At 43.0% G+C, this 144,179-nt stretch overlaps 1 protein-coding gene and 1 long non-coding RNA gene across 2 annotated transcripts; one reads left to right on the top strand and one right to left on the bottom strand.

Moving 5' to 3' along the window:
• The first annotated feature begins 47,865 nt into the window (after positions 1-47,865).
• On the top strand, positions 47,866-86,625 carry LOC115108560 (BMP/retinoic acid-inducible neural-specific protein 3-like). The gene is made up of 8 exons (XM_029633052.2): positions 47,866-48,178; positions 53,916-54,106; positions 55,503-55,699; positions 59,675-59,780; positions 61,675-61,911; positions 73,544-73,766; positions 82,552-82,894; positions 83,039-86,625. The coding sequence occupies exons 1-8, from the start codon at positions 47,967-47,969 to the stop codon at positions 83,825-83,827; spliced, it is 2,298 nt and encodes a 765-aa protein (XP_029488912.1). The 5' UTR covers positions 47,866-47,966; the 3' UTR covers positions 83,828-86,625.
• Positions 86,626-119,272: 32,647 nt separating this feature from the next.
• LOC135564409 (uncharacterized) lies at positions 119,273-120,063 on the bottom strand. Its single transcript, XR_010460996.1, has 2 exons — positions 119,668-120,063; positions 119,273-119,533 (listed from the first exon to the last, which is right to left on the bottom strand). It is a non-coding gene; the product is annotated as an uncharacterized LOC135564409 (long non-coding RNA).
• Positions 120,064-144,179: the final 24,116 nt, after the last annotated feature.

Raw genomic sequence — 144,179 nt, 5'->3', positions numbered from 1 at the left:
GGTGAGTGGGGGGGTACTGTCATGTATTGTCATATTATGTCTTGTTCCTGTTCTTTCTCTTCACTCCGTCTCCCTGCTGGTCGTATTAGGTTACCTTCTCTTCCTCTCCTTCCCCCAGCTGTTCCTCATCTTCTCTAACTACCTCGTTCACCCTTTTCCCACCTGTTCCCTTTTTCCCTCTGATTAGGTCTCTATTTCTCTCTCTGTTCCTGCTTCTGTCTTTGTCAGATTCTCGTTTGAGTTTCTCATGCCAGAACCAAACTATCGTCTCGTTTGCTTCACCCTTGTCCCGTCCTGTCGGAATCTGCCTGTTCATCTGATGCTACGTGTGATCAGGTACCTCTGTCCTCTACAACCCGCGCCTACCCAGAGAGACCAGCAGTCTGTCGCCGCTAACCCTGCTATTCTCCTCTGCTGCTACGAAGGGGACTCTTCTGTAAATATCAGAAGGACTTTATGATTCATTTGTCGCCCTCTCTGCGGGTTGTCTATTTTGCCATTATATACATCTGAAGAGGATCTATGTCTTCCCTGTGTTTTGACATTAAAGTACTCTGTTTTTGTTAAACCGCTTTTGGGTCCTCACTCACCTGCATAACAGATGTGGTGTACTTCTCAATGCCATGGGAGGAATCCTGGAACATGTTCCAGTCTGTGCTAGCTAAACTGTCCTGTAGCTTAGCATCTGCTTCATCTGACCACTTATTTATTGATCGAGTTACTGGTGCTTCCTGCTTGAATTTTTGCTTGTAAGCAGGAATCAGTAGGATAGCATTATTACATTTACATTTAAGTCATTTAGCAGACGCTCTTATCCAGAGCGACTTACAAATTGGTGCGTTCACCTTAAGACATCCAGTGGAACAGCCACTTTACAATAGTGCATCTAAATCTTTTAAGGGGGGGGGTGAGAAGGATTACTTTATCCTATCCTAGGTATTCCTTAAAGAGGTGGGGTTTCAGGTGTCTCCGGAAGGTGGTGATTGACTCCGCTGTCCTGGCATCGTGAGGGAGTTTGTTCCACCATTGGGGGGCCAGAGCAGTGAACAGTTTTGACTGGGCTGTGCGGGAACTGTACTTCCTCAGTGGTAGGGAGGCGAGCAGGCCAGAGGTGGATGAACGCAGTGCCCTTGTTTGGGTGTAGGGCCTGATCAGAGCCTGGATTATGGTCAGCTTTGCCAGATGGAGGGCGGGGGAGAGCTTTGCATGTGTCTCTGTGTGTGGAGTAAAGGTGGTCCAGAGTTTTGTTTCCTCTGGTTGCACATTTAACATGCTGATAGATATTAGGTTAAACGGATTTAGAAAGATACACTTCTTCTTAATGCAACCGCTGTGTTACATTTATTTTTAACGTTACAGAGTTTGTTCACTAGGCTATAATATGAGACGGCGCTCAGAAATTAGCAGTATGTCTCCTCTATGTTGGAGTCCACAGAAACACAAAATTACCACATAAATATTCCCTTACCTTTGATGTTCTTCGATCAGAAGCCGTGGAAGGAGTCATACTTACCAAAAAGTGCGTTTGGTTTTCAAGTCTGTGTCTTTGGGTTATCAAACGCGACAAATTCCGGCTGAAATGCATCCAATATTCTAGTGGATGCACATCAAAACTTAAAAATTACATATTATATGTCGACTAAACTGGTCAAACTAAGTGCAGAATCAAGCTTTAGGATGTTCTAAACGTGCAAAACAATTATCAGCTCGAACAGACAAACCGACATCGTTTGGTGGAACAAAGAGAGCTCCAGACCCGACGCACGCAAGAGAGTACATGTATTTTCACGTGACCCGAAGATTTTAGCCCACCAAAGGGCGAGGGAGCGCGCGATTCTCACAATGAAACGTCCCAATGAAAGGAGACATCGCGCTGAAGAGATAGAAACTGTTCCCAGATCCGTAGCTGGTTGGGAAGGGTGGGGGCGATGACGTCAAAGTTGGCCCAACTTTTCAGATGACAAGAGAGAGTTTGGGAGAATGGCTCACCTGAGAGTTCTGCTTTACATACAGACATAATTTGAACGGTTTTAGAAGCTTTAGAGTGTTTTCTATTCAATAATAATTATTATATGCATATATTAGCAATTTTGGACAGATTTTTTTCTGTTTACTATGGGCACGCAATTCCTCCAAAGGGGGCAGTATTCTGCCTAGCCCTTTAAGCTTCCTTGCATTAAAGTCCCAGGCTACTAGGAGAGCTGCCTCTAGGTGAGTGTTTTCTTGTTTGTTGATGGCAAGAATACAGTTCATTCAATGCTGTCTTAGTGCCAATCTTAGTCTGTGGTGGTATGTAAACAGCTACGAAAAACACAGATGAAAACTCTCTAGGTAGATAGTGTGGTCTACAGCTTATCATGAGATACTCTATCTCAGGCAAGCAATAGATCGAGACTTCCTTAGATATCGTGAACCAGCTGTTATTTACAAAAATACATAGTCTGCCTCCCATTGTCTTACCAGACGCTGCTGTTCTAAATCAAATCAAATTTTATTTGTCACATACACATGGTTAGCAGATGTTAATGCGAGTGTAGCGAAATGCTTGTGCTTCTAGTTCCCACAATGCGGTAATAACCAACAAGTAATCTATAATTCTATACTGCCGGTACAGAGTATAACCAGCCAGCTGTATGTTGATAGTGTTGTCGTTCAGCCATGACTCCGTGAAGCATAAGATATTACAGTTTTGAATGTCCCGTTGGTAGTTGAATCTTCTGCATAGGTCATCTGTTTTATTCTCCAAAGATTAAACGTTTGCTAGCAGAAAGGAAGGAAGAGGAGGTTTATTCGCTCGCCTACGAATTCTCAGAGGGCAACCTGCCCTCTGGCCCCTTTTTCTCCGCCTCCTCTTCATGCAAATCACAGGGTTCTGGGCCATGTTCCCGAGAAAGCAGTATATCGTTCGAGTCAGACTCGTCAGACTCGTTAAAGGAAAAAAAGGATTCTGCCAGTCCCTGGTGAGCAATAAGAGTCCTGAGGTCCAAAAGTTATTTTCGGTCATATGAGATGGTAGCGGCAATATTATGTACAAAATAAGTAAAAAAATAAGTTACAAATAATGCAAATAAACTAACAAAAACTAAATAGTGTGGGACACATAAAACGTCAGCCTTCTTCGCCGGCGCCATTGTTACAAAAAAGTCAGGATCGAGGGAAAGATGAATGGAGAAAAGTACAGAAAGATCCTTGACGAAAACCTGCTCCCGAGCTCTCAAGACCTCAGGCTTTGGCAAATGTTCACCTACCAACAGAACAATGACCCTAAGCACACAGTCAGGACAACGCAGAAATAAAAAAATAAAAAAATAAATACAGAATGGGGATGAGGTAGTTGGATGGGCTTTTTACAGATGGGCTATGTACAGGTGCAATGATCGGTGAGCTGCTCTGACTGCTAGTGCTTGAAGTTAGTGAGGGAGATGTGAGTCTCCAGCTTCAGTGATTTTTGCAGTTTGTTCCTGTCATTGGCAGCAGAGAACTGGAAGGAAAGGCAGCCAAATGAGGAATTGGCTATGGTGGTGACCAGTAAAATATACCTGCTGGAGCGTGTGCTGCGGTTGGGTGCTGCTATGGTGACCAGTGAACTGAGATAAGGCGGGGCTTTACCTTGACCTACCTGAGACTTGTAGATGACCTGGAGCCAGTGGGTTTGGCGACGAGTGTGAAGCGAGGGCCAGCCAACGAGAGAGTACAGGTCGCAGTGGTGGGTAGTATATGGGGCTTTGGTGACAAAACAGATGGCACTGTGAAAGACTGCATCCAATTTGTTGAGTAGAGAGTCGTAGGCTATTTTGTAAATTACATCGCCGAAGTCGAGGATCGGTAGGATAGTCAGTTTTGCGAGGGTATATTTACGAGGATGCTTTGTTGCGAAATAGGAAGCCGATTCTATGTGGGTCCGGAAGGAGAGTTTACAGTCTAACCAGACACCAGGTATTTCAAATCAAATCAAATCAAATGTATTTATATAGGCCTTCGTACATCAGCTGATATCTCAAAGTGCTGTACAGAAACCCAGCCTAAAACCCCAAACAGCAAGCAATGCAGGTGTAGAAGCACGGTGGCTAGGAAAAACTCCCTAGAAAGGCCAAAACCTAGAAAGAAACCTAGAGAGGAACCAGGCTATGTGGGGTGGCCAGTCCTCTTCTGGCTGTGCCGGGTGGAGATTATAACAGAACATGGCCAAGATGTTCAAATGTTCATAAATGACCAGCATGGTCCAATAATAATAAGGCAGAACAGTTGAAACTGGAGCAGCAGCACGGCCAGGTGGACTGGGGACAGCAAGGAGTCATCATGTCAGGTAGTCCTGAGGCATGGTCCTAGGGCTCAGGTCCTCCGAGAGAGAGAAAGAAAGAGAGAAAGAGAGAATTAGAGAGAGCACACTTAAGTTCAAACAGGACACCGAATAGGACAGGAGAAGTACTCCAGATATAACAAACTGACCCTAGCCCCCCGACACATAAACTACTGCAGCATAAATACTGGAGGCTGAGACAGGAGGGGTCAGGAGACACTGTGGCCCCATCCAAGGACACCCCCGGACAGGGCCAAACAGGAAGGATATAACCCCACCCACTTTGCCAAAGCACAGCCCCCACACCACTAGAGGGATATCTTCAACCACCAATTTACCATCCTGAGACAAGGCCGAGTATAGCCCACAAAGATCTCCGCAACGGCACAACCCAAGAGGGGGGGGGGTCGCCAACCCAGACAGGAAGATCACATCAGTGACTCAACCCACTCAGGTGACGCACCCCTCCCAGGGACGGTATGAAAGAGCCCCAGTAAGCCAGTGACTCAGCCCCTGTAATAGGGTTAGAGGCAGAGAATCCCAGTGGAAAGAGGGGATCTGGCCAGGCAGAGACAGCAAGGGCGGTTCGTTGCTCCAGAGCCTTTCCGTTCACCTTCCCACTCCTGGGCCAGACTGCACTCAATCATATGACCCACTGAAGAGATGAGTCTTCAGTAAAGACTTAAAGGTTGAGACCGAGTTTGCGTCTCTGACATGGGTAGGCAGACCGTTCCATAAAAATGGAGCTCTATAGGAGAAAGCCCTGCCTCCAGCTGTTTGTTTAGAAATTCTAGGGACAATTAGGAGGCCTGCATCTTGTGACCGTAGCGTACGTGTAGGTATGTACGGCAGGACCAAATCAGAGAGATAGGTAGGAGCAAGCCCATGTAATGCTTTGTAGGTTAGCAGTAAAACCTTGAAATCAGCCCTTGCCTTGACAGGAAGCCAGTGTAGGGAGGCTAGCACTGGAGTAATATGATCAAATTTTTTGGTTCTAGTCCGGATTCTAGCAGCCATATTTAGCACTAACTGAAGTTTATTTAGTGCTTTATCCGGGTAGCCGGAAAGTAGAGCATTGCAGTAGTCTAACCTAGAAGTGACAAAAGCATGGATTAATTTTTCTGCATCATTTTTGGACAGAAAGTTTCAGATTTTTGCAATGTTACATAGATGGAAAAAAGCTGTCCTTGAAATGGTGTTGATATGTTCTTCAAAAGAGAGATCAAGGTCCAGAGTAACGCCGAGGTCCTTCACAGTTTTATTTGAGACGACTGTACAACCATTAAGATTAATTGTCAGATTCAACAGAAGATCTCTTTGTTTCTTGCGACCTAGAACAAGCATCTCTGTTTTGTCCGAGTTTAAAAGTAGAACGTTTGCAGCCATCCACTTCCTTATGTCTGAAACACATGCTTCTAGCGAGGGCAATTTTGGGGCTTCACCATGTTTCATTGAAATGTACAGCTGTGTGTCATCCACATAGCAGTGAAAGTTAACATTATGTTTTCAAATGACATCCCCAAGAGGTAAAATATATAGTGAAAACAATAGTGGTCCTAAAACGGAACCTTGAGGAACACCGAAATTTATAGTTGATTTGTCAGAGGACAAACCATTCACAGAGACAAACTTATATCTTTCCGACAGATAAGATCTAAACCAGGCCAGAACTTGTCCGTGTAGACCAATTTGGGTTTCCAATCTCTCCAAAAGAATGTGGTGATCGATGGTATCAAAAGGAGCACGAGGACAGATGCAGATCCTGGGTCTGATGCCATTAAAAGGTAATTTACCACCTTCACAAGTGCAGTCTCAGTGCTATGGTGGGTCTAAAACCAGACTGAAGCATTTCGTATACATTGTTTGTCTTCAGGAAGGCAGTGAGTTGCTGCGCAACAGCCTTTTCTAAATATTTTGAGAGGAATGGAAGATTCGATATAGGCCGATAGTTTTTTATATTTTCTGGGTCAAGGTTTGGCTTTTTCAAAAGAGGCTTTATTACTGCCACTTTTAGTGAGTTTGGTACACATCCGGTAGATAGAGAGCCGTTTATTATGTTCAACATAGGAGGGCCAAGCACAGGAAGCAGCTCTTTCAGTAGTTTAGTTGGAATAGGGTCCAGTATGCAGCTTGAAGGTTTAGAGGCCATGATTATTTTCATCATTGTGTCAAGTGATATAGTACTAAAACACTTGAGCGTCTCTCTTGATCCTAGGTCCTGGCAGAGTTGGGCAGACTCAGGACAACTGAGCTTTGAAGGAATACACAGATTTAAAGAGGAGTCCGTAATTTGCTTTCTAATAATTATGATCTTTTCCTCAAAGAAGTTCATGAATTTATCACTGCTGAAGTGAAAGCCATCCTCTCTTGGGGAATGCTGCTTTTTAGTTAGCTTTGCGACAGTATCAAAAAGGAATTTCGGATTGTTCTTATTTTCCTCAATTAAGTTAGATAAATAGGATGATCGAGCAGCAGTAAGGGCTCTTCAGTACTGCACGGTACTGTCTTTCCAAGCTAGTCGGAAGACTTCCAGTTTGGTGTGGCGCCATTTCCGTTCCAATTTTCTGGAAGCTTGCTTCAGAGCTCGGGTATTTTCTGTGTACCAGGGAGCTAGTTTCTTGTGAGAAATGTTTTTAGTTTTTAGGGGTGCAACTGCATCTAGGGTATTGCGCAAGGTTAAATTGAGTTCCTCAGTTAGGTGGTTAACTGATTTTTGTCCTCTGGCGTCCTTGGGTAGACAGGGGGAATCTGGAAGGACATCAAGGAATCTTTGTGTTGTCTGTGAATTTATAGCACGACTTTTGATGTTCCTTGGTTGGTGTCTGAGCAGATTATTTGTTGCAATTGCAAACATAATAAAATGGTGGTCCGATAGTCCAGGATTATGAGGAAAAAGATTAAGATCCACAACATTTATTCTATGGGACAAAACTAGGTCCAGAGTATGACTGTGACAGTGAGTGGGTCCAGAGACATGTTGAGTCGATGATGGCTCCGAAAGCCTTTTGGAGTGGGTCTGTGGACTTTTCCATGTGAATATTAAAGTCACCAAAGATTAGAATATTATCTGCTATGACTACAAGGTCCGATGGGAATTCAGGGAACTCAATGAGGAACGCTGTATATGGCCCAGGAGGCCTGTAAACAGTAGCTATAAAAAGTGATTGAGTAGGCTGCATAGATTTCATGACTAGAAGCTCAAAAGACGAAAACGTCATTTTTTTTTTGTAAATTGAAATTTGCTATCGTAAATGTTAGCAACACCTCCGCCTTTGCGGGATGCACAGGGGTTATGGTCACTAGTGTAACAAGGAGGTGAGGCCTCATTTAACACAGTAAATTCATCAGGCTTAAGCCATGTTTCAGTCAGGCCAATCACATCAAGATTATGATCAGTGATTAGTTCATTGACTATAATTGCCTTTGAAGTAAGGGATCTAACATCAAGTAGCCCTATTTTGAGATGTGAGGTATCGAGATTTCTTTCAATAATGACAGGAATGGAGGAGGTCTTTATCCTAGTGAGATTGCTAAGGCGAACACCGCCATGTTTAGTTTTGCCCAACCTAGGTCGAGGCACAGACACGGTCTCAATGGGGATAGCTGAGCTGACTACACTGACTGTGCTAGTGGCAGACTCCACTATGCTGGCAGGCTGGCTAACAACCTGCTGCCTGGCCTGCACCCTATTTCATTGTGGAGCTAGAGGAGTTAGAGCCCTGTCTATGTTGGTAGATAAGATGAGAGCACCCCTCCAGATAGGATGGAGTCCGTCACTCCTCAGCAGGTCAGGCTTGGTCCTGTTTGTGGGTGTGTCCCAGAAAGTGGGCCAATTATCTACAAATTCTATCTTTTGGGAGGGGCAGAAAACAGTTTTCAACCAGCGATTGAGTTGTGAGACTCTGCTGTAGAGCTCATCACTCCCCCTAACTGGGAGGGGGCCAGAGACAATTACTCGATGCCGACACATGCTGAAGCTATGTTGCGCTTGGTGATCTCTGACTGTTTCATCCTAACATCGTTGGTGCCGACGTGGATAACAATATCTCTATACTCTCTACACTCGCCAGTTTTAGCTTTAGCCAGCACCATCGTCAGATTAGCCTTAACGTCGGTAGCCCTGCCCCCTGGTAAACAGTGTATGATCGCTGGATGATTCGTTTTAAGTCTAATACTGCGGGTAATGGAGTCGCCAATGACTAGAGTTTTCAACTTGTCAGAGCTAATGGTGGGAAGCTTCGGCGTCTCAGACCCTGTAACGGAAGGATTAGAGACAAGAGAAGGCTCGGCCTCTGACTCCGACTCGCTGCTTAATGGGGAAAACCAGTTGAAAGTTTCTGTCGGCTGAATGAGCGACACCGGTTGAGCATGCCTACAGCATTTCCTTCCAGAAACCGTGAGAACGTTGTCCGGCTGCGGGGACCGTGCGAGGGGATTTATACTAACGTTACTATCTGTACTTACTGGTGGCACAGACGCTGTTTCATCCTTTCCTACACTGAAATTACCCTTGCCTAACGATTGCGTCTGAAGCTGGGCTTGTAGCACAGTTATCCTCGCCGTAAGGTGATCGTTCTCCTGTATATTATGAGTACAGCGACTGCAATTAGAAGGCATCATGTTAATGTTACTACTTAGCTTCGGCTGTTGGAGGTCCTGACGAACCATGTCCTGATAAAGCGTCCGGAGTGAAAAAGTTGAGGGAAAAAACAAAAATATAAACGGTAATTAAAAAGTAAAAACCGTAAAGTTGTCAGGTAGAAAAATAAGTTGGCAACAAAACGCACAGCAACACGTAAACAAGTCTGCAAGTTGTGACCGGAAATGGCGTACCGGTGACGTATTTGTTGTTGTCCAAATATTCTAGGTCAGAACCGTCCAGAGTAGTGATGCTGGACTGGCGGGCAGGTGTGGGCAGCAATCGTGCGGGCAGGTGCGGGCAGCAAAAGAACATGCATTTGGTTTTACTTGCATTTAAGAGCAGTTAGAGGACACATAAGAAGAGTTGTATGGCATTGAAGCTCGTCTGGAGGTTAGTTAGCACAGTGTCCAAAGAAGGGCCAGAAGGATACAGAATGGTGTCGTCTGCGTAAAGGTGGATCAGAGAACCACCAGCAGCAAGAGCAACATTATTGATGTATACAGAGAAGAGAGTCGGCCCGAGAATTTAACCCTGTGGCACCCCCATAGAGACTGCCAGAGGTCAGACAACAGGTCCTCTGATTTGACACACTGAACTCTATCAGATAAGTAGTTGGTGTATCAGTGGAGGCAGTCATTTGAGAAACCAAATTGTTGAGTCTGCCGATAAGAATGTGAGGATTGACAGAGTTGAAGGTCTTGGCCAGGTCGATGAATATGGCTGCACAGTATTGTCTCTTATTGATGACAGTTATGATATAATTTAGGACCTTGAGCGTGGCTGAGGTGCACCCATGACTAGCTCGGAAGCCAGATTGCAAAGCGGAGAAGGTACGGTGGGATTCGCAATGGTTGGTGATCTGTTTGTTAACTTGGCTTTCGAAGACCTTAGAAAGGCAGGGTAGGATAGATATAGGTCTGTAGTAGTTTGGGTCTAGAGTGTCTCCCCTTTTGAAGAGGGGGATGACCGCGGCAACTTTCCAATCTTTAGGGATCTCAGACGATACGAAACAGAGGTTGAACAGGCTAGTAATAAGGGTTGCAACAATTTCGGCAGATAATTTTAGAAAGAGAAGAATGGGAAAAACTCCCCATATACAGGTGTGCCAAGCTTGTAGCGTAATAGTCAAGAAGACTCACGGCTGTAATTGCTGCCAAAGGTGCTTCAACAAAGTACTTGAGTAAAGGGTGATACTTCATTTTTTGGGGGGGTTGTCTAAAAACCTGTTTTTGCTTAGTCATTATAGGGTATTGTGTGTAGATTGATGAGGATTTAAAAAACATACATTTTAGAATAAAGCTGTAACATACCAAAATGTGGAAAAAGTCAAGGTGACTGGATACTTCCCGAATGCACTTTACTTTACTTACTTTACTAAATTTCACCAAAGTGATTGAAACAAAAACAGAATATGAATTCCGACACTACAGTTTTATACTTGGTGTGTGTTCTTGTATTCAAACCATACATCTATTCAAACCATACCATTCATACAACATTATAAGAAGTATTTTTTTATTTACCCAAAGCTAGGCTGCAGTAATCATGACTCAATGTGCTTAATTCCACTCTGATGGCTCAATAATACTCCATAAATTACAAAGCCTCTCTCTCTCTTTTCTCTCTCTCTCTCTCTCTCTCTCTCTCTCTCTCTCTGGGTTACAAATTAAAGAGCCATAAAGCAGTTAGAAAAACATCCATGAGAGTCAGTGGGACAGAGCTAGCTGTCGTGTGTCAGTTGATAAAGTATGGTGCTTTTATGTATTTTTTCACTCTCTACTGTAAGTTGCTCTGGATAAGAGAGTCTGCTAAATGACTAAAAATGTAAATGTAAAAATGTGTGCAGAGCCAAGATACCAAGCTAGCACCCTTGAGGCAGTGGTATAACGTCAGCAGCGGAGCTGGAACCAGATCCAGGAGCAGGCTAACACGTCTCACAAACTCATGAGCAAGGCAATTAGCAGTAGCCCCTGCGGATAACTAACACATTCCTCTCCCAATGATTGTTTCTTTCTCTTGCTTCCACTTCCCTCTCTTTCACTCCTTAATTATCTCAGCCGCTTACTCTCTTGCCAGTCCAAGATTTATGATTCAGCCGTCAACACATTTCCAGACCTGACCATGGTATTGTATTCTATTCCTGTATGGTTGTTCAGTCCATTATTGTCCACTGGCCACATTCCTCATCATTTTAATTACATTTCCCAGGATATAGAATAGAATGAAGTAAAGTTACATTTAGATGACCAATTAACAAAATTGCAACCTAATCTACAGTGGCGGAACCTATGACAGCGCTACTAATTAAATTGTAAAAAAATCATATCATTGTTAGAAAAGGGTGATTAACACTGGAAAAGTAGTCTTAGGGACCTGAAGACTATAAATCGTTTTTAGCTGAACTATCACTGTTGTTCAACCAACACAGAGGTGTTGGAATATGGCTGCTGCATATCTTGTGTGGCTCAGCTGGTAGAGCATGATGCTTGTAATGCCAGGGTTCTGGGTTTCGATTCCCACGGGGGACCAGTACGAAGATGCATGCACTCATTATTGTAAGTCACTCTGAATTAGAGCATATGCTAAGTGACAAAAAAAAACATGTAAATTCATTTTTCCCATATACCAGATGTGGGATCTTGAGTTGATATATATTGTCACAGCAATATAATCCTGCAGCAACAGGGTTTGAGCGTTTAGTCCATAATGTTGCTGAATCTGTGGTTAGGCTATTAGCAGGCTACATGAAAAGCGTAATACTGTGAATTGAACCATGTGTTAGTGTGGGTTTTCAGTGAATTAATGTAAATCACAAAGCTTATCTGCATTTCCTTTGGTGCAGAAAAATTCTCAGCAACAAAAGAGTTATCAAATTAAGATCCTACACCTGCTCAGTAGCGGCTTAGGTCTGAGAAAGGAAGAATTTGGTTTTCCTTTTGGTTTAGGAATGGTTGTACTGACTTCCTGAAAGAAAGAAAGAAAGAAAGAAAGAAAGAAAGAAAGAAAGAAAGAAAGAAAGAAAGAAAGAAAGAAAGACTGTCATCTCTCCATCACAGAGAATAGTGATTTTATTTACTAGAATCCACCCAACAACAATATAACTCCACCACCACTTACACACCAGCAGGAAAACAAATCAACCAACCAAAATCCATTAAAAATGCCAAAGCTGCACCACCACTCACTATGTTAATGTCACCTCCTCCGTCCCGAGCCCCACGATGCAATCACAAACACAGCGTTTCCTGTCAAGAGTCTTGGCTAGTCTAATAGTGCCCGTATAAAATGGCTATGGAGCTCTGGAGACAGAGAGAAAGGGGGTTAAAATAATAATGAAACGCCATGCAGCCAAGCCAGCGGGAGAAGAAATGTTGAATGCAGCTTCAAAGCGGTAGCTCTGCTTCCTTCTCCCTGAGTTGACTCTCTGGAAAGCATCCCGCTTGTGAAAAACAAAGAGCACCCTTCTTCCCTGAGCCTGCACATGCTGAGAAATTAATACACGTTCTTCATTATTCCCTTAGCTGGATCTAGTTAGCCAAAGCATCATCAATCCTGCAGCAAAACAAATGTTGTCGGGAGAAAAGTGTCACTGCCCTGGTAAGTGCCATCATAGAGGCCCAGATGCAACTCAAAATAAAAAATATTTAAAGCATTTGAAACAGAAAATCTCTCAGCATACATGCAGAATTCAGAGCATGAGGAGGTAGGGGCTATGAGATGAATAAAGAGTAACCAATTTGGAAAGTCTTGATTGTGTGTTTAAGATTTGAAGGCCAGATCAGTAAAGCAACACTGAGCTTTTTGTTTGCCAACAGCTCCCTTAATTAAAAGGAGTCTGTGATAGGCTCAGCTGTTTGAAGATTTTGATTTAGCATTAAGGTAATGAATTCAGGGGAAACACTTTTTATCATCATGAAATCCATGAATCACTTGTTAAGAAGACAGGCCTCTGTAGCTACTAATAAGATCTCTGTTGACAGCTAATGGAAGCTAAATCATCCATCACACTCCTTGCCTATTTCTGTTGAATTCACTTTTTTCACTGTCACTTTCACTCTTCACTGTGAGGTTACATCTGCTTGGGAAACAGCACTCATGAGGCCTTAGTTAGTATGCGATCTTTAACTATATATATACTGTATATATATATATATATATATATATATATATATATATATATATATATATATATATATATATGTTCTCTGATAGCACCATATAATAAAGTTTCTTGCCTTTTATTTTATGTTTTCTATGGCTGGCTTTTTTTACAGGATACTAATGTATTTAATTTTCCAACTGTAGCCAGCTATGAGTAGGTGTTCTGTATACAATCCAGGACACCTACAGCACCCGATGTCACAGGAAGGCCAAAAAGATCATCAAGGACAACAACCACCCGAGCCACTGCCTGTTCACTCCGCTATCATCCAGAAGGCGAGGTCAGTACAGGTGCATCAAAGCTCGGACCGAGAGAACGAAAAACAGCTTCTTTCTCAAGGCCATCAGACTGTTAAATACTGTAGCCATCACTAGGCGGCTTCCACCCGGTTACATAACCCTGCACCTAACAAGCTGCTGCCCTATATACTGTACATAGACTTGAAATCACTTGCCACTTTAATAATGGAACACTAGTCACTTTAATAATGTTTACATCATTTTGCTTTTCTCATCTCATATGTATGTACTGTATTCTATTCTACTGTATTTTAGTCTATGCCACTCCAACATTGCTCATCCTAATATATATATATATTCCTTAATTCCATTCTTTTAGGTTTGTGTGTATTGTGTGTATGGTTGTGAATTGTTCGATATTACTGCACTGTTGGAGCTAGAAACACAAACATTTTGCTACACCCGCTCATTTCAATACTAATTGTTATGGTATCGGCCTACTACACAGTACAGATGAGCTTCTGTGAGGGGAAACAGCACATATGAACACAAAGAACATTCATTACAGTTGATGGAGACTTTTGTGTAACAAAGAGTCCGAAACCGCTGCAGCTTGGTTATGGAGTTGTTTAAGTGCTAATGTTGTGCTGAAGATTACACACTATCTCACTGAATCTGTAGCTCTGTAACTATTCACTTTTAATGAGGACACATTCATTTAATGAAAGAATAACAGCTTATGAACAGACATTCCTTCCCTCACCACATCCGGGATGTATGCCCATTGCCCAACAAAGGAGCTGGATCGATGTGCGATCCAATCTGTGATTAAAAAGATGTGAAGAGGGAGGGATTGGTTCTTTTCACTGAACACAGTATGATACATTCGTCAATACTGCCAGAGCCAAGCGGGCCAGGGCAACTCCAAAATTGTACTATTCTTGGCCCGGCAGATAGTGTCTCCTTGTTAAATTCCTATGTCAATCCGTTTGGCGAGTGTGATAAGGAGTGCAGTGGCCCCCACGTAAAATCCGTCGAAGTCATATCGACCACTCACCTTAATTTCTTCAGGATGATTAAAAATGAGTAGGGTTCTGGAACTGAAGTTAATTCCCTGGGATTGGGTCTGTGGAACGGGACTGGGGCATAATCAATGTAAATGATCCCTGCACTCACGTGCTATCAAATAACAGGCCCTCATAGGCACAAGCTTAATCAAACCCTGACTGTCATCATTTAAGATTAGACCATTAGCCCGCCGAGGCCACCTCTCACCAATTGTTTGGTGAGGCTATTTTAAAAGTATAAAAGATTCCAAATGATTGTTCCTCAATAAGGCCATTCTGGTAGCAACATATCCTAAACTAAGTATACTGCAAGTGTGTTTTTCAGATCATCCTGACCTCTTTGATGGCTGTGTTTCAAATCTTGTAAGAGAGGGGGTTGAAGGAGTGGATTGATTTTGGTTGAAATATTGCAGGCCAAAGCACCACTGATTGTCATACCACGTTGCCAACTAATTGACAGTAATTGATGATTTCAAATACTGCCTATTTTTGAAAGAAGTGGTGAGAGAGAGAGAGAGAGAGAGAGAGAGAGAGAGAGAGAGAGAGAGAGAGAGAGAGAGGGAGAGAGAGAAGGATCACTGGTGGGAGAGGACTAGAGAGGTGCCCTCAACACTCTTTGGAGTGGAAGGACACATTTAAAATCAGAATGTGACATCGAAGGAGGAAAAAACCCTCCTCTCTGCCTCCTGTTGTCACTGATGGAGCTCTGATTGACATTGGCTAATTTACTCTGAGTGAATTGGTAGGTTGAGGACATTAAAGGCCGCAGGCTCAATGCCGGGTACCATGGTAATTATACTCCCCATGGACACTGAGAAAGCCCCCAGAAAATCCAAACACCCCATCTGGTATTGTACCATTTAGAATAAGAAGGAGTAGTAGAACGCTTAACTCACACTCCTTTTCAAAGCAACATTCCATGGTGGGTGCACTATTGGCCATATTTGGTGTAAGATTCATTTTCTTAATTGGCTCTCAGCATACTAGAATTGGAGTTTTACGATGCCTTTATCTGTGTTCTGTACATCCACAATGACAATTTCCATTTGTTCCACCGTATATGGTGTTCCACCCACAAATCCATGGTGCTTTGACTGAGGAACTGCTGAAGTGATTTTGATTCTGTGGTGCACTCCATCAGGGTGACTTCATAGCACCGCCGTCAGGCTGTAGTAAGACAGGCTTTCATCTGCACTAAGGGAAAGTCACCTGTCATTCGATCGGAAGGAGTGGTCTCCTCCTCTAGAGGGAAAAATAGGAAGACTGGAGTTTGAGGTCAGAGTGAGAGTGAGAGAGAAACCCTGTCAATGTTGTATAAATTCAAAAATCTGACTGGTCAAGAAATGACAGCCATTAGGAGTATATGGTACTAGGGTATACCATCATCGACCAACATGTCTCTGGACCTACTCACTGTCATAGTCATACTCTGGACCTAGTTTTGTCCCATGGAATAAATGTTGTGGATCTTAATGTTTTTTCTCATAATCCTGGACTATCGGACCACCATTTTATTACATTTGCAATCGCAACAAATAATCTGCTCAGACCCCAACCAAGGAGCATTAAAAGTTGTGCTATAAATTCTCAGACAACACAAAGATTCCTTGATGCCCTTCCAGACTCCCTCTGCCTACCCAAGGACGTCAGATGACAAAAATCAGTTACCCACCTAACTGAGGAACTCAATTTAAACTTGCGCAATACCCTAGATGCAGTTGCACCGTTAAAAACTAAAAACATTTGTCATAAACATAAACTAGCTCCCTGGTATACAGAAAATAATCGAGCTTCCAGAAAATTGGAACGGAAATGGCGCCACACCAAACTGGAAGTCTTCCGACTAGCTTGGAAAGACAGTACCGTGTAGTATCGAAGAGCCCTCACTGCTGCTCCATCATCCTATTTTTCCAACTTATTAATTGAGGAAATGTCACGAATACCACCGAAGGTGGCTCCCCTTCCTGCTCGGGTGGCGCTCGGCGGTTGTCGTCGCCGGTCTATTAGCTGCCACCGATCCCTTTTTCATTTTCGTTTGTTTTTGTCTAATTGTTTTCACCTGTTCCTTGTTGGTTTTGGGATGGGTGTTATTTAAGTTCGTTTTGCCCTCTGGTGTTCATGCGGGCTTGTTGGTTGTTACGTTTGGTGATGTATCGTGTTTTCGTTTTGGGTTTTTCGCTGTCCAGTGTGCGTCTAGATTTTGGGTTGGTTTAGCGCCAGTGTTTTGGGCATTCACCCATGTTTTGGACCTGTTACGATTTGAAGGACATTAAAGCGTTTTCCCATTCATTTCACTCTCTGCATCTGACTCCTCACTCATTTCACTCACCCGTCGTTACAGGAAAATAAGAACAATCCTACATTTATTTTTGATACTGTCGCAAAGCTAACTAAAATGCAGCATTCCCCAAGTGAGGATGGCTTTCGCTTCAGCAGTAATAAATTCATGAACTTCTTTGAGGGAAAGACCATGATCCTTAGAAAGCAAATTACGAACTCCTCTTTAAATCTGCGTATTCCTCAAAAGCTCAGTTGTCCTGTGTCTGCACAACTCTGCCAGGACCTAGGATCAAGAGAGACACTCAAGTGTTTAGTACTATATCCCTTGACACAATGATGAAAATATTCATGGCCTTTAAACCTTCAAGCTGCATACTGGACCCTATTCCAACTAAACTACTGAAAGTGCTGCTTCCTGTACTTGTCCTTCCTATGTTGAACATAATAAACGGCTCTCTATCCACTGGATGTGTACCAAAGTCGCTAAAAGTGGCATTACATGGGCTTGCTCCTACCTATCTTTCTGATTTGGTCCTGCCGTACATACCTACACGTACGCTACGGTCACAAGACGCAGGCCTCCTAATTGTCCCTAGAATTTCTAAACAAACAGCTGGAGGCAGCTGGAGGCAGCTGGAGGCAGGGCTTTCTCCTATAGAGCTCCAATTTTATGGAATGGTCTGCTTACCCATGTGAGAGACGCAGACTCGGTCTCAACCTTTAAGTCTTTACTGAAGACTCATCTCTTCAGTGGGTCATATGATTGAGTGTAGTCTGGCCCAGGAGTTTGAAGGTGAACAGAAAGGCTCTGGAGCAACAAACCACCCTTGCTGTCTCTGCCTGTCCGGATCCCCTCTCTCCACTGGGATACTCTGCCTCTAACCCTATTACAGGGGCTGAGTGTTAGAGGAAAATATAGTTTAGATGATCAATTGTATACATTAATGATTAGAACCATTTATGCTAATACTATTATGTTATGATTTGAAAAGTATGGGTTCTTAATTGTACTGTTACTGAAAATGTAAGCAGAAATGAATTGTGTCTGTGTCTCCTGGGAAAGTTTAAGAAGGAGGGATAAGATAGTTTTTCAAACAGATAAGAATGTTTTGGTTGGATTCCATTAGGGGAGATAAGTTATCCTTTAGACAGGTTGAAATGTAGTTTATGAGGGGAGTGAACTATCTCCAGGACCGAATACTACGCCATTGTAAGGCTGGGAGAGGGTGTGAAACTGATGACGTCATTTTATGTCTTCTTTCTTTAAAATGTAATGTTCTTTGTATTTTGGGTCAGTACTCACTTGAATTAAACGCTATTTACCTGGCTTTTAAGACTGGTCTCAATCTATTTCATGCATAATTAATGAACTTACAATTCATTAATGAATTAGATATGAGTGTTAATTGGTTTCGGCAATTAAAGCAAACAGGAATTTAGAATTCCTCTATCACTGAGTCACTGGCTTACTGGTGCTCTTTCATGCCGTCCCTAGGAGGGGTGCGTCACTTGAGTGGGTTGAGTCACTGATGTGATCTTCCTGTCTGGGTTGGCGCCCCCCCTTGGGTTGTGCCGTGGCGGAGATATACTCGACCTTGTCTCAGGATGGTAAGTTGGTGGTTAAAGATATCCCTCTAGTGGTGTGGGGGCTGTGCTTTGGCAAAGTGGGTGGGGTTATATCCTTCATGTTTGGCCCTTTCCCGGGGTATCATCGGATGGGGCCACAGTGTCTCCTGACCCCTCCTGTCTCAGCCTCCAGTATTTATGCTGCAGTAGTTTATGTGTTGGGGGCTAGGGTCAGTTTGTTATATCTGGAGTACTTCTCCTGTCTCATCCGGTGTCCTGTGTGAATTTAAGTGTGATCTCTCTAATTCTCTCTTTCTCACTTTCTCTCTCTCTCTCTCTCTCTCTCTCTCTCTCTCTCTCTCTCTCTCTCTCTCTCTCTCTCTCTCTCTCTCTGTCGGAGGACCTGAGTCCTAGGACTATGCGTCAGGACTACCTGGCATGATGACTCCTTGCTGTCCCCAGTCCACCTGGCCGTGCTGCTGCTCCAGTTTCAACTGTTCTGCCTGCGGCTATGGAACCCTGACCTGTTCACCGGACGTGCTACCTGTCCCAGACCTGCTGTTTTTAACTCTCTAGAGACACCAGGAGCGGTAGAGATACTCTTAATGATCGGCTATGAAAAGCCAACTGACATTTCCTCCTGAGGTGCTGACTTGCTGCACCCTCGACAACTACTGGTCATTTATGAACATTTGAACATCTTGGACATGTTCTCTTATAATCTCCACCCGGCACAGCCAGAAGAGGACTGGCCACCCCTCAAATTCATAAATACATTTTATTTTATTTTATTTGACCTGTGAGTGAAATATTTTTGAAGCATTTGCACTTATTTTCAAGGGGGTATAAAATACAACAATAAGCCAAAAAAGGAAACTCAACCGAGTTTACTTTTTAAAATCTAATTCAATTATGCAAATAAGTCAAGGCTAGTTACACAATTAAGTCCATGATAATAAATGCTGTTTTTGTTTTTGCTGAACAAAAGGCCATACTATATTTAAATAAAATAGTTGCAAAGTTAATCTAGTTTAGGAAGTAAACAGAAAAAACATCCATACAACATGATAAAAAACAATAGCAAATACAACAATTCCATGCTTGCAAAATGTGAAAAGGGGAAACAAAATATTTTTTCAAATGTAGTTGAATTAAATGACAGAAAATATCCACTCAGTCATATAAATGTCACATTTACATGTCACTAAACCATGTTACAGTTAAACCACATTAATGTATTAACACCCATTAGAGAAACAACTGGACCTAAAAACTGTCACCAATTTCATAATTCACACTCTGTGTGCTAAAAGTTTACGTCTTGTCTCTGACACAGGGAGATGGGATTAAACAATTAACTTTTTAAAAGCCTGTGAAGGCTCTACGAGGTGACATTCTGACTTGAGAAGTGTCTGGGTAGGTGATGCTAAAGGCCCTGTGCTTAATGGCCGACATGCAAAATGTTTCCCTTTCATCTGAACTGGAACGTGGCGACAGTGAGGTCGGCACCCTGCTGTTGTTATTATTTATTAAACCTGATTACGAGGTGCAGCAAACACTGACACTGTACAGCACCTATCCTCTCCGACTCACATAACACTGTTTGACTTCAGATGCAGTTCAAAACATCCCTTATGAATATTTCATATCTATCTCCCCAGGGGGGACGCAGCACTAACATTAAAACAGGCAGCGACCCTCTCGGATAATGGACACTTGTTTACTCAAAACTAGCTATAAGAATAAGGATCGCAGCCCCTTTGGGTTACCATCAAAATTATTTTAGATTTGTATCTTGGTATTTATTTCTCTTCATTTCAGAGTTAGACTTTCCTGCCCTCGAAAGGATCTTGCTTCTGTAGATTAATATACAGTGTTACAACTACAGTGTACAGAGGCAATCCCTAATGCACTGATGAACAGAATGCTTTCATATCTTAGGCCGCATTTACACAGGAAGCACAATTCTGATATTTTTTGGAATCCATTAGTATATGTTATAGGATGCAGTATGTTTGCCTGATTAGATAACTGGTGTTTGCAAGTGGTTATGAAGCCGAGAGAATGTTCACTTTAATCAATTAGAGACAGAGGCCTAATGTGGCTAATGTCAGATAATGCATGGCTCTTAACAACATTATAGACCACGAGAGAGAGAGAGCGAGAGCGAGAGAGAGAGAGAGAGAGAGAGAGAGAGAGAGAGAGAGAGAGAGAGAGAAACAGACAGAGAGGGAAAAACAAATATGTCATAACAATAAAACATTTTTAATTGAGAGTGGGGGAAGAGAGAGAGAGAAAAGACCACAGATGTCTGTCCCTTCCTCCTCTGTTTCTCCTCCTCTCCTACCACTGCCCGTAGGCTGAACAATGGCTCTCAATAAGATATGTGATGCTAGAGCTACCACAGTAATTGATAGTGCCCCTGAGGAATCAATAGCAATGCATACCTCAGAGAAGAGAATGCCTTCATATCTCAGTGTCATTAACTGTCCACAGTCACTGACGTCCAACGAGACATTTTGGGTGATGCTTCTCAATCTGCACTGCCTCTTCAGATCAATAGAGTCATATGAAAAACTAAGCAGTCATTACTCAAAGGGCTTGAAATACAGTATTTGGACGAATGTAAAGTATTGGAGAATCATGGAAAGGTGGTACAGGTTGTCTGCTACACAGAATCCATCTGAGAGATAGGAGATCAGGGAGCCACTACATGTCACTCTGTTTTAATAGAGGTTGAATGAGATTTGTTATCACTAGCTGGATGCAAGATCTTCACTATCGTTTGAATTATTCACATACTGTTAGTGTTTACAGGTCTGGTTGAATGATGGATGACCTTGGCTGCCCACCCTAGTCCCTGCCTGTGTGCATCTCTTTCTACTCTGTAATTGGTGAGATATGGCATGCAAAGCAAAGTTAATTAAATGATTGGGTGACAGGGTGGGTTATCAGCCAGCCAGCGACTTCACAACCAGCCCACTACCTTGGTTACTCATTTGACCTTTAATTATCAGGTAAAAAAAAACATGGCGCTATCTTTCCTTTCAATTATCCAAATGATTTGATGAAGGAAAGAGAAAGCATCAGTTTCTCTGGAGAAAGAAATGGTTTGAAACTCACTGTTTGGTTCAAGGATATGTGTTGGATTAAAGGGATTCTGTTGACAAAAGGCAGCACGATGCAGGTTCTCATCATGCTAACTGAGGATGACTAATGCCTTCTGGATTAAATCATTTGTCTGATCTTACTCTTCCAGCTCCCTGCCATCTGCCATTGTGTTTATTTTACCTATTTATAACCCTGGGACTGAATATCACAGTGGTTCTGTAGTCTGTGAATTTCCATGTGATGAGAAAGGAAGGGTACAACGACTGTTAGTATAGCCCTCAAGGGGGAAACTCGTAATATCCTGAGAGAGCTAGCCCAAGGTTACTTTAATGATAGTAGTCCTTTCAATGGTAGCTGTCCTTTCACCATTCAATAGCACAGTCCATTGAATAATTTTGTCCAAGATCTGATAACATTTGATGTGTTTGGGACCAATCCATTTGAGTGTCTCCAAAGTTAAATGTAGCTGGTATTCAATGTCTCACAGAATGTTTAGAAAAATAGAGAAACACCTCATAAAATATGAAATAAAGTAACTCATTCAACATTTGGTTGGAGAGTTTATGAGCAAAATTACAGCTTTTCTTATATGTAAAGCTAACTAATTGGATTTCGCCAGACAAAGGAATTTCTTGCTCATTATGCTTCTAAAAATCATGCACCTGCTAGCCGCCACAGCCTTTCATAAAGAGCCAACAGCAAACAGTGGCGGCGTCAAAAGCCATGATGCCCAAATTAATCACACAATTTTGGGAGAGAGAAGGCTGCGTAAACAGAATTAACCAAGCAGCTGAGAAGGGCTAGCAAAGGCCTGTCCCACTGACACCGAGGCATTAGTGTCAAAATGAACAGATATAGAGCACAATATTCCCTCTCTGGCACTCTGAGCTGAGCATCTGGGTCTGTGTTAATTAACTTGGCATTAGCAGCGTTTGGGTTTTGTTCAGCGCTGAGCTCACGGGGTGTTTTAGAACCGTTAAATCAGGGCTGAGGAACATGGGAACGCCCGTGCCGGATTCAGGAAGAATTAGAGCCTGTGGAACCTCAGGAGAACCAGCTCTCCTGGAACCTTTCTGTAATTTAGCATGGCTGCCAATCAGAGTTTCTAAAGGGCTCCTGAATCCCTCACCTCGCCTCGCATCTAACAGAGAGAGAAAAACAATGCCGGGGGTTAAGAGTACCTCTGGCGCAGAGTGTTTTTGCTTGCTCTTTAAATCTTTAAGAAAACTGTTTTTAAACTCATACCAGCTCCAAGTTCTGATAATTTGGTGATAAAACTGGGAAAAGTGGACAGAATGTTATTCAAATATTAACCTTTCAGGCTACCAGTAAATGCTAATTTCATATATTCACAAAATAACCATTCCTTCCTTTGACTATGACCGCTCAGCCAATTTGCAAGCTGTTGGTTAAATTGAACCCAAGAGACAATAGTGGATGAAAATACCAAGAAGCATGATTGCAATTACAGTCTAATTATTTTTTGTCCTCTTCACACGTTATCCACTTAAGATAACTGTTTTTTATTCAAATATCTCAATAGGGCTTGTCTGTTATTCATAGATTGAAAGCACAGTGGTTAAAGAACAAAGAATAAATTGTTGGCCACGAATAACTGAGGACAAATAAATTGCAGTAATCATACAGAAGTGTACATTAAGTGCAGCAGGTAACCTAGCGGATAAAGCGTTGGCATTGCACTTAAAGGAAAACTTAACACCCCAAGATAGCTAGTCACTTTGTCAACCGAGGCAGACTCTAGCCTTGCCTACACTTCTTCAGTTTCGTTCTTTGTCCTTAGACAAATTAGCTGTGGAAGACCCAGCGCCAAACCCATCATTGCTGAGACAGCTTAAGTAGTGGTAGGTCTAATAAATGGCTCAACATTGCAGAGAAGCTGTGTCAGTTTGTTACGTCCTCTACATGGCCAATCACTGAGGCCTACAGTCACAGCTTACCGAGCTAAAGATGTGTCTGAAGCCAGCAGTAAATTTAATTTTAATGGGGCAATACCTTTTGCTGAGTCATAATGTTTTATCTCCAGTCTGCTCCTCCCAACCCAGTCACAAAGCTGTCTTTTTCTCCTGTCTGAATTATCCCTGTCAGCTGGGGGCACATAGAACTGCCATGAAATACACACAGGGATAATGTGAGTTGGTCACTTCACATTCCTTCATATTACCTTCTCTTCCCACTGGGCAGAGACATAATTCCACCGTCTAGTTTGTCAACTAATGTGAATTCAACGTGAAATCGATAAAAAAAATGTCACCATGTCATTGGATTTAAGTTAAATGTTGGGTGACAAAAAAAGGAATTCCTTCACATTGATGACTTTTTGTAAATTCAATCAGTTTTCCACATTGATTCAACGTCATCAAATTGAATCATTTTGTTGAAATTAAGTGGAAACAATGTTGATTCAACCAGTTTCTGCCCAGTTGGTTACTTTTTCAAGCCATAGCTAACTGTTGGTGGAGGATGTGTCCTTCAAAGACATGGTCCATCCATGACTCAAAGCTTGTCCCCTACTTGTCTGCTTCTTCAAACCAATATGTATTGGAAGTGGTTCAGTGTAATACCCTAACATGGCGTAACCTTGCTGAAACATGAAGACTCATGCTAGCTTCCAGCCTAACCTTTACCTCCCAGCTAGCCTTGACCTAACACAGTATTGAGTTGTGTAGACTACCCAGGATTGAACCCAGATCAGTCACACACCAGAGTTCCAACAATTGATTGTGTGTATGTGTGAGCGTGTAAAGAGAGAAGCTGTAGCTGTACTGTATGAGTGGGTTGTGTTACTGAGCTGGACACAAGTGTGGTCCGTCATCCAGCCTTCCAGCCTCCTAGTGCTGTAGCAGCTTGTGGCTGTCTTCAACTGTATCCCCCCATCATCACTGATGATGGATTTGTTATGGAGGAGCTGGGCCTCTCTCGCTCACAGCACTATATCACCGCTGACAAATATCCTGCCTATCTGCTTCTCCCGTATCAATGATGGCCCACCTCCCGAGCGGCAACAAAAGGTACAAAACCATACAAGGCTCCGTTCCCACCTGGCTCTGTCCTTCAGCATTGTGCTACACAGTGTTGACAGAGGGGCAGAGCCTGATACTATCTGGGAGTTACATCCATTCATCTTCTAGGCTTTTGGCACAAATCCTCTGCACAAAACATAATAAAACATGAAATATTAGAGAGCAAATGCATTGTATATCCTTACAAATGTGCCTGAAAAGATAACCAAAGAATTGTTCTTATTTGTTTGTGTTTCTTAAAGTAATTTAATTCTCGACACATAAAAACTTCAGTAAGCTTTGATAAGCCTCACAGAGGCGTGCTTAAGAAATGCTAAAATAAAATGGAGGACAATGGTGTTGAAAAGAAAAGGAGATTATCGCTGAGATTCTGAATGTGATCTGTGCCTACTGAGAGGTACACGCTCAGAAAAAAGGAGCTATCTAGAACCTAAAAGTGTTCCTTGGCTGTCCCCATAGGATAACCCTTTGAAGAACCCTTTTTGGTTCCAGGTAGAACCCTTTTGGGTTCCATATAGGACCCTTTCTACAGATGGTTCTACAGGGAATCCAAAAGGGTTCTACGTGGAACCATATGGGTTTTCCTGGAACCAAAAAGTGTTCTCCTATGGCGACAGCCGAAGAACCCTTTAGGAACCCTTTTTTCTAAAAGTGTAGACAAAGCAGCATACCTTTTCTAATCCTCTCCAGTGGCTTATCATTCCTACAATCCCCCTGGAATAGCAGACATTCTGCTAAGCACTGAGTCTCCTGTACCATGAAGATTCCCTCAAGCGAAGACCTTGATTAGTATCACCACCGTTGTTGTATCAAATCAAACAGACAGTTATTACGCCAGCGAGAAACCGTTTCTGGATATAAAGTTGATTTCTCTTCCCTTGTGTGTCCGTGATCAGGTTTGATAGATGTCATAATAGTGAACCAGTTAGATTGTTATGGTCTAATGCCAGTTTTGATGGGGACATTGGGGAACACAACTGCAATTTTACGATGGAAAATTGTGACCAAATTGAAGAAAGGTTGAAAAGTATTTTAACACTATCCTCTATGTTCAAAATAGAAGAATGTCTTTGGTCTTGTTAAGCAACTACACCTCCAAGATAAATTAGAATATTGCACGATACCACAAATCCATAATGGTGTACTTATAGGTATTAAGCATAATACGATTTGATGATTTATCAATATGCCTTAATCTATATAGCAAAATCCATTTCCGTGTTCATACAGAAAAAACCTTCAGTATTTCTTAAAATAAACTGCCCAATGAAAAAAAATCTTTGCTTTTTGAACGAATTCAAAATAAAAAAAATGTAAAGGAGTTAGCTGCATTTATCTCAGTATCTCAATAGTTCAGAGGTTTCAAAATAGTTCTGAACTTTTTCCTTTTCCCAACAGTATGCATGAATTGATAAGCACCATAATCCAAAAATGATATGTACCGCCTCTGACTGCTTACATTTTGAATGCATAATCTGTACCCCACTACTAGATAGGAAGAGAACATGGTTGGCGACAGAGATAATTAATCTGTATGAGGTATGGTGTGTTCCTCCTCCGCACCAAGGGAAGGAATGAATATAATCCCACCTGTTTTAAATATAGCAGAGATAACCGCCGGCCTGATACCATTCTGCAAAGTGATAACCAGAGAAACGGAGCTCAAAAGAATGAGCTCTTAGTGGAAGCGCCCTGGATTCATTTTCCACCTGGCCCCATGGAATGGAGTTATCTGAATCAACTGTCCTCTGCTGTTCATGGAGGGATATAGAAGGAGCCTGCGGTCAAATTACATGGGGATTCAGGTGGCATTAGTCTTCAGATTGGGAGAGAGTTTCCAGACTCTGGAGAGATGATCCTCAGGGCCTTTGGTGCTTAGAAAGAGGTTGCAGAGAATGACGTCTACAGGGATCTGATGAGGTGGTGGGAAGAATGAGAAAAAATATATAACAAATCATATGATACATTATAGTTTGCTGCAGTCAAAAAAGAGCAATAAATATAACTTTTTCCCTGTCCCTTAAACATCACTCTGCTTAAAGTTTTCTACAGCAAACATTAAGACAGAACAGGGACAGGAACAGCTGTTCATGCACCTATGACAACAGTCAACCAATAGGACAGCGAAGCTAGGTTAGCACGACTCTCTCCCGAATCTCTTCCGTTCTGACTATTCTGGTCTGTGATTGAGACTGTGGTTAAAGTGTGAATTAGTCACCCACCCCCAGCCTGTCTTACGACTCTGTTCCAGACCCACACTATGCAACAGGACACCCACTGAGCTGCTCCTGCCTCCTGCCTCAGCCACTGCCACCATGGTCCCTCAGAGGAGATCCATTTCAGGAACACCACTCATTAATATGCTAATGAGGCTAATTTCAGCTTGATGCTGAAATTAAAGGAATTAAAGTATTTAATGGGTCAGGACTGAAGGAGGAGGTGGTGTCAGATTTCAAATGGAGAGCATTTTACTTGAATTTTTGGTATTGTTAAAGTTATTTTTACTGAAATATATGACTAAGTGATTTTTATCTCTATAATAACAACACTGTGCAAAGGTAGACTCTTTAAAATTTTATTTTAATGTATTTTGGTCTTCCAGATCTATAATATGACAGGTAATACAGTCAGCAACAACATTACACTGAGCTACTCAATCATTAGTGACCCGATACAAACCAGTAACTAAGATAATAACTAAGATAATAACCAATAACTAAGAAACACCCATGGGCCACAGTGCATTTCTGAGTGGCGTGTCAGCGTGGATCTACATTGTGAAAATGTAAATGATAGTATACCATATTAATATTCAAAAAATGATAATCATCATCTCTGTGTTAGAGACTCTATGTGGTTACTTCTACAATACCCATGCTTATGTGTGTATTATTGTTTTCTGTGTTTTCTGTGGGCCCAGGAAGAGAGATAAGTTGTTGCCAAAGTAACACATAATGGAGCAAACAGATGAGTGCCAATTATCCAAGAACAGAGTGTGTCAGAGTAGTCTTGATATGCACTTATACCCCCGGTGAAGACTCCACCACACTTATCCCTAGGGAAATGATGCCATGCTGAAGGGTTATTCACTGAGGTTTTTAGCTACAGTTTTCAGCACCAAGGACAGCTCAAATGCTATAGCACTGAGGACCATCTCCCACACTTGGGAAACTACAGAAAGATATCGTCATGGAAATGATGGCAAGTTGAAAGGTTATTCATTGAGGTTGATATGTGTTCAGCACTGTGGACAGCTCACATAAAGTACCATACCACAGTCTGGGAGCCTCTGGAAGCCACCGATGGAGTCTGCAAGCCACTGAAGCTAGTGGAGTTATTCGTTGAGGCTTATTTACAGGAAGTTCAGCACCATGGACAGCTCCCATATCATATCACTGACGAAACTCTGACCATGTACGAATAGCCGTATTTGCGCTCTAAATAGGCATTTTGGGTATGCGAAAATGTAATGTTTTATGGTATGTGGAATTGTTTTAATTGAATTTGCTGTAAATGGCAGGATGTCATACTCATTTGGCTTTTCATCTAGTGGAATTCACTACTTGCTTTAGATGCATTTCCAGGCTGCCTCATGAACGTCTGACTTCAGATGCAGATCATGCAAGTTAGCAAACAAGTATGCTATTCAGATGGTTATCTTCTACAACATCCCAGATCTTATCGGATGATTGATTATCAGTCAGGCAAGGTAGAATATCACAAATAGAGCTAGATAAATCCAGAATAATATACTTGTTGAGCATAGCTACAGCCATCAGTCTTTTTGTGTGTTGTTATGATCATCACTCACTCACTGCTAAGTTGTTCAAGGTCCGGACAGTGTATAGCTAGCGATCTGCTACAATGTTTTTTTTGCGAGCATGCACGCGCATCAGTCGAACGTGATACTTCATTGTAAACAAAAAAATGCATATATTGAGCAAGTATTGTCTTTTCTGACCCATGTGTGTTTGACAACAGCTGATAATCAGATCAGGTGAAGGGCTGTAGAAAAATGATCGAACGGCAGGAAACAACCCAGTTGCAAATTAAATTAAGCATTATTAGAGTGAGTCTAGCGAGTTGATGTGTTGCTTACTTCATTTTTACGGAATGGTACTTTCTAAATAGTATGTAGTATTAGTACACAGTATGTCGTTTTAGTAGTAGGCAAAACAAACTTCGGACATGGCCACTCACTTTGGCTTCTTTCTTTCTACCACCACAACCACAGAGCTGACCATATTGGATTGATGGGAGCAGTAAGATGGAATCCTCTGCATCACTTTTCCAGTCACGCATAGATCCGTGAATAGGCCTACTTCAGGGAAGCAGGAAGGGTTATTCACTGATGTTTTGGAGTTTTGGTCCCTTAGCTTAGGTTAGAAACTAAACACATGATCACTGATATCATAAATTATGATTATTGTGTCTCAATGTACTCCTTCAAATTCACTGTTAGATACCAGCATTCATTCATTGTATGGAGTCTCAGCTGGTGACTCTGTTATCTGCCTTTGCAGTGCTGTGACGCATTCTTATGCACATATATATGGGGGCTGAAGACAGGGGAGAAAAGATTCAGGCACTGAACCATCCTACACACTCCCCTCCCATCCCCTACTCAGACAGACAGAGCTAAGTATGACAGTCAGACAGGTATGAAGACTAAACTAATGGCGCAGAGACTGCATTAGCCTACAGGTATTTATTTTGGCGAGATATATTAGCCTCCTCAAATGTATTAATCTGCCCTCCAGAGAGACATCAAATTAATTATAGATCCAAAAAGTCACGAACAAATAAAACATCAAATATCTCCAGACATAAATCCAGGAATCCATCATCTGTAAGCAATTTCTCATATCCTGGCCATTGCATATCTGTGGTGCCTGCGTCAAAGCTGTCTCCAAAGCACTTGTTATCATTCCTGACACGTCAGCGGTCTTAAGTATAGGCTATCCTCCTTTTGCAGCTATTACAGAGGGCTTCTTGTGTTTTAAACATGTGACTGAGTGGGAGAGGGGGCAAATGGATAGAGAGCTAAAGAAGCCCGTGTCTGGTGCTTGCCAGCGCCCACCTATTGAAATGTGTGTCCCCCACTCTGTCGCCGCTGCGGAGTAGGCGGGTCAAGCAGAGCGCGGTGATGGCACGGACTTTATAAAGGAATATTTAACCACCGGCCAGAGGCACTTAAACATCCCGTGAAGCATTACCGAACTGCATTCCGCCGCATCTACCCTCCTGTCAGTCGCCCGCTGGTGTTTCTGTAACGGGAGGCTCGCACGCGTTCCCACATCAAGAAGCACATTTGCGAGTTCTCTCTCTCTCTACTCCTCTTTCTTTACCCCGCACTCTCGGTCGATGCTTTCATTTTTTTAAAAGTAATTATCCCTTGAAAGGCCAAAGCCTTTGCTTAACATTGTCCCTTTGCACCATAATGAAAAGCGTTTTGCTTCGAACTTCCTCAGTGGGCTGGAGCGATAGGAAGGATTGCTGAGGCGCAGAGCAGCCCCGACTCTCGCCGAATCGTTTCCCCTCTATCTCTCTTTGGATGTTGTGGAGTTTGTTGGTCTTGTCCAAGTGTGAACTAATTCACTCCGATCGACGTGAAATTAGGTTTTCAACAATGTTGGCAGTTCTAGGGACATATTCGCTGATTCAGCAACATATTTGAAGATGCTGAATTGAACTTTGTCCAATGTTCTGAATCGCGGTGAGTTGAGATATCTATCTTTTATAATACATTTTGTTTGTAAGCATCAATGGAGCATGTTTTTAGTTGTGTAATGGTTTGCATTCTCCTGAAGTTGCATGGACACTGTCACACAATGCAGGGACATATTGGCTATAACTGAATGCCAGAGGTAGCCTATATAAAACAGCTGTGTAAACCCAGGTGAAACCTACATATGACATACTCTCATACCTGTCTCTCACTTTCTGAAACTCTCTCTCTCTCTCTCTCTCTCTCTCTCTCTCTCTCTCTCTCTCTCTCTCACGCACACACACACACACACACACACACACACACACACACACACACACACACACACACACACACACACACACACACACACACACACACACATATATACATATATCTTTCTCTCCTCATTTCCCCCTTCCTCCCTCCCTCGCTCCCCATTGCCACCGTGACACCCAGTCTGTATTCCTGAGGGTGGTATGGGCTTGCCAACAGAGCAGAGCAGAGCTGGGGTTCAGATCTGTAATGCTGATGTGCTGTGAGCAGATCTGCCAAGCCAAGTGCCAGCCAGTCAGTCAAGTAGAACCAGCAGCTTCCAGCCATCCACAAACAATTTTCCCTCTGATTTCATAATTATACATTTCACCCTCGAGCCTCTTAAAGGCTTGGGAAATGGGAATCAAGGCAGGTTTTGAAAGCAGGAAAGGATGTCATGAAAAGCCTGTATGCCCAAACCAGACTGTACAAAGTTGCTCCTAAATCGAAATGGAATATCTTGGGTTTGTTAAATTGAATGAACTCAGTAACCCACAATGACATAATGTCAGCCGTTTGTACTATATTTGAGTATAGGCTACATTTGAATAGAGGCTTTTGTGTTTTTTATGGAGTTAGAGTATTTTGAATTAATGAAATGATTTATAGAGTCCTTTTGATCCCTTACAGAAAATTATACTAAATCTAAATACTGTATACTTCATGCTGTTGCATATCTAGCATCTCCTACTCCTGACTTGATGTAACATAAATCCATGTTTGGTAAACATACCAAAATAATAGACAGTCACTCTATCTAGCAATGGTCTGCAAGTGTTGTTTCAATGGACTTTGAATGATTTAGTTTATCTATGCCTTTGGAGAGACTATGAAAAAATCTGGATTTGGTGGACTTTGATGAGTCATCTCTTGAGATATTGTAGAGATATATCTATAATAGAGATGTATGGATGTCTCTGGTTAAGGCACCATTGGGTAAGCTTATGAAGGCTGTGGTTTATCACTATAATAGGAGTGAGTGAGTACTGCCATAGTCTGTGAGTCTCTCACGTAAGCCGTTAGCTCAGGAAGCCCGAGAGCCAAAACCCTGGAGGAGTGTGTGTGTGCGTGCTTGAAAGAGTGTACGTGTGAGTATAAGTGTTCATATAACGTCTCCAAAAGACGCATGCCCAGCTCCCTAAAATGAAATGAGAAAAGGGTTCAATCTCTTGTTCCTTTGTGTAGGCCTTGGAGAAATGTATCTCCAGAGACTGCATGCATAGTGAGTCCATTGCCACGAGCAGACTGAAGAGCTGAATGCTGCATTCATGTCCTGTGGTATATTGTGAGAGTGTTTGGTGGCCCAGCTGTACCCCATCAACATGAAATACTGGCTCTGTCTGACTATGTCCTCACTGCTGTATAGAGGTCTTGGCTGCAGCAGAATAGAAACAATGCAGACTGGAGACTGAGAGCATACCAAAGCACACACAAATACATACACACATTCACAAACACCTTATCACACAAAGACAATGATAAGTGCAGACATGCATGCACAGTCACACGCTGGCTCACATGCACACACACACACAATGATACATGCACACACATACGCTCGCTCAAGTGCACACACATGCACACATTCACTTTCACACAAAGCAACGTGCACTTACACATGCACACATGCACACACACACTCATTCAATCACCCAAACACACACACACACACACACACACACACACACACACACACACACACACACACACACACACACACACACACACACACACACACACACACACACACACATACACACACACACACACACACACACACACACACACACACACACACACACACACACACACACACACACACACACACACACACACACACTATCTGTCTTCTGGTCTTCTTTGCTCACACACAGACATGTACACAATTGGTGTGCACCTTTATGTACTGTACACTGACAGCAACCAATAGCTCTCACTCCCTATCGCTCTCTCTCTCTACCCTTCTCCCTATATCCCCTCTCTCTCCCTATATCTCCCTCTCTCCCCCTCCATCCTTAACCTGTCTCCCACACACGCACACGCAAGCACACACACACACATACACACGCATACACAGGCACACACACACACACACACACACACACACACACACACACACACACACACACACACACACACACACACACACACACACACACACACACACACACACAAACCATCAATAACTGCTGCGGCTTTCTCAATGGCCTATTTATCTGCTCCTACTGTGAGATGTGGACATAGATCAGATGAGACAGGAGTCAGTGAGATGCCCTCGTGTTCAAACGACTGTGACGCTTCAATGGGGCCTCTTCCTTAAAGGATCAACATAGTCTTTAAGATAGAGGAAGGGCCTGCTGCTATCAAGCACCCACATTAATGAATGAGTCACACATGGAACACTGCTGCAGCAATTTTATCCCATGAAATATTAATAGAGGAGACAGAAGAAAAGAGAGAAATATTGACAAGAAAAAAGAGAGAGAATTGAAGAGACTTAAAGAAAGAGATATAAGGGAAGAGAGAGAGAGTGGACAAACAGGCAGCAGTCAGGCACGTCTTGGCAGGAACAGGGGCTTTGTGGTGAATACCCACCGCCCATTATTTTATGATAATGAGCAAACTGGTGAATCGCTGGTGCAGCGGCCCTGATTCAGGACTGAGTCTGACGGATAGAAAGAGAGGAGAGAGAATGAAAGAAAGGAGAACATATAAGAAAATAAAGAGAGGAAAAGAAAAAGAAGGACAATAAAGAAGACGTGAAGGAAGGAGACAAAGGGAGGGAAGAGGAAAAGGGGAGAGAAGAGAGTTAAAGAGAGCTGAGCAGGTCACAGAGAGATAGGCTGACTGATTAGGGCATTAAAAAAAGATACTTCCAGGAACGCTTGATAATTGAAAAAATTTGAAGCAAGGCAGTGGTGGAACATATCCTGTGGACTCATACACAGTCACAAACCTCCCCTCAATAACACAAACACAATCATATTAGAAATGAGTGAGAAAGACAAGCTGCATGTGTTCTTGAAAACGATGTCATTATTGGTATAGAAAAAATGTCATGACCTCTCTCTGTCTATCTCTTGCCCTTCTTCCTCCTCTCCTTTCCTTTCCTTTCCTCTCCTCTCCTCTCCTCTCTCCTCTCCTCTCCTCTCCTCTCCTCTCCTCTCCTCTCCTCTCCTCTCCTCTGCTCTCCTCTCCTCTCCTCTCCTCTCCTCTCCTCTCCATCTTATTGATCCCACAACAGATAATGCAGCGGTGAAGATATTTATGTCTTAAAGAGATAGAGATACTATAAAGGAGTGTACAGGCGTAGATAGACAATGTTATTACTCTCTCCACACACACACACTAGCTAAGGTACCATAAAGGGAATACCTGTTAGCCAGTTTTCTCTTTACTATTTACAGCTATTAACTCAGCAGAAATAATGCTCTTTATTCAGGAGGCACCTTTTGGGCATGCTTGTACCTGGACACTCGTTTTCAGAAGAGGCCTATGTGTGCTTTACTCAGATTTATAACGGCTTTTGCTCACTCCGCCTCCCAGTGATATGCAGCCAAGTAAAAATGTACAAGTGAGAACTTTACGAGCTGGATAGCCATAATTAAGACTCGTTTTTTACCATTGCTTTCCCAGAACTGACTAGCGAAGTGGGCTTTTTATGTTTGTTTTTTTATTCAACAAGGAAAGGAAAAGTACTCTACTTCACTGAACCCACCCCACACACACACACACACACACACACACACACACACACACACACACACACACACACACACACACATACTCCGCTAATTGATTAGATACAATTCAAATCTTTAATCCCCCACACTAGGTTTGTGGCGATCACAAAATTTCATCAACCGGTGATTGTCTAGCAAATAATTGTCTGTCTCACGGTAATTGACCGTTAATTAGCATAAACACATTTAGCATCTCCTGGCTTCCACACCTACAAGCTGTTGGATTTTGGGTTAAACTTGGAACATTGCTATCCTAGAGACATGATACATCAGAAGTAACACTATAGTATCTGAGGGGTGATAGAGAATGATTTTAACATCAGAAGTTAATGGTTATATGTAGGAGCCAGTTGGCTTTGGAATGTGCTGGGTGGACGGGAGGAAGTCACAGGATTGCAATAGGGGATACGGATGGACATCTGTGGATTAGGCAAATGAGGGGTTGAGGTCATGTCAGATCTCCTTAAGTGTGAAATTATGGTTTATTACCCTATTACTTAATCTTCCTGTCTAACCATCAACTATGTAAGGATTGGAGAGAAGGAGTTGTGCCTAAATTGTAGTATATATACTTGTGGTGGTGGAAACATGTTTTGTCTGAATGCAGCTGTATTGACCCTCTAGGAAGAATTAAACTTGGTTAAACTTTCATAATGTCTGTTGAGCTTTTTACAATGAGAATTAGAACCTAACAAGCCATTGTAAAAAGTCTAATAAATCCATATAATATAGCCTACATCTTCACAATAAATCCATTATTTATTTTAGACAGGTCTAAAGAAGCATGATATGAAGAAAATATAGTCTATTTCGGAAAAAAAGAATAGCATACTTAGAGTTGTCTTTATGTTAGGTCCTGATGTGGTTATGCCAAATGGCTGTGGCTGCACAAGTTCATTTATCAGACAAGATTTGCTTATAATTCCGTGGCATTATTTTATATTATTTTATATTATGAAGAATACAATTGAACAAAGCTGAATAAAATATCAATACTTTCTCCAAACGATTTGAGGGAGTGAGCACATGCAGCTATTCTATGTTGAGCTGTTAACAAATAAATAGTTACTCCTATATGCTTAATATATAGCTATTAATGTAACTTTAATTGTTCTACAAACGTTGGGTTATATGTTTTGATTTTTAATACATTGATGATGAGACTGATGATTTTAAAAAGTTGTTTGAAAGGCATGAGCTCTGCTTTGTATTTTGCGCAGGCTGTACACGCTCCAATAGTCTCTCATTCACAATTTGATAAGCACTTGATAATGCCTCGAATTTTATGACGTCATACCCTTTGTGACCGTAAGACACCCTAAAAAAATCCATTGCGGCCCGGAGTACTGCATTTTGCCCTTCTCCTAAGTGTGCTGTTCATGTGCTGTGCAATCCAAAGTGTCTCTCACTCACGGTTCTGCGTCACGTGATCAGGTCTTTCTCACAGGCTACTTTTCGTCAGCCAACAAGATCAGTAGGCCTAACGAACAAAAAAAGCACTAGCCTATGTCAATCTACTATCCCCCATAGTACAATAGTCAACCTATTATATTCTGTGTGAGAAATAAATATGCCAAACATAGTCTGGGACAGTTGTGGGATGCGGTAGATCCCAAGTGAATACAACCTCTAGCATCAAACATTATTGAATGCAATGTGACTGACGCAACAGATCAGAACGTTTATCTTAAAATGTTGATAAACTATTAGGCTATTTCTTCACATTATAAGCTCATCAATGCACACATGGTAGCAGGCTATAAGTGTGAATGTTCCATTAGTGGAAAACACCATTATCAAAAGTGACTGGAAATGTAATTTTGAATGTAACACTTTAATTATAAAGGTGCATTTTTATGGTGAAAATGATCTTCCCCCTACTGGAAACTCACACGCTGCTTACATATGCCAGTTAGGCTCTACAACCCTTGTAAAGCGGATTCATGTTTTTAACTTTAAGAAGTTATTTGGCAAGTTTGCTATTGCTACATGAGGTGTGCGACTATGATTCGAATAAGTCACAAAAAAAGTATTTGTTTCTTATGCTGGGCATCATTCACAAGTAAGAATATATCATTCACAAGTGATAGGCTAATATTGTTACCCGTCAGACTATTCTTAATTTAATCTTATCTTTACATATACTAAGTAATATATGTTTGACATTTGTTTGGATATAGGATGGACCATTATCATGCACCTGTATGGAAACAGGGGCAGCGTGAAAAAACAAATGTAATCTATGCACATACATCGAGAATGGAGGACGTTTTTCCTAGTGGTTTATTTTCATGCTAGCCAGGTATGCTATACTCCTGATGTAAATATAAGCAATGTGCTTAATATTAGGAACATTGAGAAATAAATATAGTAGGCCAAGCCTATAGAAAGCTGATAGAGGCCATCACTCTGTTTTCTCCCGCAATTGCGTAGCCTATAGAAATGTTACGCAACATGAGCTCATGGGCTCTCATGAAGTGTTTGATTAGATTTTTGAATACATTTGCATTGATGTCAGAGTGATTAGAGGGACAATGAAGTGCAGTTGAGTCAATGCTCATTTCAATTGATTGGGGGCTGGAAGAACAGGGAAACTGTACATTTTCACTACACTGAAATGGTTTGTTTTCCTTTTGCAGTGAACTGTTTCAAACAGAAAGATGATTCAGCCTGTGATGCGTAACACAAACTAGAGTACCGACCATCATAAAGTAGCTTCACATGTTTGTTCAGTTCATTTATTATTCCTTCCAAGTAGTCAATAACTTGCTGTAGTCCATGCTAGCTTACATAGCATCCACTAGCTAACATGCTGCTCTGATTACATAGTGTATTACACCGCTGCCAGGAAGTCATCTATCGTCCCCTAAAGCATCAATCTGTACTCAAACAGTCCATTACTCAAAGTGACAGCCAGATTAGAAATTATATTTAATTCTGTCTACCACCACCTGACACTGTCTGCCACTGTTTCAAACACCCCAACCGAATCTCTCTACCTTCTCATATTGGTTTTGAAATGTTTTCAATGGGATATCTTCTCTATGATGCTTTCCCCACCCCCTACTAGTCATTTGCATAACATATAAGCTCTTAGTTGTGTGTTTACGTGTAAGACTACAGGCGAGGAGCTGTGGACATGCAGACATAATATCATTTCACAAAGGCTTTGCTTTCCCCCCTGGCACCTGTATGAAAGTTATTGTTGACAGTTGTACCGTGGGAGGGGAGATACTGTATGTGGGTTAATTAGGGCCAAAAACCTTGTTAGTCAGCACTGAGGGGAAGATGTAAAGTTTATCACTTCCTGTTTCCACACTTTGAAGATGCTTTTGGGGATGGCTCGCAGACTAGTTTCAAAGTGCACCAGTTACAAATTGGATCCTGTTGATGAACTTCTAATGAAACTCTTTTAATCAACCCCCCCACCTACCACCCTGATCTCCCCCTTCCTCGTCTTCACCCTCCCCCTTCCTTCCATCTCTACTTCCCTCCCTCCCTCTGCCTTCAAATGTATTCAAGGCTGGGAGATAGCAAAAAATGAAAGCCATTCCGCACATTAGCATAGTTGCAGTGCCAGCGAAGGGAAGGTGCATCATCTGTATGGCTCCGGTGTCCTAATGGGTATAGTGGCTGAACAGATGTTCTGAGACACACTGCTCTCTCTCTTCTCCCTCACTCACCCAACACCTACCCACCCACCCACCCACCCACCCACTCTCTCTCTCTCTCTCTCTCTCTCTCTCTCTCTCTCTCTTTCCCTCTATCTCTCTCTCTATCTCTCTCTCTCTCTCTCTCTATCCCCTCTGTCCCCTCTGAATGCGGCTGGTGGAATGCCTTAGACAGATTAGGTTGGGGAGTTCCCAAATCTCATCAAGTGTACAACAGTACAGTATATCCTCTAAACCGTGGAGTGAGAGAATATCTAACCACTGCGGTAGGGCTGACACTGTGAAGTAAACATGGCACAGTCTCTGGATGTAAGTTAAAATCAAATCAAATCAAATGTATTTATATAGCCCTTCGTACATCAGCTGGTATCTCAAAGTGCTGTGCAGAAACCCAGCCTAAAACCCCAAAGAGCAAGCAATGCAGGTGTAGAAGCACAGTGGCTAGGAAAAACTCCCTAGAAAGGCCAAAACCTAGGAAGAAACCTAGAGAGGAACCAGGCTATGTGGGGTGGCCAGTCCTCTTCTGGCTGTGCCGGGTGGAGATTATAACAGAACATGGCCAAGATGTTCAAATGTTCATAAATGACCAGCATGGCCGAATAATAATAAGGCAGAACAGTTGAAACTGGAGCAGCAGCACGGCCAGGTGGACTGGGGGCAGCAAGGAGTCATCATGTCAGGTAGTCCTGGGGCATGGTCCTAGGGCTCAGGTCCTCCAAGAGAGAGAAAGAAAGAGAGAATTAGAGAGAGCATATGTGGAGTGGCCAGTCCTCTTCTGGCTGTGCCGGGTGGAGATTATAACAGAACATGGCCAAGATGTTTAAATGTTCATAAATGACCAGCATGGTCGAATAATAATAAGGCAGAACAGTTGAAAGTGGAGCAGCAGCACGGCCAGGTGGACTGGGGACAGCAAGGAGTCATCATGTCAGGTAGTCCTGGGGCATGGTCCTAGGGCTCAGGTCCTCCGAGAGAGAGAAAGAAAGAGAGAATTAGAGAGAGCATATGTGGAGTGGCCAGTCCTCTTCTGGCTGTGCCGGGTGGAGATTATAACAGAACATGGCCAAGATGTTTAAATGTTCATAAATGACCAGCATGGTCGAATAATAATAAGGCAGAACAGTTGAAACTGGAGCAGCAGCACGGCCAGGTGGACTGGGGACAGCAAGGAGTCATCATGTCAGGTAGTCCTGGGGCATGGTCCTAGGGCTCAGGTCCTCCGAGAGAGAGAAAGAAAGAGAGAATTAGAGAGAGCATATGTGGAGTGGCCCGTCCTCTTCTGGCTGTGCCGGGTGGAGATTATAACAGAACATGGCCAAGATGTTTAAATGTTCATAAATGACCAGCATGGTCGAATAATAATAAGGCAGAACAGTTGAAAGTGGAGCAGCAGCACGGCCAGGTGGACTGGGGACAGCAAGGAGTCATCATGTCAGGTAGTCCTGGGGCATGGTCCTAGGGCTCAGGTCCTCCGAGAGAGAGAAAGAAAGAGAGAAGGAGAGAATTAGATAAGGCACACTTAGATTCACACAGGACACCGAATAGGACAGGAGAAGTACTCCAGATATAACAAACTGACCCCAGCCCCCCGACACATAAACTACTGCAGCATAAATACTGGAGGCTGAGACAGGAGGGGTCAGGAGACACTGTGGCCCCATCCGAGGACACCCCCGGACAGGGCCAAACAGGAAGGATATAACCCCACCCACTTTGCCAAAGCACAGCCCCCACACCACCAGAGGGATATCTTCAACCACCAACTTACCATCTTGAGACAAGGCTGAGTATAGCCCACAAAGATCTCCGCCATGACACAACCCAAGGGGGGGGGGCGCCAACCCAGACAGGATGACCACATCAGTGAATCAACCCACTCAGGTGACGCACCCCTTCCAGGGACGGCATGAGAGAGCCCCAGTAAGCCAGTGACTCAGCCCCTGTAATAGGGTTAGAGGCAGAGAATCCCAGTGGAAAGAGGGGAACCGGCCAGGCAGAGACAGCAAGGGTGGTTCGTTGCTCCAGAGCCTTTCCGTTCACCTTCCCACTCCTGGGCCAGACTACACTCAATCATATGACCCACTGAAGAGATGAGTCTTCAGTAAAGACTTAAAGGTTGAGACCGAGTTTGCGTCTCTGTCATGGGTAGGCAGACCGTTCCATAAAAATGGAGCTCTATAGGAGAAAGCCCTGCCTCCAGCTGTTTGCTTAGAAATTCTAGTGACCATAGCGTACGTGTAGGTATGTACGGCAGGACCAAATCAGAGAGATAGGTAGGAGCAAGCCCATGTAATGCTTTGTAGGTTAGCAGTAAAACCTTGAAATCAGCCCTTACTTTGACAGGAAGCCAGTGTAGGGAGGCTAGCACTGGAGTAATATGATCAAATTTTTGGGTTCTAGTCAGGATTCTAGCAGCCGTATTTAGCACTAACTGAAGTTCATTTAGTGCTTTATCCGGGTAGCCGGAAAGTAGAGCATTGCAGTAGTCTAACCTAGAAGTGACAAAAGCATGGATACATTTTTCTGCATCATTTTTGGACAGAAAGTTTCTGATTTTTGCAATGTTACGTAGATGGAAAAAAGCTGTCCTTGAAATGGTCTTGATATGTTCTTCAAACGAGAGATCAGGGTCCAGAGTAACGCCGAGGTCCTTCACAGTTTTATTTGAGACGACTGTACAACCATTAAGATTAATTGTCAGATTCAACAGAAGATCTCTTTGTTTCTTGGGACCTAGAAAAAGCATCTCTGTTTTGTCAGAGTTTAAAAGTAGAAAGTTTGCAGCCATCCACTTCCTTATGTCTGAAACACATGCTTCTAGCAAGGGCAATTTTGGGGCTTCACCATGTTTCATTGAAATGTACAGCTGTGTGTCATCCGCATAGCAGTGAAAGTTAACATTATGTTTTCGAATAACATCCCCAAGAGGTAAAATATATAGTGAAAACAATAGTGGTCCTAAAACGGAACCTTGAGGAACACCTAAATTTACATTTGATTTGTCAGAGGACAAACCATTCACAGAGACAAACTGATATCTTTCCGACAGATAAGATCTAAACCAGGCCAGAACTTGTCCGTGTAGACCAATTTGGGTTTCCAATCTCTCCAAAAGAATGTGGTGATCGATGGTATCAAAAGCAGCACTAAGGTCTAGGAGCACGAGGACAGATGCAGAGCCTCGGTCCGATGCCATTAAAATGTAATTTACCACCTTCACAAGTGCCGTCTCAGTGCTATGATGGGGTCTAAAACCAGACTGAAGCTTTTCGTATACATTGTTTGTCTTTAGGAAGGCAGTGAGTTGCTGCGCAACAGCCTTTTCTAAACATTTTGAGAGGAATGGAAGATTCGATATAGGCAGATAGTTTTTTATATTTTCTGGGTCAAGGTTTGGCTTTTTCAAGAGAGGCTTTATTACTGCCACTTTTAGTGGGTTTGGTACACATCCGGTGGATAGAGAGCCGTTTAAGTGTCTGTCAACAAGACAGGTACATTAGAGACAGACTTTAGACCATTAGTAGTAATAGTAGTAATAGTAGTAGTAGTAGTAGTAGTAGTAGTAGTTGTACACACTCTGACTGAATTGACCAGCAATCATGCACAGCAGTAAAAAAACATTTTAATTAACAAAATATACAATTCTATATTTGTTTTTTGATGGTTTGAGTTTGCTCAGCATTTATTCTGACAGTTTTAAACAGAACAGGACAACAGGATTTAAAAATAATAATAATACTAGTACAATAATAGTAGAATAATAATAGTAACTACAATACCCTACTAATGTCTTCACTTTCTTTGTGCATGCAGCATAGTTTGCTAGTACATAATGCTGTAAGCCTTGAAAAGGGGCCAGCATGGTTGATTCTATAGCTCTTTGACATATTTAGATGTTACATTGAGATGATTGTCCTAAATCTTTGCTAAATAATCAATATTGATTATGATGAAATGCCATTCAATTGACATAATCTCAGAACATTTCTCAAAGAGGTCACATTTGATCTCTTTCCTTTATGTACGCTCTAGTGCCCTCAAACTCAACTCTGGACGTCGAAGGCAGTTACACTGCATTTTTTCATTGTTCCACTTTAATCAGGGTCTGATTTAGACCTGGGACACCAGGTGTGTGTAATTATCAGGTATAACAGAAAACCAGCAGGCTCCGGACCTCATAGTGTAAGAGTTGAGCACCCCTGCTCTCGTGTCTATACAGTCACCTGTTGAGGAATGAGGCACTGGTAATTCCAGGACTGGATTCATGTCTTGTGAGATATTGTCAGGTTTTCTGAATAGGTGACTTTAAAGGAATTCCACAATCTTCCACAATGACCTCTGACCTCTTTGGTAACCTACTGAAGATAAGTTGTGTTTTTCCTATGGATCTATGACAGATCACTCTCTTCATCTAGAATGGCTGATATTAGGTGTTGCTTAATGAATATAGCCAGCCATTATGCCGGATGGCGGCCATAAAAACAGTACAGAGTTTAAAGCACATGGGCTTTTATTTATCTGAATTGCCATTTGGTATAAACTACTTCTGGATCATAATAATGCCAGTTCCAAAATGATATGGTCCCTTTGTGAAATAAACAGAACCTTGTCATATAGATGCAATATAAATTACAGATTACAATCTGTGTATTTTTATTCACTTCTGGAAACCTTGTAGGTTGGGATCCATCACAAATGTTGTTGAATAGAAAGTTTGAATAATGAATGGTATGTCGGGTGACAAGGCTGAGGTGATTCTGCATCGGTTCGGTCACAGACTGTAGATTGCCATACAGAATGTGTGTATGTGGAGCACAACCTAAAGTCGGCCACATTAGGGATTTGTGTGTAAGGAAGGTTGTTTATGGTTGAAAGCTAATGCATGTTTTTATTTTGTCAAGGATCAAGTGATGTTTATAACCATGGTGTAAGACCTTTCCTACAGTCAATGACCAACAACTCCCTCTTTGGCCTAATTGGTAGAATGTCTTTTTAAAAATAATTTCGTAATTAATAAAGATTATTTTTTTAAACACGACAAAAATCCAGTGTTTCTATGTCATACAGTTTTGTTATATTTCAGTCTTCTGTGATGTACAGTACCAGTCAAAAGTTTGGACATACCTATTGATTCAAGGATTTTTCTCTAGTTTGACTGTTTTCTACATTTTAGAATAATAGTGAAGACATCAAAACTATAAAATAACACATAAGGAATCATGTAGTAACCAAAAAAGTGTTAAACAAATCCAAATATATTTATTATTTGAGATTCTTTGAAGTAGCCACCCTTTCCCTTGATGACAGCTTTGTACACTCTTGGCATTCTCTGAAACCAGCTTCACCTGGAATGCTTTTCCAACAGTCTTGAAGGAGTTCCCACATATGCTGAGCACTTGTTGGCTGCTTTTCCTTCACTCTGCGGTCTAACTCATTCCAAACCATCTCAATTGGGTTGAGGTTGGGTGATTGTGGAGGCCAGGTCATCTGATGCAGCACTCCATCACTTTCCTTCTTGATCAAATAGCCCTTACACAGCCTGGAGGTGTGTTGGGTCATTGTCCTGTTGAAAAACACATGATACACCATCCCATCTGGTTTGTGCTATCGCTGCAGAATGCTGTGGTAGCCATGGCGGTTAAATATGCCTTGAATTCTAAATAAATCACTGACAGTGTCACCAGCAAAGCACCCCCATACCATCACACCTCCTCCTCTATGCTTCATGGTGGGAATCACACATGCAGAGATCATCCGTTCACCTACTCTGCTTCTCACAAAGACACACATCTCAAATTTGGACTCATAAGACCAAAAGACAGATTTCCACCAGTCTAATATCCGTTGCTTGTGTTTCTTGGCCCAAGCAAGTCTCTTCTTCTCATTGGTGTCCTTTAGTAGTGTTTTCTTTGCAGCAATTAGACTATGAAGACCAGATTCACGCAGTCTCCTCTGAACAGTTGATGAGATGTGATTGCTACTTGAACTCTGTGAAGAATTTATTTGGGATGCAATTTCTGAGGCTGGTAACTCTAATGAACTTATCCTTTACGGCGGTCCTCATGAGAGCCAGTTTCATCATGACTTGATGGTTTTTGCGACTGCACTTGAAGAAACGTTCTTGAAATCTTCCGGATTGACTGACCTTCATGTCTTCAAGTAATGATGGACTATCATTTCTCTTTGCTTATTTGAGCTGTTCTTTCCATAATATGGTCTTGGTCTTTTACCAAATAGGGCTATGTTCTGTATACCACCCATACCTTGTCACAACACTACTGATTGGCTCAAATGCGTTAAGAAGGAAATAAATTCCACAAATGGACTTTTAACAAGTCACACCTGTTAATTGAAATGCATTCCAGGTGACGACCTCATGAAGCTGGTTGAGAGAATGTCAAGATTGTGCAAACCTGTCATCAAGGCAAAAGGTGGCTACTTTGAAGAATTTGTTTAACACTTTTTTGGTTACTACATGATTCCATATGTATTATTTCATAGTTTTGCTGTCTTCACTATTATTCTACAATGTAGAAAATTGTACAAATACAGAAAGACCCTGGAATGATTAGGTTTGTCCAAACTTTTGACTGGTACTGTATAGAAAAGTGTGACGTTGGAATGCAAACTCAAAATGTAATACATTTCAACTTTATATCTGACATGGTACAGGTGTCTTCTTTTTTTAAACCCCTAACCATGTGTGTGAGGTGTATACTTTTACTTCAAAGTATATTTGTGTAAGACTACCAAGAATCTCTCTGTGCGACCCTGATTTAGAACATTGCAGTATTCAGTATGAATAGGTAAAAGAAAATTGATGCCCAATGAAAAAACACTAATCATATGGAATTTAGTTTTGCTGTGAGTGATTGGAGAGCAGCAATTGTCTATATATATACCTTTCGTCATTTAGTAATTACTGACTAACTATAATACAGTGTAAAATTATTACTGTCATTATCTGTATGTTTTCTTTCCTGACACTTAGCAATGCCATCCACTATTGGATAGGTAATTCTACATTCCTTTCTATACTCTGAAAGACCTACATGGCTCATTATGTATTTTATAGCCTTTCTTCTGTACCTTTTCTTCCGTCAATTGCACTCTTTTCACCCAGAGGACCCGTCCCCCCGTCTCTTGCCTAACATACACACACCCCCATCACTGGCCTTTGTGTGGTGGCTTCACACCAGCCTGGGTTAAAGATGGCCCACAATGTGTCACGGCTGTTGAAGGAGGAGGACCAAGGTGCAGCGTGGTGAGAGTACATATTCTTTATTTAAGATGACGCCGACAAAAACAATAAACACTACAAACAAACCGTGAAGCTAAAGGCAATGTGCCCTAAACAAAGTCAACTTCCCACAAAAAAAGGAGGGAAAACGGGCTACCTAAGTATGGTTCCCAATCAGAGACCACAATAGACAGCTGTCCCTGATTGAGAACCATACCCGGCCAAAACATAGAAATACAAAAATCATAGATAACAAAACATAGAATGCTCACCCCAAATCACACCCTGACCAAACCAAATGGAGACATAAAAAGGCTCTAAGGTCAGGGCGTGACACAATGTGTACAATCATATTTGAGTTCAGCCACAAGAGCCCTTGTTCTCTCTCCTACTGCTGGAAATAATGAGCGTGCCTTTCACTTCAAAACCACAGCCTAGGCCACGGCAATCTATATGTTATATTCACGCACGGCTTTGCTCGTATCTCAAAGAAAGGCGATTTAATAATGACTTTTGATGAAAATGTAAAGTTTGTGTTTTCACATATGCACAAATGTGATCCAGTAATGCCCTTCTCAAGTGGGAATGGTGTGCACCTGATATAATTCAGGCAGATAATAACAACAATCTGGTTAGTCGTGTTGTGTCTGATAATGTGATTATAGAGCTGGTGATGTCTGAATCTCTAGACACATATATATTTTGATTTACTGGACTTTTACATGAAGCAGGTAGAGAGAATAGAGAAAGAGAAGGAGAAGGAGAAGAGGGTAAACAGAGAGAGGGAGAGAGAAGAAAAAGAATGAGAGAGAGGGAGAGAGTTTTCCTTCCTGCATTAGCGTTTGTTTGGCCCCATGCCTGTGGGGTTATAGGATTAAAGTTTTCTTTAAACATGACCCCTGTCCTCTATTCTGATATTAACAGGATAGACAGTCCCCTCGCTGCAAGCCAAGGTCACTTTTAAACCATGTTTACAGAAACCCATGTAAACCCTAGGCCTATGTGCTGCCTAGAGGTCCAGTAGATAGTGTAGTTGTTGCCTGAAAATGGTGTTGATACAACACCACAAAATGAAAATTGTTGTAGCTGGAAAACGATCTCACTGTTTAACATTAACAACAGCAACAAAAACAAAGTTAAAAGGGAATTACTAAGGATTGCCATGGTTGGATAGCTTCGTAGCCCCCCTACCTCCCTCACCATCTCTATCACACTATGTGGAACACCACTGTGCTGAAATGAACTGCGCTCCATTGTTTGCTCCCTGCTGTGTACTCAGATCCAACCCCCCCCGCCCCCAACACACACACACACACACACACACACACATATACACACACACACACACACACACACACACACACACACACACACACACACACACACACACACACACACACACACACACACACAGACTTGCTTACATAGACACACATGCACGCACTCATGCACACAAGCCCACAAACACACACCTCATCAATATGCATGGCCATGCACGGATGTCTGCACTGAGGAATTAAATGTCATGCAGCAAAACCAGAGCATTTGAATCTGGTGTAATCACAGGAAAAAGCATTGTGAACCAGATAAAACCTGTGTTTGCATCAGTGAGGGATATCCACTTATCTGTGAATTAACACTCAGTCTCCAGTTCATTATGGCCACACACACACACACACACACACACACACACACACACACACACACACACACACACACACACACACACACACACACACAGAGGGTCAGAAAGAGCAAGGCTTTTGAGTGGCATACAGAATGAATGACAGTGACTCATCTAATAAAACCACCAGCACATTTATTCATGGCAGTCCATATTCTCTCTCTGTGGGGTCAAACATCAGTCATTAACCTCTGTCGCACTCTCTTTTCCTTTAACTCTCAAACTACCTCACCCTTTCCCTTTCTTTATCACTGTCTCTCTCTCTATCTGCCTCTTTCCCACACTCTCTATGCATCTGTTTCTCTCTTTCTTCCTTTCTCTCTCAGACTACCTCACCCTCTCCCTTTCTCTCTCCATCTCTCTTTCTTTATCCCACACTATCTCTCTCTCTCACTCTCTCTATCTTTCCCTCTCCCACTCTCTCACACATCTCCTAGTACCTGCCCCCACGTCTACCCCCCGGCGTCTTGCGGTATTGTTTTGAATAATGATTTCTGAAACCCTCCCACACACATGGTCACATGGCTGAGTTCACTTGACAGATTGTCATCAGAATAAAGTAATGGGATTTTTTTTTAAACCAAGCATCTGGTTTGGTCCCAGCTGCAGGGGAGAGATTGACAACCCTTAGGAGGGAGATGTTGAGTAATGGGAGGCTCGGACTAGAGGTGGAATAGAAGTGTAATGTCAAAACAGATGACTAGTGACTTACTCCATAATAGCTAAAGAGATCAGAGTTCTGATTGTTTGATGTGTAAAATACAAAGGCATTTTTTACTTGTCAGTATAGGATCTCTTAAAAGATGAAGGTGCCTGATGATTATAAGAACAGTACATTCTCAAGTGGCAATTATTTACGTCTTTCTCTCCCAGGTGCTCCAGTGGATGTGAGGGAATGCAGATTCCCCGGTCATCCCAGAGGAGGAGTGAGCTCGCGTGTAGGAACCCCTTCCACTACTGATCCCATTCCTCCACCACTCCCCCCTCCCTCCACCCACCCCTCTCTCCCTCAATCCCTCCCTCAATCCCTCCCTCCACCCCTCCCTCCCTCCACTTCCCCCTCCCTCCACCCCTCCCTTCTTTCCTCCCTCCACCCCTACCTCCTTCCACCCCTCCCTCCCTTCCTTCCTCCCTCCACTCTACCTCCCTCCACCCCTCCCTCACTCCCTCCCTCCTTCCCTCGCTCCCTCAATCTCTGATGGCTCTATGGGGCTTCCTCAGTGTCAGCCTGCACTGCTGGGTCTGGCTCTGGGCCGGGGCCCCTATCTCGACCAGCTTGCCCCACGACCGCCCCGGAGGGCCCCTGGACTGGCTGCTGTCCGACAAGGGCCCCTTCCACCACTCCCAGGAGTACACAGACTTCGTTGAGAGGAACCGGCAGGGCTTCTCCACCCGCTACAAGATATACCGGTGAGTTGCATAGCAGGGCTTGTACATGGGGCAGTGTTTCCCAAACTCAGTCCTCAGACCCTAACACTACACAGCTTGTTCAAATGATCCAAGCATGATGATTAGTTGATTATTTGAATCAGCTGTGTAGTGCTAGGGCAAAAACCAAGGAGTCCCGAGGACTACATTTAGGAAACCCTGACGTAGGGGTGGTTTACAGGTAAACAGGTGAGTCTCATAGCAGTGTTCTCTTCAGAGATATACAGGAGAGTCAGACCACATGTAGTCTAGATTAGGTATAGGGAGAATCAATAGTTGGACAGATTAGACTGCCTACCAACGTGTTAGTACACCAAAGCAGGCTGAATGTTATATCCACTGTCAAATTGCTAAAGCACGTTCAGTGTCATGTGGCGTTTAATGTCGTCAAGTAAATACCACTGGAAGGAAAGCCTTGAAAAGAGATGTGAAAAGTTCTCACCTCACCCCATCTAGGATAGTCTAGTAGTGGAAACTTTATTGAATTATTGGAACTGCAAGTAAGTCAACTAAGGTTAAGTAAATAAATGGCGAGGAGAAGAAGAGGGAAAAATTTACATTTTTGTGGTTATATCTTAATCCATGCATCTACTCTTGTAGCTGTTTTGTATCTACAGTATTCACCTAGGCACCTACATAGTATAGCTATTGTTGGTAAATAGTACAGTTAAATTATTTGAGTGTATCAAGGTAATTACAAGCAAATGGCCATATGCATATTCTGATATCTGTTCAGGAAAAATATGTTGATTACTGTAGTGTAGGGGGAAAAACGTATGATTTGTCATAACGTTGAACACATTTTCACATATTGGCTCGCGATATAAAATTAGTGGAAAGTGTGTCATATATCCTGTCCGTCGTGAGTTGGAAAGGTATTGAACACGGACCGGGAAACCGCAAACGGGACTCTGACATCTATGGATTTGTGCTGGGTGTTTTATGGGCTAAGGTGATCTGCTTCCCGCGTTAAAGCGTTTTAATATTTCTCCTCCGGCTAGTGCAGGCCCATCACAGCTCTCGGGACTGAGCTTCATTGGCGGTAAGATTAATAGTCTTATCATGTGGCCAAGTGATTAGTGGGCTCTTAATAGTTATTACTCTGCATTATCACACCATCCCCTGAGAGTCTACTGTCAGCTGCAAGGTTGTGTCTGAGGCGCGCTAGATTACAACCAACCCTTGATTAACAGTAATATTATTAAAGCCCTTTCGTTGGCTGGTAGAAATGCTGAGCACTGTATTTTATGTCGACTGTGTTTTTTTTCTTTCATAATCCAGGTTCCCATCCAACCTTTTAATGTGAGGAAAGTATATGTCACGACAGGCCTGATGGAAACAGTCGGTAAAACCTTCTAAATGTCTACAAAACAAAATACGCTTGACAAGGTGGGATGTTTTTGTGGTTGTAAAATTAATGATGCGCAAATATTTATATAATAACCATCCTATCGAAGTAAACTTGGAGTCACGCAATGATATGGTGTTGTGTTTTGTGGTCCTACCACTACGACTCCGGAAAGAATGCATTGTATTCGTCTACAGTCGAAATACGTTAATAAGAAGAACTTCACAGGGTGGTGAAAGTGCTCGGTGACGGGCTTGATGCAACTTTCCAATAAATATCGAGGGTCTTATTCTGTTGACCTAATGTTCGATGCTTAATAATCTTGATTTTGTCCGTAATAGGGATCTCAGACAGAATCTGCGCACTGTCTGCCAGCTGTTGGCAAGAGCGCACATGCAAATACCAGAGTGGGGACATTCTTTATAACGCAACATGTTTAGTGATAAGACAACCAGTCTACTTTTTTATCGGTACATAAAAACGCAAAAGTAATTGATGTTATCACGCACAACTTTTTATCGGCAACAAGTCATTTTGATGGAAACCGATTATCTCTGGTGGGAAAATTTGCATATTTTTTTATGCAGGTTTTAGAATATCACAAATTGGATGTAAACATAGCAAATTACTAATTGGTATTAATCGACCAGACAAAATTTGTGTTGAGATGACAACTGCTAATTGGGACATCATAGACAGATAATCACTTGATTATATTTCTATGCGGGAATATAGGGATAATTCAAGGTAATTGTATCTGTTACAGACTTTGGTCTCTTAACAGTATCTTACATAAGGACTGCATCAAGTTATACAATGTTCCCTTAAAATCAACAGCTTTAATGGTACAAGGTGACTGCCTACTGGGAACAGATGTCAACTCAATGTCTATTCCACATTGGTTCAACCTAATTCCATTGAAATGACAAGAAAACAACATTGATTCAACCAGTGTGTGCCCAGGAGGAAACTATACTGCAGGTTTTTACAGTAGGAGGAAATGTGGTAAATTAATCCAGCGTGCCTTTCGTTGTCAAACAGATTGTTAGTGATATATGTTCTCATCCCTCAAACTTCCACAGGTGATCTCAACACATCAACAATGGTTCCCAGTGGCAAAACTACTATCTATAAAAAGCTATCACATAGAATATAATCCTGTAGAATTGCTTTGTCAGACAACTTTGGCTTTACTGTGGCATTGTGTGATGGCCATTTTGTATTAAAGTGCATGCAGGTGGTACTAATTGTCTCTGTCTCTGTTAATATGAGAAGTTATTGTGGCGTACTCACATGCATATATCTAATATGTCCACTCTGTTGCCAATTCCCAGTGACAGCGACATAGCCAAACAGTCCACCACACAGTTTGTTTGTTTAAAATGACCTCTCATATCTGACAATCTATTCCCTATTCCATAACACATCATTTAAAAAGCAAAACAGACATGCGGAGATGGAAAGTGACATTAGTTTCTCCTGCAGAGTTTTGGATCTCTGCTAAATTCTCATAATCTTCACTGACAGAGAGAAGATGAATTACCGCAAGAGGGTGCTTCTAGTTACAGTGGCTGTGTGTTACTATGCCATCATTGCAGTAATGAAATTGCACCATCTCATCCCCCTTTCAATTTTCCACCTCTCTTCTTGATTGAATTTGAAATAATTTTAATGGGTCCTCCAACAGGAAATGGAGGCTGTTTTCCTGTTTGTGGAATCACTCATTGTTTTGGCGAATGCAACAGCTTTTCCCTCAGTCAACATGCGTAGAGACGGGGTTCCGCTGCACCACCAGTCCTAGGCAACCATTGCCAAGTGACAGTTGCCGTAGACAGCAGGGTGTAGGAAATTGTAGGCTACACTTGTGTAGCTCTTGTATTTTTTTGACATTTTGCATTTCAGAAACGTAAGTGAGTGTTGGCACCAAATCGCATAGAGAAGTTCACAGTATGAACACCGTATTTCTGTACGGCTGCAATGCATCAAATTTGAGAATGTCTTTTGGAAACCTTAAAAAGACCTTGATCTGTGTTACAGTGGCCTTCTTATTTAATACCCAGAGAAAAGCAATGCATCCCAATTCTCTCAAATCTCTACTAGGAGAAATAGTCCAAAAGAGAGATGTGTGAAAATGAATGAATGATATCTCAAATGAAACCAAGGTATCTACGTACAGCAGTGGAGGCTGCTGAGGGGAGGACGGCTCATAATAATTCTGTGGAGCAAATTGAATGGCATCAGACACATGGAAACCATGTGTTTGATGTATTTGATAACGTTCCACTTATTCTGCTCCAGCCATTACCACGAGCCTGCCCTCCCCAATTAAGCTGCCACCACCTCCCGTGACGTACAGTACAGTGATGAGAGACAGATAAGAAGAATAACTACATGGTGTAGTCTAAGGAAAGACTGCAGAACCCCAAAAACTGCTCCATGGTAAAATCCATTTAATTCCATCCCACTCCTTGTTGGATGTACCATTAGCCCTATGGGGGGTTTAAGATAAGACAAGTCCAGCTTATCACAGTCAATGATAACTGGAGAAACCAATGACAGAATGATTTTGAGGCTACACTTTCCTTACCTGTTCCCTTACTCTCTCCTCTCTCCCTCCTCTCTTGCTCCCCTCTCCCTCCTCTCTTGCTCCTCTCTCGCGCTTATCTCTTTCTCACTCCTCTCGCTCTCCTCTCTCCTATTTCCTCTCTCTCTCCTCTCTTGCTCCTTTTCTCACTTCTTACATGCAATGCCTTTGAACTGCCAAATCTCAGCTCTCACATAGCAAAGCAAGATATAACTGGCGAGGAATGCTATGGTGGCCCAGTTGAAGAGGTAATTTATATGTATGGAGTGAAAAGAGGTCAGGATTAATGGTTATGCTTGGTGTAACTGACCGACAAATTACTCAAGGGACATGTCTAAAAGTAGAAGTATGTGGGTGTGCATACCTTCATTAAGCTGTATGTTTCATGTATTGATTTGGGAAAGCATTCCCATAAGTGGATTAGGCATGCTAACATCACACAAATTAAACTAATTGCTATATTTTCACTACCTGTATGAGAGTAGACATAAAAGTATTTTACAATTGTATATATATGATATATATGATATATATGACATATGATCCTTAAGAAGAGGCTTTTCATCATTACTCCTGCTTTAATGTGATATATCTCCTATCAAAAGGCCCCGCCCCCTCCATCCATCACCTACAGCACAGGTTGGCGAACCTATTCTGATTACAGCAGACAAGCATCCAATTCACAGCGCAGTGCATCATTTAGTGATAACTTGCACCTGTGAGGTTAGTTAGGGAGTGTGTGTGTGTGTTTGTATGTGTGTGTGTTGGAAAGGAGAGAAATACATATAGTGATAGGAGACAGAAAGAGAAACAGAGAGAGAGACAGACGGACATAGAGAGAGAGGCAGGCAGACAGACAGACAGACAGACAGACAGACAGACAGACAGACAGACAGACAGACAGACAGACAGACAGACAGACAGACAGACAGACAGACAGAGGGATGGGCAGAAAGGAGAAAAAAACAGACAAGAAGAAAGGCTTTCTATATCCAGCATCAGGATGTAAAATATTGCACATCATTTCTTCTACACTACATTGCTTCTACTGTAGCCTCCAGCTAACTGACACAGACAGAGCATGTTCATTTCGACCTCCCTCACAGAAATATTATCTGAACCTGTCAGAGCCAATTAAAATTGAACCAGTGTTTAGATACTGTAATTATTTAAACACAGGGGATTAACGCAAACAAAGTCTTTCAAGGCGTAACAATGCTCCCGTCTTTAAGGCTGCATACAGAATAACTTAGTAATGTTTGTAAATGTAAACAGAAGATGTCAAAGCTACAGACGCTGATGAGAAATCCGAACTTTACAGCTGCCTCTAGCATTTCCTTTCCTTTTGGTCGCTTTACTTTCTTTCCTCATTATGAGTTGTATTGAGTGTCAGAGATCTGCCGATGTCTATGGGTTTCTCTGTCACTGCACATTTTGATTATGATGTGTTTATTAAGGAGAGCACCTGTCAGCTGCAGGCTTTGGGAGCATTCTCCTCCCCAGCTATATTAATCTTCCAAATGGTACCTGCTTTGGATCTCTCTCTCTCTCTCTCTCTCTCTCTCTCTCTCTCTCTCGCTTTTGCTCTCTCATTCTCCCATCTCTCCATCAGAACTTAAAGCTAAGGATGCAGTGAGGCATTGCGGTTGATAGCTGCCCTCGTAGACTCACCTCTCCCCTACTCTTCTGCAGACAGACAGACAGAAAACCATTAATACCATCACATGATTAGTGAGCCTTATTTACCAAACAGTTTCAAGGACATTTTAAAGTCTTCTTCTTTCCAGAGAGTTTGGGAGATGGAAGGTGAACAACCTGGCTGTGGAGAGGAGAGACTTCCTGGAGTCGCCGTTGCCCCTGACACCAGAGTTCATCCGTAACATCCGTCTCCTGGGTCGGAGACCCACCACCCAACTCATCACTGACAACCTGATCAGGAAGTATGGGACACACTTCCTGCTGTCGGCCACGCTGGGAGGTAAACACACCACTATGTCTGAAATGGCACACTATTCCATATATAGTGTTTGATCAGGGGATTCTGTGGGGATGATGAATTAGGTCAGGAGTAGGCAACCCTGGTGCTGGAGTGCCGCAGGAGGACGAGGTTTGTGGAATTTAGTCAATCACTGAACTGATCAATTAGCTAGGTTGGTCAGGTGTGCTGCCTACAGTACGTGCAGCACTCGAGGAACAGGGTTGCTTACCCCTGGAGTAGGTAGTAGTAGTTGACCCCTATTCACCGATACAGGGTCATATTTTTGAATCCCCCTAAAAGTTGGAACAGAGGGGTACGGTATTCTAATCATCTGTCAGTTTTCTGTGTTTGTAAAGTCCCAATAACACCAAAAAGCTAATGAGGGCAGGACATGTGCATGCCTTCTATGCCAATATTGGCATAGCAGCCTATATGAATTCAGTGGAAGACTTTTCTTCAATAGATTTTTGTCTACATAATGAAAACCCATGTAAAAACCTCACTACACGTACATGTACTGCATAACCCTCAGCTACACAGTCATTCCCCAGTGCTTTTGATAGTCATGTGGACAACGCCGTGAGGGTGGTTGCTCTTTACAGGAGAGACGCTTATTTCAGCTACAAAGCCCTGTGCATGTCGAGGAAACCAAGGGAATGGGTTTCCTGTTGGAAAGCAACACTTGTCGATTACCTCAGCCGGGCTCCTGGAAAGGTCGTAGTTGTGAGTGGCCACACACACACACACACACACACACACACACACACACACACACACACACACACACACACACACACACACACACACACACACACACACAGCTGCACTGGCTGATGCGATGCAACCTCCATGCCCTGGCACACAACCAGAGTAGTTCTGTATGAGGAGAGGAAGATGAGGAGCTGTTGCTTGGCCATGAGCCAGAGATGTGCTGCTGGCTGCTGAATGGGGTTATAAATGGATTGCCTGTCCGTGTTCTGGAACACATGGACTTCATGAAATAAATGAATAAATTACATAGGGATTTAAGGGCACCTTTCTGCAGCAGAGGAAGAAGAACACAAAACACAGACTACCATTGATAATATGATATGATGCCCTCCTTTATGGTTGAATCTGGATGTATGTTTGTTCATATTCTATCAAATAGCACATGGTTAATAGTCATAATACCTGGCAGTGAATAATACACTATATTATTCCTATTGATTGCCATAATTCTAAAACTGGATAGCTGTTGAATATGTAGTTCAGAGACCATCTGACTAATGTCAACTGACATTTGTATAGACTGTTAAAACCATGTTTGCCAGTGAACGTTCTCCCAACAGTTGAAAAGAAAGCCTGTTTAAACAGCGTCGGCAAACATTGTCGTAACGCCATCTTGTGTTTGCAGGGGAAGAGGCCTTAACGATATTTGTGGACAAGAGAAAGCTGAGTAAGAAGGCGGATGTGAGCGAATACTCTGGCTCTGGCAACTCGTCCAGCGTAACTCTGGAGGCTCTGCACCAGCTGGCTGCCTCCTACTTCATAGACAGAGAGAGCACCCTGCGCAAGCTGCACCACATCCAGATAGCATCCACAGCCATTAAGGTACACACAAACACACACACACAAGCACACACCGGACACACGCACACGCACAACCAACACCCAAACGCACACCCACACATACCCACACACATACACAAACACACACGCACACGTACACACACTGACCTTCCATCAAACTTGAAACTTCATGCAATCATACTTGTTCAAGTGGAGCAGCACAGTTGGTTAGCTGATTAGAGATCCTGGAATGCCCCTTGTAAGAAGTGTCAGCTTGTCAGGTTGTGAAGAGCCAGGAGTGTTGATCAGTAGGTGGTGTATTTCCAGGGCCAGGCGTTGACATACCTCATCTGAACTGAGTACTGTAGCTGTTGGGATGAATGTTGTGACATACAGGACATACCAGTATGTTACTGCAATGTTGTGTGAATAAGGAAAGTGATATAAATACATCCACTCTGTTAGTGCAACATTTCAAGAGGATGGATTTTGTCAGGCTGAGCTAAAGTGTGCAAATATTTATGTTTCTTTATTATGCCATTTTTTTTTAACCCTGCACCTGTAAAGTTGTTGGATGTGCACACACCCCTTTTGAAAATAGCAAACATGAACCTTTCAGATCCTTCATGTTGCTATATAGTGACAGTCACATCTGTGTGTGGCTTCCGGCCTCTCTGAATTTGTCGGAGCAAACTATGAATAACAGCTATCAAAGCTCTGTACTCCCTGAACCACAAGGATGTGTGGGAGGTCGGACATTTCTATCACAGCAGAGGTATCTAGTCTTGCTTTGTCTGTTCTGTTGGGAGTCACTTTTGAAGTGTGTGTGTGTGTGTGTATGTGTGTAAGTGTGGGTATTTGTGTGAGCGCCAACTTTAATGGTTCAAAGGCAGAGATGTGTTGAGAGTGACAGGTGAGAGCAGAGAAGCAGAGAGGTTGAGCAGCTCATCAGTGAAGCAGAGTGAATCACTGAGAGGGAGGGAGGCGGCGGAGGGATTCTTCAGCACACGCATCATTTCCACAGGGCGTCAAACCCCGTGACGCCGGGACAGACACAACCAACCGCTCCACCATGTGAATGTGAATTGGACAGGGGATGGTAGGAGGATAGCAGATCAGGCTGCCGGTGCTTCCGCTGCCCCCCCCCTTGTAGCCGTATGGAGGGAAAATTTGGGAGCTCATTTCAGAGGAAACGCCTGTTAGTGCTCTGGTGTGATGGGGGTTTGCTGTGGAAATCTTCTCCCTCTTAAAGAGGTCACGGTGCAGCCTGCTACCTCTCTACCTCTGTTCAGAAAAGGTTGTTGCTATAATGAGTAATGACTCAAGCTGTTACCAGAGCGGCAGGGATCATTTTTGTTATGATTTGGCAATTTCCCCAACTAAATCGATGTTGATATCCCCACCTGACCGATGTGATGGTTGGCAGTGTGTCTGCAGAATGATGAACAATGAGAGAAAGTTTTTCAGCCGTGGGGCTCTCACAACACCGTGTGGATTCATATTTATTTCCACTCAGACAGTCCCAGTATTGCATTATGTTCCCATTATGGCAGCATTGCATTTTTTACGTTTCCACCCCGCTACTCAATCGGTTGTTGTCTGTGTTGTCACAGGGGCACTGTACAATCTTTCATTTCCAGTCTAAAGTCTTGGGCAAATGTAACTGCCACTGAGTTACCACATAATTTAAATAACTGCCTTTTAGCTAATCTCTTCCTCCTCTTTTCTTCATCTAGCTATCATAGACATATTACATATGCACAGTACTATCTTAATTTGACCAGTTTCTCAGCTGGAAATGAATCCTGCAGCAACCGGAAATGTGAATTATAATTCATGGCCATTTTCGGAAGGGTTGATGCATTTTTAGTTAGGATAAATCATGTCTGACATTTAAAAGTGGAAATGACAATTAGCATTTGTCTGCAACAACAGTGATCAAATTAAGATAGTACACCTGTATATCAATCCTTTCACCCTAGTGGTCATGAAGAAAAGCAGAAGCAAAGAAGAAGGAAAATAAGCTTAACTGAGACTACTAGAACACAGTCTCTCTCTGTGCTCCATGTGAAATCCCTCCAGCAGCAGCAGCTGAGAGATACAGGCGGCCAATAATGTGCCATTAAGCATTTAGTAATATACCAGAATATATCTGCAATGAAAAGCAGCTGCTGTCCATAGAGGAAATTGAATGCCGTGCTCATCAGTCAACGTTGTGCCATATGGGCTATCATATGGCATATCAAATAATGCTCTGTATAGATTCAATATTCAAGTGTCTCAAAACTCTGCATTGTTCCTCATTTCCTCACAGTCTTATCAGCAGTATAATCCCATATCAAGGAAATTTGTGATTTACAATGTGCTGTTAATAATAATGGCAAAATCATTGCACACAGATGGTCTCCCCTCTCTCTGATTTACACATTCTATTCATTTTCCCAGACACACATCTTTTGCTGGTTCAGGGTTTGATTGATAAGCTCCAGAAGTTTCACCCTACACAGCATTAGCTTCAGGTCTCTTAGTCTTTCCCTCTTTCAGCACTTTGGGACTGTGTTTGATTGTGTAACTGATGGACTGACCCTTGTTTCCTAGCCGTCTCTCCCCCACCAACTGTCCTGTGACAGGCTAGACCTGGGCACATCTCTGATGACACGGTACCTCTCCTACAAAGAGAGAAAAATAGCAATCAATTAGGAGCTTTCTATCAACAGAAGAGGACTGGAAAGAGATTTCATGTTGCAAGCGAGGGAGAATGGAAAGAATGATGAGGTCTGGCAGAGACGGTTTGCCAGGGAAAAGGTCAGGAGAGATGTCTCAGTCAATACGACAGAAAAGACCTGCCTTGGCTGAGTTGTTAGAAGCTCTCCTTCAACACCACTCTGATGTTTCTCTTTTTTTCCGAGTGCGAGAGAATAAGAACAACACCGCTGCCATTTTCACTGCGGGTGCATAAGAATACCTGTAACAAAAGAATGTATGTAATCAATTAAAGACCCAGTGCAGTAAAAAACATGAATTGCCTGTGTTTTATCTATATTTCCACACTATGAGGTAGGAATAATACTGTGAAATCGTGGAAAATGATGATAGTGCCCTTTTAGTGTATGAGCTGTTTGAAAAGCGCTTGCAATGTCAGCCTATTTTGGTGAGATGGAGGTTTGGCTGCCTTGGAAACATCACCAAGCGGTAAATAAGTTAATTGACCAATAAGAAAGAAAGTTACAAACCTCTCTGCCAATAACAGCTAGTTTTCTGTTTTTCCTTCCCCACTCAGACCACTTCCAGACAGCCCTAGCAAAATTCTTGCTTGAGAAATTGCTCTTTGCTAAGAAGACATTTTTGTTTATTTTTTTACCATTTTAATTGAAAACAATCAAACTAACTTAATTATTACCCAGTAATGATTTGATATTGAGATAAAAAGGACTGCATTGGACCTTTAAGTGTTGTATGTGGGTGGAAGGAAGGAGAGAGAGAGCAGAGGAGAGGGCGTACTGTACATATGCTCTACCACTGCAATGTTCTGCATCTCTCTGCTAGCCGTGCTTCATTATCTACTCAGAGCTGTGGGTGATGGTCATTAAAGGGCCTGTGTAATGTAAATAATAGGGCTTCAGCTCTGACTCATAGAGCACAGGAAGCAGGAACCCATGGTTGAACACTCATCTCACCAGGGAACACACATGCCTGCCACTTCATTGCTTTTCCCCAGCAGAGAGCAGCCACTCTTAGAAGTGTTTCTTTTGGCATTATGTGTCTCATACAGAAGTACTGTAGAAGTTGTAGTATTTTTTTTCATTTTCAATTTGGAATAGTTCATGTACGTATACTAATGTCAATCATCGAATGGCAAAGCATGCACACGAATCCAGGGCGAGAGTGGGTGTAAGATTGCCAGGATGTCAATTCAAAGGAAATGCATGATGCATAAATATATTTTTGTCATTCTTACGTTGCTCTGATGTTAAAAGGAATGTGTATTCAAAGCATTGTGTGTTTGTTGTTACCCAGGTAACAGAGACCCGGACAGGCCCTCTCGGATGCAGTAACTATGACAACCTTGATTCTGTCAGCTCTGTTCTGGTTCAGAGTCCGGAAAACAAAGTCCACTTGCAAGGTCTGTTTCTTTTTGATTCATACCACATATATTGCATTTTAATGTCAGACCTTTGATTATGTATTGCTGTTATGCAAATCCTGCACACCATTATCACATAATGTTACTAAGAAATAAGAACATGGGAAATCATTTTAAGGTTTTTAGCACACCCTATCATAAATTCCCATACAATAGCATCTTCAAAGAGATCCACACATCCCATGACAACGCTTGTAGAGAATAAAATACAGTTTGGACCATCATTGTTCTGCTCTTACATTGAGAGTCTAGTCAAGGATCATATCACCCTAGACCCACTTCAATTTGCTTATCCCCCCAATAGTTCCACAGACGATGCAATCGTCATCACACTGCACACTTCCCTATCCATCTGGATAAGAGGAATACCTATGTAAGAATGCTGTTCATTGACTACAGATCAGCATTCAATACCATAGTACCCTCCAAACTCATCATTAAGCTTGAGACCCCGTCCTGTGCAACTGGGTCCTGGACTTCCTGGACTTCCCCAGGTGGTGAAGGTAGGAAACAACATCTCTACCCCTCTGATCTTCAACACTGGGGCCCCACAATGGTGCATTCTCAGTCCCCCCCTGTACTCCCTGTTCACCCACGACTGTGTGGCCATGCACGCCCCCAACTCAATCATCAAGTTTGCAGACGACACCACAGTGGTATGCTTGATTACCATCGACGACGAGGAGGTGAGGGCACTTGGAGTCTGGTGTCAGGAAAATGAACTCTCACTCAATGTCAGCAAAAGTAAAAGAGATGATCGTGGACTTCAGGAAACAGCAAAGGGAGCATCCCCCTATCCACGTGAAAGGGACAGCAGTGGAGGAGGTGGAAAGTTTTAAGTTCCTCGGTGTACATATCACCGAAAAACTGAAATGGTCCAAGCACACAGACAGTGTGGTGAAAAATACACAACAGCGCCTCTTCAACCTCAGGAGGCTGAAAAAATGTGGCTTGTCACCGAAAACCCTCACTAACTTTTACAGGTGCACAATTGAGAGCGTCCAGTCGGCAACTGCACCGCCCACAACCGCAAGGCTCTCCAGAGGGTGGTGTGGTCTGCACAACGCATCACTGGGTGCAAACTACCTGCACTCCAGGACACCTACAACACCTGATGTCACAGGAAGGCAAAAAAGATCATCAAGAACAATAATCACTCGAGCCGCTACCTGTTCACCCCGCTTCCATCCAGAAGGCGAGGTCAGAACAGGTGCATCAAAGCTGGGACAGAGAGATTGAAAAACAGCTTCTTTCTCAAGGCCATCAGATTGTTAAACAGCCACCACCAGCACAGAGAGTCTGCTGCCTACCTACAGACGTAATATCATTGGCCACTTTAATAAATGGAACACTAGTCACTTTAATAATGCCACTTTAATAATGTTTACATATCTCACATGACTCATCTCATGTATATATACTGTATACTGTATCCTTCACTATCTATTCTTTACTATCTATTGCATCTCAGCCACTCTCTGTCACTGCTCATCCATATATTTTATACTTATATATTCTTATCCCATCCCTTTACTAGATTGTGTATATTAGATTTTGCTGTGGAATATGTTAGATATTAGGTTTTGTTGTGAAATTGTTAGATATTACCTGTTAGATACTGCTGCACTGTCTGATCTAGAAGCATAAGCATTTTGCTACACTCACAATAACATCAACTAACCATCTGTATGTGACCAATAAAATTTGATTTGATTTGATTTGACATTGTTAGTGTACCAAGGCTAACAACTACACTTGAACTGCCTTGTAATTCACCCACTATAAATCACTTATTGCTATCCTCTCATACAGTACCATAACTGTACACTTTGATGGTGGTACTAAATCTTGGTTGTGTTGTGTTGTTTTACAGGCCTGCAGGTTATCCTGCCAGACTACCTGAGGGACAGTTTTGTCCAGGCTGCTCTAAGCTACATTGCCTGTAATGGGGAGGGGGGCTTCGTCTGTAAGGACAATGATTGCTGGTGCAAGTGTGACACCAAGTTCCCAGAATGCAACTGTCCCTACATGGACATCCAAGCCATGGAGGACAGTCTACAGAGGATCACTGAGACCTGGGGGACACTCTACAAGGAGTTTGAGGATTCAGGTGAGGACAAATTGGCTCTAGAACTTTTTAAATTTATTTTTATATCTCTAGTAGACAAACACGCCTTAGAGATAAAAATAGAACAAATCCTTGGTTTTGTATTGAACTTTCAGATCTCATTATAATGAGAAATCAGGCTTGGGCCAAGGCTAGAAAACCGAATTGGTAGCAGATTGGCAGTGTTTCAGGCAATTGAGAAATATATGTACTTCCTCAATAAAGAAAGCTAAATCAAGCTACTTTTTTAAGTTCAATCTCAGACTCTGCTGGTGATCCGTCAAAATGTTGGAAAACAGTTCATGCACTGAAGCGTGATATTGATATGTGATGCTTTTAATCAGCATTTTATCTCAGCAGGCTTTTTATTTCAAATAAATTGTGATTTAATTTAGCCTGGTCAGTCATTATACTGCTTTTCCCTCCACCAGCGTCTAGTTGGCTCAATGGAAGATCAGTGAATCTTTGTTTTCATTTCAGCAATGTTCCACTTTTTAACGCCTTGCTTAAAAAAATCAATTGGACTGGTTTGCTTTATCGTTTCCTGCTGCAGCTTTCTGCTCCCCTGATTGCAGAGTCATTGACACATATTTTTAATCTGACGATTATCTCAGGGTTTAGAAGGCGGCCCATGTGCTCGATCTCCACAAAGGTTTTTACACCTCCAATAATTATATTCTCTGAAATGTTTTATGAAAGGTTTCCTTGATATTACTGAAAGGCGTCCCACAGGGATTGATTTTAGGTCATGTACATTTTTCTGTCTATATAAAAATGTTGGTCTATCTGCAAAAAAAATGCAGATGACACGGTTTTGTATGCTATTGCCCCCACGGTTGACCAGGCTCTCTCGGAGCTTCAATCTACCTTCATTGCTTTGCAGAAAGCCTTTGTTGAACTGAAATGGGTACTTAATGCAGGTCAATCCAAGTATACGTGATTCTCCAAATCACATAAAAATGTATCTGATGCTTTATGCATGGTGGTGTCCTCGTGTCCCCGCTTATAAATATCTGGGTATCAGGATTGATAAAAAGCGATCTTTCAAAAAGCTTGATAATGAATTACATTGAACAAAAAACAAACTCAACATGCAACAATTTCAAAGATTTTACTGAGTTACAGTTCATATAAAGGAATCAGTCAATTGAAATGAATAAATTAGGCCCTAATCTATCGATTTCACATGACTGTGACACATCTTGTGACAAACACAGCGTGACACATCTCCTTTGTATAGAGTTGATCAGGCTGTTGATTGTGGCCTATGGAATGTTGTCCCACTCCTCTTCAATGGCTGTGTGAAGTTGCTGGATATTGGCGGGAACTGGAACATGCTGTCGTACACGTCGATCCAGAGCATCCGAAACATGCTCAATGGGTGACATGTCTAGTCATGCAGGTCATGGAAGAACTGGGACATTTTCAGCTTCCAGGAATTGTATACAGATACTTGCAACATGGGGCCATGCATTATCATGCTGAAACATGAGGTGATGGAGGCAGATGAATGGTATGACAATGGGCCTCAGGATCACATCACGGTATCTCTGTGCATTCAAATTACCATTGATAAAATGAAATTGTGTTCGTTGTCCATAGCTTATGCCTGGCCATATTATAACCCTACCGCCACCATGGGGTTCTCTGTTGAAATCAGCAAACCGATTAATTAGGGCCGATTTCAACTTTTCATAACAATCAGTAATCTGTATTTTTGGACACCGATTATGGCCGATTACATTGCACTCCACGAGGAGACTGCGTGGCAGGATGACTACCTGTTATGCGAGTGCAGCAAGGAGCCACGGTAAGGTGCTAGCTAGCATTAAACTTATCTTAGAAAAAACAATCAATCTTAACATAATCACTAGTTAACTACACATGTTTGATGATATTACTAGTTTATCTACCTTGTCCTGCGTTGCATATAATCAATGCAGTGCCTGTTAATTTATCATTGAATCACAGCCTACTTTGCCAGACGGGTGATTTAACAAGCGCATTTGCGAATAAAGTGCTGTCGTTGCACCAATGTGTCCCATAACCATAAACATCAATGCCTTTCTTAAAATCAATACACAAGTATATATTTTTAAACCTGCATATTTACTTAATATTGCCTGCTAAGATGAATTTCTTTTAACTATGGGAATTGTGTCACTTCTCTTGCGTTCTGTGCAAGCAGAGTCATGGAATATGTAGCAGTTTGGGCCGCCTGCCTCGTTGCGAACTGTGTGAAGACCATTTCTTCCTAACAAAGACCGTAATTAATTTGCCAGAATTGTACATCATTTTGACATAACATGGATGGTGGTGAAATGTAACATCAATATTTAGACTTAGGGATGACACCAGTTAGATAAAATACGGAACGGTTCCGTATTTCACTGAAAGAATAAACTTTTTTTCCCCAAAATGATAGTTTCCGGATTTGACCATATTAATGACCTAAGGCTTGTATTTCTGTGTGTTATTATGTTATAATTAAGTCTATGATTTGATAGAGCAGTCTGACTGAGCGGTGGTAGGCAGCAGCAGGCTCGTAAGCATTCATTCAAACAGCACTTTCCTGCATTTTCCAGCAGCTCTTCGCTGCTGCGCATAAGCATTGCGCTGTTTATGACTTCAAGCCTATCAACTCCTGAGATTAGGCTGGCAAAACTAAAGTACCTATTAGAACATCCAATAGTCAAAGGTATATTAAATACAAATGGTATAGAGAGAAATAGTCCTATAATAACTACAACCTAAAACTTCTTACCTGGGAATATTGAAGACTCATGTTAAAAGGAACAACCAGCTTTCATATGTTCTGAGCAAGGAACTTAAACGTTAGCTTTCTCTTCCTTCTACCCCCTAATTTTTCGAACATTCTGTTAAAAATCGCGCGACATTTCAGCGCCCTGCTACTCATGCCAGGAATATAGTATATGCATATGATTAGTATGTGTGGATAGAAAAAACTCAGACGTTTGTAAAACTGGTTAAATCACGGCTGTGGCTATAACATAAAACATAAGGTGTTTTATAACATAAGGTGCGTTTCATCGGAAAGCGCAGGAAAAACTGATCACTGAAAATGGAAAAATATATTGCTGCGCGACTTGAACCCATTGATAAAGGTGAACCACAATTAATGGGGCTGAGGTTGCAGTACCTACAGCTTCCACACGGTGTCTAGAGTCTTGTCATTTGCCTACTATTTGTTTCTTGGTCAAACAGATGCAAGGCAGTGCAGTTCTTCAGGTCTAGGACCGGATATTTTGGTTGAGTTTCTACACGGACATTTTTCCAGACGGACAGCTATAGAATATACTTCGTCTTGTGATTAATTTGATCGATTATTAACGTTTACTAATACCTAAAGTTGCATTACAAAAGTATTTCGAAGTGTTTTGTGAAAGTTTATCGTCGACTTTTTGAATTTAAAAAAATGACGTTACGTTATGAAACGCTGTTTTTTTTCGTTGATCACACAGTCTACATATAACAATATCTAGGCTATATATGGACCGATTTAATCGAAAAAAAGACCCAATAGTGATTATGGGACATCTAGGAGTGCCAACAAAGAAGATGGTCAAAGGTAATGAATGTTTTCTATTTTATTGTGCGGTTTGTGTAGCGCCGAATATGCTAATTATTTTGTTTACGTCCCCTGCGGGTCTTTTGTGGTGTTACATGCTATCAGATAATAGCTTCTCATGCTTTCGCCGAAAAGCATTTTAAAAATCTGACTTGTTGCCTGGATTCAAAACGAGTGTAGCTTTAATTCAATACCCTGCATGTGTATTTTAATGAACGTTTGAGTTTTAACTAATACTATTAGCATTTAGCGTAGCGCATTTGCATTTCCAGAGCTCTGTGTGGGACGCAAGCGTCTCAGTAGGAGCAAGAGGTTAAATGGCACATATTGCACTTTTACTTTCTTCTCCAACACTTTGTTTTTGCATTATTTAAACCAAATTGAACGTTTCATTATTTATTTGAGACTAAATTGATTTTATTGATGTATTTTAAGTTAAAATAAAATAAATAACCTGTTAAAACAGGTTTATTCAGTATTGTTGTAATTGTAATTATTACAAATATATATATATATATATATATAAAAATCTGTTGATTAATCGGTATCGGCTTTTTTGGTCCTCCAATAATTGGTATCGGTATCGTCGATGAAAAAACATAATCGGTCGACCTCTACGCCATACACCAGGATTTCCCAAACTCGGTCCTCGGGACCCCAAGGGGTGCATGTTTTGCTTTTTGCCCTAGCTGATTCAAATAATCAACTAATCATCAATCTTTGATAATATGAATCAGCTGTGTAGTGTTAGGGTAAAAACAAAAACGTGCACTATTTGGGGTCCCGAGGACAGAGTTTGGGAGTTCCTGCCATACATACTGTCTGTCATCTGTTCGGTACAGTTTAAACTGGGATTCATTCGTGAAGAGCACACCTGTCCAGCGTGCCAGTGGCCATCATACGTGAGCATTTGCACACTGCAGTCAGGTCAAGACCCTGGTGAGGACAAAGATCACTCTGAGACGGTTTCTGACATTTTGTACAGAAATTCTTCATTATGCGAACCCACAGTTTCATCAGTTGTCCAAGTGGCTGGTCTCAGATGATCCCGCGGGTAAAGAAGTGGAGGTCCTGGGCATTGGACACAGTTTATCAAAGCGCACTCCAGTACACACTGCATTCTGTATCAGAAAGTAGGCTGGCCTTCTTTGAAGTCTCGTAGATCGATGCATTGCGCTCTTGTTTATAAAGCATTCCTGCATAAACTTCTGCCGTACCTTACTACATTGTTAACTTACAGACATACAAGATACCAAATCAAATCAAATTTTATTTGTCACATACACATGGTTAACAGATGTTAATGCGAATGTAGGGAAATGCTTGTGCTTCTAGTTCCGACAATGCAGTAATAACCAACGAGTAATCTAACCTAACAATTTCACAACAGCAACCTTGTACACACAAGTGTAAAGGGATGAAGAATATGTACATAAAGATATATGAATGAGTGATTGTACAGAATGGCATAGGCAAGATGCAGTAGTTGGTATCGAGTACAGTATATACATATGAGATGAGTAATGTAGCATATGTAAACATTATATTAAGTGGCCACTTAGAGCTCCCCATCCCGGATCCGGGATCGTGACTACGGCTCAAGCTCATTAGCATTACGCACAATGCGAAAAAATATTCCTAAAAATATTTAACCTCCACACATTAACAAGTCCAATAGCTCAAATGAAAGATAAACATCTTGTTAATCTACCCAGCAAGTCAGATTTCTAAAATGTTTTACGGCGAAAACATAGCACATATTTATATTAGATCACCACCGAAACAAAAGGCAAGCGGCGGCCATTTTGTCCCAGAAAAAATTAAATTTAAAAGTAGGATTAAAAAATAAATAATTCACTAACCTTTTGAAAATCTTCATCAGATGACAGTAATATTACATGTTACATAGTACATTTTTTTTTTCAATAATATGCCATTTATATCCATAAATCTCGGTTGACGACATTTAAAAAAAAAACATGCTACTCAAATGTCCGGAGAAATGATGCTAGCTCCGACAGATAACATCAGATAACAAGCAATAAACATGATTAAATATACATGTTCTACATATATTTACAAAGATACACTTCTTCTTAATGCAACTGCTGTATTACATTTATTTTTAACGTTACAGACATCGTTCACTGGGCTATACTATGAGTCGGCGCTCAGATATTAGCATATGTCTCCTCTACGTTTGGAGTCCACAGAAACCCAAAATAACCACATAAATATTCCCTTACCTTTGATGTTCTTCCATCAGAAGACGTAGAAGGAGTCATACTTACCCAATAAATCGTTTGGTTTCACGTTGTGTGTCCCTGTATTAGCATATGCTAACAGCTTCAGCTGAAATGCATCAAAAATTACTTCTGGTCCAGCACTCTTGCGCATTAAAACTTCCAATTTACACATTATATGTCGATTAAACTGGTCAAACGATGTGTAAAATCGAGCTTTATGATGTTTTTAGCATGTAGAACAAAGGACAGCGCTAACAGACAAACCGGCTTCAAATGCTTGATCTTGGAAAAGGAACGTACTCCAAATCGGCCGCGCGCAATAGAGTGCATGTATTTCAGAGGGACACGAGCAATTTCGCCCGCCAAACGTGCAGGGCTCGTGGGATTCTCACAATGAGCGCACCATTTCAAAGCAGGCATCGCGCTGAACAGATAGAGACTGTTCCTGTATCCGTAGCTACCTGGTAAGGGGGGGGGGGGGGCGATGACGTCAAAGTTGACCCAACTTTTCTATTGTTCACAGAGTGTTTGGGAGAATGGCTGCCCTGAGAGTTCTGCTTTACATACAGACATAATTTAAACGGTTTTAGAAACTTTAGAGTGTTTTCTATTCAATAATATTTTTTATATGCATATATATAATTTTGGGAAAAAATATTTTCAGTTTACTATGGGTACGCACTTTCTCCAACAGGGACAGTATAGAGGTATAGAGGGAGAGTGATACATTGTATGACAGCAGCCACTCAATGTTAATGGTGGCTGTTTAACAGTCTGATGGCCTTGAGATAGAAGTTGTTTTTCAGTCTCTCGGTCCCTGCTTTGATGCACCTGTACTGACCTCGCCTTCTGGATGATAGCGGGGTGAACAGGCAGTGGCTCGGGGGGGTTGTTGTACTTGATCTTTATGGCCTTCCTGTGACATCGGGTGGTGTAGGTGTCCTGGAGGGCAGGTAGATTGCCCCCGGTGATGCGTTGTGCAGACCTCACTACCCTCTGGAGAGCCTTATGATTGTGGGCGGAGCAGCTGCCGTACCAGGCGGTGATACAGCTCGACAGGATGCTCTCGATTGTGCATCTGTAAAAGTTTGTGAGTGCTTTTCGTGACAAGCCGAATTTTGAAGAGGCACTGCTGCGCCTTCTTCACCACACTGTCTGTGTGGGTGGACCAATTCAGTTTGTCTGTGATGTGTACGCCGAGGAACTTAGAACTTTCTACCCTCTCCACTACTGTCCCGTCGATGTGGATAGGGGGGTGCTCCCTCTGCTGTTTCCTAAAGTCCACGATCATCTCCTTTGTTTTGTTCACGTTGAGTGTGAGGTTATTTTCCTGACACCACACTCCAAGGGCCCTCACCTCCTCCTTGTAGGCCGTCTCGTCGTTGTTGGTAATCAAGCCTACCACTGAAGTGTTGTCTGCAAACTTAATGATTGAGTTGGGGGCGTGCATGGCCACGCAGTCGTGGGTGAACTGGGAGTACAGGAGAGGGCTCAGAACGCACCCTTTTGGGGACCCAGTGTTGAGGATCAGAGGGGTGGAGATGTTGTTTCCTACCCTCACCACCTGGGGGCGGCCCGTCAGGAAGTCCAGTACCCAGTTGCACTGGGCGGGGTCGAGACCCAGGGTCTCGAGCTTGATGACGAGTTTTGAGGGTACTATGGTGTTAAACGCTGAGCTGTAGTCGATGAACAGCATTCTCACATAGCTATTCCTCTTGTCCAGATGGGTTAGGGCCGTGTGCAATGTGGTTGCGATTGCGTGGTCTGTGGACCTATTTGCGTGGTAAGCAAATTGGAGTGGGTCTAGGGTGTCTGGTAGGGTGGAGGTGATATGGTCCTTGACTAGTCTCTCAAAGCACTGTATTGTCCTCAAAGCGAGCAAAGAAGTTGTTTAGTCTGTCTCTGAGCAAGACATCCTGGTCCGTGACGGGGCTGGTTTTCTTTTTGTAATCCGTGATTGACTGTAGACCCTGCCACATACCTCTTGTGTCTGAGCCGTTGAATTGCGACTCTACTTTGTCTCTATAATGACGCTTAGCTTGTTTGATTGCCTTGCGGAGGGAATAGCTACACTGTTTGTATTCGGTCATGTTTCTGGTCACTTTGCCCTGGTTAAAAGCAGTGGTTCACGCTTTCAGTTTCGTGCGAATGCTGCCATCAATCCACGGTTTCTGGAAAATGTTATTTGTCACATGTGCAAAAATACAACAGGTGTAGACCTTTCCTTGAAATGCTAACTTACAAGCCCTTAACCAACAATGCAGTTTTATGAAAATAGAGTTAAGAAAATATTTACTGAATAAACTAAAGTAAAAAATAAATAAAAATAAAAGGCAACACTGAGTCAATGTAAGTGGTTATAGGTTAGTCAAGGTAATTTGTACATGTAGGTAGGGGTAAAGTGACTATGTCGTGCGGTAGCAGAGAGAACAGTCTATGACTTCGGTGACTGGAGTCTTCGACCATTTTTTGGACCTTCCTCTGACCTTCCTTAGAAACTCTAGAGATCCCTTTCATCTGTTTTTGGTTTATTTATTTTTTTGGCACCTTACTTGTGGAATAGTCTCCAAGACTCTCTCAAATAAGTCGTTTTGCTTTTCGTGTATTGTTGTGAAAATATATGTGTATAGTGTATATTGATGTGTATTAATATGTACAGTACCAATCAAAAGTTTGAACACACCTACTCATTCAAGGGTTTTTCTTAATTTTTACTATTTTCTACATTGTAGAATAATCGTGAAGACAACAATAATAAGAAGAGACGTGCTTGGGCCAAAAAACATGAGCAATGGACATTAGACCAGTGGAAATCTGTCCTTTGGTCTGATGAGTACAAATTTAATTTTTTTGGTTCCAACTGCCGTGACTTTGCCAGATGCAGAGTAGGTGAACGGATTATCTCTGCATGTGTGGTTCCCACCGTGAAGCATGGAAGAGGTGGTGTGGTGGTGTGGGGTTGCTTTGCTAGGGACACTCTCTGTGATTTATTTAGAATTCAAGGCTCTCTTATCCAGTATTGCTACCACAGCATTCTGCAGCGATACGTCTGGTTTGCGCTTAGTGGGAATGTAATTTGTTTTTCAACAGGACAATGACCCAACACACCTCCAGGCTGTGTAAGGGCTATTTGACCAATAATTAGAGTGATGGAATGCTGCATCAGATGACCTGGCCTCCACAATCACCCGACCTCAACCGAATTGAGATGGTTTGGGATGAGTTGGACAGCAGAGTGAAGGAAAAGCAACCAACAAGTGCTCAGCGTATGTGGGAACGACTTCAAAACTATTGGAAAAGCATTCCATGTGAAGCTGGTTGAGAGAATGACAAGAGTGTGCAAAGCTCTCATCAAGGCAAAGGGTGGCTACTTTGAGGATGGCTCAACACAGTACATGTCAGCTACTACAGTGACTAAAATGACTGCAACCCTTATCAAAGAGTTTCAGTTAGTTTCAGAGTGGGTGGAAAGGAATAAGTTATTCCTAAATATTTCTAAAAGCACTGTATCTGTAACTGTCATGGTCAAAACACATTGATACAACAGTAGCTAAGATGGGGAGAAGTATGTCCATGATAAGGCGCTGCTCTACCTTCTTGACAGCAATGTCAACAAGGCAGGTCCTACAGGCCCTAGTTTTGTCGCACCTCGACCACTGTTCAGTTGTGTGGTCAGGTGCCACAAAAAAGGACTTTGCAATTGGTTCAGAACAGGGCAGCACGGCTGGCCCTTGGATATACACAGAGAGATAATATTAATAATATGCATGTCAATCTCTCCTGGCTCAAAGTGGAGGAGAGATTGATTTCATCACTGCTTGTATTTATGAGAGGTATTGACATGTTGAATGCACCGAGCTGTCTGTTTGAACCACTGGTGCACAGCTCAGACACCCATGCATTCCCCACAAGACATGCCACAAGTGGCCTCCTCACAGTCCCCAAGTCCAGAACAGACTATGGAAGGTGAACAGTACTTAACAGAGCCATGACTACATGGAACTCTATTTCACATCAAGTAACTCATGCAAGCAGTAAAATTAGATTAAAACAACAGATTAAAAAAACACCTTATGGAACAGCAGGGACTGTGAAGCAACACAAACATAGGCACAGACACATGCATACACACACACACACGATAGCATATGCACTATACACACACGTACACTTGGATTTTGTACTGTATACACAGTATGTGGTAGTCGGGGCCTGAGGGCACACAGTCTGTGACTGTATTGTAATGCTTTTTTAAAATGGTATAAACTGCCTTAATTTTGCTGGACCCCAGAAAGAGTAGCTGCTGCCTTGGCACTGCTGATGAGGATCCATAATAAATACAAATACAAATACTTTGAAGAACCTCAAATATAAACTATATATTTAGATTTGTTTAACCCTTTTTTGGTTACTACATGATTTCATATGTGTTATTTCATAGTTGTAATGTCTTCACAACTATTCTACAGTGTAGAATATAGTAAAATAAACTTTTTAAAAAACTGGAATGAGTAGGTGTGTTCAAACGTTTGACTGGTACTGTATATAGGGCTGATCTGTGAAAGAGACTGCTCGTCTCAGCCTCACTCCCTGTCAAAGTAAAGTTTAAATAAAAAATGAATACAAAAATGTTTTAGATCCTATTATATATTAAGATGCTCAAACTATTACACGTTTACTTTGATATATGAAGTGTCCAGTGCCACTCAGTTGACATGCAATATCTACAGGTGTCTTCAGCTAGCTTAGCTGTAAACTTACTCGTTGTGCATGCAGTTTATCATTTATAAATTAATGTGGACAATCTTTGAAAAGTTTCTGTAGGGGACTATGTGAGCTGAATAAAAGTGTTTTATCATGTCACACCCTTAAAGGTGGAGGACCGTTCCTGTGTACCCAAGACATATTTATATATACAGTTGAAACAGTGTAAACCATAATGACTCACAGTGAAACCTGGGGGACTTGGCACAGGATCTGTGTACAGCAAATCACAACCTGACAGGATTGGATTACAAAATCAACATCTCCTTGCACAGGTAGTTTACAATATGTCTCGAGCAGATTAATCACACATAAAAAAACATTTATTACAAGTCCAGTGTTTCACATTGGCATAGTAACATCTTATGAATGAGGGCACTTAGTATAATCTGGGGGTATTATTGCCTCTCTATGTCACCCTGCAGTGGCCATGGTTGCTGAGGTGAAATCAGAATGGATGGGCATTTTTTTCTCTTCTATTTTTTGGTGTGTGAAATATCTGTGCAATTACTTTCAAAGTTTATGTTTTAATAGCAGGGAGGAGAGGAGAGTGCAGGGCAGTGCCAGGAATAAAGAGTTTTTCAGGTGTGGTCGTAAACGTGTCCTTCGGTAAAGGATATCAAAGACGTGTCAACGTTCTGCTCTATCAGCGGAATGGGATGCCAGCAGGAAGAAAGTAACCACGGAAACGTAGAACATGGCAGTTCTGGAACCAATTACATTGTTCTCCTTTAGCCTTGAGGAATGTGGCGACATGTCTGAAGTGATCTTATGCACTTTCTTTTCCAGCATAGGACCAAACAGAATGTGCAGGGAAAATCCCAGTTATACCTTTTGTAAACAGATTTGTTTCATTGTTTTACTTTAAATCATTGTGTCCTGTTCATTTCTTTACTTTAAATAATTTCCAGGGGTTAGGAAAGTTCTACCTCCACAGATCACAGTCCCCTGGCCATATTCATGGCATGTTCATTTAAAAACAATAACCTTTAGAAAAAGTTGCCTCTTCTTTTCATTTTCACTCTCTTTCTGACAGATGAGTTCAAGACCTTCCTTATGAGGCTCCCGCAGAACTTCTTCCTGAACGTGTCGACTATCCAGCACCTTTGGTCGTTGGATGGCGTGTTCCAGTGGCGCTACGAGCAGCTGGAGAACAGCATGAGTGTGCTCTTCAGACGAGCCCAGAGAGTGGTGTTCAAGCTCTTCAGCCTCAGCAAGAGGTGCCAGAGGCAGCCTCACATCCGCCTACCCAGAGAATGGTAAGAGTCCCGTTCTGCTCCTACTATACAGCTCTTTCCACTGAGCCCCAATTACACTTTAATCACCCATCCAGGAAGCTGATAGCGATTCTCTCTACCTCTCCCTGTGTGAGTGGGAGAAACAGGGAGCCAGCCAAGCAATGTTTATCTACTTTATTACTGCTGCTCTGAAGAAAACTGGAAGTACTATACTTTTTTTTACGAAGAGAAATCTCCGTAGACTGTGGAAAGATGGAGAGATGGAGAGAGGAAGTGGAATGTTTGTCAGTTTGCCTGGGAGTGAAGCGGAACACTTGAAAGGCTAACACTTGAAAGGCTCCCCTACGTCCCGTTCGTTCGCAGCACTTCACACAGACGATGTATGATTGATTTCACTTCCTGGGGCCAGTTCCACTGCTAACAATGAAATCAAATCAACTCATTTAATTAAATATAATTTGTCACATGATTCATAATTAACAAGTACAGACTAAGAGTGAACAATGCAGAGTTAAAGATAAACAATAAAAATATATAAAATAAAATAGAAATAGCAACAAGAGGAATAAATACACAGTGAATAACAAATAACAATGACGAGTAAAAATAACATATAGATATATATAGGTTATACAAAATAAAATGGCTATACACAGGGAGTACAAAAATATCATGGCTATATACAGAGAGTAGAAACTAACCCCTTCACTCTTTCCACATTTTGTTATGTTACAGCCTTAATCTAAAATAGATGTTTTGGTTTAAACTCATCAATCTACACGCAATACCCCATAATGAGAAAGCGAAGACAGGTTTTTAGACATTTTTGCTAATTTATTACAAATAACAAACAGAAAAACCTTATTTACATAAGTATTCAGACCCTTTGCTTTGAGACTCGAAAATGAGCACAGGTGCAACCTGTTTCATTGATCCACCTGTAGTAAATTCAATTGATCGAACATGATTTGGAAAGGCACACACCTCTCTATATAAGATTGCACAGTTGGCAGTGCATGTTAGAATAAAAACCAAGCCATGTGGTCAAAGGAATCGTCTTACCCAAGAAGACACAAGGCTGTAATTGCTGCCAAAGGTGCTTCAACAAAGTACTGAGTAAAGGCTCTGATTACTTATATAAATGTCATATTTCAGTTTCTTTTTTTAGGAATTTGCAAACATTTCTAAAAACCTGCTTTGTCATTATGGGGTATTATGTGTAGATTGATGAGGAGGGGGAAAAATGAATCCAAAAGATCAAGGGGTCTGAGTACATTCAGAATGCACTGGATACAGGGACTATCAGTACCGAGTCAATATGCAGGGGTACGAGGTAATTGAGGTAGCTTATTGTATAGACAGTTGAAGTCGGATGTTTACATACACCTTAGCCAAATACATTTAAACTCAGCTATTCACAATTCCTGACATTTAATCCAAGTAAAAATTCCATGTCTTTGGTCAGTTAGGATCACAACTTTATTTTAAGAATGTGAAATGTCGGAATAATAGCCGAGAGAATTATTTATTTCAGCTTTTATTTATTTCATCACATTCCCAGTGGGTCAGAAATGTACATACACTCAATTAGTATTTGGTAGCATTGCATTTAAATAGTTTAACTTGGGTCAAACTTTTCAGGTAGCCTTCCACAAGCTTCCCAAAATAAGTTGGGTGAATTTTGTCCAATTCCTCCTGACAGAGCTGGTGTAACTGATTCAGGTTTGATGGCCTCCTTGCTCACACACGCTTTTTCAGTTCTGCCCACAAATGTTCTATGGGATTGAGGTCAGGGCTTTGTGATGGCCACTCCAATACCTTAACTTTGTTGTCCTTAAGCCTTTTTGCCACAATTTTGGAAGTATGCTTGTGGTCATTGTCCATTTGGAAGACCCATTTGCGACCAAGCTTTAACTTCCTGACTGATGTCTTGAGATGTTGCTTCAATATATCCAGCAATTTTTCCTTCCTCATGATGCCATATATTTTGTGAAGTGCACCAGTCCCTCCTGTAGCAAAGCACCCCCACAATATGATGCTACCACCCCCATGCTTCGTGGTTGGTATGGTGTTCTTCGGCTTGCAAGCCTCCGCCTTTTCCCTCCAAACATAATGATGGTCATTATGGCCAATCAATTCTATTTCTCCAACAAGTACGATCTTGCAAACCATAGTCTGGCTTTTTTATGGCGGTTTTGGAGCAGTGGCTTCTTCCTTACTGAGCGGCCTTTCAGGTTGTATCGGTATAGCACTCGTTTTACTGTGGATATAGATACTTTTGTACCTGTTTCCTCCAGCATCTTCAGAAGCTTCTTTGCTGTTGTTCTGGGATTGATTTGCACTTTTCGCACCAAAGTACATTCATCTCTAGGAGACAGAACGCGTCTATACTGTTTATACTTGCGTACTGTTGTTTGTACAGATGAGCGTTGTACCTTCACGCGTTTGGAAATTGCTCCCTAGGATGAACCAGACTTGTGAAGATCTACGATTGCTTTTCTGAGATATTGGCTGATTTCTATTGATTTTCCCATGATGTTAAGCAAGGAGGCACTGAGTTTGAAGGTAGGCTTTGAAAATACATCCACGGGTACACCTCCAATTGACTAAAATTATGTCAATTAGCCTATCAGAAGCTTCTAAAGCCAGGACATCATTTTCTGGAATTTTTCAAGCTGTTTAAAGGCACAGTCAACTTAGTGTATGTAGACTTCTGACCCACTGGAATTGTGATACAGTGAATGATCAGTGAAATAATCTGTCTGTAAACAATTGTTGGAAAAATTACTTGTGTCATGCACAAAGTAGATGTTCTAACAGACTTGCCAAAACTATAGTTTGTTAACAAGAAAGTTGTGGAGTGGTTGAAAACAAGTTTTAATAACTCCAACCTAAGTGTATGTAATCTTCCGACTTCAGCTGTAGGTAGGGATAAAGTGACTAGGCAACAGGATAGATAACATGCTGAGCTGTAGCAGCAGGGTGAAAGTGTGTGTGTGTGAGTGTGTTTGTATTGTGTTGGGGTGTAAATGTAAGTATGTGTGAGTGTATGAGTAGAGTCCAGTGTGTGTGCAGAGAGTCAGTGCAAGATAATTTGTAAAACTTATTTGGGTAGCCATTTGATTAGCTATTTAGCAGCCTTGTTTAGCAGTCTTATGGCTTGGGGGTAGAAGCTGTTCATGGTCCTGTTGGTTCCAGACTTGATGCACTGCACTTGGTGCACTTGCCATCCAGTAGCCGAGAGTACAGTCTTTGACAATTTTTTAGGCCTTCCTCTGACACTCTCTGGATAGAGGTCCTGAATGGCAGAGATTATGACCACAGTGATGTACTGGGCCGTATCCATCACCCTCTGTTGCCTTGCTGTCGAGAGCCTTGTAGTTGTCATACCAAGCTGTAATGCAGCCATTCAAGATGCTCTCAATGGTGCAGCTGTAGAACTTTTTGAGGATCTGAGGGTCCATGCCAAATCTTTTCAGCCTCCTGAGTGGGAAGAGATGCTGTCGTTCCCTCTTCACAACTGAGTGTCTGTGTGTGGACCATGTTAATTACTTAGTGATGTGGACACAGAGGAACTTGAAACTCTTGACCCGCTTCACTACAGCCCCCTCAATGTGTATGGGGCATGCTGCCCCCTACGTTTTATGTAGGCCACAATCAGCTCAATTGTTTTTCTGACGTTGAGTAAAAGGTTGTTGTCCTGACACCACACTGCCAGGTCTCTGACCTCCTCTCTATAGGCTGCCTCATCGTCGTTGTGTCAGTTCCTACCACCGTTGCGTCATCAGCAAAGTTGGCGTTGGAGTCATGCGCGGCCTCGCAGACGTTGGTGAACTTGGAATACAGGAGAGGACGAAGCACACACCGTGTTGATGGTCAGCGTGGCGGATGTGTTGTTGCCTACCCTCAGGGGCCCGTCAGGTAGTTCAGGATCCAGTTGCAGAGGGAAGTGTTCAGTCCCATGGTCCTGAGCTTGTTGATGAGCTTGGAGGGGACTATTGTGTTAAATGCCAAGCTGTTGTCAATAAACAGCATTCTTACATATTGATTCCCTTTGTCCAGGTTTGTACGGGCAGTGTGGAGTACAATAGAGATTGCATCATCTGTGGATGTGTTGGGGCGGTATGCGAATTGGAGTGGAGGAAGAGTGTCTGGGATGATGGTGTTGATGTGAGCCATAACCAGCCTTTCAAAGCATTTCATGGCTAAAGATGTGGGTGTGATAGTCATTTAGGCAGGTTACCTTGACGTTCTTGGGAATGATGACTATGGTGGTCTTTTACGGACTTGTTCAGGGATTGGTTCAACATTTCAGTAAAGAAACTTGCCAGCTGGTCAGCACATGCTCGGCGTATGCGTCTTGGTAATCCGTCTGGCCCTGTTAACCTGTTTAAAGGTCTTGCATCAGCTACTGAGAGCGTGATCACACAGTCATCCGGAACAGCTGGTGCTGTCATGCATGTTTCAATGTTGCTTGCATCGATGCGAGCATAGAAGGCATTTATCTTGCCTGGTAGACTCGCGCAGCTGGTCAGCTCACGGCTTGGTTTCCCTTTGTTAACTGTGATAGTTTACATGTCCTGACATGCTGTTGAGTGTCAGAGCCGGCATAGTAAGATTCGATCTTAGGAAGTGTTCGAAATGTACACAATTGTTTCCCGGAAGATAATGGGGTGCTGTCATTCAGGTGAGGTTTAGTATTTTTTTATTTGGTCCAGGGGATGGTCATGTAATTTGTAATCGGTTAACAAACCTAACGCAATGGTAAATCTAAGCGCTGGCGGTAGCGCTGTAGGTTCGGGGGGGTGTCAGAAATATTTGAGCTATTTTCAAAACCAAAAAGTATCAGAGCAGTGCTGGCAGTGGCACAAACTGACTTTTGATGAATAAACCAGTTGTGGGTGTGTCAAGGCTTTGCCCCTCACTGGCCAATCAGAATGTCCTCCATGGCTAAATATGTGGTTTCTTCAAGATGTGTATTTATGGTATTTTATGTAGTTTGTTACACAACTTATAGAAACGAAATAACAAAATGTACACTAATCCCATCTTTGCTCAAATGTTAACTTGAACCTGTTTGCAGTCGACATTGTTCTAAGTAATTGCATGGCTTCAATGGGTAAATATATACATAGCATGTGCTCTTATATGTGTACGCGGACAAGGCCTACTGAGGAGTACCGGAGGTAAGCTTGCTACTGATATAATTGATTTAAAAAAATTCATTTAAACGGTCTTCATTTTAATTTGACTTTAGGCTACTAACAACAAGAGGTCTTTCTGTTGGAGGCTATTTCTTCCTATTCAAGGAATAAGAGGTAGGCCTACCTGTTTGACAGACACAATTATTGCCTACTATCCATAGATCGTCAGCCATTTCCTTCAATCACCATGAACCCGTTAAATATCTCAGTGTCAGTGAGGGAAGGGCTTAATGTGGTAAGTTAAAACCAGGACTCGAATTGGGGTGGTGGGGAGGGTATGTAATGGTATTGTGGCTTTTGTTAAGATCTATAACAACGCTTTAGTCCGTAATGCTATACACAAGCTGTAAAATGCACGGGAAAGATGAGACTCTGATGCATATGGGATATCTTTGGTTTGTCTGTAGGACATTCAGAGGCTGCGCTGCAAACTTCTGTAGCCGAGGAGACAAAAAAGTACTTTGATTGGGAAGTAATGTGTGATTCTGTCACAATCAATTGAAGTTCAACATTTCAACAGGCTATTAAACAACATACTAACTCTAAATCAGTTAGGAGCAATCCAGGAATAATTATTTAGGCTATATTAATATTTCAAGGCTAGCCTGCCATTTAAGAAATACATTGTGAAGCATTTGTGTCATGCTACAGGCTGGCAGGACCACTCAGCATTTCAACAACACATCAATAACAGCACTTCAACAACATGCCTATAAATATAGGCTGTATAAAATAACATTTCCAAAAAGTATTATTTAGAATGAAATAGTAATGAAAAGAAAAATGCCTTCTTAGGCTATACTGTGACATTAATTCTACAGTGCCTTTAAATTAACTTTTAGAAACACGAGTTTGGCCAGTCTTTGGTTTGAGGATCATGCATGCCTGGTTTGTTAATTTAGCTTATCAAATGCTCTTATATTCCCATGCCCTAATCACAGTCAACACAAATCTATTTTGGAACAACAATATCTTGAATAAAATATAATAAATGAGAAAATGACAGTTTCCAGAATGAAAAAAAGTTACAAGTGCATATAGGCCTACCTGATGATATGCAGCTCCTGTGTAATTGAAAAAACAAAAAAACAATAGCCTGTATAGAAATCAAACTGTCCAGTGCTGCAACCTGCCCTCATTCATTATCATGTTCTGTTTTGGTATTAAAAGATTCTGCTTGATTCACGGCCTATGAATGTGCATTTTCTTGTTTTCTTATGGCCCTATACAGCTCATTGAGTGCGGTCTTAGTGGTAAATAGACAGCTATGAATAATATAGATTAAAACTCTTGGTAAATAGTATAGTCTGCAGCTTATCATGAGGTATTCTAACTCAGGTGAGCAAAACCTGGAGAATTCCTTAACATTAGACATTGGGCACCAGCTGTTGTTGACACAAAGACACACCAACCTCCCTTCGTCTTACCTGAGTCTGCTGTCTGGTCTTGACGATGCATAGAAAAACCAGCACGATGTATATCCATGTCCACGTTCAGCCTCGACTCTGAGAAACATAGGATATTACAGTTTTTCAGGTCCCGTTGATGGGGTAGTCTCAAATGTAGCTCAACCTGTTTGTTCTCCAGTGATTGCACGTTCGCCAATAGAACAGAGGGTAATGGCAGTCTATTTTGCCACTGCTTCCTCTTTCGAGTCCCGGGGAGTAGGGCCTGGTCCGGAGTGAGCAGGATGTCCAGAGCTGCCAACTCCTTGAAGTAGAAATGTTTGTCCAATTCGAGGTTGGTGATCTCTGGTCATAGGAAATATGGTGGAGACATTATGCACAAATACAGTTAAGATCAGTGTAAAAACAAAACACAAAAAAGAGCAGAATTGGTCAGGTAAGACTGCTGCTATCCAGGCTGTATCACATCCGGCCTTGATTGGGAGTCCCATAGGGCGGCGCACAATTGGCTCAGCGTCGTCCGGGTTTGGCCGGAGTAGGCCGTCATTGTAAATAAGAATGTGTTCTTAATAACCTAGTTAAATAAAGGTTAAATAAAAAATAATTAATAAAAAATAATAATCCACTGCAGTGCCATCTTCTTACACATTATGAAGGAATAATTTGGAGAGAGAAGTCGATTTATAGAGCAAATAATAATTTGTCTTCTGAGTCGGTTAAAACTACACTTTGTGTTCTAACTTTCACCATTAGTCCTATTGATTTTGCTCTCTAAATGCCTCTTTCACAATATTGTTCTCTTTTTTTCAAAGATGTGTATTTTCGCAGAGTGCATTAATAATGGTATATGTTTTATTTCGTTTTTAACTCACAGAAGCATATTTTCCCATACAAAAGTATGTGGACACCCCTTCAAATGAGTGGATTCGGCTATTTCAGCCACACCCGTTGCTGACAGGTGTATAAAATCGAACACACAGCCATGCAATCTACAAAGACAAATTTTGGCAGTAGAATTGCCTTACTGTAGAGCTCAGTTAAATTCAAAGTGGCACCTTCATAGGATGCCACCTTTCCGACAAGTCAGTTTGTCAAACTTCTCCCCTGCTAGAGTTGCCCCGGTCAACTGTATTGTGGTGTTATTGTGAAGTAGAAAAGTTTAGGAGCAACAGCGGCTGTGGCGCGAAGTGGTAAGCTGCAAAAGCTCACAGAACGGGACCGCTGAGTGCTGAAGCGCGTGGCGAGTAAAAATCGCCTGTCCTCGGTTGCAACACTCACTACCGAGTCCCAAACTGCCTCTGGAAACAACGTCAGCATAAGAACTGTTCGTCCGGAGCTTCATGAAATGGGTTTCAATGGACGAGCAGCCACACACAAGCCTATCACCATGCGCAATGCAAAGCATCGGCTGGTGTGGTGTAAAGCTCCTCACCATTGGACTCTAGAGCAGTGGAAATGCGAGTGATGAATCACGCTTCACCATGTGGCATTCAGACGGACAAATCTGTTTTTGCCAGTAGAACCCTACCTACCCCAATGCATAGTGCCAACTGTAAAGTTGGATGGAGGAGGAATAATGGTCTGAGGCTGTTTTTCCATGGTTTGGGCTAGGCCCCTTAGTTCCAGTGAATGGAAATCGTAACTCTACAGCACACAATGACATTCTAGATGATTTTGCGCTTTCAACTTTGTGGCAATTTGGGGAAGGCCCTTTCCTGTTTCAACATTACAATGCCCACGTGCACAAATCGAGGTCCATCTCGACAAAATGGTTTGTCGAGATCGGTGTGGAAGAACTTGACTGGCCTGCACAGAGACCTGACTCCATTGAACACCTTTGGGATGAATTGGAAAGCCCACTGCGAGCCAGGCATAATCACCCAACATCAGTGCCCGACATACATCACTAATGCTCTTGTGGCTGAACGGAAGCAAGTCCCCACAGCTGTGTTCCAACATCTAGTAGAAACTGTTCCCAGAAGAGTGGAGGCTGTTATAGCAGCAAATGGGAGACCAACTTCATATTAATGCCCATGATTTTGGAATGAGATGTTTGACGAACAGGTGTTCACATACTTTTGGTCATGTAGTGTATAATTGTGCAAAAAAGTTTCTAAATAAACCAATTAAATTCACATCCATTTTAATTCCCAAATGTTTTGTTTTATGTTGTCTGTCTCTCTGTCTACGTCCCAGGCCCCAATCCTACTGGCTGATTCACTTCCAGTCTCTCCTCTACTGTTCTGAGAACAACCAGCTGGGTTCCTTCTCTGAGGAGCTCCACAGCTGTACCTGCAGCTACGAGCACAGCCCTTGCCAGCTGCCCCCACCATGTGCCATCGGAGAGGGTCCCGCATGCGCAGCCTGTGCCCCAGACAACCACACACGATGTGGGAGCTGCAACCCTGGCTATGCCCTAACCCAGGGGGCCTGCAGACCCATGGTGGCTGATTCAACAGAGAACTACCTGGGCTTTGAGACAGACCTACAGGACCTGGAGCTGAGATACCTCCTGCAGAGGGCCGACCGTAGGCTGGAGGTAAATACATGGCTATTTGATTTTGTGAATGATTTTATGGATAAGTTGTAGAGATATTTTAAATGTAATAAAGTTAAGTAGGATCTTGAAAAAGTAGATGGACTATTGTCTTAACAACTTAAACAACTGTATCTGTCCTTCCAGGTCCACGCCATCTTCATCAGCAATGACATGCGTCTGAACAGCTGGTTTGACCCATCCTGGAGGAAGAGGATGCTGCTGACGCTGAAAAGCAACAAGTACAAGTCCAACCTGGTCCACATGCTGCTGGGCGTGTCTCTCCAGATCTGCCTGACCAAAAACAGCACACTGGAGCCCGTCCTCACCCTCTACATCAACCCCTTCGGAGGCAGCCACTCTGAGAGCTGGTACATTCCAGTCAGTGAGAACAGCTTCCCAGACTGGACGGCCACCAAACTGGATCTACCCCTGGAGTGCTTCAACTGGACCCTGACACTGGGCAACAAGTGGAAGACCTTCTTTGAGACCATCCACATCTACCTGCGGAGCCGGATAAAGCTGCAGGGTGCTGGAAGTCCGGCGGGGGCTGTGAACGACAGCCTCTACTATGAGCCATTAGAAATGGTTGACCCTTCACGGAACCTGGGCTACATGAAGATCAACAGCATCCAAGTATTTGGCTACAGCATGCACTTTGACCCGGAAGCAATCCATGACCTGATCCTGCAGCTGGACTACCCATACACCCAGGGGTCCCAGGACACGGCTCTGCTGCAGCTGCTGGAGATCAGGGACCGGGTCAACAGACTGTCCCCCCCAGGTCAGCAGAGACTAGACCTGTTCGCATGTCTGCTCAGACACCGGCTCAAACTGACAGCCAGTGAGGTGGTCCGCATACACGCCTCCCTGCAGGCCTTCAGCAACCGCCTGCCAAACTCTCTGGATTACGAGACCACCAAGCTGTGTAGTTAACAGCTACTATGGAATGACTGGGAGACGTTAAAGCTCAACGGCTACAAGGGGAACTATTGGACGGCTATATGGTATACTGCTACAGTAGTTTGACTTTCAATGGTTTGTTGATTCTCTGGATTACAAGACCTTAAATGTATGTACTTAACCGTTACAGAGACACAATAAGGACATGTGAATTGTGTCTTTTGGCTTTCAGTTGGGTTGTGACTCAATGACTTGTAAATTGTTGAGAGATGCTGGAAGCTGGTGCTTTTTTGTCCACAGAAGACACACAAAAAATCTGACACCATAAACAAAAACAGATCTAGAAAATCAGATATGTAACTCTCTCCACATCCACTTCACCATATTGTTTAAATACAACCCTGCTCATTTATACAGTGTATACTGAAGCCAACTGGAGGGACCTTTTAAGATACATGGTACAGTCTGTTTATTTGTAACTCTTTTACATGTTATTTTGCTTCAGTGACAGTGTACTTCCCATAACGACCAGAATACAGTGGTATCAGTCAGATTTGTAGATAACTTGTTATTAAAACATGGATTAACAACTGTGGAGAATATTTGTCAAACTTACTTATAGCCGAGTAACAGCTGTTGTTACATCTCATTGTCAGACACATTTATTGCAGCAATTAAAACCACTTAGGAACTGAGTGAATGAAATTAAACATGATAGCAGAGTTTGATCAAATAATCATGAACCTCTATTTCATTAATTTATGCGGTTAAGTTATGGATGGTGACCAAGCTTCTCCATCCTAATTAAGTAGACTTTGTAACAGGAACAATTTAATCAATATATTGTTGTACAGTGAATGTGTACGGACACACACACCAAAAATGCAGATATGAGTGAACAAAGCTGAGATTATTGTAAAACTGGTTCCTTTAGGGTTGTGGCTTAAAAACCCACACAGTACTTTCTTCCATTATCTGCAACAGGTTGAATTGGAGCAGACCAGTAGACACCCCAGCTGCCCTCTAGGACCAGGAGTGATGGCCATCCAGTGCACTGGGTCACAGATCCATAACTGCAGTATTCATGTCAGGTCTATAAGGTGCCAGATCTCATTTACTAACATGGCCCGTATCTCATGGTATGGCTGTCCAGCGGAGCAGATGAAGGAGAGGTCACACACCTATGAAGGTCAACGGCTGTCACCTCCATTTGTCCGCGCTCCTCTTATCAAATCCTGCTCATATTAGAAGCTAAACTCGAAAGAGAGTAATGTGGATGAAACAGGCTTGATGCTGAGGTTTTAGTCCAATGCATAACTAAATGTTAGTGTCCTTTGGATGCAGGGGTGTCAGATATTGGGGAATAATTGTTTTCAAAACAGCTAGAAAATGGCTGCCGTGAAGAGATGAAAGATTAAGGTTCTGGTTGTCTCTTTGGTCATTTGACTCCATCCAGAATTATATAATTATTTCTCCAAAAATCATCAGTCCACCCTGCCCACCTACTCCTGGTGAGCTCGCCCCATTAGAGAGGTGAGACAGAGAACAGACAATATCTTCACATCCTCTCACCTCAAATCAACCCTGCAATCAATTAAACATTTCCCCTTACTAAGTAATTGAGCTAAAAACACCGGTGGAATTTTCTGAGTAAAAGGAAATATATGGAAAATAAATTCTGTCTGCCCATTTATTCTTCATGAGGTAAAAATGAAAAGATCCCCAGGTATGTGCCTATAATTATGTTTAATAGCCCTCTGCTCGTTCTGCAATTACCGGGCTCAGTTCTAAAGCTCGTTCTGGTGCTGCAGATGCGGCTGGCTGGCTATAATACATTATTGTGAGTTTGTAAATAGTTGTAATTCATTCTGCAGAGGTCTGGCATCTCTCTTATGAGACACTGAGTGGGCAGAGGAGAGGCCAGACTTTGATGAAGGAACGTCTGACCTTTACTGAGCTGTCAATCAAAAGTGTTAGATATATACATTTGTCTTTTGTACATGTATGGCTGTCTTATTGCAACTCGGTTGCGTGTTATGCTTTCACTGTTCATAATACAGTTACTGAACATGGCAATAAGACATGCCTGCCCGTAGGAGAGGCATACAGTATAGGGTGTGTTGGTAAATTCAATCTTGAGTGCCAGAGTGCGCTCATATTGCAATCTGAGCATTCTGACCTCACAATGTCAGTCAAGCACCCAAGCTAACTGGCTAACGTTGCTAGCTACTTCCAGACACAAATGAGAGAACACCTCACTCTGACCAATTTACTTGCCCTAGCAGAGCTGGTTAGGCTGTTTTCATGTTATCCAGATGGTTGGCGACTGTAACTGTGCTGCTGGCATCAATTTAATTACACTTTTTTGCAGGTGTTCACTGACAACAGCCATATTCAATGGGTGTTGAGGGTTCGTAAATTCATCCGTTATTACGCGCTCTGGCACACTCAGACAAGAGTGCTCTGAGATCGGAGTAGATTGACAGAGTGAATTTATGAACACACCCTTAATTATTCTCAAACAGATAATTATGATATTATTATAAATGTAAAAGAAAGACATGTTACGATGTCACAGACACAATCACATCAAATCAAAGTGTATTGGTCACGTACACAGTTTAGCAGATGTTATAGTGAGTGCAGCGAAATGCGTATATTACTAGCTCCTAACAATGCAGTAAAATGTCAAACAAGTACACAAAATAAAATGTTTTAAACATAACAAGAAATCAACAAATGTCGTAACGAATCAATGCAAATTGCACTGTAACAGTAATCCAAATGCAATGTACACTACCGTTCAAAAGTTTGGGTCACTTAGAAACGTCCATGTTTTTGTACATTTAAAATAACATCAAATTAATCAGAAATACAGTGTAGACATTGTTAATGTTGTAAATGACTGTCGTAGCTGGAAACGGCAGATTTTTCTTTGGAATATCTACATGGGTGTACAGAGGTCCAATATCGACAACCATCACTCCTGTGTTCCAATAGCACGTTGCGTTAGAGAATGATAAGTTTATCATTTTAAAAGGCCAATTGATCATTAGAAAACCCATTTGCAATTATGTTAGCCTAGCTGAAAACTGTTGTCCTCATTAAAGAAGCAATAAAACTGACCTTCTTTAGACAAGTTGAGTGTCTGGAGCATCAGCATTTGTGGGTTCGATTACAGGATGAAAATGGCCAGAAACAAAGACCTCTCTTCTGAAACTCGTTAGTCTGTTCTTGTTCTGAGAAATAAGGGCTATTCCATGCGAAACATTTCCAAGAAATTGAAGATCTTGTATAATGCTGAGTAGTACTCCCTTCACAGAAGAGTGCACACTGTCTCTAGACAGAATAGAAAGAGGAGTGGGAGGCCCCGGTGCACAATTGAGCAAGAAGACAAGTACATTAGAGTGTCTAGTTTGAGAAACAGATGCCTCACAAGTCCTCAACCGGCAGCCTCATTAAATAGTAGAAGGCTATTTAAGAAGGCCAGTTTTATTGTTCCTTTAATCAGAAAAACAGTTTAATGAAGGCCAGTTTTATTGTTCCTTTAATCAGAACAACAGTTTTTAGCTGTACTAACAAAATTGCAAAAGGGTTTTCTAATGATCAATTAGCCTTTTAAAATGATAAACATGTGCCAATGGAACACAGGAGTGATGGTTGCTGATAATGGATCTCTGTCCACCTACGGTATGTAGATATTACATAAAAAATCTGCAGTTTCCAGCTACAATAGTAATTTACAACATTAACAATGTCTACACTGTGTTTCTGATCAATTTGATGTTATTTTGATGTACAAGACATGTGGTTTTCTTTCAAAAACAAGGACATTTCTAAGTGACCCCAAACTTTTGAAAGGTAGTGTATGTGTATATACCGTGCATTCGTAAAGTATTCAGACCACTTTACTTTTTCCACATTTTGTTATGTTACTTGTTCATTTTTTTCCCTCCTCATCAATCTACACACAATACCCCATAATGACAAAGCAAAAAACAGTTTTTTTTTAACTTTTTGCAAATGTATTGAAAATAAATAACTGAATAATCATATTTACATAAGTAGTGAGACCCTTTACTCAGTACTTTGTTTAAGCACCTTTGTAGGGATTAGAGTCTTGAGTCTTCTTGGAGATGATGCTGCAAGCTTTGGCACACCTGAATTTGGGGAGTATCTCCAATTCTTCTCTGCAGATCCTCTCAAGCTCTGTCAGGTTGGATGGGGAGCATCGCTGCACAGCTATTTTCAGGTCTCTCAAGAGATGTTCGATTGGGTTCAAGTCCAGCCTCTAGCTGGGCCACTCAAGGAGATTCAGAGACTTGTACAGAAGCCACTCCTGCATTGTCTTGGCTGTGTGCTTAGGGTTGTCGTCCTGTTGGAAAGTGAACCTTCACCCCAAATCTGAGGTCCTTAGCGCTCTGGAGCAGTTTTTACTTTGCTAAATTCATCTTTCCCTCGACCCTGACTAGTCTCCTGAAAAATATCCCCACAGCGTGATGTTGCCACAACCATACTTCACCGTAGGGATGGAGCCAGGTTTCCTCAAGATGTGACAATTGGCATTCAGGCCAAAGAGTTCAATCTTGGTTTCATCAGACCAGAGAATCTAATTTCTCATGTTCTGAGGTGCCTTTTGGCAAACTCCAAGCGGGCTGTCATGGGGCTTTTATGGAGGAGTGGCTTCAATCTGGTCACTCTACCATAATGCCCTGATTGGTGGAGTACTGCAAAGATGGTTGTCCTTCTGGAAGGTTCTCCCAACTCTGGAGCTCTGTCAGAGTGACCATCGGGTTCTTGGTCACCTCCTTGACCAGGGCTCTTCTCCTCCGATTGCTAGGTTTGGCCGGGCAGGCCAGCTCGATGAAGAGTCTTGGTGGTTCCAAACTTCTTCCATTTAAGAATGATGGAGGCCACTGTGTTCTTGGGGACATTCAATGCTGCAGAAATGTTTTGGTTCCCTTCCATAGATCTGTGCCTTGACACAATCCTGTCTCGGGGCTCTATGGATAATTCCATTGAAATCATGGTTTGGTTTTTGAACTGATTTCCATTGTCAACTGTGGGACCTTATGTGCCTTCCCAAATCATATCCAATCAATAATAATTCAAGTAGCCAACCTTTGCCTTGATGACAGCCTTGCACAATCTTGGCATTCTCTCAACCAGCTTCACCTGGATTGTTTTTTCAACAGTCTTGAAGGAGTTCCCACATATGCTGAGCACTTGTTGGCTGCGTTTCATTCAATCTGCTATCCAGCTCATCCCAAACTATATCATTTCGATTGAGGTCAGGTAATTGTGGAGGCCAGGTCATCTGACACAGCACTCCATCACTGTCCTTCTTGGTCAAATAGTCCTTACACAGTCTGGAGGTGTGTTGGGTCATTGTCCTGTTGAAAAAGAAAAAATTGTCCCTGTAAGCACAATCCAGATGGGATGGCGAATCGCTGCAAAATGCTGTGGTAGCCATGCTAAATAAGTGTGCCTTGAATTCACTGTCACCAGCAAAGCACCCCCACACCATCACACCTCCTCCTCCATGCTTCATGGTGGGAACCACACATGCGGCGATCATCCGTTCACCTACTCTGCGTCTCGCAAAAACAGGGCGGTTGGAACCAAAAATAAAACATTTGAACCCATCATCTAATGTCCATTTCTCATGTTTCTTGGCCCAAAGCAAGTCTCTTATTCTCATTGGTGTCCTTTAGTAGTGGTTTCTTTGTAGCAATTTGACCATGAAGGCCTGATTCACGCAGTCTCCACTGAACAATTGATGTTGAGATGTGTCTGTTACTTGAACTCTGTGAATAATTTATTTATTTGGGCTGCAATCTGAGGTCCAGTTAACTCTAATGAACTTATCCTCTGCAGCAGACTTAACTCTGGGTCTTCCTTTCCAGTAGTGGTCCTCATGAAAGCCAGTTTCATTCTAGCGCTTGATGGTTTTCGCGACTGCACTTGAAGAAACTTTCAAAGTTCTTGACATTTTCTGGATTGACTGACCTTCATGTCAAGTAATGATGGACTGTCATTTCTCTTTGCTTATTTGAGCTGTTCTTTCCATAATATGGACTTGGTCTTTTACCAAACATGGCTATCTTCTGTATACCACCCCTACCTTGTCACAACACAACTGATTGGCTCAAACACATTAAGAAAGAAAGAAATTCCCCAAAATGTACTTTTAACAAGGCACATTTGTTATTTGAAATGCAGTCCAGGTGACTACCACATGAAGCTGATTGAGAGAATGCCAAGACTGTGCAAAGCTGTCATCAAGGCAAAGGGTGGTGTAATGAATTTCCTCCTCTTCTTCCGAAGAGGAGAGGCGAACCGGATCAGAGGACCAATATGCGGCGTGGTAAGTGTCCATGGTTCTTTTTTAATACGTTAAGATACACATGAACAACTGACTACAACAAACAAGAAATGTGAAACTCAAAACAGTCCTATCTGGTGCAAACACAGAGACAGGAATAATCACCCACAAACACACAGCGGCGCCGGACAGGCGGGAGGCTCCGGCAGCGGCAACGGACAGGCGGGACCACCTGCAGGGAGGAGACAGAGAGACAGCCTGGTGTGTGGGGCTGCCACAGGAACCACCAGGCTGGGGAGACCTTCAGGAGGCTTGGTGTTAGGAGGAGCCTGAAAGACCGGGCTGTGGGGGAGCACTGGATCTCTGGTGCGCAACCTTGGCACCACTTCCCCAGGCTGGACAACTACTCTAGCCCGGACCCTCCAGAGTGCAGGCACAGGTTGAACCGGGCTGTGGGTAAGCACGGGAGATCTAGTGCTTACTACACGCACCTCTCCCTTTGGCTCCACTCCCACATTTGCCCGGCACGAGCGGAGCGCAGGCAGAGGACGCACTGCACCCTCCCAGCGCCCCGGAGACACAGCACGCAGAGCCGGCGCAGGATAACCTGGACCAAAACTGCGTACCGGCGACCAGACCCGCTGAGCAGGCACCATACGCCCTGGCTCAATGCCCACACTCGCATGGCACTCTCGGGGGGCTGCCCTATAGCGCACCGGGCTATGGGCACGCACTGGCGACACCGTGCGCTTAACCGCATAACACGGTGCCTGACAAGTAATGCGCTGCTTATCATAAGCACGAGGAGTGAGCTCAGGTCTGCTACCTGGCTTAGTACCACACCTCGTGTGCCTCCCCCAAAACAATTTGGGGCTGCCTCTCGTACCTGTCGCACTGCCGTGCTGGCTCCTCATATTGCCGCCGCTCAGCTTTCGCTGCCTCCAGCTCTGCTTTGGGGCGGCGATTTTCCCCAGCCTGTGCCCAGGGTCCCTCTCTGTTCAGTATCTGCTCCCATGTCCAGGAGTCCTGTGATGCTGGCCGCTGTTGTTGCTGCTGCTGCTGCTGCTGTCGTCGCTGTTGTTTACCACGCCGCTTGGTCCGAGTTGGTTGGTGGGTGATTCTGTAATGAATTTCCTCCTCTTCTTCCGAAGAGGAGAGGCGAAACGGATCAGAGGACCAATATGCGGCGTGGTAAGTGTCCATGGTTCTTTTTTAATACGTTAAGATACACATGAACAACTGACTACAACAAACAAGAAATGTGAAACTCAAAACAGTCCTATCTGGTGCAAACACAGAGACAGGAATAATCACCCACAAACACACAGTGAAACCCAGGCTACCTAAGTATGATTCTCAATCAGAGACAACTAATGACACCTGCCTCTGATTGAGAACCATACTAGGCCGAAACATAGAAATACTCAAATCATAGAAAAACAAACATAGACTGCCCACCCAACTCACGCCCTGACCATACTAACTAATACAAAACACAGGAAATAAAGGTCAGAAGTTGACAGGTGGCTACTTTGAAGAATCTCAAAATAAAATAAAATATATTTTGATTTGTTTAACACTTTTATGGCTACTACATGATTCCATATGTGTTATTTGTAATGTTTTCACTATTATTCTACAATGTTGAAAACAGTAAAAAAAAAAAAATCCCTTGAATGAGTAGGTGTGTCCAAACATTCGACTGGTACCGTACATGTAAAGTGGGTAAAACAGTAGGTAAACATTATTAAAGTAACTGGTGTTCAATGGACATAGGGCAGCCGTCTCTATGGTGCAGAGTAGAGTACCTGGTGGTAGCCGGCTAGTGACTGTGTTTAAGGTTTCACGCATGGTAATGGGCGGAGTGTGAGAGGCATAGAGATAAGTCAATCCCGGTCAATTGCTTACAATTGCTAGCAATTGCTACACTGACCAACCTTGTTGCATTCCTCATTATTATTTATTGTAATTGTTTTATTTTACCTTTATTTAACCAGGCAAGTCAGTTAATTAAGAACAAATTATTTTTTTCAATGACGGCCTAGGAACAGAGGGTTAACTGCCTGTTCAGGGGCAGAACGACAGATTTGTACCTTGTCAGCTCGGGGGTTTGAACTCACAACCTTCCGGTTACTAGTCCAACGCTCTAACCACTAGGCTACCCTGCCGCCCCAGCATGTTGGATACATATTCATTAGATGTGAAGACTGTTATATATATCAAATCAATTCTCTTTGTGTAATTATTCTGTAATTAAATGAATAGTAATTAACTAGGAAGATGTGGCACCGAGTTTATAGAGTTTAAATTTCCCGAATGTAACTCTTCAGGCATTTTATCATCTTATTGATTACAGTCTTCTAATGTATTGTTACCTCATCAGTCTCATTTCTGAACGTCGCAAACCCTTGGATATTTGCACGAACCCGAGCATCAAATCATTAATCAGCGATATACAAATTGGCTTAATTATTTACTTACTAACTAATCAATCACAGAATTACATAAACACACACACAATAGGTCATACATTGGTTACTAACATGATAGGAATAAAAAGCCCATAGTGGATGAAACCAATACGACGGCTTGGTAGACAAAGGAAAGGGATGGGGACAGTTTAAGAGCGGGAAACTCAGAGTGGACCCACTGTAATACAGTTCATAACTACACTCATATAAATGCTAATATTTTGAACATGAACAGCCGCTCATTAGAAAATTAATAGCAATTTACATATTTACAAGTGTATGCCTTTGTTGTCCTTCTCTGTGATCGTCGGCCCGTGTGCTGGATAATAGTAAGTCGACAGAAAGCCTCTGGTTTGTCCACCAGAGATCAAAGTATGTCGTAGTTGTAGGTTGTTATCATGGCTACGTCAGAGTACCATTCGGAAATGTTCTTAGATCAGACGCGTTTACCAAACTAAAGTTGTAGTTTGAACCACTTCACACACCAGCATCACCAGGCGTGTTTTGGTCTAATGTAAATGTTGTCGCAAGTGGGTTTTATACTTTTAGTAGAAAAGGGGGCGTTCCATGATGCCAATGTAAATGTCTGTGCTCACGGGGCGTGGTCACTGACCAGTTAAAACTTTATATGAAAACCCATACTCTCATTTAGAAGGATAACATCACATTTCATTTTTTCAAAAGTATTCCTATACTCAATCATTTATTTTGTACAACATTCAGATGCAAACCCATAATTGAGAAGTGTATACAAAAAAAAGAAACAGTAATGTGTGTTTCCTGTCCTTCATGAGGTCACCAAATGAAACAAACTCAACATTACTTTTCCTTAAGTGTCCACGGACCACTCCAACTGCTTGGAATACAGAAATGCTGTTCAACGATTCAACCTTCTGACGTTACCCTACTGCAGTCTTTTTCTGTCGTAACAAAGCGATTCTCAACTTTCAATTTGGCCGAGTGGGGTAAAGAGTTTTAGGTAGTTCTGACCGTCATAAACCTGTGGTGGGAGTGAGAGAGAGAGAGAGAGAGAGAGAGAGAGAGAGAGAGAGAGAGAGAGAGAGAGAGAGAGAGAGAGCTATGAATCTCACCCAAAAAGGGCATGTTGTGACAACATTATACAATTAAGTCATTTATCAGACTATAAGGGTTTATGGAAGTTCAAAGAGAGTGATAATGAATGGTGCTGCTCGGTCTGCTTTTTTGAAAAAAGTGGAGGGTCACTATCAGAAAATCAAAGCACAGATCTGAGACAACAACTGAGCTTCCTGTGTTCCTAACAAACACAAAGTGTAAAGAAAACATTGCACCCTGGTCGATACTCAACTCAGTTTTAATGGGTAGGCTGCGTGGCAACCATTGTACTGTGACACAGGAAGTAAGATCCCAGGTTTCCGACAAAACTTTCCCCTCCTGGGGACCAGGGCAGTATATTGGGAATAGCAAACACAAGAAAAAGGTAACCGCTGTTGGCCGATAAATCAATAGTCTGCTTTATTACCTGGCAGAACAACAGGTTCTGCAGAGATCAATAATTACACTTAGGAGGCTCCTCTGGCATTTTGTCCCCCCTTCCCTTCACCCTGACCAAATGAGACTAGATCAGAACCAATTTATTACTGAGATGTCGATATCCGCCTGTGGATTGTATAAACTCAAGTCAATCCTGATTTTTATTTCCAAGGATGATGCATTTTAAAATTACATTAGTTCAGGTGTCGGTTTAGCAAACTCCATTCCTCAGCCACTCAGGCTGTGAACACAAAACCCCCAGCTGTGAGGAGAACAACAAATAACATATGTTCATATCTTGACGATGCTGTGAGAAACAGCTAAACTCCAACATGAATATAGAGTTTCAGACAAGAGAAGTAATAATAATAACTTCTAAGTGAGAAACTCATAATTTTTCCCTCAGAGTTGTTTCTGCCTGTGGGGAAACAGTGTCTTGGGACCCAGAACAAAGTGCCTTTCAAAATCAAACCACAGTGAGGGGAGAGCAGCATGTTTTCAGTACCAGAAAGAATTATACCACATGCACACCCAAACCTCTTACAAAAGAGTTCTGCAGTGGCAACGTTTCGCAGTAACAAATACATAGCCTATAATTCTTCATCACCAAAACCCTAGCACCCAAACTGTTCTTGTTGATCTCTACATTTACAGACAATGTAAGAAAATTAAAGGAAACACAAAGAAAACAAAGTAAAAAGAACATGCAGAAGTGTTTTTCCTATGAATAGGAATATTCCAGGGTTATTTCTCCTGATGCCATCAAGCAAAGGTATTCCCACAGGAGGCTCAACACCTGTTCAAAGGTATGCTGTTAGATATGCTAGGCTGTAACCAAGAGTTACTGGAACCACCACATTAGCATTCTATCCCTAGAGCGCACCCAGCAAACCACTTTTTAAATGAACAAAGGGAGAGAGGGAGAGAAACGGACAGAGAGAGAGAGAGTGAGAGAGAGAATGCTCCAAGCTGCTATTTAACTCTGACTTATGGCTGAAGAGATATACATGGGCATGTTGTTTTGTGAGGTCTTTCCCGAATATTCCTTCTCCTGAATTTCAAAGAAAGGTTAGATAACATAGAAATGAAAGAGAGACTGGTTGAGGGACAGGTAGAGAGAATTCAGCTGTCCACATGCCCCTCCTCAGTTCATTAGAATGCATTACAAACATACTATATACTGTATATGGAAGTTGTTTGATCTTGAAAGCAGTGCATGGACAATGGGCTTGAAGGTCTTGTATGGAGGAAAGGACGATTGAGTCTGAAGCTATCATTCTTCCTGGTGTGTTGAGTGAGTGTTTGTGATGCAGACAGAAACCTAATCAGCCCAGGCCTACCCAGAGACATTTTAATGCACAATAGAATTGCTTTGGGGGATCTTCAAGCCCGTTTTTCAAGCATATTGTATTAGACAGTGTTTTACTATGGCATGTACTCATCACAGGATGTATGAACATAGTCATTTAGGATGCAGCCTCAGCTGGTGAGTCAAATAATTTACCTGGTATATCCAATATTCTTTGAAGTAATTTTCTAAATTCTTTGAAGTGACTGAAGTCTCCAGGTAGAATTGACAAATGGGTCAGACACATAACTTACTGCGTTATTTGTTTTGTTAGTACTGTACTGTAGCCTATTCCAGGTTACAGAATCAAATTTATTTGACAGACATTCCCCAACAAGTGAAAACTGTGGTCCATTGAATGTTAATAATGTCCTCAGCTCCTATTGTCATATGATCGTGTTTGTTAACTGTCACTCCACCATGTCCTGCCCCTGATCTCTACACCCTTAGAAAAAGAGTTACAAAAGGGTTCTTTGGTTGTACCAATAGGAGAACCCTTTTCGGTTACAAGTAGAACCCTTTCTAAAGAGGGTTCTACATGAAACTCAAAAGTTTCACAACTTCTACCAAAGTCGGTTTCTCTCCTTGTTCTGGCGGTGTTCGGCAGTCGACGTCACCGGTCTTCTAGCCATCGCCAATCCATTTTTCATGTTCCATTTGTTTTGTCTGATTGTCACACTCACCTGGTTTCAATTCCCTAATTACATGTTGTATATGTTCCCTCTGTTTCCCCCATGTCGTTGTCGGGAATTGTTCATTATAAGTATGTTTACCTTTTGTGACTGGTGCGAGACAGGTTTTGTGCCCATGTGTTTTTTTTGTGTAATTTTTGTAAGCCGGGAGTTATGTACATTAAACGACTTCGGCCATTTACCAAGTTCTGCTCTACTGCGTTTGACTTCAATGCCACCAGTTACACACCCCTTGACAAAAAGGCTTCTATCTGGAACCAAAAGGATTCTTGTACCTGCAACCGAAAATGGTTCTTCAAAGGTTTATTTTATGGGGATAGACGAAGAACCCTCTGCGGTTCTAGATACCACCTTTTTTTATAAGAGTGTACAGCAGTCTACTGGGAAGGAAAACAAATCATTAACTTACAATGCAAGTATTCAGACCACTTTACTTTTTGCACATTTTGATACGTCACAGCCCTATTCTAAAATGAATAACATTAAATGTTTTCCTCATCAATCTACACACAATACGGCATTATGACAACGTAAAACAGTTTGGGTATTTTTTTCAAATCTATTAAATATAAAAAACAGAAATACCTTATTAACATAAGTATTCAGACCTTTTGCTATGAGACTCAGGTGCATCCTGTTTCCATTGATCGTCCTTGAGATGTTTCTACAACTTGATCCACCGGTAGTAAATTAAATTGTCTATATAAGGCCCCACAGTTGACAGTGCATGTCAGAGCAAAAACCAAGCCATAAGGTCAGAGGAATTGTCTGTAGAGCTCCGAGACAAGATTGTGTAGAAGGGTACCAAAATTGTCTGCAGCATTGAAGGTTCCCAAGAACCCAGTGGCCTCCATCATTTTTAAATTGAAGAAGTTTAAAACCACCAAGACTCTTCCTAGTGCTGACAGCCCTGCCAAACTGAGAAACGGGGGAGAAGGGCCTTGGTCAGGGAGGTGACCAAGAACCCGATGGTCACTCTGACAGAGCTCCAGAGTTCTTCTGTGGAGATGGGAGAACTTTCCTAAAGGACAATCATCTCTGCAGCACTCCACCAATCAGGCCTTTATGGTAGAGTTGTCAGATGGAAGCCACTCCACAGACAAATGCACATGATAAACCGCTTGGAATTTGACAGAAGGCACCTAAAGGACTGATGAAACCAAGATTGAACTCTTTGGCCTGAATGCCAAGCGTGGCAGCATCATGCTGTGGGGATGTTTTTCAGCGGAAGGGACTGGGAGACTGGTCAGGATCAAGGGAAAGAGATCCTTGATGAAAACCTGCTTGAGAGTGCTCAGGACCTGAAACTGGGGTGAGGGTTCACCTTCCAACAGGACAATGACCCTAAGCACACAGCCAAGACGATGCAGGAGTGGCTTTGGGACAAGTCTCTGAGTGTTCTTGAGTGGCCCAGCCAGAGCCCCATCTTGAAGCCGATATAACATCTCTGAAGAGACCTGAAAATAGCTGTGACGCTCCCCATCCAACCTGACAGAGCTTGAGAGGATCTGCAGCGAAGAATGGGAGAAACTCCCCAAATTCAGCTTGTAGCGTCATACCCAAGAAGATTCTTGGCTGTAATCACTACCGAAGGTGCTTCAACAAAGTCCTGAGTAAAGGGTCTGAATACTTATGTAAATGTGATATTTCCTGTTTTTTTTATACATTTGAGAACATTTCTAAAAACGTTTCTTTGCTTTGTCATTATGGTGTATTTTGTGTGTAAATTGATGAGGGGAAAAAAACTATTCAATTTAACATAACAAAAGGTGGAAAAAGTCATGGGGTCTGAATACTTTCCGAATGCACTGTATTAGGTCATGTCAATGTTATATGGCATGCAGTCACCATAAAAAGCAAGTGATAGTATCAACGAATACATCACAAACTCTAACACAAACGACTATATCAATACAGAGAAAAAACAGCATGTTCTTTTCAGCTCCCATGCCTGTCCTTCAGTTTCCCCAGCAAAACGTTTAGTATGTTAAGAGGCAAGACGAGGAGGATAGTGGAGCCCTGGTAACGCTTTTCCTGTTCTGTTTACTGAACAACTCAGCCATTCAAATGACACAAGCGCTTTGGAACCAATTGAGCTGTGCCTTGAGTGTTGGTGAGTGACCCCAGCAGCACTCGAGATGGCAGTGTGACTGATGCATTTATCTTCCAGGGCTACTGTAGCATAATCTTTTTCTCACAGCAATCCGAGTGAAATCAGTGCTCTTAACAACAGAAATAATTACAATAGGTCTAAATCTGCAAACAAAATCAACTGCCATTCAGAAGATGGATGGAAGGATGGAAGATGTCTGAAGAGGGTCTGCCTTTGTTTGTTTTTCTGACACAAGAGAGAAGTGGAAGGCGGTAGGAACACATTTTATAGACACTTTCAGCATTTACGTCCTCCAGTTTTGTACCGTATGTCATCAAATGATCGGCATATATATTGAAATGCCACTCTTGCTTTCTGTATATACTTCATATATATCATTTTTAAGAAGCCTCACTTGAGAAATGTGTGTGACTGAAGGTGGTACTTTCCCTCCAAAGTAAAACCACCCCACACTGGGAAGTTAATAATGATTTTGCCGTGGAAGTATGAAATCTGTTAAAATAATGAAGGTCTGTGGGAACTGTGGTTTAAATCAATGAACGCTGTCGTTATCATAAACAAGAGTTGGAGAAAAGGATATAGTATTGATTGAGAAGATATTAGAAATTAAGGAATTCACAGTGCAGATCCTGTGAAAGAGTTCCTTCCTCTGTTAGTTCTAGGTGATTTCATACACACAGACATGGATGAAGTGCATTGGCCATGTCAAAATCGATATCTCCTGAGTCTCTCCCCTGGACTGTAGGTCTATAAACGTCCTGGTTGTCCTCTAACTCCACTGCTTATCCACCCTCACAACTGTCTGTCTGTCTGTCTGTCTGTCTGTCTGTCTGTCTGTCTGTCTGTCTGTCCTGCCTGCCTGCCTGCCTGCCTGCCTGCCTGCCTGCCTGCCTGTCTGTCTGTCTGTCTGTCTGTCTGTCTGTCTGTCTGTCTGTCTGTCTGTCTGTCTGTCTGTCTGTCTGTCTGTCTGTCTGTCTGCCTGCCTGCCTGTCTGTCTGTCTGTCTTTCTCTCTCTCTCAGGTGGTTATTACAGCTACAGCTGACCTTTTACTCTGATCCGGCCCACACTATATCCTTTAGACATACAAAATCGAAGATCCACTTCATATGGTGCCCTGGATTCCCGCCCCCCACGCCAAGAGCATCCTGCCTGGCCGTGCTCTCTGCCTGGTGGAGGGTAAGAAAATTGGAGGAGTGGGGCGAATTGATGTTCCAATTTGGCCCTGAATACAATGTGCAATCATCCATCATCCAGGTCTGAAACGACACAACAATGTAGAGGCGTCCTCGGGTGTTTATGTGTGGATATGTGTGTGTGTGTGTGCATGCACATGGTGCATTTAGTAGGTATCCATCACTCTTGAGAGCTCTGGAATTGATATGTTGAAACCAAATTGAATGGATGAGGTGATTGCCCAGCGAGAGCAGCATTGTCACATCTCAATAGACCAGAGGTGGGAGGAGCTGTAGAAGGGCTCATTGTAATGGCTGGAATGGAATCAATGGAACAGAGTCAAACAGTTGGTCGCCTTATGTTTGATGTGTTTGATACCGTTCCATTTATTCCATTCCAGTCCTTACAATGAGACTGTCCACGTACAGCTTCTCCCATAAGCCTCCTCTGCAATAGACGTGCCCTTATCAGGAAATAATAAGTATATTTTCACCACCCAATTTAGACCTGCATAGCACACCAATTGGAAAAAATGTTTGAACCGAAGCGTACCAAAGAGGATGCTTATTAGAGAAGTTCAATTTGCATATATTGCTTGTCAAGAATATGGAGAGAAAACTGTCAAAAGTAGATCAAAGGAACCTTTCGTTAGATTTGATGAAATTGTTCCTTGACTAGTCTGACAGAATGGGACAGAATTGTGACAAAACTGTTATCCTGTAGACATAAATCATTGTCAAGATATACATCAGATATTGCACCTCCGCAACTTGCTGTTCTCAATTGGTTTTACTCAAAGTAGTAGAGAGAGTAATTGAAAGACATATACCATTACATGTAGGAAGGAGTGTGACGTTTAAGCGAATTTAGGATTGTTAACATTTAGATAAAATCCCCAACCAAAACATATATATAATACAGAATATATACAGTACCAGTGAAACATTTAGACACACCTATTAATTCCAGGGTTTTTCAATATTTTTTCTTTATTCCCTTATTTTATTTTGACTATTTTCTACATGGTAGAATAATAGTGAAGACTTCAAAACTATGAAATAACACATATGGAGTCACGTAGTAATCAGTAAAGTGTTAAACAAATAAAAATATATTTTATCTTTGAGATTCTTCAAAGTAACCACCCTTTGACTTGATGACAGCTTTGCACACTCTTGGCATTCTCTCAACCAGCCGTCACCTGGAATGCATTTCAATTAACAGGTGAGCCTTGTTAAAAGTTCATTTTTGGAATTTATTTCATTCTTAATGCGTTTGAGCCAATCAGTAGTGTTGTGACAAAGTAGGGGTGGTATACAGAACATAGCCCTATTTGTAAAAGACCAAGACCATCTTATGGCAAGAACAGCTCAAATAAGCAAAGACAAATGACAGTCCATCATTACTTTAAGATATGAAGGTCAGTCAATCCAGAACATTTCAAGAATTTTGTGCAGTCGCAAAATCCAACAAGTGCTATGATGAAACTGGCTCTCATAAGGATCGCCACAGGAAACGAACACCCTGAGTTACCTCTGCTGCAGAGGATAAGTTCATTAGAGTTACCAGAAATTGCAGCCCAAATAAATGCTTCACAGAGTTCAAGTAACTGACACAACTCAACATCAATTGTTCAGAGGAGACTGCAGGAATCAGGCCTTCATGGTCAAATTTCTGTAAAGAAACTACGACTAAAGGATACCAAGAAGAAGAGACTTGCTTGAACCAAGAAACACGAGCAATTGACATTAGAACGGTGGAAATCTGTCCTTTTGTCTGATGAGTCCAATTTTTATATTTTTGGTTCCAACCTACGTGTCTTTGTGAAATGCAGAGTATGTGAACGGATTTACATCTGTGGTTCCCACCGTGAAGCATGGAGGAGGAGATGTGATGGTGTTTGGGTGCTTTTCTGGTGACACTGCCAGCGATTCATTTAGAATTCAAGGCACACTTAAAATCCTTGTGCCCTGTTTTTCAATTTTTGCCTAAAATGACATACCAAAATCTAACTGCCTATAGGTCAGGATCTGAAGCAAGGATATGCATATTCTTGATACTATTTGAAAGGAAACACTTTGAAGTTTGTGGAAATGGGAAAAGAAAGAGGAGAATATAACACATTAAATCTTGTAGAAGATAATAGAAACTAAAAAACGTGTTTTTTTAAATAATCTTTGAAAAGATGGGCAAAAGAACACGGACACTGGACAGAGGAACTCTGCCTAGAAGGCCAGCATCCCAGAGTCGCCTCTTCACTGCTGACATTGAGACTGGTCATTTGCAGGTATTATTTAATGTAGCTGCCAGTTGAGAACTTGTGAGGTGTCTGTTTCTCAAACTAGACACGCTAATGTACTTGTCCTCTTGCTCAGTTGTGCACCGGGGCCTCCACCTCTTCTTTCTATTCTGGTTAGAGACAGTTTGCGCTGTTCTATGAAAAGAGTAGTATAGTGGCAATTTCTCGCATGGAGTAGCCTTCATGAGTTTCAGAAGAAAGGTCTTTGTTTCTGTCCATTTTGAGCCTGTAATCGAACCCACAAATGCTGATGCTCCAGATACTCATCTAGTCCAAAGAACGACAGTTTACTTACTTCTTTAATCAGCACAAAAGTTTGCTAAAATAATTGCAAAAGGGCTTTCTAATGATCAGTTAGCCTTTTAAAATTTTAAACTTGGATTAGCTAACACAACGTGCTATTGGAACATAGGAGTGATGGTTGCTGATAATTGGCCTCTGTACATAATTGGCCTCTGTAGATATTCCATAAAACATCTGCCATTTCCAGCTACAATAGTAATTTACAACATTAACAATGTCTACACTGTATTTCTGATATATTTGATGTTAAATGAAAGGACAAAAATGTGCTTTCTTTCCAAAAAATTCTAAGTGACCCCCAAACTTTTGAACGGTGGTGTATGCATTTATTTATTTTTTATTTAATTTATTTAAACTTTATTTAACTAGGCAAGTCGGTTAAAACAAATTCTTATTTACAATAACGGCCTACCAAAAGTCAAAATACTTCCTGCGGGGTTGAGGGCTGGGATAAAAATAAAAACAACAACAAAAAAACAGGTATAAATATATATATATATACATGTATATATGTTAACACACACAAATGCCTAATGCAACAATGCTGTAAGTACAATAGAAGGAGATCAGCATCTTTCAAATTATTTGCCACAGATTTAAAGTGCACGTCATCGTCGTTAACAGTCAGAAAAAAATGCCAGAGAGTGAGACAGGGAAGCGACAGCGGGCAGTCCTGTATGGCAATACTTTCAGAAGGTGATGAAATGCAACCTTTGCGAGTGGTAATTGAGCTACAGTGGTTAAAGGGATGCACTGTGAGACCCAACCCGTTGCTAGAATGCAGCCATTGTCAATGGTGGAGGATGTCACCCTCAATGCCTTAATGGCATATCTAGAACCAGACGACAAGATGCCATGTTCAAAAATGGCCCTGCTGGAGAAATTGTACAATGATAACAACAAGTTGTTGAACATCTATGAACACGCTGTCATACATCACTGCAATGAGCCATCACATTGATGAGAAGTGGGACATGAAGTCCCATGTACTGACAACTGAGAACATGGAGGAGAGGCACACAACAGAGAACCTAAAACAACATTAATAAGATCATTGTTGAGTGGGTGGGGAACAGGAGTAAGGTGAGCAGCGTCTGGAAGGTAGCCAGGACTGTGGTAGATCGAACTGCCCCCTAGCGGTCATACGCAGGATCATATCTGAATTGTGAATTCACGTCATTTTATGATCTTTTTTGTACTTTTAAACAATAAAAAATGTTAGTTTAAACATTAAGAAAAAATTGACATTGTCACATACCTAGTTACATGATTACTAATGTTTTCCTGTTTCAAAAGGTATGATATTTTTAAGAAATGAAATAAACTGCTCTTTCGGGAGTTTTATTTCACACGTTGCTCAGCTAAAAGCCTTTTTAAGCCAAATCAATATGCATTTCATAAAATATGTATGCACGGTTCTTAATGTGCTTTGATGAAGGACAGAACTACTGTAGAGCTTGAATCTGAGTAGAGCTTTTGTCATTATCACCATCATCATCATCATGGCCATCATCATCATCATGAACATCATCATGAACATCATCATCATGACCATCATCATCATGAACATCATCATCATGAACACCATCATCATTATTATCATCATGCCCCTCATCATCATGACCATGACCATCATCATCATTATCGTTGTTGTCATCATCACTTTCACCTCCACTGATTTCCAACAGCCGGAGATTATTTGATCTATGTGAAGCCTTATCTTTCATAAAGGGCCCAATGCCATCAGAAAACTTACAAGCATTAATTATAAATCCATTAAAAGAACAGATTCATCAGAAATGTAGTCATTACCCGATGACATCCCATTATTTTATCCTCGATAGTGATCCGTATGCAAGTGCGGAGCTGGTGTTTCCTTGTGCCTTATGGAAAAAGAGCACGAAGAACCATCTGTTTATGGCAGTTCAAGATGCAGGCTGAATTTTAATCAGGACTGTCAGTGTCCTATGTAATGGTAGCATGTGAACTCACTTCTCATAGCAATGGGCTCTGCCAGTGGGGTACCATGTTCCTCATACCATGTGTGTCAGTCTCACACAAACAGCCAGACATCAGATATCTGTCTGCAGGCTGGTAACATCATGAATACCGACAGAATATATCAAAGGTGTTTTATCTTTGTATTATGGCTTATGGACAGAATTAATATTATATCAGGGAAATGTGGTGGCTTGTATGGACCGTGTCTCATCCATGGTGATGCATGGTGTGAAAAAATGAAATGGTAGATGTAATATTTAATGATATTGAAGTGAAATTCTCACAAAAGCTCAAAGAGATGATGTTATCCTCACAATATCCATGTAGCACATTGCTTTTCTGATATCTGTGTGAGCATAATACTCACATTTGGGGATTGGTCAATGAAAGTTACATTTTGAAATGTGAAACCCCGAATACAGGAACCTATTCGGAGACCAATTACTTTATATTTCAATAGGGCACATTTCTGGCTCCCCTCCAACAATGTCTCTGTATAATGAAGTCTGCCCTGAGCAATAGCAAGGTTATTTTGAATGTGAAAGATAAGACCTGCTCATTGTAAATTTGTTCAGGTTTTCTTTTGCACTAATGCTTTTCTCTCAAGGTGATGGCTGTTCTGTCTATTCCGAAGATGTGTCTCTCTGTCTGGTAGGATCATCTTGAATGGAGGACCATGGGGACTTTGTCAGAAGCCATCAAGGTCAAGTCTTAATATCATTGTCGTGTTGAAGGACGGGTTCATTTGGAGTCATTATGGATTCATCCCCTTTGAGTCACGTCTGTCAGTCAAAGTTATAAATAAGTCAGCCGATAGGTCAAATGCGAGACAGTGGTCCACAGTGGATTGTAACACATCATTCAAAGGTAGCGCCAGCTCTTCTGATCCCTCAGCATCCCCTCATAAAGAAATCAAAGAGTGGGAGACGAAAGGCAGAGCAACAAGATCAGCTGAAATCCCTCTAAGCTGCCTATGGGATAAACCATGGGATCTTAAAGAACCCATCTCTATGGAATGGATCTTTAGTGTAGCTACACTCAACAACAAATGTTTATACTTAGTCCCAATTCACTCAAAGAAAAACTATACTGTGGGCTCAGAAAGGTTGCACCGGTTTGGTTGTGCATCAATATCCAACAACAATGACTGAGAGAAGAATAACTAGTTAGTGGAGTGAACCCGCAATCAGGTTACGTTTTACTGCAGTTGGCTAAATCAGGGTCACACAGAGTGATTCTTGGTAGTCTTAAACAAATCTACTTTGAAACAAAAGTATACACCTCACACACATGGTTATGGGCTTTAAAAAAGAAGACACTTGTACCAGTTCAGATATAGAGTTCAAATGTATTCCATTTTGAGTTTGCATCTCAATATTAAACTTTATATACACTACTGGTCAAAAGTTTTAGAACACCTACTCATTAAATGTTTTTTCTTTATTTGTGTCACGAATATTACCGAAGGTGGCTCCCTTTCTTGTTCGGGTGGCGCTCGGCGGTCGTCGTCGCCGGTCCTGGTATTTTACCTAAGGGTACTATGTTTTTTAATAGTTACGCCGATGTTAGGTAATACTATTTTGTTCTTTTGATTTTGGACATTAAAGCGTGTTTTTCCCCGCTTACTTTGCTCTCTGCGCCTGACTCCACACCCATTCACTCATTGAGCGTTACAGAAGCCTGCACCTTTCTTATGGAGTCAGCAGGGGCAGCGACCACCCCTCTCCCCACGATGGAGGAGAGAGTCCTTCATCACACGTCCATGCTCCATCGCATCAGATCAGCGATGGATCAAATGATGGAGAGGATGGACCGAGTGGTCTCCCTTACTACCCCACCTACCCTCCCACCAGCAACTCTACCATCTCCTCCAGCGGGATCCGGTTCCAGCGCTCTGCGCATTACGCCTCCGAGGGAGTACGATGGAGCGGCGGCGGCGGGGTGCCAGGGGTTTTTGCTACAACTAGATCTCTACCTGAACACCGTTCGGCCGGCTCCCTCGGACGAGGAGAGCGTGAGTGTCCTCGTCTCTTGCCTGACGGGTAGAGCCCTGGAGTGGGCCAATGCTGTCTGGAACAGGCCCGACTCAGCGAGGGGCGACTACCCGGAGTTCACCCGCCGTTTCTGGGCCGTGTTCGAACACCCTCCGGAGGGCCGAGGGCGGGTGAGAGGTTGTTCCATCTCCGGCAGGGGACGAGGAGCGCGCAGGACTTCGCGCTGGATTTCCGGACCTTGGCCGCTGGAGCAGGGTGGAACGACAGGGCCCTGATAGACCATTACAGGTGTAGCCTGAGAGAGGACGTCCACAGGGAGCTGGCTTGTCGGGGCACTACGCTCAGCCTGGATGAACTAATAGACCTGTCGATCCGGTTAGACCATCTGCTAGCTGCTCGCGGACGTCCTGAAAGGGTCCTGTTAGTTCCACCTCCTGACCCTCCCGCTCCTATCCCGATGGAGCTAGGAGGGGCCGCATCTAGGGAGATCGGAGGAGGAGGCTCCTCCTGTACCAGTTGTGGCCGGAGAGGGCACACTTCAGGTCGGTGCTGGAGGAGTTCATCTGAGAGTCGAGAGGCATAAGGCACTAGTCGATTCAGGCGCAGCTGGGAACTTTATAGACCGCGGACTCGCTCAGAGGTTGAGGATTCCGTTAGTTAAGGTAGAACCCCCTTTTCCCATGCACTCTTTAGATAGTCGACCATTAGGGTCAGGGCTGGTCAGGGAGGCCACAATTCCTTTGGAGATGATTACGCAGGGGAATCATAAGGAGCGGATTAGTCTGTTCCTTATCGATTCACCTGCGTTTCCGGTGGTGCTGGGGATTCCCTGGCTGGCTATTCACATTCCGATGATTTCGTGGAAACAGGGAACTCTCCAGGGGTGGGCTGATGAGTGTTCAGGCAGGTGTGTAGGAGTTTCCATCGGTGCGACAACGGTGGAGAGTCCAGACCAGGTTTCCACCGTGCGGATTCCCGCTGAGTATGCTGATTTGGCTATCGCTTTCAGTAAAAAGAAAGCGACCCATTTACCACCCCATCGACAGGGGGATTGCGTGATAAACCTCCAGGTAAACGCTGCTCTCCCCAGGAGTCATGTGTATCCTTTATCCCAGGAGGAGACGTTGGCTATGGTTAAGGCCCTGAAGGTGTGGAGACACTGGCTTGAGGGGGCTAAGCACCCTTTCCTCATCTGGACTGACCACTGTAACCTGGAGTATATCCGATCAGCTAGGAGACTGAATCCTCGTCAGGCAAGGGGGGCCATGTATTTCACCAGATTTCATTTTACGATCTCGTATCGACCAGGTTCCCTCAACACTAAGGCCAACACGCTGTCCCGCCTCTATGACACTGAGGACCGGTCCATCGATCCTACTCCCATCATTCCGGCGGCTAAGCTGGTGGCACCAGTAGTATGGGAGGTGGACCCGGACATCGAGCGGGCGCTAAGGGAGGAACCTGCGCCTCCACAGTGTCCGGAGAGTCGTAGGTATGTGCCGCTCGCTGTTTGTGATCAATTGATTTCGATGGGCTCATAGTCTACCCTCGTCGGGTCACCCGGGTATTTCAAGGACAGTGCGAGGTCTTAGGGGGAAGTACTGGTGGCCCACCTTGGTGAGGGATGTGCACTTCTATGTCTCCTCCTGTTCGGTGTGCGCCCAGAGTAAGGCTCCTAGGCACCTGCCACGAGGAAAGTTACAACCCCTCCCCGTTCCACAACGGCCGTGGACCCATCTGTCGGTGGATTTTCTTACTGACCTTCCCCCCCTCTCAGGGAAACACGTCGATCCTGGTCGTTGTGGATCGGTTCTCTAAGTCCTGCCGTCTTATCCCGTTGCCCGGTCTCCCTACGGCCCTGCAGACTGCGGAGGCTCTTTTCACCCATGTCTTCCGGCACTACGGGGTGCCCGAGGATATTGTTTCTGATCGGGTGTGGAGGGCATTTATGGAACGTCTGGGGGTCTCGGTCAGCCTGACCTCAGGGTATCACCCGGAGAGTAATGGGCAAGTGGAGAGAGTGAACCAGGAGGTAGGTTTCTGCGGTCGTATTGCCAGGACCGGCCAGGGGAGTGGGCGAGATACATCCCCTGGGCTGAAATGGCCCAGAATTCACTAAGCCACTCCTCTACCAACATGTCACCGTTTCAGTGCGTGTTGGGGTACCAGCCGGTCCTGGCACCATGGCATCAGAGCCAGACTGAGGCTCCTGCGGTGGAGGAGTGGGTGCAGCGCTCTAAGGAGACCTGGAGGGCCGTCCAGGAGTTATTACGTCAGGCGAGTGGACGGCAGAAGAAGAGCGCTGACCGTCACCGCAGTGAGGCCACCGTGTTTGCACCGGGGGACAGGGTCTGGCTCTCGACCTGAAACCTGCCCCTCCGCTTGCCCTGCCGGAAGCTGGGTCTGCAGTGTGTAGGGCCATTTAAAGTCCTGAGGAGAATAAACGAGGTTTGTTATCGATTATTACTTCCTTCGTATTATCGCATTAACCCCGCGTTTCATGTGTCTCTCCTCAGGCCGGTGGTAGCTGGTCCCATGCAGGAAGGTAAGGTTCTGGAGGTCCCTCCGCCCCCTGTGGACATCGAGGGGTCCTCGATGAGGGGCCTGCAGTACCTCGTTGACTGGGAGGGGTATGGTCCGGAGGAGAGGTGCTGGGTCTCGGTGGGGGATATTCTGGATCCATCTATGTTGAGAGAGTTCCATCGACTCCATCCGGATCGCCCTGCGCCACGGCCCCCGGGTCGTCCCCAAGGCCGGCGTCGGGGTCCTGTCACGAATATTACCGAAGGTGGCTCCCCTTCTTGTTGGGGTGGCACTCAGCGGTCGTCATCGCCAGTCTACTAGCTGCCACCGATCCTTTGTTCCGTGTTCGTTTGGTTTTGTCTAATTGGTTTCACCTGTTCATTGTTTGGTTGTTAGGGTGGTGTTATTTAAGTTTGTTTAGCCCGCTTCTGTTTGTGCGGGCTTGTTCTTCTGTATTTGTGAGAGGTGTTAGTGTTTTGTTGGGTTTTCTCGCTGTCCTGGTATTTTACCTAAGGGTACTATTTGTTTTAATAGTTACGCCTGTGTTAGGTAATACTATTTTGTTCTTTTGATTTTGGACATTAAAGCGTGTTTTTTCCCGCATCCTTTGCTCTCTGCGCCTGACTCCACACCCATTCACTCATTGAGTGTTACAATTTGTACTATTTTCTACTTTGTAGAATAATAGTGAAGACATCAAAACTATGAAATAACACATATGGAATCATGTAGTAGCCAACAAAGTGATAAACAAATCGAAATACATTTTATATTTGAGATTCTTCAAATAGCCACCCTTTGCCTTGAAGACAGCTTGCACACTCTTGGCCTTCTCTCAACCAGTTTCATGAGGTACAGTAAGTCACCTGGAATGCATTTCAGTTAACAGGTGTGCCTTCTTAAAAGTTCATTTGTGGAATTTCTTTCCTTCTTAATGCATTTGAGCCAATCAGTTGTGTTGTGACAATGTAGGGGGTATACAGAAGATAGCCTTATTTGGTAAAAGACCAAGTCCATATTATGGCAAGAACAGCTCAAATAAGCAAAGAGAAACGACACTCCAAAGACTGCAATTACAGTCAGAAGACTAGCATTCCACCCATGAGGCCAAATAGGGCGCTTTAGGTCATTGACTGCAGGAAAAGGCTACCCTTCTGTCACGTTCTTTCAAAATCGAACCCAGAAGCAGACCAGGACAAGGAGAGTAGGAAGGTGAGTATTTATTTACAAGTGAATGTGAATGGGTAGATATATCCAGGTGGCGTAGCGGGCAGCGGTGGTGAGTTGATGGGAGTAAATAGGTGGATCCACTGCGGTAGCGGAATCCTCCGACGACCAGGCGGGAATGGGGTAAATTATCCGGTGAGTAACTGAAGACAGAACAAACGGAGGTACGTTTAAGGCAAGCAATACGTAACAAACAACAAAACAAATTCTATCCAACTTGAGGCTGATACTCTGGCACAACATACTGTTCATGGCTAACGATCCGGCAGGGAATGGATGTCAGGTCCGGGCTTATGAAGAGGAGAGATGATGATCAGGACCAGGTGTGCAGATAGCTGATGGGATACAGGTGCGGGTAATCAGAACTCCCAACTGGCTACATTGCCCGGCAACCAGACAGGGTGCGTTCCAGGACGCCGGAAAAAACACTCCAGGACAGAACACAGGCAAAAAACAGACTCAGGAAACGGGATTCGTGACACCTTCATCTGCAATATATTGAATCGGGGCACTACACTCAAAACTTTTTTAATTGACTAATCACATTTCCACTTAGCCAAAACCCAAAAAGCAGGTAAGTACTCTGAGAGTGCTAGAGAGAGAGAGAGAGAGAGAGAGAAAGACAGAGAGAGAGAGTGAGTGAGAGAGAGAGAGAGAGAGAGAGAGAGAGAGAGAGAGAGAGAGAGAGAGAGAGAGAGAGAGAGAGAGAGAGAGAGAGAGAGAGAGAGAGAGAGAGAGAGAGAGAGTCACATTATGTTTACCTATGATTCTAATGGCCTCCATAGCAAATATGAAGTTGTCAGCCGGTGAAAACAAGCAGGGTGTAAAGTCTTTAATGTCAGAAATGCCTTGTGCATTGTGATTGCATGCTCTCAGAGTTATTAACCCAGACTAAGTCTGATTAAAGTTAATTACACCCCGATGTGCTATGGCCAAGCATGACATATTGCATGGCTATTTACATCAATATTTGCAGGCCACAGTGTTGAAGTGTGATTGAATGCGTGGGGGTCAGATGCCAAGAGGGATTTAAGGGAGGGCTAATGGGAAAGCTGTCCAGAACGTTTTGATCGCCTTATTCTGAAGAGGTACTCAAAGGAACCCGCTGAGAAATATAGGCACCCCTGTCACGATACATCACCCATCTCTCTCTCACCTGAAGATATTTGTGACTCTCAAACTTAAATAGGGCTCCTTAATTTTATGTTCAAAACTATGCACTCGCCTCAAACAATAGCATGGTATTATCTTAATGTAATAGCTACTGTAAATTGGATAGTGCAGTTAGATTAACTTCTTGCGTCGAGCAATCCCGTATCCGGGAGCGTAATCATAGCCTCAAGCTCATTACCATAACTCAACGTTAACTATTCATGAAAATCGCAAATGAAATGAAAGAAATATATTCACTCACAAGCTTAGCCTTTTGTTAACAACACTGTCATCTCAGATTTTCAAAATATGCTTTTCAACCATAGCTACACAAGCATTTGTGTAAGAGTATTGATAGCTATAGCATAGCATTAAGCCTAGCATTCAGCAGGCAACATTTTCACAAAAACAAGAAAAGCATTCAAGTAAAATAATTTAACTTTGAAGAACTTCGGACGTTTTCAATGAGGAGACTCTCAGTTAGATAGCAAATGTTCAGTTTTTCCAAAAATATTATTTGTGTAGGAGAAATCGCTCCATTTTGTTCATCACGTTTGGCTAAGAAAAAAAAAAAGAAAATTCAGTCATTACAACGCCAAACTTTTTTTCAAATTAACTCCATAATATCGACAGAAACATGGCAAACGTTGTTTAGAATCAATCCTCAAGGTGTTTTTCACATATCTATTCGATGATAAATCATTCGTGGCAGTTGGGTTTCTCCTCTGAAGCAAATGGAAAAATACACGCAGCTGGAGATTACGCAATAATTTCGACGGAGGACACCAAGCGGGCACCTGGTAAATGTAGTCTCTTATGGTCAATCTTCCAATGATGTGCCTACAAATACGTCACAATACTGCAGACACCTTGGGGAAACGACAGAAAGTGTAGGCTCATTCCTGGCACATTCACAGCCATATAAGGAGACATTGGAACACAGCGCCTTCAAAATCTGGGGCATTTCCTGTTTGAAATTTCATCTTGGTTTCGCCTGTAGCATCAGTTCTGTGGCACTCACAGACAATATCTGTAACGGCTTTCTTCCGTCGAAGGAGAGTCGGACCAAAATGCAGCGTAGTTAGTTTGATACATCTTTAATGAAAGAATAAACACGATATATACAAAAACAACAAACGGAATGTGAAAACCTATACAGCCTATCTGATGAATAACTAACACAGAGACAGGAACAATCACCCACAAACACACAGTGAAACCCAGGCTACCTAAATATGGTTCCCAATCAGAGACCACGAGAATCACCTGACTCTGATTGAGAACCGCCTCAGGCAGCCATAGCCTATGCTAGACACCCCTACTCAGCCAAAATCCCAATGCCTACTAAAACCCCAATACGACAACACAATAAACCCATGTCACACCCTGGCCTGACCAAATAACTAAAGAAAACACAAAATACTAAGACCAAGGCGTGACAGAACCCCCCCCCCTAAGGTGCGGACTCCCGGACGCACATCAAAACCATAGGTGAGGGTCCGGGTGGGCGTCTGTCCATGGTGGCGGCTCCGGCTCGGGACGTGGACCCCACTCCAAACCAAGTCTTAGTCCCCCTGTAACGCGTCCTTTGATTGGCGACCCTCGCCGCCGACCTAGGCCTAATAACCCTCACCAAGGACCCCACTGGACTGAGGGGAAGCTCGGGACTGAGGGGAAGCTCGAGACTGAAAGCTCGGGACCTCACCAAGGACCCCACTGGACTGAGGGGAAGCTCGGGACTGAGAGGAAGCTCAGGCAGGTAGTTGGCTCCGGCAGATCCTGGCTGGCTGGCGGATCTGGAAGAGTCTGGTTGACTGGCAAATCTGGAAGAGTCTGGTTGACTGGCAGATCTGGAAGAGTCTGGTTGATCTGGAAGAGTCTGGTTGACTGGCAGATCTGGAAGAGTCTGGTTGACTGGCAGATCTGGAAGAGTCTGGTTGACTGGCAGATCTGGAAGAGTCTGGTTGACTGGCAGCTCTATGCAGACTGGCAGCTCTGGCTGCTCCATGCAGACTGACAGCTCTGGCTGCTCCATGCAGGCTGACAGCTCTGGCTGCGCTGAACAGGCAGGAGACTCCAGCAGCGCTGTAGAGGAGGAAGGCTCTGGCAGCGCTGAACAGGCGGGAGGCTCCGGCAGCGCAGGAGAGGAGAAAGGCTCTGGCTGCGCTAAACAGGCGGGAGACTCCAGCAGCGCTGTAGAGGAGGTAGGCTATGGCAGCGCTGAAAAGGCGGGAGACTCCGGCAGCGCAGGAGAGGAGAAAGGCTCTGGCTGCGCTAAACAGGCGGGAGGCTCCGGCAGCGCTGTAGAGGAGGAAGGCTCTGGCTGCGCTGAACAGGCGGGACGCACTGAAGGCCTGGTGCGTGGTGCGGGAACTGGTGGTACTGGACCGAGGACACACACAGGAAGCCTGGTGCGGGGAGCTGCCACCGGAGGACTGGTGTGTGAAGGTGGCACAGGATGGACCGGACCGTGAAGGTGTACTGGAGAGCCTGAGAGCAGGACTGGCACAGGACGTGCAAGGCTAGGTAGGTACACAGGAGGCCTAGTGCGTGAGGCTGGCACAATTTTCACCAGCCGACTAACACGCACCTCAGGACGAGTATGAAGCGCTGACCCAGGTGCCATCAAATCCCCGACTCGCTCCGTCGGACAAATATTGTACCTAAAGCACCAAGCTAGCAACTCCCTCATTACTCTCTCCTCCACTTTCCCCATTAACTCCTTCACAGTCTCTGCTTCGCTCACCTCTAACACCGGCTCTAGTTCTGGTCTCCTCCTTGGCTCCTCACGATAAACAGGGGGAGTTGGCTCAGGTCTGAACCCTGACTCTGCCGCACTCTCCCTGAGGCCCCCCCCAAGAAATGTTTGGGTCTGACTCTCAGGTTTCCTTCTGCGCCGCCGTGTTTTTTCTTCGACTCCATTCTCCTATAGCCCTCTTCGCACTGCTCCAGCGAATCCCAGGCGGGCTCCGGCACTCTCTCTGGGTCGACCGCCCACCTGTCTATTTCCTCCCAAGTCGTATACTCTATACTCTTGCTGTCCATAGCGTCCTCCCATGTCCATTCCTCTTTTCGCTGCTGTTGCTGTCTCTGCTGTCGCTGCCTGTCACCACGCCACTTGGTCCTATTGTGGTGGGTGATTCTGTAACGGCTTTCTTCCGTCGAAGGAGAGTCGGACCAAAATGCAGCGTGGTTAGTTCGATACATCTTTAATGAAAGAATAAACACGATATATACAAAAACAACAAACGAAATGTGAAAACCTATACTGCCTATCTGGTGAATAACTAACACAGAGACAGGAACAATCACCCACAAACACACAATGAAATCCAGGCTACCTAAATATGGTTCCCAATCAGAGACCACGAGAATCACCTGACTCTGATTGAGAACCGCGTCAGGCAGCCATAGCCTATGCTAGACACCCCTACTCAGCCACAATCCCAATGCCTACTAAAACCCCAATACGACAACACAATAAACCCATGTCACACCCTGGCCTGACCAAATAACTAAAGAAAACACAAAATACTAAGACCAAGGCGTGACAATATCTTTGCAGTTTTGGAAACGTCAGAGTGTTTTCTTTCCAAAGCTGTCAAATATGCATAGTCGAGCATCTTTTCGTGACAAAATATCTTGTTTAAAACGGGAACGTTTTTTTATCCAAAAATTAAAAGAGCGCCCCCTATATCGAAGAAGTTAACAAGAATGTAAGCTTTCTGCCAATATCAGATATGTCTATGTCCTGGGAAATGTTCTTGTCACTTACCACCTCATGTTAATCGCATCAGCCTACTTTCGCTCAACCGTCCCGCAGGGGACCCAACAATCCTGAAGAAGTTTTAAAAGGACCTTTAGTGAGGTCAGACAGTCCCCCTCCTTAAATATCTACCACCTCAGTGGAAACAATCCCAATTATTCACCTTATTAGAATTCACTCAAAAACCCAATATCATAAATTTCAAGTTTGAAAAACAACTAGCAATGTCTAATAAGAGACTCCAGAGTCCCGAAGAGATATGAGTAATACATATCAATCAAATAGTTCAGTCCACAGAGCGAATAATGATCAGATCAATATGTCTGCTTTGTGCAGCTCTATACTGTACAGTTTTGTTTCAGGAACATTCCAGGAACGTTGTTTGTTCTCATGGCTGAGAAAATAATGCTGTCTGTAACAATAGCCAGAAGGGACTGGCTTGCCAATAAAACCTGATGCTGACATCAGAAACCAAACAGGGAACCCACCAGCAGATCAGTCTTGATATGGAGCCAAAAAAGCAAGGATAGTTACGGAACATGAAAGAGACTAGAGAGAGCTTGAACAGGCTTTTTGCATATTACATTACTAGCCTTATGATTCAGAGCACTGCATGGATAAAAAAAACTGCAGATTAAAACTTGTTTTTCTGCAACAACTGAGGGCCTAGCATTTTTCTGGGTAGCTTGGCATGATGTGTGTTGTGTAAATTACCCAGGGAAAGAAACACTTTCCTCTGAAGTAGTTTACAAAAATGAATGACAATTTATCTTTAAACATGGTGAGAAGAAAGATAGATGTCCCTCCTAGGGAACAAAAACTATGGGCACCCAAGTGGCGTGGTGGTCTAAGGCACAGCATCTCAGTGCAAGAGGTGTCACTGGCCCAGGTTTGTAAATAAGAATTTGTTCTTAACTGACTTGCCTAGTTAAATAATGGTTGAATAAAAAAAAACAGATAACAGATAGCCACAAACAATGCTGGTTTATTGTTCACAACACACACTAATGCACAACCACCACTCTGCCTTTGATCACAGGCAATTTACTAACTATTGTGCAAACAATATCAATTTCACTCTACTAACACCTTGTGGAAGCAATGGTATCTCATGCTATGAACACAAAACTTTACAACTCTCATCAACTCAATAAATTATCATGCTTATAATTGTACATCTAGTATGAATTCCCAATATCTATGTTACATTATAAAAGAGAAACAAACACACACACAGACAGATACAAACCAGCTTCCATGCACACACCCATACATACACACATACATAAGTACAAAAACACAGGAGCTGACTGCATTTAATGCATTTAATGGAAGCCACAGAGGTAGCCTGGACTACAGTCATATGGGCAACTCTGTAGTCTGCTGAGGAGAAATTGGTGCCTCAATTTTATCAATTGTATTATCACAATGAGAGAGGCAGCTTTTAGGCTGACAGGTTCCCCCTCCTAGGAACTGTCGGGTGTTTGGCGTTCTCTCTCTCTCTCTCTCGGTCTCTCTCTCTCGTTCCCTATCTCTGCTATGCTCTCCCCTCTGAGGAGACGGAAGTGGCATTTTCCAGGCATCCAGACTGCTTGGAAATAACATCCCATTAAAAGTAGGAATCACAACTCCACTGCCAGAAAACGAAATATTAATAGAGAAAAAAAAATGTCCTCCCTGCCTTTCCCCCTAGTAATGAAATCACTGTCATTAAAGATTTTGGAGAATGTCATTTTCATTGAGAATTAAATAAATAGAACCTAATAAAGCTGATACATTCGACCACTCATTGAAATATATGTTTCCCATCAAGGTTACACTAAACATATTAATTTTGGGATTTGATGAGGCCTGCATTCTAAATGCCGGACCTGCTTATTAATTAAACAGTGCACACAGAATGTTAATGGTGGCCATTCTGGGGCCTCCTGTGGAGTGGTTGCATCAGGCTGAGTTTTCTGAGTCATTAGCGGTGTACCACTGCAGAGCGGGTCAGCCTCAGTGAACAGCAGGGTCACCATGGAGCAGAGAGAACATAGCTACTCTCAGCCAATAGGTGTGAATGTTAACTCCAGAGGTTTCCTTCATTGTCTTTACCTTATTTGCTCTCCTATTGGTTTATAATGGTTTATAGAGGACTTTATGCGCCAGTTTGTGTGTGTTAATTTAAGTGGATTGATAAATAGCAGGCACAAGCACTCAGAGAGGAATATAATATTTTTGCGTAGTGGCATCTTAATACATCCCCCGTTGTACCTAAATGACTATATTCCATGAATTTGTGAAATGCAGTAGCGGTGCCTCTGGGTAAAATCACTGGGGAAGCCAGAGAAAAAGCTGTATGTTGTAATAATTTCATTGTCTGCTCTATAACCTGTTAGTTCATATGCCATGCGACCAGGATATACAGTTGAAGTCGGAAATTTACATACACTTAGGTTGGAGTCATTAAAACTTGTTTTTCATCCCAACCACTAATTTCTTGTTAACAACCTATAGTTTTGGCAAGTCGGTTAGGACTTCTACTTTGTGCATGACACAAGTAATTTTTCCAACAATTGTTTACAGACAGATTATTTCACTTATAATTCACTGTATCACAATTCCAGTGGGTCAGAAGTTTACATACGCTAAGTTGACTGTGCACCTGAAGGTTGCCAGACGCCTGAAGGTACCACTTTCATCTGTAAAAACAATAGTGCGAAAGTGTAAACACCATGGGACCACGCAGCCGTCATAACGCTCAGGAAGGAGACGCTTTCTGTCTCCTAGAGATGAACGTACTTTGGTGCAAATTAATCCCAGAACACCAGCAAAGGAACTTGTGAAGATGCTGGAGTAAACAGGTACAAAGTATCTATATCCACAGCAAAACAGGTCCTATATCGACATAACCTGAAAAGCCGCTCAGCAAGGAAGAAGCCACTGCTCCAAAACAGCCATAAAAAACTGCACATGGAGTCAAAGATCGTACTTTTTGGAGAAATGTCCTCTGGTCTGACGAAACAAAAAAAGAACTGTTTGGCCATAATGAGCATCGTTATGTTTGGAGGAAAAAGGGGGTGGCTTGCAAACCGAATAGCACCATCCCAACCGTGAAGCATGGGGGTGGCAGCAACATGTTGTGGGGGTGTTTTGCTGCAGGAGGGACTGGTGCACTTCACAAAACAGATGGCATCATGAGGCAGGAAAATTATGTGAATATATTGAAGCAACATCTCAAGAAATCAGTCAGGAAGTTAAAGCTTGGTCTCAAATGGCTCTTCCAAATGGACAATGACCCCAAACATACTTCCAAAGTTGTGGCAAAATGGCTTAAGGACAACAAAATCAAGATATTGGAGTGGCCATCACAAAGCCCTGACCTCAATCCTATAGAAAATGTGTGGGTAGAACTGAAAAAGCAGGTGCGAGCAAAGAGGCCTACAAACCTGACTCAGTTACACCAGCTCCGTCAGGAAGAATGGGCCAAAATTCACCCAACTTATTGTTGGAAGCTTGTGGAAGGCTTCCCGAAACGCTTGACCCAAGTTAAACAATTTAAAGGCAATGCTACCAAATACTAATTTAGTGTATGTAAACTTCTGACCCACTCGGAATGTGATGGAAGAAATAAAAGCTGAAATAAATAATTCTCTCTACTATTATTCTGACATTTCACATTCTTAAAATGAAGTGGTGATCCTAACTGACCTATGACAGGGAATTTTTACTAGTATTAAATGTCAGGAATTGTGAAAACCTGAGTTTAAACGTATTTGGCTAAGGTGTATGTAAACTTCGACTTCAACTCTTGGCCTAAAGGCCGAGACAATGAGAAGACACAGTGTAACAGACATTTAGATGACCTTCAGGATGGTCAAGCAAATACATTTTCGGACAAATAAATAACTATTGATTCACCTCAAGTCAAAAAGAAAACAGGAGCTCCCTCCACTATTCGAGCACCATTTCAACTTCAAGATTTCAACATCATCAAATCACTGCTTCGTCTAATACAGTGACAGCTAATAGATACCAAAAAATATTTAGTCCAATCAACTTAAGCTAAATATGATGTGGCTGTCTGTAGTTCTGATGTGTGTGTGTGTGTGTGTGTGTGTGTGTGTGTGTGTGTGTGTGTGTGTGTGTGTGTGTGTGCGAGTTTGTGCAAGTAGAAAAATATGTTGACTCACAATATTTGTAAATATACGCCAATGCCATCCTCCTCTCTTTCATGTTGATGAAATCTATCACTCTGTCATAGAATATATGCTTTTATTTTTTGTTGTCCTAGACTACCTGGCTAAAATGCTTGCTCGCTAGCCTAACTTTAATTCATTCATATTAGCTAGCTAACATTAGTCTTCTACATCTAGCTACAAATTGAACTTCCATCCTCTCAGGCCAGGGGCACAACAATGTATGAATTAATGGTTGGATCAGAATCACAGTTATAATCATTGGCCTGTACGGAGAATTAAGTAAAACCATGGCTAAGTTAGGAAAAGTACAACTTCAGCTAGCTAGTGTGAGCGTACCAAGTAATTAGGCGTCACTCTAAAGCGGGAAGGTGGAATAAACGAGTCAGGAAAAAGGTTTTTCTGATTGAACACGGTTCTCTATTGAGAGTATTTTGTCAACAAAAACATTCAAACATAATCAATGAAAAATCTTCCAAGGAAAAACACACATCTTCTTCTCCAGATGAAACAAGAACACAATAGGATAATCTTTAAACTACAACAAACATAAATCACGGTTTTGTCACCGTCTTAGTGGTTCTTTCAGCACAGCTTCTCTCTCTCGGTGGCCATCTTCCAGAGATAGTTTCCCCTCTCTCTTCTGGTTCCATTCTCTCTTTTATAGGGGAAGGAGAGTATCTCATTAGTACCGTCAGCTGTGCTTAATTGACTCTGGTTACCTTGTCTCCCAGGCTCTGTTGGGCAACTATCCATGAGCCCAGCCTGCCCTCTAGTGGTCCGTCCACATACCTTCCCCCCCAGGACCGAACCGGAGGGTCGGGCGCCAGACGCACCGTCTTGGTCGCGTCGGGACAGCGCGTCTGCATTCCCGTTCCTCGATCCGGCCCTGTGGATGACATGGAAAGAGAATGGTTGTAAAGACAAAAACCATCTGGCTATTCTGTTGTTATTGTTTCTCTTACCAGCCATCCACGTGAGGGGCGCATGGTCAGTAACTAATGCAAACCTCCGACCCAGTAGGTAGTACCGGAGATAATCGAGGGCCCACTTGATGGCTAAGGCCTCTTTCTCTACGGTCGCATACCTCTGTTCCTGATCGCTGAGTTTCCTACTAATGAAGAGAATCGGCTTCTCTGCTTCACCTTTACCCCGAGCTAGTACGGCCCCGAGCCCTGTATCCGAGGCGTCGACCTGCACAATGAACTCTTGTGAGAAGTCCGGAGCCTGTAGAACGGGATCAGAACACAGGCCATCTTTTAACAATTGAAAGGCCTCTTCCGTCTCGTCTTTCCACTCTACCTGGTTTGGCAGATTTTTCCTGATGAGGTTTGTGAGGGGGTTGGCAATGGTTGCATATCCCGGGATAAAACGGCGATAATATCCTGTTATCCCTAAGAAGGCCCGAACGTCTCGCTTGGTCCGGGGTCGAGGCCAGTCACGAATTGCCCTGGTCTTCTCTGCCTGTGGGCGTATTTTCCCATTCCCCACGGTGTACCCCAGGTATTCCGCTTCGGACAAACCCAGGCAGCATTTATTTGGATTGGCTGTCAACCCTGTGGCTTCCAAACTCACGAGCACCGCCCGTAATCGCAGGAGGTGACTATCCCAGTCCTCGCTGTGGATGACCACATCGTCTATGTACGCCGCTGCATACTCTTGATGGGGCCGTAGAATGGCATCCATGAGGCGTTGGAAGGTTGCAGCGGCACCGTGCAGTCCGAAGGGCATCCTCACATACTGGAAAAGCCCCTCTGGAGTGGCGAAGGCAGTCTTTGGGCGATCCTCCGGAGCCACCGGCACTTGCCAATATCCCTTCGTCAAATCCAGGGTAGTGATGAACTTGGCCTTTCCTAAGCGCTCCAAGAGTTCATCCACGCGGGGCATGGGATACGCATCGAATGTAGAGATGGAATTCACGCCCCTAAAGTCGTTGCAGAGTCTCATACTACCATCGGATTTGGGGACCAGGACTATGGGACTGGACCACTCACTCGTCGAGGGCTCGATCACGCCCATCCTCAACATCTCCCTCACCTCTTTCTTAGCGATGACTCTGCGAGCCTCAGGAATCCTGTAAGGGCGGATATGCACCTTCTTGCCGGGTTCAGTGTGGATATGGTGGAACAGGACATCAGTTTGTCCTGGGAATGGAGAGAATATTCGACCGAAGTTCATAATCAGCTTGTCTAGCTGTCTTGACTGCTCCGGTAGGAGAGTTTTGCCACGGCGCACCTGTGGTAGAGCCTCCTCTTTTCCTTTGCCCTCCAGGGCCATCAAAGCCACCTCCTCCTCTCGTCCATGGTATGTCTTCAGCAGGTTTATGTGATAGATTTGGACCTTCTTCCTCCTGTCAGGTTGCTTGATGAGGTAATTGACCGGTGAGACCCTTTTCATTACCTCGTAGGGCCCCCTCCACTGCGCCAGCAAGCGATGTTCGGCCGTGGGCACAAGCACCATCACTTTCTCTCCCACGGTGAACTCACGGGGGGTCGCAGACTTATCATAGGCCCGGCCTTGGGTCCTTTGGGCCTTCTCCATATGCTCCTTGACTATGGGCCACACTGCTGACAGGCGGTCTCTCATCAGGGTAACGTGTTCTATTGTGGATCGAAAGGGGCATGGTTGGGTCTCCCAGGTCTCCTTGGCTAAGTCGAGGATTCCTCGACAGGGTCTGCCATAGAGCAATTCAAACGGAGAGAATCCAGTGGATGCCTGGGGTACTTCTCGCAGGGCGAACATTAAGTGTGGGAGAAGCATGTCCCAGTTTTTCCCATCTCGGGATACCACCCTTCTCAACATGCTTTTTATCGTTTTGTTCAAGCGTTCACACAACCCGTCTGTTTGAGGGTGGAATATGCTTGTACGTATCTGTTGAACCTGATATAACCGACACAAGTCCTTCATCAACCGGGACATGAACGGGGTTCCTTGATCAGTCAAGATAGTCTTGGGGAGGCCCACACGAGAGAACATCAGGAATAACTCCTTGGCAATTCCCTTTGACGACATGTTACGCAGGGGTATGGCCTCCGGTAACTTGGTAGCGTAATCTATAACCACTAGGATGTACTCGTGTCCTCTGGCGGATTTTGGGAGGGGTCCTACGAGGTCCATAGCTATGCGTTCAAAGGAGTCTCTATGATGGGGAGAGGAATCAAAGGGTTACGTAGGTGTGGCCGTGGGGCTGTACGTTGACATTGATCACACGTCCTACAATACCTGGCCACATCCCGGGTGACCCGGGGCCAATAGAATCTCTGCATGATTCTGTCAATAGTCTTGTCTCGTGCCAGGTGTCCTCCTAGGACGTGGGAATGGGCTAACTGTAGAACTGTATCTCTGTATGGCCTAGGCACCATTAGTAATTCCTGGTTTTCCCCCCTTCGTCGTACGACCCAGTATAAGAGACCCCGCCTGATTGCATAGTAAGGAAGAGGGGGCTCACCTGATCCATCGACGTTCCTCCCGTCGATCACCTTCACCTTCCTCATGGCCTCCCTTAGGTCTGGGTCTCTATGCTGCGAGGTGCCGAACTGTCCCTTTAATTCCTGGGGCAGGTCGACCTCGGTAGAGGGATGTGGAGGTTGTTCCACATCCCCATCAGGGGTGACCGAGGAGAATCCCTTCCAGGTTCCCTCCTCGGATGGAGCTTCAAATATATCCCTTAACGCCTGGTTGCTCCTTCCTTCCTGCGTTGTGTATAGCCCTTCACATGTGTCTTCATCGGTGGTTTCTTGGAATATCTGTCGTAAACGTTGGGTCGCTATTTCTTCCTCTGCTGCAGAGGACGAGGACGCGGCTACGTCTCCTTGTAGGACTACTACCTCGGGCTTGGATTTTCTCTTCTTTCCTGTCCCCCTTCTTCCCGTGCATAACGTCATCTGCCGAAGCTCCTTATATAAGGGACAGTCTCTCCCGATCAATAATGGCACCTTCAGCTGCGGCACTTTCCCGGCCCTGACTGTACACCTTCCTTTTGGAGTGAGAATAGGCAGATTCACAGTGGGGTAATAGTGGGTGTCTCCATGGATACAGGATACGGCTACTTTGTCTGGTAGCAGTGTTGCGGAGGTCACCATCCGCTCCTCTACTAACGTAACCATACTTCCCGAGTCGAGAATAGCTACCACATCTTGTCCTTCGACTTGCACCGGAATCTCTGAGGCTGGGGCTATCTCTGCTAACCAACAGTGTTGATCCTGCCCCCTCAAAACGGGATGTGGGGGGTAGGCAGTGATGACTCCGTGACCATGGGCTCATCCTTGCTAGGACATTGTGGGGCATAATGGTTGGGAGACTGACATTTATAACACCGACCCTGCTGTGTGGTGGCTGACTTCTCCCACCTCCGGGAGGGGCTTGGACGTTTCGGTGGCGAGCGCGCGGGGTGAGTCGTGGTACGGGATTGCAAGACTCCTTCCGTTCCTCCTTGTCACTTTTTAACAACTCCCCTGTAGACCGATATGTTTCCACCGCCTGGGCTATGTCGTCGGCTGACAACGGGTTGGCTTGCCCCACAACCCTTTTTAAGTCACTGGGTAATTCTCTCAATATCTTGTCCACTACGAGAGTCTCTATCACATGTCCTACTCCCTTTCCAGGTTCTAGCCACTGTTTCGTCAGTCGTATTAAGGCGAAGATCTGGGCACGGACGGGTTGATCAGCTGTATAGTTCCATTGATGGAACTTTACAGCCCTATCTCTGGCAGTCAGCTGGTACCGGGACAGGATCTCGGTTTTTAGTCGCCCATAGTCCGCAGCTTCGTGGGAATCCAGGTCAAAATAGGCTTCCTGAGCCACCCCGGTCAAAAGAGGGGCTAATGCGCTCGCCCATTCTGTGGGCGGCCACTCTTCCAAGGTGGCCGTCCTTTCGAAGGTCATGAGGAAGGCCTCAATATCATCCTCCTTGGAGAGACGAGGTAAGATGGCGTGAGCAGCCGCTCTTGGCTTAACTCTAGGTTCTTCTAGTCGGTTCAGCTGTTGTTGCAGGAGTTCTATGGTTGTCCGCTGTGCCGTGATCAATTGTTGTAGTAGGGCGTTATCCATTGTTCTTGAATGGTTCCTCCGGGTCTACTGGAAGAATCTTGATTTACTCACTTATCCTTGTGTCACTCGTCCACCTAATACCCGCATCCTCCACCAATGTGAGCGTACCAAGTAATTAGGCGTCACTCTAAAGCGGGAAGGTGGAATAAACGAGTCAGGAAAAAGGTTTTTCTGATTGAACACGGTTCTCTATTGAGAGTATTTTGTCAACAAAAACATTCAAACATAATCAATGAAAAATATTCCAAGGAAAAACACACATCTTCTTCTCCAGATGAAACAAGAACACAATAGGATAATCTTTAAACTACAACAAACATAAATCACGGTTTTGTCACCGTCTTAGTGGTTCTTTCAGCACAGCTTCTCTCTCTCGGTGGCCATCTTCCAGAGATAGTTTCCCCTCTCTCTTCTGGTTCCATTCTCTCTTTTATAGGGGAAGGAGAGTATCTCATTAGTACCGTCAGCTGTGCTTAATTGACTCTGGTTACCTTGTCTCCCAGGCTCTGTTGGGCAACTATCCATGAGCCCAGCCTGCCCTCTAGTGGTCCGTCCACACTAGCTAGACACCAGAGGACAACAACACAATGACTGCAACAATTCAAATTGTTTCTGTCAATGATATATGCTCTCAATGCGATTTGATAGGACACTTGACACTTTATTTTGGTGCGCCAGGACCATTCATGGTTGAGCTCGCTCAATTTAGCTCAGCGCTGATTGGCTAATTTGTTCTACTTTTTTATCAAGGGAGGCGAAATGGCTTCCTTTGCATTCAATGATATGGGCGGCAACAATCTCATACTTGTTTGGACCAGACAGCATCAAATAGATGGCCTACACATACAGAGACAGAGGGGTGCTGTGTCGATCGCTCTGACGCATTCTCCAGTGAATTGAAGGGAAATTATGAAACACAGAGATACGAAAGATGAATCATTTGATGTTTTTCAAAAACATTATTGGTTCATTTTTTGGGGAAGCCTGGCTTTCCTTGGAATCCATGAATACACACATCTGGTGAAATGATAAAGAGTAACACTGTGAATGAAATGGCATGTGCTTTGTCATGGCCATCACTTTCAGAGTACTTGTTTGCAGTAGATCTGTTGTGTGTGGGTTTGTGGGTGTGTGTGTTTGTGCGGTGTGTGTGTTGGTAATGAGGCCAAGTTGAAATGGAGTGAGTTTGCATTGAGTGATGTGCTGTTTGCGACTGATGGCTCTTATGGCAGACCAGCAGTGGATACTACTGGAAGATCAGCTCTCATCCCCTCTGCTCTGAGATATTGCAATGACCTCTGCAGTCCGCTGCCCCAGATTACCTCGACATCTGCTGTGAAGCTTTCAAAAAGCTAATTAATCCCTGCTGACCCAAAGTTTGGCCCAGTCTGGTCCAAAAGCATCTCCACTTCTCAGGGTAAAAGCCCACCATAGGTCAGACTGCATGCCTCTCTCCCTTGTGTCTCTCTGTGTCTCCATTTCTAGGAGTTTGTGAATTTTTTAGTAGACACAACTCTGAAAAACTCCTCAAATGTGTCACATTTCTGTGAACTGATGGGAAAAGTTGCCCAGAACTTTAGATTGGCATGCTGTTGATACCTGACCTGGAGTCAACACTTCCATCTGTTTAGCATAGAAGACGTCATGCAGTTTCCTCAAATTAGTCGCAGAGTGGTTCTATCAATGATTCATCTGCATGGCTGTTCCGATTCACTCCATTGGAAGCTCACAACTCCCTTTTCACATTAGCGGCTATGATTTTCCTCTGCTTTGTCTTGTGGCCTATTCCAGCCCATTGAGTATTGCAAACAGTTCACACCATGAGGCAGTATTAATATTCATGAATAATGTTATGCAGGAGAAGAAAATAAATAAATAAATAATCAACCGCTAGCTACATTTCGCAATGTCACCCCCAAAAATTATTAAGGGCCCCGGCGCAGCGTGATTTTTCTTCTATAATATTTGTAATTGTTACAGTCAGGAAAATATCAATCAATGATATTCCCACAATCCTTAAGGGAAACAAATACTTCCCCACAGTACTGTATTTACCGCAGGGTTCAGAAAACTTGAAGATATTTGCTAAATTATAGTTCTGCTTACCGGCAGGCGAGGAGTGCCTTGGGCAAAATTTGTTTGAGCAGATCTTTGTTTGTGAGGGATTCCCCAGGGACTGGAAAGCCCTCTCCGTTTGTCATTCCACACAGAAACGAGTGTTCAGACTACCCTGTTCAGTCTACCCTGGGAAATCATTGAGATGTTGTCTACCAGTGCGCTGTTGACGGGAGGACAGCTCATCATAATGTCTGTAATGGAAACCATGTGTTTGATGTATTTGATCCCATTCCACTAATTCTGCTACAGCCATTACCATGAGCCCGTCTTCCCCAATTAACGTGCCACCAACCTCCTGTGGTGTCTACATGCAAGATGCACCTTTTGAAGTGGGCTGATATCCAGGCAACCACATCAACTATTCCCCTTCTGAGACCTCCCTTTACTCCTACTAGATTCTAGCTCCATTTTGTGGCATAAATAATGAATTAAATGGATGAATCAGATACAACAGCTTGCCTATTGTTACTCATTTTAGGCTGAAAATCATCATTTCATTTCTGGGGTATTTTTGGACAGTGAAATTAAGTCCAAATGATTATCTGACAAGCGATGGATTGGCCTCTTATATTCTTCTTGACGTGGGTTTGACTGAAATTTGGGAAGATGAGAAAAAGTGCACTTTGAAATGAAAGTAGTACAACAATCTGGTGTAGAAATACAAATCTAGTTGTTGTAGCCTATAACAAATAATGTGGTAATGAATATTCTCAAGGTCCTCACTCCCACCAGCTCATATCACACGCACAAAGTCAGAATAAATCATGGAATAAAGTCTCAAATTCAACCTGGTCTGTTCCCCAGTGTTATAAACTCACACTAAGCTGTGGTACAGTCGAGTACAGTACGGTAGCATAGGCTGTGGTTATATCATCCTAGCCAGGGCGTGTCCATTAAAAATTTCCAACATGTTCTCTTTTCTCATCTGCACCAGCACTGCTAAGCCCCAAATGATCCCTGTGCCTCCTGGGTACACACCACAGAAAAGGCAACCTCTCTGCTTCCAATCTCCCTCATGACCTCCCACCTCCCTCCTGATTCTCTAACCCCTCCATTTCCCTGGGCTCAAGGCCTCCTGTCCTCCTTCCCCCTCCCTTGCTTGGCTATAGCGTTAGGGGTCCCCAGCTTCTGATCTCTCCATCTCCCTCCAGCCTGCTCCACCACTCGCTTCATCAACACATCCCTGGCTGAACTCCTGTGTACTTTGTCAGACTCTACAATTGGCCCTCTCTCTCAGTTGGATGGGGTGAGGTGAGGTAACAAAGCTTTCACCATGAACGTTTTATTTTTAATCCCTTTAAATGGCAAATGAACAGAGCTGCCTATCCAGAGAGAGAGAGCAGCTTGAGCAGGGAAAGTTGTTGAATAGAGTCCTGATTCTGTCCAAGGAGTCCTACCCCAAGCCCTGCTCCTCTCTTCCTCTTCTGTTGCACTGTTTGCTGCTTTTATTGTTGTGCTGATTTGCAATAAATATGTGCGGGGTTAATGTATCGTAAAAAAATATTTTATTCATCGTTTCTCATAATCCTTGATCTGATTTTATGGATGAACAGGTTAATTTACATTACATTACAAAATGACAAAGAATTTCTCCCCTCAAACATGAGATAATCTAATAACAATAAATGTAGCATGGTGAGTTCTCCTGCGTTCACCAGACACATCATGGCGGTCATTGGAGTGAAAACTACAAATTGTCAGTGGTGGAAAAAATACAAAATTGTCAAACTTGAGTAAAAGTAAAGATACCTTAATAGTAAATGACTAATGTAAAAGTGAGTCACCCAGTAAAATATACTTAAGTATCAAAAGTATAAAAGTATAAATCATTTCACATTCCTTGTATTAAGCAAACCAGACCGTATGATATATATATTATTTTATTAACGGATAGCCAGGGGCACACTCCAACACTCAGACATCATTTACAGATGAAGCATTTGTGTTTAGTGAGTCCGCCAGATCAGAGGCAGTAGGGATGACCAGGGATGTTCTATTGATAAGTGTGTGAATTGGACCATTTTCCTGTCCTGCTAAGCATTCGAAATGTAATGAGTACTTGTGTGTGTCAGAGAAAATGTATGAAGTAAAAAGTACATTATTTTCATTAGGAATGTAGTGGTGAAAAAGTAAAAGTTGTCAAAAAGATATATTGTAAAGTACAGATACCTCAAAAAAATACTCCCCAAGTAGTACCTTAAAGTATTTTTTATTAAGTACGTTACACCGCTGCAAATAGTTTGTGTCATTTTAATGCTTTACATAGCGGGGAACACAACAGTATTAGTTACACCCTTTCTGAAAACATGCTCAACTTCAGGATCAAGAAATTAGGAGTAAATCTTCATTGCCATTATTTAAAGTTTGCATGACAGAACTAGCCCGCCAATGTCTTTCTCGTAATGATGCTATTCAGTAATTTAGGATAATCATTGTTATCCTGAATGACTGAATGTACTGAATGATAAAGAGGAAGGGATGATAACCTACCACATTCATCTCAGTAACACACAAAAGTACATGTGTGCATGGTCACACACTTTTAACGCAAAATGACTCATTCAATATGCTAATGGTGATGATGGTGGAAACTAAGATACTTTTTATGCATCATGTATAATTATATAAGGTCCTTTTGTTCAATAGAATACTAATCATGTAAAATTCACAAATTAAAACAGAGAAATAATATAACATTTTGCAGTGTGTCGGCTGAGGTATAGAAAGTCACATTATGGAAAGTCACATATCAACCAACCTTCAAAGATTTGCCAAATTATCATTACTCCTACAAACCTCTCAAAAAACAAATCCACATGAGATTCCATCAATTTGTTTGAGACGTGACAGGATTAAAACATAGATTATCCCCTCCTCACAGATTGCCTGGTTCCCGCAGGTCATCTTTATGATGGTGTGGTGTCACGACACACAACAAGGATAATGTCCCTGACCCTGCTTGTACACTGCACGGTCTGCTGCACAAATAGAGCAGTGCGCACCTCTTAGAAGGCACCAGGCATCCAAGTGTGTAATGATGCCAGGGGCTTGCTGCACTTTACAACCAAACCTTACCCTCACAATGGAGATTAATTGATATTGATGTGTTAAATCAGATATGGTGCCTTTATAAATCCCACTCTGGATCAGGCTCTTACTGGAGGGGCCCAGCATGTTCAATACGTATTGAACTCTTATCAGAGCAGTGCTAATTAAAGGCTATTTCCATGTGGGGTTTTCTGTCCTCATCTTGTGACCACACATGGTGCATAAAATGCATGTGAAAGGATTACTGGTGGTGTGCATGCTTGTTGTACAAAAAGGTCAATGTACTGTATAATATGAGGACAGAGTGTTGATGTTAATAGAAACAGACAGTAGCAGTGCATGGTGAAACAATAGCTTTTAACTTTCTATGAGGATATGCCAACAAAATAAAGGCCTTTTCATTTTCCTATACTGTATTGTTTATTTTTGCTTATTTGTTTACTTTGCAGAGGCAGCAGCTATTCTTCCTGGAGTCAAAAAAAAAACACAAAACATGACAAGTATCAAAAACACTGGTACACTCATAGACAAGGACACAAATTTAAACACAACCATATAAAATATATTATAATAATACTAATAATATACAAACAAGACAACTAAATTAAGAATATGTGTGTGTTAGAGTGTGTATGTGTGTGCATTTGTTTGTGTGTGTCCACTCACAGTCCATGAGATGTTGTTTAATCTTTTTTAACTTCTCTAGGGTAGGGGGCAGAATTTGGAATTTTGGATGAAAAGCATGCCCAAATCAAACAACCTGCTACTCGGGCCCAGAAGATATGAATGCATATAACTGTTAGATTTGGATAGAAAACACTCTAAAGTTTCCAAAACTGTTAAATAGTGTCTGTGAGTATAACAGAACTGATTTGGCAGGCAAAAACCTGAGAAAAATCCATTCAGGAAGTGTTTTTTTTTCTGTTTGTTTGTTTTCTATTCAATGCCATTACAGTATCCATTGACTTAGGACTCAAATTGCAGTTCCTATGCCTTCCACTAGATGTCAACAGTCTTTAGAAATTGTTTCAGGCTTGTATTCTGATAAATGAGGGAGAAAGACCAGTCGGAATGAGTGGACCCTACCGTGTCGCAGAGTTTTTTCATGCTCAATCCCGAGAGAGTGCCAGCATCCCACATACCCTAGAGAGGTAATTTTGCTGTTTGCTTGAGTAATTTGAGATGGAAGGGAATTCCATGCGATTATGGCTCTGTATAATACTGTGCATTGCCTTCAATTCGTTTTGGACTTGGGCACTGTGAAGAGATCCCTGGTGGAATGTCTTATGGGGTATGTATGGGTGTCTGAGCTGAATGTTATTTGATTATGCAGACAATCTGGAACATTCATTACAGTAACATTTCTCATATAAACTAGAAGAGAAGCAATTCATCTCCCATCAATCCTCAACCAGGAAAAACTGGCATCCATGCTGTTGATGTTAGTTCTCTATGTGCATTTAAGAGCAAGGTGTGCTGCTCTGTTTTGAGCCAGCTGCAGCTTTACTAGGTCTTTCTCTGCTGCACCTCATGAGTAATCAAGAAGGGACAAGACCAGAGCCTGAACAACTAGTACAGATGATGACAGAGCAGTTTAGCTTCCTCAACTTGCTGAATGGTCACACCCTTTATTACACAACTCCAATTTCGATTTAGGTCTTAGAGACTGTTTTGAACCAAAACAATTGCTTTTAATTGTATATGTATTTAAGACCAGTTTAGTATTAATCACTCATTCTGATACTGACTGGCATTGGATGCTGACATGTAGAGTGTGAATCATCCACATACATAGTCATTCTAGTTGTGTGTAAGACCAGTGGCAAATCATTTGGAAAAATAGAGAAGAGGAACAGCCCAAGGCAACTGCCCTGAGGGACACGGCACAGTACATTTACAATTGCCAGGTCACAGTTGTAATTGAGAACTTGGTCTCAACTGGCCTACCTGGTTAAATAAAGTTGAAATAAAAAAATATGTTATGTTAGAGAAGCTTCCTTTGAGTAACACTCTCTGGGTCCTATTGGATAAATAACTATCTAATCATGTGATGGCAGGTGATGTAAAGCAGAATCAAACTCATCAAGTGAGTTTCTTCAATAAGAATTTATGATCAATAACATCACTGAAATCTAGCAATACAACTCCAATTATCATCTTATGAGTAGGTTCTACTAACCAATTATCTGTCATCTGAGTCAGTGCAGTATACACACCCTTCTCTATATGCATGCTGAAAGTCAATAGCTAATTTGTTCTCTGAAAAATAGAATTGTGTTTGGTCAATCACAATTCTGTCAATCAGTTTAGTAAGAACAGGCAGCAACCTGATTGGGCAGCTGTGGGAACCGGTTTAGGGTGATTTACTATTTTTAGGCAGTGGAATTACTGTAGCTTCCTTCCATGTCTGAGGGCACACACACTCCTTTAGGCTTTCACATAAGATAAAGAAAATATGGGTGGCAATACAGCCTGCTACTATTCTCAATAGTTTCCCATCAAGGTTCCATACAATGCATTCACATAGTATTCAGACCCCATGACCTTCTCCACATTTAGTTAAGTTACAGACTTATTTTGAAATGGATAAAATTGTTTTTTCCCCTCATCAATCTACACACAATACCCCATAATGACAAAGCTTTTTTTATATAATAATAACTGAAATATCACATTTACATATATACAGTTGAAGTAATTAGGTTGGAGTAATTTAAACTCATTTTTCAACCACTCCACAAATTCCTTGTTAACAAACTATAGTTTTGGCAAGTCGGTTAGGCCATCTACTTTGTGCAGGACACAAGTAATTTATCCAACAATTGTTTACAGACAGATTATTTCACTTATAATTTATTGTATCACAATTCCAGTAGGTCAGACGTTTACATACACTAAGTTGACTGTGCCTTTTAACAGCTTGGAAAATATGTTAGATTCTTTAGGCTTTAGAAGTTTCTGATAGGCTAATTTATATAATTTGAGTCAATTGAAGGTGTACCTGTGGATGTATTTCAAGGCCTACATTCAAACTCAGTGCCTCCTTGCTCTACATCATGGGGAAATCAAAAGAAATCAGCCAAGACCTCAGGAACAAAATGTATACCTCCACAAGTCTGGTTCATCCTTGGGAGCAATTTCCAAATGCCTGGACGTACCACATTCATCTGTACAAACAATAGTACGCAAGTATAAACACCATGGGACCACGCAGCCGTCACCCCGCTCAGGAAGGAGACATGTTCAGGAAGGAGACGTGTCTCCTAGAGATGAACGTACTTGTACGAAAAGTGCAATCAATTCCAGAACAACAGCAAAGGACCTTGTGAAGATGCTGGAGGAAGCAGGTACAAAAGTATCTATATCCACAGTAAAACAAGTCCTATATCGATACAACCTGAAAGGCCGCTTAGCAAGGAAGAAGCCTCTGCTCCAAAACCGCCATAAAAAAGTCAGACTAAGGTTTGCAACTGCACATGGAGAAATTTCCTCTGGTCTGATGAAACAAAAATAGAACTGTTTGGCCATAATGACCATCATTTTGTTTGGAGGAAAAGGCGGAGGCTTGCAAGCCGAAGAACACCATCCCAACCGTGAAGCACGGGGTGGCAGCATCATGTTGTGGGGGTGCTTTGCTGCAGGAGGGACTGGTGCACTTCACAAAACAGATGGCATCATGAGGATGGAAAATTATGTGGATGTATTGAAGCAACATCTCAAGACATCAGTCAGGAAGTTAAAGCTTGGTCGCAAATGGCTCTTCCAAATGAACAATGACCCCAAGCATAATTCCAAAGTTGTGGCAAAATGGCTTAAGGACAACAAAATCAAGGTATTGGAGTGGCCATCACAAAGCCCCGACCACAATCCCATAGACAATTTATTGGCAGAACTGAAAAAGCATGTGCAAGCAAGGAGATCTACAAACCTGACTCAGTTACACCAGCTCTGTCAGGAAGAATGGAACAAAATTCACCTTTATTGTAGGAAGCTTGTGGAAGGCTACCTGAAAAGTTTGACCCAAGTTAAACAATTTAAAGGCAATGCTACCAAACACTAATTGAGTGTATGTAAGCTCATGACCCACTGTGATGAAAGAAATAAAAACTTAAATAAATAATTCTCTCTACTATTATTCTGACATTTCACATTCTTAAATTAAGTGGTGCTCCTAACTGACCTAAAACAGGAATTTCTTTACAAGGATTAAATGTCAGGAGTTTTCAAAAACTGAGTTTAAAACCTCTTCAGTCGACCCTCTACTTTTTTGAACATTCTGTTAAAAATCGCGCAACATTTCAGCGCCCTGCTACTCATGCCAGGAATATAGTATATGCATTTGCTTAGTCTGTGTGGATAGAAAACACTCAGACGTTTAAAAAACTGGTTAAATCACTGCTGTGGCTTTACCAGAACGGCATTTACATCGAAAAGCACAGGAAAAACTGATCACTGAAAATGGGGAAAATATATCCATGCGCTACTTGAACCCATTGATAAACGTGAACCACAATTAATTGACTGAGGTTGCAGTACCTACAGCTTCCACAGGGTGTCTAGAGTCTTGTCATTTCCCTTCGAGTTTTTTCTTGGTCAAACACATACAGGACACCGTATCTAATCCGGTCTAGGACCGGATATTTTCGTTGAGTTTCTAGCCGGACATTTTTCCAGACGGACAGCTAATGATCTTTACATCGCCTCCTGATGAATTTTATCGCTTATTAATGTTTACTAATACCTAAAGTTGCATTACAAACGTATTTCGAAGTGTTTTGTGAAAGTTTATCGTCGACTTTTTGAATTTAAAAAAATGACGTTACGTTTTGAAACAATGTTTTTTTCGTTTATCACACAGTCTACATATAACGATATCTAGGCTTTATATGGACCGATTTAATCGAAATAAAGACCCAAATAGTGTTTATGGGACATCTAGGAGTGCCAACAAAGAAGATGGTGAAAGGTAATGAATGTTTTCTATTTTATTGTGCGGTTTGTGTAACGCCGAAATGCTAATTATTTTGTTTACGTCCCCTGTGGGTCTTTTGGGGTGTTGCATGCTATCAGATAATAGCTTCTCATGCTTTCGCCGAAAAGCATTTTAAAAATCTGACTTGTTGCCTGGATTCACAACGAGTGTAGCTTTAATTCGATACCCTGCATGTGTATTTTAATGAACTTTTGAGTTTTAACTAATACTATTAGCATTTAGCGTAGCGCATTTGCATTTCCAGAGCTCTAGTTGGGACGCAAGCGTCCCGAGTAGAAGCAACAGGTTAAATAGATTTGGCTAAGGTGTATTTAAAACCGCCACAAAGAGTTCAATCTTGGTTTCTTCAGACCAGAGAATCTTGTTTCCCATTGGCTGAGTCCATTGTGTATCTTTTGGCAAACTCCAAGCGGTCTGTCATGTGTATTTTACTGAGGAGTGGCTTCTGTCTGTCCACTCTACCACGAAGGCCTTATTGGTGGAGTGCTAAATAGATGGTTGTCCTTCTGGAAGTTTCTTCCATTTCTACAGAGGAACTCTGGAGCTCCGTCAGACTGACCATTGGGTTCTTGGTCACTGACCAAGGTCCTCCCTGACCAAGGTCCTTTCCCTTGATTACTCAGTTTGGCCAAGCGGCCAGCTCTAGGAAGAGTCTTGGTTGTTCCAAACTTATTCCAATTAAGAATGATGGAGGCCACTGTGTTCTTGGGGACCTTCAATGCTGCAAAAATATTTTAGTACCCTTCCCCAGATCTGTGCCTCGACACAATCCTGTCTCGGGGTACTATTATGGATCTGGGCCAATTCCAGCTGAGAGTCGGGGCACTCGGCTGGGTCAGGGCCGCCTTCGGCAGTGTTACTTATGGCTATGGATGCAGGGATTGAGCTCGGGCCGATTCCAGTGTGAATTATCTGGCCAAAATGTATTACTTGGGGCTCGGGCCGATTGGGGCTACTCTCTGGCAGATGATTACACGGGCTGCTTCATATGGTGCTTCCTCGGACACAAAATGTTTTTTTTTTGTGGATGGGCATTACTTGTATGTATAAAATGTATAATAGTAATTTTGAAAATTACAAAAAATCAGTTTTTTTTACAATTATGTAAATTTGCATTGGGCCGCTTTTGGGGGGGATTCTGGTAAAACAGCTAGTTGCTAACTAGTCGATGTTAAAAAAATAGATATCTCTGTTAACATCACACACACTATCAAGCATGTACACATATTATCCAATTACTGACTGTTAGCACTTGGTGGCCTATAGCAGCACCCCACCCCCCCCCCCAAAAAATAGATTTTAGATGAGGTAGGTGAACTTGCAACCAAGCAGATTTTCATCACTGAGCAAATTTCAGGTCTGCTGAGCACAAACTTGATAATTCTGTGGAACTTCTGGAGTGTGTTTACTGTGAACACTGCTTTAAGTTACAGTTTTAACAGTGACAAAGTAGACTACTGTGGCTATTTGATCATACTGTAGGCCTTTCAGAGTGGCCTACCATCAAAAACAATGGAGAAAAATGGATCCCATAACATTTTAACATGGAAATAGCTGTTCTGTCATTCAGTCTACAGTAGCAGCAAATGTGTGGTGTTCAATGTAGGCCTACAATCCATGAGACTTTTGAAAAAAGTTTGGAACCACCAAGACTATTCGTAGAGCTGGCCACCCAGCCAAACTGAGCCATCGGGCCAGAAGGGCCTTGGTTAGGGAGGTGACCAAGAACCCAATGGTCCCTCTGACAGAGCTCCAGAGTTTCTCTGTGGAGATGGGAGAACCTTACAGAAAGAAAGAAATCTCTGCAGCACTCCACCAATAAGACCTGTATAGTACAGTGGCCAGATAGAAGCCACTCCTCAGTAAAAGACACATGACAGCCCACTTGGAGTTTGCCAAGAGGCACCTGATGGACTCTCAGACCATGAGGAACAAGATTATATGGTATGATTGAACTATTTGGCCTGAATGCCAAGTGTCACGTTTGGAGGAAACCTGGCACCATCTGTACAGTGAAGCAGGTTGGTGGCAGCATCATGCTGTGGGGATGTTTTCCAGTGGCAGGGACTGCGAGACTAGTCTGCATCGAGGGAAAGATGAACGGAGCAAAGTAAAGATAGATCATTAATGAAAACCTGCTCCAGAGCTCAAAGGACCTCAGAATGGAGCAAATGTCCACCTTCTAACAGGACAATGACCCTAAGCACACAGCAAAGATAACGCAGGAGTGGCTTTGGGACAAGTCTCTGAATGTCAATGAGTGGCCCAGCCAGAGCCCGGACTTGAACGATGGAACATCTATGGAGATACCTGAAAAGAGCTGTGCTGTGAGAAGAATGGGAGAAACTCCCCAAATTCATCAAATCAAATCAACCAAATCAAATTTTATTTGTCACATCCGCCAAATACAACAGGTGTAGAACTTAAAGTGAAATGCCTACTTATAAGCCCTTAACCTTATAAGCCCTTAACAGTCTATGACTAGGGTGGCTGGAGTCTTTAGCAATTTATTGGGCCTTCCTCTGACACAGCCTAGTACAGAGGTCCAGGATGGCCCCAGTGACGTGCTGGGCTGTACGCACTACCCTCCTTAGTGCCTTACGGTCAGAGTCCGAGCAGTTGCCATACCAGGCGGTAATGCAACCAGTAATGCAACCATGCAACCATGCTCGATGGTGCAGCTGTATAATGTTTTGAAGATCTAAGCGCCCATGCCAAATCTTTTCAGTCTCCTGAGGGGAATAGGTGTTGTCGTGCCCAACACTGTCTTGGTGTGTTTGGACCATGATCGTTTATTGGTGATTTGGACACCAAGGAACTTGAAGCTCTCAACCTGCTCCACTGCAGCCCCGTCCATGACAATGTGGGCATAGTCCACAATCATCTTCTTTGTCTTGATCACATTGAGGGAGAGGCTGTCTCATCGTTGTTGGTAATCAGACCTACCAATGTTGTGTTGTCAGCAAACTTAATGATGGTTTTGAAGTCGTGCTTGGCCATGCAGTCATGTTTGTCAAGCTAGAAATGGCACCAAGAGTATAAATGGTGCCGACAGAGAGGGCTGCCGTGCTTCTAGCTCTTAGGAAACTTTGCTGAATTTAGCTTTTTCAGTGTTTTTCTTACATTATTAGATAAGAAAAAGTTGTGTGTTATTACATACTGCCAGGAAGAACTATTGGATATCAGAGTGGCGGTAAACTCACCAGAATTACCAGCATTACGACCAGGAATACGACTTTCCCAAATCTGGTCCTTTGTTCGTACCCCTAAGGCAATTGAACTGATTCCAGAGGTCGATCTAAAACAACGTTGGCAGATGAGTGGTACTTGGAGTGGTCTTCTAGTCCGACTCAGGAGGCACGCACCGACCTCTTCCCGAGGATATTACTCGCTAATGTCTCTGGATAATAAAGTCAACGAGCTCTGGACAAGGATTTCCTTCTATAGAGACATCAGGGATTGTAACATACTCTGTTTCACGGAAACATGGCTCTCTCGGGATATACTGTCTGAGTCCGTACAGCCAGTTGGATTCTCAGTTCATCACGCAGAAAGGAATAAATATCTCTCCAGGAAGAAGAAGGGCGGGGGTATATATTTGATGATTACCTAATCATGGTGTGATTGTAATAACATACTGGAAATCTAGTCCTTTTGTTCACCCGACCTAGAATATATCATAATCAAATGCAGACCATATTACCTTCCAAGATAATTATCACAGTCACTGTCATATATATTCCCCCTCAAGCCGATACCATGATGGTCCTCAAAGAATTTCACTGGACTTTATGCAAACTAGAAATCACATAGCCTGAGGCCACATTTATTGTAGCTGGGGATTTTGACAAAGCAAATTTGAGAGAAATGCTGCTGAAGTTCTATCAACAAATTGGCTGTAGAACTCACGCTGCTAAAACACTCGACCACTGCTACTCCAACTTCTGGGATGCCAACAATTCCATCCGCCTCCATCCCTTCGGCATATCTGACCACGACTCCATTTTGCTCATCCCTTCTTATAGGCAGAAACTCAAACAGGAAGTACCCATGCAAAGGGCATTTCAACACTGGTCTGACCAATTGGAATCCAAGCTTCAAGATGGTTTTGATCACACAGACTGGGATAAATTCCGAGTAACCTACGAGAATAATATAGACGAATACACTGATACGGTGACTGAGATCATCAGGAAGTGTATAGGAGACGTTGTACCCACTTTGACTATTAAAACCTACCTTAACCAGAAACCGTGGATAGATGGCAGAATTCTCCCAAATCTGAAAGCGCGAACCATCGCATATAACCATGGCTTCCGTACAAGCTAAAAACATTCTTCACGTGCTTTGAGGATAACACAGTGCCATTGACGTGGCACGCTACCAAGGACTGTGGGATCTCCTTCTCCGTGGCCGACGTGAGTAAGACATTTAAGCATCTTAAGCCTCGCAAGGCTGCCGGCCCATCCCTAGCCGTGTCCTCAGAGGATGCGCAGACCTGCTGCCTGGAGTGTTTTTACGGACATATTCAATCTCTCCCTATCCCAGTTTGCTGTCCCCAATTGCTTCAAGATGGCAACCATTGTTCCTGTACCCAAGAAAGCAAAGAATACTGAACTAAATTACTATCGCCCTGTAACACTCACTTCTGTCATCATGAAATGCTTTGAGAGACTAGTCAAGGATCATATCACCCCAAGTGGTGGAGGTAGGAAAAAAAAACTCCACTTAGCTGATCCTCAACCCTGGGGCCCCAGAAGGATGCATGCTCAGCCCCCTCCTGTACTCCCTGTTCACACATGACTGCGTGGCCACGCACGCCAACTCAGTCATCAAGTTTGCAGACAACACAATAGTAGGCCTGAAAACAAATGATGGTGAGGGCCCTGGGAGTATGGTGCCAGGAAAATATCCTCTCACCTGACGTCAACAAAACAAAAGAGTTGATCGGGGACTTCAAGAAACAGCAGAGGGAGCACCACCCTATCCACATCGACTTGACCGCAGTGGAGAAGGTGGAAAGCTTCAAGTTCCTCGGCATACAAATCACTGACAAACTGAAATTATCCCCAACACAGACAGTGTGGTGAAGAAGGCGCAACAGCTTGGTATGGCAACTGCACCACCCGCAACCGCAGGGCTCTCCAGAGGGTGGTGCAGTTGCCCAACTCATCACCGGGGGTAAACTAGGACATCTACAACACCCGATGTCACAGGAAGGCCAAAAAGATAATCAAGGACAACAACCACCCGAGCCACTGCCTGTTCACCCCGCTATCATCCAGAATGCGAGGTCAGTACAAGTGCGTTCAAAAGTTTGGGGTCAATTAGAAATGTCCTTGTTTTTTAAAGAAAAGCTAATTTTATTGTTAATATTGTTAATGTTGTAAATGACTATTGTAGCTGGAAACTTTAGATTTTTTATGGAATATCTACATAGGCGAACAGAAGCCCATTATAAACCATGGAATGTTGTGATAGCTAATCCAATTTTATCATTTTTAAAGGCTAATTGATCATTAGAAAACATTTTTGCAATTATGTTAGCCTAGCTGAAAACTGTTAAAGAGGCAATAAAACTGCCCTTCTTTAGACAAGTTGAGTATCTGGAGCATCAGAATTTGTGGGTTCGATTACAGGCTCAAAAGGGCCAGTAACAAAGACCTTTCTTCTGAAACTCGTCAGTCTATTGTTGTTCTAAGAAATGAAGGCTATTACATGTGAGAAATTGGCAAAAAACAATAGATCACGTACAACGCTGTGTACTACTCCCTTCACAGAACAGCGCAAACTTGCTCTAACAAGAATAGAAAGAGGAATGGGAGGCCCCGGTGCACAACTGAGCAAGAGGACAAGTACATAGAGTGTCTAGTTTGAGAAAGAGACACCTCACAAGTCCTCAACTGGCAGCTTCATTAAATAGTACCTGCAAAACACCAGTCTCAACGTCAACAGTGAAAAGGCGACTCCGGGATGCTGGCCTTCTAGGCAGAGTTTCTCTGTCCTGTGTCCGTGTGCTGTTGCCCATCATAATCTTTTCTTTTTATTGATGGCTCTCTCGGGATTCCAAGATGGCGTAGCAGTCGGACGTGTGTTTTGTCTTGTCCCGTCCTGTATAGTGTAAATATAGTTTTTCCTCGTTTTTTTTCTGTATATATTTCGTACATATTTTAATCTCACTTTCCAACTACAGGCTGAATATACTCTCCTGCAACCCGCATCACCCAATGTGGTACGGATCTGCTTTTTCTATACTTTAGAATCGGAACCCTCATCAGAAGCTAGCCGCTAACTAGCTACTAGCTAGCCACTGCTAGCGGTCTTCAACGCTAACTAGGACACCAGCGCGACATCTACCCAAAGCATATCAGACTGCTTTTTCTCTACCACATCTCCGGATTCCTACCGCAAGCTCTGAACCTTTATACCGGATCATCGTAAATAGCTAGCTGCAATCCGAGTGGCCACTCCTGGCTAACGTCTCTGTCCCAGAGCAAGCACCAGTTAGCCTGGAGCTAGCCTCGAGCTAAGCCCATCTCCCGACTAGCCGAAGAGGTCCAAAGATACCTAATTTGCCAATTGGCCTGGACCCTCTACTGACCCTCTGCTGCCGACACGGAGCCCCGCCGATCCATCACGACTGGTCCGCCGACATAATCGTCCGAGGGGTTTCAACAGGCTTTTCCGCTGCGACATCGCCAAAGATCCATCTGCTGGCCAAGGCCCGCGAGCTTTCTGAATCGCTGTATCTCCAGCTCACCGCATGAAGAGGAATAAACAGACTCCCCCATCGCGACGTCCCCAAAGGTTAACTCTCTAGCCCTCGCTATCTCCCTGCTTGCTAATTCGGCCTGCTAACGGCTTGTCAAGCTCCGGTCCGCTAACTGCTACCTTGTCTAGCTCGGGCCTACGAACTGTTAGCTTGTTAGCACAGGCCTGCTAACCGTCTGAACCACCGCGTCCCAATCACTCTCTGACCCCATTTACTTTCTATCTCTTTTTGATTTTTAATTTGTTTATACCTTCCGGAAACCTGCCTCACCCAATGTGATACGGAATCGCTATTACTTTTACTTTTATTTTTATGACACACTCAAGAACCTCCAGACGCTAACCAGCTAACTAGCTACAAGCTAGTTAGTCATTGTTAGTTTAAAAAAAAAAAAAAAAAAAACCTGGATAACACTCGCCAGCCCAGCCCCCCTGCCCATCCACCGCTGCCCCCTGGACACTGATCTCTTGGCTACATAGCTGACGCACGCTGGACTGTCCATTAATCACGGTACTCCTTTCTGCTTGTTTGTCTTACCTGTCGGCCCCGTTGCCTAGTCAACGCCATTTTACCTGCTGTTTGTTGTGCTAGCGGATTAGCCCCGCCTACTGTTTTTAGCTAGCTTTCCAAATTCAACACCTGTGATTACTGTATGCCTCGCTGTATGTCTCTCTCAGATGTAAATATGCCTTGTATACTGTTGTTCAGGTTAGTTATAATTGTTTTAGTTCACAATGGAGCCCCTAGACCCACTCTGCATACCCCTGTTACCTCCTTTGTCCCACCTCCCACACATGCGGTGACCTCACCCATTACAACCAGCATGTCCAGAGATACAACCTGTCTCATCATCACCCAGTGCCTGGGCTTACCTCCGCTGTACTCGCACCCCACCATACCCCTGTCTGCGCATTATGCCCTGAATATATTCTACCATGCCCAGAAACCTGCTCCTCTTATCCTCTGCCCCCAACGCTCTAGGCGACCAGTTTTGATAGCCTTTAGCCGCACCCTCATACTACTCCTTCTCTGTTCCGCGGGTGATGTGGAGGTAAACCCAGGCCCTGCATGTCCCCAGGTACCCTCATTTGTTGACTTCTGTGATCGAAAAAGCCTTGGTTTTATGCATGTCAACATCAGAAGCCTCCTCCTAAGTTTGTTTTACTCACTGCTTTAGCACACTCTGCTAACCCTGATGTCCTTGCCGTGTCTGAATCCTGGCTCAGGAAGGCCACCAAAAATTCAGAGATTTCCATACCCAACTATAACATCTTCCGTCAAGATAGAACTACCAAAGGGGGCGGAGTTGCAGTCTACTGCAGAGATAGCCTGCAAAGTAATGTCATACTTTCCAGGTCCATACCCAAACAGTTCGAACTACTAATTTTGAAAATTACCCTCTCCAGAAATAAGTCTCTCACTGTTGCCGCCTGCTACCGGCCACCCTCAGCTCCCAGCTGTGCCCTGGACACCATTTGTGAATTGATCGCCCCCCATCTAGCTTCAGAGTTTGTTCTGTTAGGTGACCTAAACAGGGATATGCTTAACACCCCGGCAGTCCTACAATGTAAGCTAGATGCCCTCAATCTCACTCAAATCATCAAGGAACCCACCAGGTACAACCCTAACTCTGTAAACAAGGGCACCCTCATAGACGTCATCCTGACCAACTGGCCCTCCAAATACACCTCCGCTGTCTTCAACCAGGATCTCAGCGATCACTGCCTCATTGCCTGTATCCGCCACGGAGCCGCAGTCAAACGACCACCCCTCATCACTGTCAAACGCTCCCTAAAACACTTCTGTGAGCAGGCCTTTCTAATCGACCTGGCCCGGGTATCCTGGAAGGACATTGACCTCATCCCGTCAGTTGAGGATGCCTGGTCATTCTTTAAAAGTAACTTCCTCACCATTTTAGATAAGCATGCTCCGTTCAAAAAATGCAGAACCAAGAACAGATACAGCCCTTGGTTCACTCCAGACCTGACTGCCCTCGACCAGCACAAAAACATCCTGTGGCGGACTGCAATAGCATCGAATAGCCCCGTGATATGCAACTGTTCAGGGAAGTCAGGAACCAATACACGCAGTCAGTCAGGAAAGCTAAGGCCAGCTTCTTCAGGCAGAAGTTTGCATCCTGTAGCTCCAACTCCAAAAAGTTCTGGGACACTGTGAAGTCCATGGAGAACAAGAGCACCTCCTCCCAGCTGCCCACTGCACTGAGGCTAGGTAACACGGTCTCCACCGATAAATCCACGATTATCGAAAGCTTCAATAAGCACTTCTCAACGGCTGGCCATGCCTTCCGCCTGGCTACTCCAACCTCGGCCAACAGCTCCGCCCCCCGCAGCTCCTGCCCAAGCCTCTCCAGGTTCTCCTTTACCCAAATCCAGATAGCAGATGTTCTGAAAGAGCTGCAAAACCTAGACCCGTACAAATCAGCTGGGCTTGACAATCTGGACCCTCTATTTCTGAAACTATCTGCCGCCATTGTCGCAACCCCTATTACCAGCCTGTTCAACCTCTCTTTCATATCGTCTGAGATTCCCAAGGATTGAAAGCTGCCGCAGTCATCCCCCTCTTCAAAGGGGAGACACCCTGGACCCAAACTACTATAGACCTATATCCATCCTGCCCTGCCTATCTAAGGTCTTCGAAAGCCAAGTCAACAAACAGGTCACTGACCATCTCGAATCCCACCGTACCTTCTCCGCTGTGCAATCTGGTTTCCGAGCCGGTCACGGGTGCACCTCAGCCACGCTCAAGGTACTAAACGATATCATTACCGCCATCGATAAAAGACAGTACTGTGCAGCCGTCTTCATCGACCTCGCCAAGGCTTTCGACTCTGTCAATCACCATATTCTTATCGGCAGACTCAATAGCCTCGGTTTCTCGGATGACTGCCTTGCCTGGTTCACCAATTACTTTGCAGACAGAGTTCAGTGTGTCAAATCGGAGGGCATGCTGTCCGGTCCTCTGGCAGTCTCTATGGGGGTGCCACAGGGTTCAATTCTCGGGCCGACTCTTTTCTCTGTATATATCAATGATGTTGCTCTTGCTGCGGGCGATTCCCTGATCCACCTCTACGCAGACGACACCATTCTATATACTTTCGGCCCGTCATTGGACACTGTGCTATCTAACCTCCAAACGAGCTTCAATGCCATACAGCACTCCTTCCGTGGCCTCCAACTGCTCTTAAACGCGAGTAAAACCAAATGCATGCTTTTCAACCGATCGCTGCCTGCACCCGCATGCCCGACTAGCATCACCACCCTGGATGGTTCCGACCTTGAATATGTGGACATCTATAAGTACCTA

This window comes from Oncorhynchus nerka, linkage group LG24 (assembly GCF_034236695.1).
Source record: "Oncorhynchus nerka isolate Pitt River linkage group LG24, Oner_Uvic_2.0, whole genome shotgun sequence".
Lineage (NCBI taxonomy): Eukaryota > Metazoa > Chordata > Actinopteri > Salmoniformes > Salmonidae > Oncorhynchus > Oncorhynchus nerka.
Note: the sequence above shows the minus strand (reverse complement) of the source record. Positions and strands in the feature narration are given on the sequence as shown.

What these genes read in the sequence shown, in the direction of transcription:
- LOC115108560 (XM_029633052.2), top strand. Translation starts at nt 47,967, where the DNA reads ATGGCTCTATGGGGCTTCCTCAGTGTCAGCCTGCACTGCTGGGTCTGG. An exon ending in ACCCGCTACAAGATATACCG is followed by an intron (nt 48,179 to 53,915) that starts GTGAGTTGCATA and finishes TCTTCTTTCCAG; the next exon opens with AGAGTTTGGGAGATGGAAGG. An exon ending in TAGCATCCACAGCCATTAAG is followed by an intron (nt 55,700 to 59,674) that starts GTACACACAAAC and finishes GTTGTTACCCAG; the next exon opens with GTAACAGAGACCCGGACAGG.